The 120,207-nt window shown below is 39.3% G+C and overlaps 9 protein-coding genes, 2 long non-coding RNA genes, 1 other non-coding gene and 1 pseudogene across 18 annotated transcripts; 4 read left to right on the top strand and 9 right to left on the bottom strand.

The window, feature by feature from the left end:
* Window positions 1–29,420: 29,420 nt before the first annotated feature.
* Window positions 29,421–31,091, bottom strand: LOC121997182 (probable serine/threonine-protein kinase PIX13). The gene is made up of 6 exons (XM_042551491.1): window positions 31,004–31,091; window positions 30,599–30,861; window positions 30,389–30,524; window positions 30,169–30,317; window positions 29,958–30,081; window positions 29,421–29,874 (listed from the first exon to the last, which is right to left on the bottom strand). Exons 1-6 carry the CDS (start codon window positions 31,074–31,076, stop codon window positions 29,525–29,527), a joined length of 1,095 nt encoding a protein of 364 aa, XP_042407425.1. The 5' UTR covers window positions 31,077–31,091; the 3' UTR covers window positions 29,421–29,524.
* A 306-nt stretch (window positions 31,092–31,397) lies between these two features.
* Window positions 31,398–31,478, top strand: TRNAL-AAG. Its single transcript has one exon. It is a non-coding gene; the product is annotated as a tRNA-Leu (tRNA).
* A 402-nt stretch (window positions 31,479–31,880) lies between these two features.
* On the bottom strand, window positions 31,881–32,735 carry LOC121997095 (annotated as a pseudogene).
* A 445-nt stretch (window positions 32,736–33,180) lies between these two features.
* On the bottom strand, window positions 33,181–34,345 carry LOC121997017 (CBS domain-containing protein CBSX3, mitochondrial-like). The gene is made up of 6 exons (XM_042551259.1): window positions 34,235–34,345; window positions 33,897–34,160; window positions 33,732–33,813; window positions 33,601–33,674; window positions 33,456–33,516; window positions 33,181–33,379 (listed from the first exon to the last, which is right to left on the bottom strand). Exons 1-6 carry the CDS (start codon window positions 34,316–34,318, stop codon window positions 33,240–33,242), a joined length of 705 nt encoding a protein of 234 aa, XP_042407193.1. The 5' UTR covers window positions 34,319–34,345; the 3' UTR covers window positions 33,181–33,239.
* Window positions 34,346–35,936: 1,591 nt separating this feature from the next.
* On the top strand, window positions 35,937–36,346 carry LOC121996962. Its single transcript, XR_006116200.1, has 3 exons — window positions 35,937–35,995; window positions 36,073–36,232; window positions 36,322–36,346. It is a non-coding gene; the product is annotated as an uncharacterized LOC121996962 (long non-coding RNA).
* Window positions 36,347–48,304: 11,958 nt separating this feature from the next.
* Window positions 48,305–57,175, bottom strand: LOC121977881 (mitochondrial inner membrane protease subunit 2-like). 3 transcript variants are annotated; one of them, XM_042530294.1, is made up of 9 exons: window positions 56,500–57,175; window positions 56,382–56,423; window positions 55,181–55,356; window positions 54,995–55,061; window positions 54,172–54,337; window positions 53,330–53,496; window positions 49,791–50,350; window positions 49,436–49,686; window positions 48,305–48,639 (listed from the first exon to the last, which is right to left on the bottom strand). In XM_042530294.1, the coding sequence occupies exons 3-6, from the start codon at window positions 55,344–55,346 to the stop codon at window positions 53,389–53,391; spliced, it is 507 nt and encodes a 168-aa protein (XP_042386228.1). In that variant the 5' UTR covers window positions 55,347–55,356; window positions 56,382–56,423; window positions 56,500–57,175; the 3' UTR covers window positions 48,305–48,639; window positions 49,436–49,686; window positions 49,791–50,350; window positions 53,330–53,388. The 3 variants fall into 3 exon arrangements, with proteins under 3 accessions (XP_042386228.1, XP_042386222.1, XP_042386236.1); XM_042530288.1 differs by lacking the exon at window positions 48,305–48,639 and adding an exon at window positions 48,646–49,244; XM_042530302.1 differs by lacking the exons at window positions 48,305–48,639; window positions 56,382–56,423; window positions 56,500–57,175 and adding an exon at window positions 55,956–56,329 and having other exon boundaries at window positions 48,646–49,686.
* LOC122041923 (serine/threonine-protein phosphatase PP1-like) lies at window positions 49,229–52,461 on the bottom strand. The gene is made up of 4 exons (XM_042601810.1): window positions 52,293–52,461; window positions 49,902–50,002; window positions 49,481–49,686; window positions 49,229–49,244 (listed from the first exon to the last, which is right to left on the bottom strand). Exons 1-4 carry the CDS (start codon window positions 52,459–52,461, stop codon window positions 49,229–49,231), a joined length of 492 nt encoding a protein of 163 aa, XP_042457744.1.
* A 442-nt stretch (window positions 57,176–57,617) lies between the features above and the next one.
* LOC121977903 (cyclin-dependent kinases regulatory subunit 1) lies at window positions 57,618–58,626 on the bottom strand. The gene is made up of 4 exons (XM_042530308.1): window positions 58,549–58,626; window positions 58,326–58,417; window positions 58,154–58,214; window positions 57,618–58,066 (listed from the first exon to the last, which is right to left on the bottom strand). Exons 2-4 carry the CDS (start codon window positions 58,376–58,378, stop codon window positions 57,899–57,901), a joined length of 282 nt encoding a protein of 93 aa, XP_042386242.1. The 5' UTR covers window positions 58,379–58,417; window positions 58,549–58,626; the 3' UTR covers window positions 57,618–57,898.
* A 1,713-nt stretch (window positions 58,627–60,339) lies between these two features.
* On the top strand, window positions 60,340–63,031 carry LOC122041913 (cation/H(+) antiporter 15-like). Its single transcript, XM_042601797.1, has 3 exons — window positions 60,340–60,537; window positions 60,634–61,692; window positions 61,775–63,031. Exons 1-3 carry the CDS (start codon window positions 60,376–60,378, stop codon window positions 63,029–63,031), a joined length of 2,478 nt encoding a protein of 825 aa, XP_042457731.1. The 5' UTR covers window positions 60,340–60,375.
* A 592-nt stretch (window positions 63,032–63,623) lies between these two features.
* Window positions 63,624–73,416, bottom strand: LOC121977857 (galactokinase-like). Its single transcript, XM_042530269.1, has 13 exons — window positions 73,059–73,416; window positions 72,756–72,940; window positions 72,620–72,666; window positions 71,090–71,184; window positions 70,912–70,994; window positions 70,419–70,487; window positions 69,194–69,379; window positions 68,219–68,353; window positions 67,172–67,306; window positions 66,477–66,547; window positions 65,540–65,617; window positions 64,556–64,697; window positions 63,624–63,978 (listed from the first exon to the last, which is right to left on the bottom strand). The coding sequence occupies exons 1-13, from the start codon at window positions 73,216–73,218 to the stop codon at window positions 63,868–63,870; spliced, it is 1,497 nt and encodes a 498-aa protein (XP_042386203.1). The 5' UTR covers window positions 73,219–73,416; the 3' UTR covers window positions 63,624–63,867.
* Window positions 73,417–73,723: 307 nt separating this feature from the next.
* Window positions 73,724–78,647, bottom strand: LOC121977870 (cyclin-dependent kinase inhibitor 5-like). The gene is made up of 3 exons (XM_042530275.1): window positions 78,126–78,647; window positions 74,239–74,376; window positions 73,724–74,153 (listed from the first exon to the last, which is right to left on the bottom strand). The coding sequence occupies exons 1-3, from the start codon at window positions 78,473–78,475 to the stop codon at window positions 74,081–74,083; spliced, it is 561 nt and encodes a 186-aa protein (XP_042386209.1). The 5' UTR covers window positions 78,476–78,647; the 3' UTR covers window positions 73,724–74,080.
* A 6,861-nt stretch (window positions 78,648–85,508) lies between these two features.
* LOC121977833 lies at window positions 85,509–94,558 on the top strand. 5 transcript variants are annotated; one of them, XR_006111049.1, is made up of 10 exons: window positions 85,509–85,703; window positions 85,915–86,006; window positions 88,534–88,651; window positions 88,763–89,157; window positions 89,248–89,352; window positions 92,086–92,184; window positions 92,770–93,147; window positions 93,231–93,347; window positions 93,415–93,615; window positions 94,108–94,558. It is a non-coding gene; the product is annotated as an uncharacterized LOC121977833 (long non-coding RNA). The 5 variants fall into 5 exon arrangements; XR_006111054.1 differs by lacking the exon at window positions 94,108–94,558 and adding an exon at window positions 93,761–93,775; XR_006111059.1 differs by lacking the exon at window positions 93,415–93,615 and having other exon boundaries at window positions 92,840–93,147.
* A 3,956-nt stretch (window positions 94,559–98,514) lies between these two features.
* Window positions 98,515–99,630, bottom strand: LOC121996877 (probable membrane-associated kinase regulator 6). The gene is made up of 2 exons (XM_042551066.1): window positions 98,891–99,630; window positions 98,515–98,797 (listed from the first exon to the last, which is right to left on the bottom strand). The coding sequence occupies exons 1-2, from the start codon at window positions 99,614–99,616 to the stop codon at window positions 98,783–98,785; spliced, it is 741 nt and encodes a 246-aa protein (XP_042407000.1). The 5' UTR covers window positions 99,617–99,630; the 3' UTR covers window positions 98,515–98,782.
* Window positions 99,631–120,207: the final 20,577 nt, after the last annotated feature.

Raw genomic sequence — 120,207 nt, 5'->3', positions numbered from 1 at the left:
ATGATACAGTGGTAGGATATTTAAATTGTCATGTAGATATCTGTGTTTCGAACCCCAACTATGATAAATTTGTAAGAATTTTTTTTCCAAATGAAACACGCAACTAAAAGATACTGGACTCTTGGACTGCCCGTTGCTAGTGCTTCCCGATTTATCCTGGTGGCCGGTGGAAAATTTTCATGGAATCGAACCAGTCACCCTAGGCTCGACGTTACCAAGTCTATTTAATCATTTTTGTAAGAGTTAAAATATTTTTTTCTTGGGATAAGATTAAGTTGGTTAATACAGAATAGAATTATTATCATATGATAAGGGTTCGAATCTCGATAAAATTGATAAAAAAAATCCTCTTCTGTATTGACTAATTATAATTTTTTAATTTATCTTCTCACATATGATAATGAGGTCGATCGTATACAACTACTGAGATAACGAATTCCATCTTTTTACTGTAGAGTTAGAATATTTTTGTCCCTACGTATTAGCACAGTAAATATATGTATAAATGTTTATTTTAATACATGTTGTGGTTGATTTTCAATAGATAAAATATCTCATTGGACATAAAATATCTCACGTGATTTATGTATTTGTATCTTGTCATCATGCACCTATTTATGTATTTGTATATTGGCATCATGCCAAAGATACTGAGGTACTTTAAATGAGTAATATCAGAATAGTTTATCCCTATGTAGAGGACTTGCATAAAATATCTTTTATAATTTATCTATTTATAGCTTGTTAGGGAAGATACTAGATAACTTCAATAGAATTGAAATATTGCAACTTATATTAAATTTTACAAATTATCATACATCACTTATTTTCTTGTACCATGAGACTACCAGAAATGATAATAGGCATTTTATAGTTAGGCATGCATCAAACTGGTATTGTAGCCAGAAATTTGTTATGTGGTGCAGGCAAGCATGACTCTTAACACACAACAACAAAATTTTGGTTGACATTAAATATAACTTGTTATTTTTTGATTGAGATGATTATCTCGTTGGTTTCAAATTCTCACAGAATCATAAAGAAGTCTATAAGAGTCTTCTCCATAGTTCCTCATTTCAAATGCCCTAGGAATCTGGTGGTGATGTCTCGTGAGAGAAGTCTTGTACTCATATGATCAAAAGAGAAAGGGAGAAAAGTGAGAGTCTTACACCCCTCGGGAGAGAAAACTCTCTTCCTTTTATATACATGGAAAGGGTGTCATTTGTCTATTTCCAAAGGTTGCTTTGGCATTGGTCACAGGTTGCTTTGGCAACCTTGGGTGTGGACAATAACCGCTCATATTAACATCTCCCACTTACCCATAGAGGGCACAATAAAAGGTCAGTTGCTCACAACGAGTAATTCATCTCTCGATACTTGCTTCTCAATCTAACATACGGTGAATGGAATGAGCGACCTTACGAGAGTCGGCACAACAAATGAGTAGTGATCTATTAAGTTATCACTAAAACTAACAGATCACAATACTCTAAAGGAATCCCGTGATACCCTAGATATCTTCAATATTCACCAGTTTTGACATCCCGGATCTCTTAAAAACTAACAACATCAAGACTCGAACGTTTTGTACTCACGACTTTATCGCCACTAAGTCGACATAGTCCCTCGAGGTATGAGGCACAAAACACGATGCAATATTTAGATGTCTTTCTTGAGTTCTTATGTCAATTCAATTAGTCTTGACCGCTTTCCTAGTCATGTCCCGTTGGATTGTATCAGCCATAGCCCTAAGTTGCATGCCAAAGTAGCGATATCAAGCTTCCTTTTTATGACATAGATCTTAAGTCCTAAGGGTATAGATGGATTAACAAATTATGATCCAAGAGCTCATACAATGATTAAACAGAGATCTCATTCATCCTTCTCTTCAATGGTCGTTTTATGCACATGTGGTATGGTCACATGCTACGGTGTTCTTCCATCATTATGGGCATATCATATAAAAAAAAGCACCATACGGTTCTTAGTCTAGCCACTCCCACTGCGGCTAACCTGAGTCTTACGACATCTTATCATGAAACTTGCAACCGACTTAATAAAGGCTTCACGGAATTGATTCTCATATCCTATGATCGATTCAGAGGGATCTCATCTTAATTCATTTTAACGCGATAATAAAACGAAAATATCTTGCTCGCTCTCATAACGCCATAGATATAAATTTATCTCGCTTGCTCTCATAGCGCTATAGATAAAAAAAAAAATTATCTCACCTTGCTCGCTTTCTTAGCGCCAAGGTGACTGACCCATGTGAGGAGGGTCCATTCAGAGCCGAGTAACACTTTTCTTGATGTGTAAAGTATTCCAACCATAGACACACATAAGGAAGGAAAATATTATTACTTAATTGTCAATAAATATTGTGTTACAATTTACACAATCTCATATTTCTAATATGGGTTACAAATACCTCCCTCGGGATTTGTTTAGTTAGTGGATCAGCCAACATATGACCAGCTGAAATGTGTCGAAGAACCACCAACTCCTTTGCAACTAAATCCCGAATGTAGTGATAACGAATGTCAATGTGTTTGGTTCGTTCATGGTATTTAGGGTCCTTAGCATAGGCCAAGGCCGATGTGCCATCAACATACAACACCACCGCCTCCTTTGTCAAATATTGTGTCATGGTCAATCGTTGTAGGAAACTCTGCAACCAAACAGTCTCTTGACATGTAGCAGAACAACCCACATATTTTGATTCCATGGTGGATAAAGCAATGCACGTTTGTTTCTTGCTACTCCAAGAAATGACCCCTCCACCCAACATAAACACATAACCTGAGGTGGATTTGCGTTCATCTTTATCACCGGCCCGATCAACATCGTTGTAAACTCTCAATCTTAAGTCACCTCCTTTGTAACATAAGACAAGGTTCGAAGTACCACGAAGATATCGAAAAATCCTTTTAACTGCTTTCCAGTGAACGAGATCGAGATTACTTTGATAACGACTAACAAGGCCCACCGCAAAGCTAATGTCTGGCTGTGTACATAACATGACATTCATTAAGCTTCCAATTACAGCAGCATATGGCACTTTAGACATTTCATTCTTTTCCTTATCAGTTTGTGGACATTGACTGATACTTAAAACACAACTCTTATCAACAGGAGTATCGATGGGTTTGGAATAATGCATCCAAAATCGCTTAAAAATCTTATTTATATAAGTCTCCTATGACAAACACAGAAGTTTATTCGAGCGATCTCTGGTGATCTTTATTCCTAGCACATAATTTGCTTCACCCATGTCTTTTATCTCAAAGACAGAAGATAACCATTTTCGAGTGGCTTCGATAGATTCCATGTCATTTCCTGCTAATAAAATGTCATCAATATATAATGACAAAATAAGAATCTTTTTCGCCGACAAAATAAGAATCTTTTCCACCGTACATTTAACATACATACAATGGTCTTCTTCAATCATCTCAAAACCAAATGAGATAATAGATTTATGAAATCTAAAATAACACTATCTAGACGATTGTTTGAGGTCATAAATGGAACGATTGAGATGACAAACTTTGCGCTCCTGTCCCTTTACCTCAAAATCTTCCGGTCGAACCATATAAATTTTTACGTCTAGTTCTCCATTGAGAAATGTTGTTTTAACGTTCATCTGAAAAAAATTCTAAGTTTAAATGTGCAACCATGACTAGAATAAGGCGAACCGATGTGAATCTCACCATTGGGGAGAATATCTCATCGAAATCTATATCCTCCTTTTGAGTATATCCTTTCGCTACAAGTCGTGCTTTATATTTGTCGATTAATCCATCCACCTTGTGTTTGACTTTGAAAATTCACTTATTTTCAATAGCCTTATGCCCCGGAGGGAGGTCGACAAGTTCCCAAACTTGATTCTTACTCATAGAGTCCATCTCATCTTACATTGCTTCCTTCCACTCTTTACTAGCAGATGAAGTTAATACTTCTTTAATAGAAGTAGGCTTATCATCAGCAGCAGGCTGACACACAAGCGCTTCCTCTTCAATCTCCAATCAATGATGAGGTATGTGTCCACGTTTTCTACGACGTATATGATCATCTTGTTCTTCTATAGGTGTGCTCCCACTGGGCGCAAAGCTCTCACTATCATGATCATCTCTACTATCTCCAGTAGCTTCCTGGTTAGGAACTAATTCCCTCCCTTCGCCGGAAGATGGTAGAATATTATTAAGGTCATCCAACTCATGGAGATTAAGACTCTTTCCAGTGTCGTCGATACTAGGAAATTCTGTTTCTAAGAAAACAACATCTTGAACGTCTTTTTCTATCATTCCTCCATTCGGATGTTGTCTGTACATGACATAACCCTTAAAGCCTTCAGGATATCTTATAAAGATAAACTTTCTAGCTTTAGAGACAAGTTTTCCAAACTTGTGAGTGTTGGTTGCTACTCGGAAAGCCTAACGGTTCCACTGTACAAAAATTTTGTACAAAGGTCTGAACCTTTTCCTAACTACCATGTGTTTTTTAAAATTAAACTTGGATCGCTTGCGGAACTTTACACGTTTGATCATAAGTTTAACTTATTTGTACTTTTAGGTTTAGACTTGGATCTCCTGTGGAACTTAACACGTTTGATCCAAATCACCTAGGTTATTAATTACATTAAATATTAATTTCCAAAATTGACTTCCAGGACTACATGGCGAGACACATGACCCTCTTGGATATGGGAGCAACCACCACCGCCTAGACAAAGCCTTTTAAGGAAAGCTAATATTTAATTTCCTTAAATAACTTTAGGTTAACCAAAAAGAACAATCGAAGCACAAATTCGAAAAGAAAACAAAAGAACACAACATCGAAAACTAATTCGAAATACTAGAATCGCATGCCTCGTGTATTTGGTATTTTTACAAAGAAATAAAACTAGTATGATGCAGAAATTAAATACTAGTGTACCTTTTATTTTGCAAACAAAAACCTCTAGGTCTTCTACCGTATTCCTCTTCTAACCTCGGACATTGTGTGGGCAATGATCTTCCGAGATGAGAACCACCAAGGCACCTTCTTCTACCTTCCTTCAAGTTTCGGCTAAGCATATCTTCTAAAGGATGAAGAACCTTTTCCACCAACCAAGCTCCAAGGGATGCAAGCTTTCTCTCCTTCTTCCTCAAGCTAAATCCGGCCACCTCCTCCAAGCTCCAAGAGATAAAGGATTTGAGAAAAGGAGAAGGGCCGGCCACACCAAGGAAGAAAAGAGGGAGAAAATAGAATAGAGTCGTTCACCTTGAAGGCACCTCTACCTCCTCTTTTATATTCCTTAGTTTTGGCAAATAAGGAAATTTAATTAAAAACTTCCTTAATTCTTTTGCCATGAAAAAGAAAAATTAATTTATTAAAAATCAATTTCCTTATTTCAATAATATTGGCCGGCCACTTTCTCCCCAAAACAAGGAAAAGTTTTAATTAAAATAAGAATTAAAACTTCCTAATTTGTTTCTGAAAATTTATAAAAATTTCTCCAATAATTTTTATCCCTTCATGATTGGTTAATAAAAAAAATTTATAAATTAAAAACTTTCTTTTAAACATGTGGATAATTTCCAAAAAGAAAAGTTATCTCTAAAAATTAAAATCTCCTTTCAATCTACAAATAAGGAAAGATATTAAATCTTTTCTTAATCTTTTGTAGAAACTAATAAAAGAGAATTTTTAATTTTTAAACTTTATTTTAAATCATGAACATGATTAAAAGGAAAGTTTTTACCAAAATTAAAATCAACCTTTTAATCTACAAATAAGGAAAGAGATTTAGCTCTTCTCTTAATCTTTTGTAGAATCTTATAAAAGGAAAGATTTAAATTTTTAAACTCTCTTTTAAATCATGTTATCCACATAAGAAAAATTTTTAAAATTAAAATTCCTTTTTATTTTAATAGGGCCGGCCACCTAAGCTTGAGTTCAAGCTAGGGGCAGCCACATGAATTCACCCATGAACCTAGCCATGGCCGGCCCTAGCTTGGTCTCCAAGCTAGCTTGGCCGGCCCCTATAGGATGGGTAAGAAGGTGGGTATAGGTGGGTATAGTACTTTATAATTAAGAGGCTACGATAGGGACCGAGAGGAGGAATTGTTTTTGGTCTCCCGATAAAATTAAGCATCCCGTGTTCGCCCCGAACACACAACTTAATTTTATCAATAATAATTCATTCCACTAGAGAACTATTATTGAACTACCGCACCAATCCCAAATTACATTTGGGCTCCTTCTTATTATGAGTATGTTAGTCTCCCTGTGCTTAAGATGTCGAATGCCCACTAATTAAGTGAGTTACTGACAACTCATTTAATTAATATCTTAGTCCAAGAATAGTACCACTCAACATTATCGTCATGTTAGACTAAGTCCACCTGCAGGGTTTAACATGACAATCCTTATGAGCTCCTCTTGGGGACATTATCAACCTAGATTACTAGGACACAGTTTCCTTCTATAATCAACAACACACACTATAAGTGATATTATTTTTCAACTTATCGGGCTTATTGATTTATCGAACTAAATCTCACCCATTGATAAATTAAAGAAATAAATATCAAATATATGTGCTTGTTATTATATTAGGATTAAGAGCACACACTTCCATAATAACTGAGGTATTTGTTCCTTTATAAAGTCAGTATAAAAGAAACGACCTCTAATGGTTCTACTCAATACACTCTAAGTGTACTAGTGTAATTATATAGTTAAGATAAACTAATACCTAATTACACTGCGACCTTCCAATAGTTTGTTCCTTTCCATCTTGGTCGTGAGCTACTGTTTATAATTTATAAGGTACTGATAACATGATCCTCTGTGTGTGACACCACACACCATGTTATATACAATATAAATTAATTGAACAACTACATTTATCATAAATGTAGACATTTGACCAATGTGATTCTTATTTCTAGATAAATGTTTATACCAAAAGCTAGACTTTTAGTATACATCCTAGCAGTGAGAAGTGTCATGGACATATCCTGCTAAACCCCATGGGCGTGGATTTTCTAAATTTGATTTTTCACCATGCCATAACTCATAAGGGGTGGAAGAAACTGACTGTGAAGGTATGCAGTTAAGGATATAGGTTGTAGTCATTATGGCATCCCCCAAAAAGATATTGGAAGGTTGGCATGCGTCATCATCGACCTAACCATATCCAACAATGTTCTATTCCGTCTTTCAGCAACACCATTTTATTGCGGTGTATTTAGAATAATTAATTGCCTGTGTATTCCTTTTTCTTCACATAAAATTCGGAACTCATCCGAAAGATATTCACGTCCTCGATTTGTCCGAAGAACTTTTATGATTTTGCCTAATTGATTCTCAACCTCTGCCAAGAAGTGTTTGAAGCAATCAATGCTTCATAGCAGTGAACGATCAAATAGACATATCCATATCGTGAATAATCATCTATAAATGTGAGGAATTATGAAGCCCCTTAACGGGTCTTCACATTCATGGGTCCACAAATGTCGGAGTGGATCAATTGTAAGAGTTCGGTAGCTCTCTTAGCCTTTCCGAAAGGCTTGCGACATGCTTTATCGGCTAAACATGATGCACACACAGGAAGATTGACTTTAGCTAGTGAGCCTAGCAAGCCTTCTCGAGCTAACCTTTGTTGGAGCAATCTAGTGACCCTAGGTTTTGATGTTTGGGCAATAGTTTAAGTTAGGTTTATTATTATATTTGATATGCATTGTGAGTGTGCAGGATACAGGTACAACAAGGAAAGTCCAAGTGTGATCTTGACAAAGGAAGAAAGTCCAAGGATGAGTCTTGGCGGTGTAAGTCCAAGCATGTAGTCTTGGCAACGTAAGTCCAAGTGTGACTTGGCAATGGATGAAGTCCCGGAGGCGCGACCTCTTGTTAAAGGAAAACCTGACAATAATGACAAGGCCGATGGAAGCTCCAGAAGGCAAGACGTGAAGGATGGAAAGACATCTGAGGGACACAAGGCTGATGGAGGAGGCTAGAAGGCTAGGTCTAGGTTGGTCGGGCGAGGACGAGTGCTGAGTAAATGCACTCGGGGGTTAAATCCTAGAATTAGGGTTCTATTGTAGCATTACTATAGCAGTACTATAGAGTTACTGTAGTAGTACTGTAGCAATCGACTGATATTTTCATCAGTCGACTAGTAGTCGACCGTTAGATTGTAATGGTCGAATTTCACTTAGGACCAGTCGATTGGTGGTTGTACCAATCGACTGGTGGCGGGGAAAATAGTAGATGTTTTCCTCCCGAGCTCTATTTAATAGAGCTTAGGGTGCTTGACCAAAGTTGATGAAATTAGTGATGGTTAATCCTAATTAGAGTCTCTAAGTGCCCAAGTGATATAGCGTGCTTGTATGAGGTTATGGTGAGGTTTCTCCACCCACAAGGAGCTATGCGAGATAGCCGGAAGTTCTTCGAGGAATCATCCATCGACAAATCGGGATCTTCCACCTTACGGACAGTCGTGGAGTAGGAGTTTTATCTTCGAACCACGTTAAATCAACGTGTTAGGTTGCTTTCTATTGTTAGTATTTATTTTTGTATTCCATTGTGTGTACTAACCATTGTAGGAAGCGACGTTTTGGGTGAGACGTTACTCACCCCCCCCCTCTAGAGGACATCAAGATCCCAACAACCTTGTCATTCTATCTTGTCCAATGTGTCCTAGCCAAGCATGCCAAATTTTCGAATCAAGGTTATTATCAGTATTCACCACATAAGACACATGATAATCCAACTCTAATTTAAACAAACCATCCATGAATAAAGCATGACCATATATAACATTATTCAAATAAATGTCAACTTGGTTGCTAGCAAAAGAAAAAGAGAAGTCTAATGCCAATAATGATGAGACTGATAGTAGATTATGCTGAACTCTAAGTGAATAGAGTACGTCATGGAAGGTTAAGACTTGTCCAGTCTTTAACTTGAGTTGATACATACCAACTCCAAGGACTTCCTCGCTGGAACCATTTCCCATGTATACTCTTTGTGATCCTGCAGAAATTTGACGATAATCCACGAATCCTGCTCGATCCCTTGTTATATACCTGGTCGCTCTTGAATCCACTATCCATTCAGGATTTGTTTGAGCAACTAAAATATGCAAACAAACATGCACAGTTGGAGAGCAAAGAAATTGGAATACCTTTTTTGTCTCAGTGCATTCACGAGCGAAATGCCCCAATTGTCCACGATTATAGCATTTGGCCTTCGACTTGTCTCTCTTTCCACCGTGCTTGCCTCTTTGGTGCTTTGGTGTCTGCCCTCTTTGGAAGTAGAGGCAACATTTTGCCTCTTCCTCTTGAAGTTCTTCTTTGGACCCTTCTTGCCCTATTGTCTGCCTCCCTGGGCAACAAGGGCAGTAACGCGCATAGCTTCCTCGCGCTCAGCCTCTAACTCCACATGGCGAGAGATGTCAGAAAAATTCTTAATGCTCTCATTGTGAGTGAGGATTTGTTTCATGCGAGTCCAAGAGTCTAGCAAAAATCTTATGACAGCCTGCACCTGCTGCTCATCAGTGAGATCGTGACATGCAGACTTCAAGTCACGGATCATGCTTGATATCATCCTGAGATGCTTAGATCATCCTGCATGCTGCTTAATAGTGTAAAGCGCGTGCTACGATCTTTGTTGAACCATGAGTTGTAAGCCTCTTGATCTCGTCGGTGTAGAGCAATGCTGCCTTCTACAGGCAGGGTCATGGAAGTAGTAATGTGATCAAACAACTCTTGCTCGTTCAAGAGATATTGGATGTTTCGATGCCATATGTCATAATTAGTGCCATCTAATTTATCCTCTTTCGTTAAGTCAACAATAACATTTTTCTAGGCCATTGGTAAATCGCTACATTTAAAATAATAATAAGAAGGCTAAATTTACAATTCTACACATCAATCTATTTGACCCAAAAACTACATTATAATATTAAATATTCTCCATATAATGAGATAGAAAGTAGACCTACAGTACTACAGTCATCTCTCATTATATAAGAATATTCAATTTTATTACGGTAATTTCGATCAAATAATGTAAAGGGAGAGGAGCTAACATCTCTCAATTAATAAGCATGTATCTACTAAATACGAATATTCAAATAAAAATTAACAACTAATCATGTTCAAAAGATATTTGAATAAGTTTGAATAATAATGAATCATTCATGTTGAAATAACAAGTAATCATGCATGTTTAAAAACTTTCCTTTAATAAAGGGTGCAGCACATGATTTTAAATCATTGGATCATACATAGATTACTGGAATATGGAGTGCATGAAAAATTTTATTATAAGAGCAAACTAACTAAATTTATTGCATGGACTTAAATAAGACAATCTCGTAATGATGAAGCTAATAATGATCCGAAGTACTAATAAAATCATATTTAAAACTACGATAACATGATAATAGCTAAAGCAATCGTCTGGAGGCGGGTGGGAGTCATAGCACGGTGCCAAGGAACATGTCGTATGTGACGCCAGACTCGTCGCACTGCCAAATTGTCATTATGATGGCGACGAGAGACTAGGTCAGCATTCCCTATAGGTCCACATCCAATAATGTGGCTAAGTTGAGCTCAACCACGAGGTCCGCTCGGCAAAACCACATTAGAGCGACGTCTTGGAAGACTGTCAAGTTCACGTCGCCGACGAACAGACGCCCTCATGTTGGCCTGTTCCACCATAAAAATGCATCTGGTCATGGGTGGACCATCGTCGCACACACTTGCAAAAGCGCCTGGGCTACGATCGCCTCCGCGCTTGCCTGGTTGCTGACCTCTCTGCGCACCACTGGGCCATGGTCACCTCCGTGCCTACGTGCGAGACGTGCAGGGCCACTGCCGGGGACGTGGCCGCGGTCTACACGACCTCTGTGCTGGGCCGCTTGGCCATGGCCTCTCGCGAGGCCATGGACGCCGCGGTCGTTCGCACCCGCGTGATGACGGGCATCCATGGCCTACCAGCCCGCGTGACCGCGGACTGTGCAGGCTCACGGGAGGCCGCGGTTGGCACGTTCGTGCACGTTGCCGCTGGCCGCGAGGCCTGCATGGCCATGGATGGTGCGCCCGTCCACATGGTCGTGAGTCACGTCCCTCACAAGTTCGCGAGCAGCGCCTATAGTGTGCTCACAACCAGTGCCTTCATCCATTTCGCGTGAAGTGCCTCCACCATGCATGTGAGCGTCGACCGAGCAAGTCGAGGGAGAAGTCAGCTACCGATATCTAATAGGCGCCACAGACTCCTGCGTGGGTGTCAGGCTGTTGCCAAACAAGCTATCCCCATCGTCGACGGTGGAGATCTTTGTTGGTTCAAAATCATCTTCTTCCATTGCAGCAAGCTCTTGCGCATGGAGATCATCCGATGACATTGTGGAGAGAGGAATGGGAATGCTCTGATATCAATGTTATTTCTTGATCGAGATGATTACCTCATTGGTTCCAGATTCTCGCAGGATCAGGAAGAAGTCTACAAGAGTCTTCTCCGTAGTTCCTCGCTCTAAACGCCCTCGGGATCCGGTGGTGATGTCCCGTGAGAGAAGTTTTGTACTCATGTGATCAAGAGAGAAAGGGAGAAAAGTGAGAATCTTACACCCCTCATGAGAGAACTCTTGCTTTCATACACATGGGAAAGGTATGGTTTGTCTCTTTCCAAAAGTTGCTTTGACAACCTTTGGTCACAGGTTGCTTTGGCAACCTTTGGTGTGGGTAATAACTGTCCATATTAACATAACTAAAATGAGGAACATTGTGTAGAGCCGATTTACTCACCTTTCAATTTAATATTGATTTAAAATGACCCAATGGAGCAATTACTTTTTTCATTTGAATTGATTGAAGTTGGCAGCCCCAGTTGGCTTTAGTAAGTGTCACATAGTTTGAAACTATCCCAAAATTGTGGTTCATTCAACATATTATGTGTCAGCTATCTAATGCAGTAATTTGATTTCGAAGTCTAACTATAAAATTTCCATCAGTAGGAGGATATGCTATCGATGCATACTCTTAGACCCAATAGAATGAATCACTATCTTGATTGATGGTCATGCAGATATCACTCTTATTTTTCTCTTTGGCTTGTGTGTGTATGAATACCTGAATAATATTGTGCTATTTGGGAACCAAACTAGCCTTAACAAACCAAGTTACTTCACAAAACAAACTCATTAGAATAAGAATAAATATTCTTATGAGAATATATAGGATGGAGGAGATTTTGATCACTCAGAAACATGACCAAAGACTCATAAGTTTACAAGGGATTAATATTCTAGCCAACTAATTAAACGCACAATTAGAGTTCAAAAGCAAGCAAGCTTGGCTACTTTTGATGTGGCATTTAATAATCTCCATCAATTCGGTCCGAGATCAAGGATGAGGGAACTACCAATGAGGAGACTAGTGACAAGTCGGAGATTTTCGAGGTAAATCTTTGCAATAGTCAATTGATGCCAAGGCAGAGACATTGGTATAGTCACTTCGACACTCAAATTAAAATTCGATGATCAAAACAAGAAGAAGCAGAAGTGTTATCTCATAGTAAAGTAGTGGCCAGAATTATGAGAGCATACCAGTACCCGCGAAAGTAGATTTTCTTGTATACACTTACCCTAGCAGAGGAAGCAGAGGCTATGTCTTTCACTTTCTCGATGTTCAGGGCAAGGGAGTGTCACATCATCCCAAATGTGTGGGCCCACATAACCACGTTCATAATGAGGGGACGTATCGCCTATCCACATTCTCCACCTTCTACATTCTCCATGTCTTCAATTGACCCCCATCCACCTTGCACAAGGGCCGAATGATATTGCTACCAAAGTCGGGAGTAGAGCGCTAAGTGGTAGTGGTCTTGGAGTCAATAGTGACCAAGTGTTGTGAGGTCAACCTTCTACTGAGCAAGGCGTCGAGGAGCCGAAAGTGACTGAGTGATGGGAGGTCGGACTTCTACTAAGCTAGATGTCGAGGTCAGATCTTCTGCCGAGCCACATTACAAAAAAACCTTGATTTAAGGATGAAATTTAGAGATGAAAAATTTTCATCACAAATCTGTAACAAATTTAGTGCCAAAACAAAAAAAAATCGTCACTAATTAGCAACGAAAGAGTTTCGTAGTAAATTAGCAGTAAATTATATTTCGTCGTCAAATTCGTTGTTAATTAGCAACGAAATTTGATATTCGTTGCAAACTTTGCGATGAATAGATTCATTGCATAATTTGCAACGAAATTGATATTCGTTGAAAATTCTAAGCCGAATTCTGAATTTGTTACAAAAGCTTGTGATATGGAATTGATATAGCCAATTCTACGAAGAATCCATGGATTCGTTGCTAATTCTACAACGATTCCATGGATTCGTTGTAGAATGGTCAAAAATAAAAAAAAAATATAAAAAAATGTGTTTATAATGACTGATAGACCTAAAGAGCTTGGAATGATATATAACCAGTTTTTTATGCATTCGTCTAGTTCTCTTGATTATATAAATGCTCTCAAACATCAATTTGATATAATATATTGAGATCGGTGATTTTTTAATACAAATGTGTCTAAAAAACTAATTCTTATTAAAAAAAAAATCACTGCTCTTAATATATTGGATCAAATTAATGTTTAAAGGTATTTATATAATTAGAAGATCTAGATGAACACATATAGGAACTAGTTTCATATTATTCCGAACTCTCTAGATCCATTAACCGATCTCGGACACATTTATTTTTTTCTTTTTAATTTTTGACCATTCTACGACGATTCCATGGATTCGTTGTCAATTCTGTGACGAATCTATGAATTTGTAGCCAATTATGTGATGAATATATGGATTCGTCATTAATTCAGCAATGAATACATGGATTCATTGCTAATTCTACGATAAATCTATGGATTCGTCGTAGAATGGTCAAAAATTAAAAATAAAAATAAATGTATCCTAAACTAGCAGATAGACCTAGAGAACTCGGAATGACATGAAACCAGTCATATGCGTTCATTTAGTTCTCCTGATTATATATATACATATGCTCTCAAACATCAATTTGATCAAATATATTGAGATAAGTGACTTTTTAAACACATATATCTCTAAAAAATCTAATTCTTGCTTAAAAAATTACTACTCTCAATATACTGAGTTAAATTGATGTTTGAGTGCATTTATATAATCAAGAGATCTAGATGAATATATAGGAACTTGTTTCATGTCATTCCAAGCTCTCTAGATCTATCAGTCAATTTCAGACATATTTATTTTTTCTTTTTAACTTTTGACCATTCCGCAATGAATCCAATGATTTGTCGTAGAATGGTCAAAAAATAAAAATAATAATAAATGTGTCCAAAACGGGCAGATGGACCTAGAGAGTTAGAAATAATATAAAACTAGTTCTTATATGTTCATCTAGTTATCCTAATTATATTCATCCCTCAAACATCAATTTAACCTAATATATTTTTTTCATAGCAAAGTCAATTAGATGGACTTTGATCGACTGATGCCTTAGTAAAAATACTGAAAAGAGTTATTGATTGAATATGTTAGAATTATTTTGATGTGAAAAAATCACTAATTTTAATATATTGAGTCAAATTGATATTTGAGAGTATTTATATAATCAGGAAAACTAGACGAATACAAAGGAACTCATTTCATGTTATTCCGAGCTCTCTAGGTCCATTTGCTGATTTTATACACATTTATTTTTATTTTTTTTACCATTCTGTGACAAATCCATGGATTCATCGTAAAATAGTCAAAAATAAAAAATAAAAAATAAATGTGTTTGAAATCAGCATATGGAATTAAAGAGCGTAGAATGACATGAAACCAGTTCTTATATGTTCTTCTACTTCTTCTGATTATATAAATACACTCAAACATCAATCTGACCAAATATATTGAGATCAGTGATTTTTTTAACATGAATATGTCAAAAAAAAAAAACATAATTCTTGTTTAAAATCACTACTCTCAATATATTGAGTCAAATTGATGTTTGTATTGGTGTGGTTAGCACTAACGGTTTAACTCAGGTTTTGATGAATGAAAAAGTAGGTTAAGTTAGGTTTGTTGTGATCTAACACTTTAACTAAGTGTGCAGGAGAAATCCAGCTAGGTCAACGGGCCGACCAGATGGCTAGTGAGAAGTCCAGATAGGTCGACGGGCTGACGAATATCTGGCACGAAGCTCAGCTAGGTCGACTGGCCGACCGGATAGTTGGCACGAAGCCCAACTAGGTCGACGGGCTGACCGGATAGCTGGCACGAAGTCTAGACATGTCGACGGGCTGATTGGATATCTGACAGGTAAGTTAAGATAAGTCACTGGAGGGGAGTGACTTGGTGAGGACGTATTCCTAGTCAGGGAACTTAGGCGTCGATCCAATTTAGAACCATTTCAGAAATCTAAGTTGAGATCATGACTAGATTCTGGTCTCAGGGAGACAGAATCTAATTACTACTCTGTTTGAATATAATTGTGCTAATACTTTGTTTTGCAGGATAGTATAACTTTTATTTTGCCTTAGACTAACATTTTCTTGCAAGAAAATGAGTTTATGGAAAATGGTGGTCCGGGCGCTAGGAAGGGATCCAGACGCTCGGAAGACAAATTATATCCTGATAGCTAGGAGCGCGCCGATTGGTCTGATGACGTCATGATCTAGGCGCCCACAAGGGATCCGGGTGCTCGGAGCACTCCTGCAGAGCTTCAATACAACAACTTCTTCTACGACTGCTCTGTTGCACTCTGCTCCAACGACGCTGTAAGGCCTCTCCGACAACTTGCGACTCATTTCCTTTTTCTTGTTGTCAGTATTAGTTAATAATTCCTGTACTTATTTTGTAATCATTTTTGCGAATTATTAGTGATTGCTCAACCAAAGTACTCGACGAGTGTGAGCCTTGGAGTATGAGTCGATGAAGGCTCTGAACCAAGTAAAATTGGTTGTGTTAGTGTTGCCCTTACTTTCCTTATTTCGGCTGCATACTCGAATTGATTTTCGAATTCTTAAAGATCGCTATTCCCCCCCCCCCCCTTTAGCGAACTCTACGATACAACAGTTTGAAGGCATTTGTACAATCAGGAGATCTAGATGAACACATAAGAAATAGTTTTATGTCATTCGCTAATCTGTGACGAATACATAGATTTGTTACCAATCTGTGACAAATCCTTGGATTCATCGCCAAATCTGCAACATGTAAACTAATGTTTCGTCGACAATTTGGCGATGGAATACATTTGTGTTACCAAATTGCGACTAATTTGGTGACAAAAATATTTCATCACTAAAAAACCTTAAAACGCTCAAGTCACCCGATTCCCCCTACCCTATCCCTCTTTTCCCCTCAACGGCGCAGAGGCGGTGACAATTCCTCTCCTACGGCGACGATCTCCGGCTGCTATGCTCCCTCTCTCTCCCCTTACCCTTTTCTCTCCTCTCCAACGGGTAATCAGCCTTGGTTGACCGCAGACGACTAACCTTGGTTGGCTGCGAGTGGCTATAGACGGTTGGCTATTTCTATTTCTTATTGTAATATTGTTTGTGCATGTCTATATTTGATGCGTTTAGAGAGATACTAGTCTTTGTTGCCCTTTGTTAGGTATACATATATTTGTTACTTTAATAATGAGAGCATTAGTATACTATCTCATGTTTCTTACTTATTTGTTATATTTTCTCTCTATTTGTGTGTGAATTAAGTACATATTGACCATTAGTGTATTGTCTAATTTTTCAGTGTTTTAGTTTTTATTAATGTTGTAATAATTAAGAAATAAACAAAATTCAGAATGAAAAAAGTTGGATGTATAAAAATAATTTACTTGACCGTCAAGGTTTAACGGATGAATTTATGACTAGGTTGAACCAATTTTTAAATTATGCATCTAGTAATGTTGAGTATCTGAATGACAATAAGATAAGATGTTCATGTAAAAAACATCACAATGGTAGTTTTTTATATTGCGATAAAGTTCAAAATATCTTTGTAAATTTAGTTTTTTAGTGAATTACTATAATTGGACATGTCATGATAAACCGTTTATATCTAATGAAGATTATAGACAAAACATACAAGTCCTAGTTAGAGGGGATCAAAGTTATTATGATCAATTAAATCCATATCAGATGACGGTAATTAATGCAACAAGTCAGAATTTAATTCCTAAATTGAATGATATAAGTTCTAGTCATCCTCCAATAATTGAAAAAATATTTACTCCTTATGCATCACTGTTGGAGGAGGTATAAATACAAGGTGTTGATGAAAATATGAATAGTAAAGCATATCTTCAATTTCAAGAAGTGTTAAGTCTACAAATGGACCAGTGTGGGCTGGTTGTGACAATAACACTAAATTATCTCTCATTGCAAAACTACTGAATGTCAAGGGAGAGTATAATGTGTCTGAAAATTATTTTAATAATTTTATTCAAGTTATTGAAGAGACATTATCACATGATCACATAATATCTAATGATTTTTATAGTATGAAAAAATTTATGAAAGAATTAAGTCTTTCGGTGAAAAGAATTAATATTTACAAAGATATTTGTATGCCATACTGGGGAGATGATGAGGATGCGGGTATTTGTAAATTCTATAAGCAAGTTAGGTACAAGAGCACTAGAAGAAGTTAACAACGATGTAAATCATACAGCCAGTTATTTTATTTGCCTTTAACTCCTAGGTTACAAAGGCTTTATGCATCAAAGACAACTGCTGAACACATGACTTGACATATAAATCATCAAACAAAAGAGGGGCTAATGTGTCATCCATCAGATACAGAGGCGTAGAAAAATTTTGATAGAACATATCCAAAATTTGCAAAGGAGACTCAAAATATTAGATTAGGTCTTTATGCTGATAGATTTGCTCTATTTGGCAAATTAGGAAGAAATTATTCTTGTTGGCCAGTTCTCTCAACTCCATATAATCTTCCAACTGGGAGGTGCATGAAACACCCTATATGCTTTTAACATTGGTTGTGTTTGGCCCGTAAAATTCGAAGAAGTTAATAGATGTTTATATGTAACCATTGATTGCAGAGCTGAAAACAACTATAGGATGAAGATTTTCCTACATATGGTGTTCATACTAATCAGATGTTTATAATGAAGATTGTTCTTCTTTGGACCATAAATGATTTTTTAATTTATGGTATGCTATCAGGTCGGAGTACTATTGGAATCTTAGGATGATCAATATGTATGGAGAGATCCAAGTCAATCAGATTAAAACATGGGAAGAAGCTGAGTTATTTTAATTGTCATAGATAATTTTTACCACCAAAACAAAATTTCAAAAAAAAATAAAGATGAATTTACTAAGAATATAATAAAAATAACACCTCCACCATTAAAATTAACAGGTGAACAGATTTGGTTCAGAGTATTTAACTTTTTATTAGTTATTAAAGAGTCAATGGTACAACAATGAATATAAAAGTACATATAAATAGACTAAACAGAGTATATTTTGAGATTTACCATTTTAATTTAGTCATTGGATTCATCATACTCTCAAAATAATACACATTGAAAAGAATGTTTTTGATAATATGATAAATTCAGTGATAGATATCAATGGAAAAAACCAAAGACAATATGCATGCAAGAAAAGATATGTTACTTTGTAAAAAAACCCACTCTTGATATTGATGAAAGTAGTAGGGGACCAAAGTCAAAGGTAATTTATATATTAAATAAGGATCAAAGATGAATTATTTGTGAATGGTTGAAATCATTGAAATTTCTAGATGGTTTTATCTCTAATCTTGGAAGATGTGTCAGTATAAAGGAATACAAATTGATTAGTTTGAAAAGTCATGACTGTCATATATTCATACAAAGACTCATTCCTATTACTTTTAAGGAACTCTTACCAAATTTTATTGGGGTGTCATTACAAAGTTAAGCATTTTCCTACATAATTTTTGCTCAATAATTTTAAGACATTCACACATAGAGATGTTAGAGAGAGACATTTCAATCCTTTTTTATAATTTTGAAAGGATATATCTACCCTCAGTTTTTGATTCCATGGATCATTTTTTTGTTCACTTGTCATATGAAACCAAAGTTGGAGGATCTGTCTATTTTCGATAGATGTATCCATTTGAAAAGTAAAATTTCATCTTCTATACTTTGAAAATGTGGATGTATCCATTTGAAAAGTAAAATTTCATCTTCTATACTTTGAAAATCTGAATGCATAAAATTTTACTTATTTTATTATATATTACTATCTAATATAATTTATTTTATTATCATCAAATTCCTATTTCATTTGAAGAAAAAAAAAATAAGGCACAAGTTGAAACCTCTATTGTTAATGCATACATTATGAAGGAAATAATAACTTTTGCATCATATTATTTTAAACCTCATGTTAAAAGCAAAAGGCGGAAAGCAGGAAGAAATGATGAAGATTTCAATTTAATTTAAACTCATTCTCAATTTTTAACTATCTTAGTTGACCATGTAAACAAAGATACTTAATTGGTCATGAATGGTGGCTAGCTAAAATATATATTTTACTGAATTGTCCAGAAGTATCATCGTATTATGAGTTAATATATATTTTTTATATTTTATATTTCTTATTTTAAAATTATTTGTGTTATAATTTTTTTTATGGTAGGATTTTCTAAAACTTATATTCAGAATTATCGACACAAGAGTTTGATCACTTATACGAAGAAGAATTTACACCTGTTAGAGTGTATACTAAAAGTCTAGTTTTCTGTAAACATTTATTTTATTGTTCCTCTCTTCCATCCTTGGTGGCCCAGCCCTTCCTCTTCTCTTTCTCTTCTTCTTTGTGGCCGGCGGCATCATCTCTTGTGGAGCTCTTGGTGGCCGATTGCTTGGAGGTGAAGAAGTAGAGAAAGGAGACATTGTTTTCTAGCATCCCTTGGAGCATTGTAGTGGTGGCCCAAACTTGGAAGCAAGGAAGGCTTTGGTGGATTTCTTCTTGGTAGATCGTCACCCACACGACGTCCAAGAGAAGAAGAGGAATACAATAGAAGATCAAGAGGTTTTTGTTAACAAAGAAAGGTATAACTAGTTGTCTTGTTCCGCATCATACTAGTTTTCTTTGTACGGATTTTGAATTACCAAACACAAGAGGCTAACGATTCTAGGCAATCGATTTTATGTTTCGATTTTGTATTTCTTTTATTTTTTGATCTTGTGATTCGATTGTTCTTTGTGGTTAAACCTAGGGTTACTGTAAGGAGATTAAATATTGAATTTCGTTGAAAGGCTTTGTCTAGGAAGTGGTGGATGATCCCATACCCAAAAAGGCCTAGTGCATTGCCATGTTTAACCTGGAAGTCGATCTTTGAATAAATATTTAATTAACTTTATAACATGGGTGGATTTGGATCAATAATGTTAAGCATCGTTTGCGATCCAAGTCTAAACCTTTAAGAACAAATAAGTTGAATTTGGAATCAATAATGTTAAGTTCTGTTTACGATTCCAAGTTTAATTTCTAAAGAACACAATAGGTTGTTAGGAAAGATTCAGGACTTGTACAAAAATTTTGTACAGGAGAACCAGTGCGATGTTCCGGGTAGCAACCAACAACACCATGGTTTAAATCATATGTAAGTAAACAATCTAAATTTAGTTTACACATATGCAGAATTTTAACAATTGGCATATTTGACTTTTTATGATAATCAAACTCACCTTGAATATGATTTGTTAATCCATATGTCACAGGGTCCAAAAACATTGGTATACACTTGATCAACATATTTCATAGATTGGTATAATTTTCATACTCAAGAATATGGAATAAGGAATACTATAATGAATAGTGAGGTTTGTGTTCAATCATCCAATGATGGAGGTGCAAGCATTGATTTTTATGGTTTGTTGGATGAAATTATGGTGGAATACTCTGACCCAGAAATGCGAGCTATTCTATTTATATATCACTGTTTGACCCTTTCAGAGGGATAAAGGTGCATCCACGATATAATTTGGTTGAAATAAATCATAAGAGATTTTATAAGAGATATGAACCATTTGTGTTCGCACAATAAGCTATTTAAGTATTTTATGCTTTATATCCTAGTTTGAAACGTGATAAAATTGATTAGTAAGCTATTTTTGTAAAATGAAAGCATGGAAAAAAATTATGGAATGTTGGGAAGACATTACATATCAACATAAGGACGTTGCGAATACATTTCAGACTGAGGAATATATTATTCTAATATTATGAGATCCTAGCAAAATTGTGATAAATATGGATGCAAGTGAAATTTATGAGAATGATGATGAGGAGGAGGAGCTGGATGACGACGAGAATGAGAATAAGAATGACAATGATAATGACAATGAGGACTCTGATTTTTTATGATGGATAAGTTTTGTTATCTTAATATAACAAAAATTATGATATTTTATTTTTATATATGGTACTATTTTTTATGAGTAAATTTAATTTTAATCTGCAAATTTATAAAACTCGTAACTCAATTAGTTAAATATATACTATCTCATTCTTAAATTTATATATTTATTTGTTAAAAAGCTTTGTATTTTTATAGGTCATTAGAGGTGATATCTTATCATCGTATGTTTCGCACACGCTCTCATCTCTTAGATAATATGGCAAGTTTTTTATATTCTTCATTATACATTGAATTTTTGTTTACTTTATCCTAAATTCAAATTTTCATAACATCTTTCAATGGGGTGGTCGTGGTCAGAGTTCTCATGGCTAGTTTGATTAAGCACCTAGCATTGTAACTACGCACCCCCCCCCCCAAAGTAGGATCATCCACCTTTGCTTATACCTTCGCCGCTCCCGTCGCTAGCACTCCAATACACTTGGTTGTTGAGATGCAAGACACTTGAAAGTCTATAGTCCCTTATGAAGATTCGTAAGTATAAAAAAATATTTTATTTTTTTTACTATCTTAATTATTTAATATTATTTGTTTGTAATTTTACAATAGGTTTGAGAATTTTATACGCGTTATTCGTGAGATTAATAGAATCATGAATAACCATGGGAGAAATGATTCAATGACTTATATAAGCACTCCAATACTCATAAAAGAGTTCTGGTGGAGCAAGTTTAGGGTATAAAAGATTCATTTTATATTTGAAATAAAAGTTAATTTATAATGAATTATTTTTTTCTATTTCAACCTTCATTCACTTCAGACTCTAGTGATGAATTAGAAATAAAGAGGGTTTTCAAGAAAAAATGTGGCGAACATCCAACACGTACTAAATTATGCTAAGGATAGGGGGAAAAAGCCACCTTGCGTTACTGAATAAATTGGACTAGCATCTCTAATTTTTATACAACCAAGGAGAGCAAATAAAGCAATCAACAGAATAAAACAAATCAAGCTTATAATTCTGGAGATTCATCTGCGACATATGCAGGGGACTCTGTCAATATCGATGAGCATAAACACATATTGGTAATTTTTTAACTCTTCCACTAATTTTTTAATCGATTTCAGACTATTTTATTATTTCTAATAATATTTATTAGACCAAGAAATTGAGAAGGGAGTCTGCACTCATAGATATTTTCATCTGCGTATTTAAAAAAAGACAAAATTTGGAGCGAGGATAGTACTAAATCAATTAAAGTTTGGATTAATATTGGATCTTAATTTATAACTTAAATTCTATTGGTTATGTATGTTCTCTGACTGGGACCGGATCCTCTAATCCCCTTGTCCTGATTCACTCATGGACCGGGACAAGGGGATTGGTGGGAGGCAATGACCCCCACCTGTTAATAGGTGGGGGGTCATTGCCTCCCACCAATGTAAAAGTTGGATCATGAATTGATCCAGTCTTTACGGACTAGAGGATCCGCCTCCTTTCTAACTTTATATTATATGTGTCTATATTATATCTAATTAAGGTTATATGTATTTCCAAAATATTATTATTGTAAATTTATTTTAATTTTTCTTAGTACAGTATAGGATAAATATTGTTATTTTTTTAAATATTTTTTACGTTTTTTTAACGTTTTCTTTCTGTCTTTCGTTCTTTCTTTCTTTTTTTTTTAATGTTTTTTTTACATTTTTCTTTTTTTGTTTTTTACGTTTTGTTGTTTTTTATTTTTTTTATCATTTTCTTTATTTGTACTTTTATTCGTTTTTTTACAGTTTTTTCCACATTTTTTTTTTTTTTTGTTTACGTTTTTCTTTTTTTTTTACGTTTTTATTTTTTATTTTTTTTAACGTTTTTTTAGACTTCCTTTATTTTTTTTTACGTTTTTTTAATGTTTTTTACGTTTTTCTTTTTTCTTTTTTACGTTTCCTTTCTTTTTTTTACGTTTTTCTTTTTTATTTTCAAAAATACAACTTTATTTTTTAAATAAAATATCATATATTTTTATTTTTATTTAATTTTTATAATTAAAAAAAAGTTTTTTGTTATAAAAAATTTTAGGGGATATTTTTGGTTAAAATTTTTTGTTAACCCTAGAATCAAGAAAAACCTCACTTTTTCGAGGTTTTCCGATTCCAGGGTGTATGTTCTTTTGTTGACGTGTTGGCCATGAATAATTACTAGAGAACCGTTGATTACCTAAACCAAACAGGATTTTCGTTGATAACCTTATTGGATAACCAAGGTTATCAAAAAAACTCTCAACCAAATACACCCATAAAGTTGCTTGTATATCTTTTTCCACCTCATCAGTAGTATCGACACATATACATAACTTGACTGAAGATGTTATCCATTTAAATTACATAATATTGGAAAGATATAAGGAAATGAGTGAAATACATTGACAACAAAACTTTATTATGCGATATCTTTAGCTAAGCTCCATTCTAAGTCAAATCCTCCTGATTCTACATGAATTTATTTTGTATAAATATTATTTATCTCATAATTACTATTATTTAATTGAGTTTGTTTTTTATTTTAATTAGTACTATTAATTTGTTTCGAACAAAATTTGTACGACCAGAGCCGTAACTTCCATAAGGCCAGAGAGGCAACCGCCTCAGGGCCCAGCTTAATGAAGGGCCCATTTTTTTTAATTATACCTAAAACAAAATGAGAGGCATGAACCCTAAATGACTACTAAACCTATTCTCACGGCAAGGCGCGCACCGATGCACGACTCTTCTTTGAATGCAATTTCTTCTCTAGTGTTGCTCTTCTTTGCACGTGATTTCTTTTCCAACTTTCTTTTCTACCGATGCATGGATTCACTGAACAAGAGGTAATCCTAATCTTCTTCTTTGACCTTCTTCTTCGTCTTACAACATGCGACACCAATTGTATTCTAATCGTGCAACAACGACCGTTTGTGTGGCCTAATCACGTTCATTCTCGCAGTGGCTATCTTACGTAACACGGGCTGGTGGTTGTTGGTCTTTGCTCGTGTAACCTAATTTCACGGCGCGGTGGCTGTCGCACGCTACTCGGGTCGCTTGTGCGAACGACAACCTAATTATATGGTGGTTGCTGCTTGTCGCCTTGCTACTACCTACGGTCACTGTATTGGTCTCAGTGTTACAAGATCACTAAATGAACTATCAATGTTATAGATTGAGAAAGAAATAGTCCGACAATTGGATTATTCAGATTTTATAAACATTTTTACCTCTAAAATAGCTAGTCAATTAGTGTTTATAATAATATATTATTTTTGATTTATTTATGTATTTAGTATATATATTATTTGTAAATTGAACTTTATAATTATTTATCGTAGTAAAAAGGTCATTTTTTAGTATGCGCTTCAGGCCCCGTCGAATACAGGTACGGCTCTGTGTACGACCAAGGAAGGTGGTGACAATTGTAAATTCATCTATGAGAAAGTAAGTCTTTATATATAAGTTAACATTATGATTGAGAATTTTTCTCTAATTTATCATTTATATATTAAGTTTTGTCTTAGGTTTTTTATTTATTTATTTATTATTATTATTATTATTATTATTATTTACATGTGATGCCATGTTATATTTTGTTGCAGTTGCTTCTATGTTTTGAGCTTACCTTGATACTTTGCATGTCATATTTTACATATTTATGACTTACTACTATTAATCCATGCAACGTTACCTATATGTTTCAATGCTTATGTCATGGAGCATTTGATATACATATTTCTTATTACGTGACTTGTACATTTTTTTTTTGTTGGTTGTTATGATTAATTTAAAATTTTATGTATGTATATGTTTTATTTAATTAAGGATGAATGATATCTTTTGACATCTAAAGTCAAAACCTTAATTATATCTTATAAGAACTATAAGGTTAATTTATTTATATATCAAAACATATAGATACAAAGAGATAGAGATGGAGCTAGAATCATCTCTCTTATATATCATGAAAATCATCTATAAGTGAATTAATACTGAACTTTTTAACTCTCTTACCATTTTTAAAATCTATTTTAATATTTCTTTTAATGAAATTTGTGGAACTAATAACTCTATTATATTTTTATTAATGTATAATATATTTTCTATCGAGTTGGTATTACTTATTGCTATATTATATTAAAAATAAACAAAGTGAAATTATTAGAGGAAAATTTTCAAATACCCCTGGGCTTTAGTTTCCTTCAGTGGGTATTTTTGAAAAATCTCAAAATTAATAAGATGTCAAATTGGGGCATCATCAAACAGTAAATTTTACGCCTCCAAAAAAGTCACCGTCAGTCGTCGCTTTCGTTAGGATAAAACTCGTCAGTATTTTATCCGCTTTTTCTTCGAGTACTCCCAAAAAAAAGTGATAACAGGAGAGAAAAGAGAAAGGAACGAGTAAACAATGGCGGAGCTGCAGAGATCTGCCCCAACCTTCCGGCGATCGGATTCGTCGGGACTGATATGGATTGATATAAATTATATTAATAATTTAATTTTGATATATGATAAATAGATTAAGGTTAGATGAATTATTTGTTTAACGTTTTTATCACGTGTGTAGGAGTTGATTAGTCTGAATAATCTGACACCAGGTTGAAATCCAACTCGATTCGTAGGGTCCGATAGTTGATGGGAAATCCAGCTAAGTCCGCGGGGTCTGATAGCTCGTGCGAAGTCTAGATAGATCCGCGGGGTCTGATATCTGGCGGAAGTCCGGTTGGGTCCGCGGGACCTGACAACTGACTGAAATTTAGTTGGGTCTGCGGACCTAACAATTGACGGGAAGACTTGGTGGGTCAGAGGCAACTCGAGTAACTACAAGTGGTAAGTAAATGTAAGCAACTGGAGGAGAGATCCAATGAGGGCGCATTCCTCGTTGAGGGAACTGTAAGTGCCAGTCTAGCTTAGGTCCATTTGAAAAACCTAAGCTGAGACCTTAACTAGATTTTGATCTTGGGGAGACGAGATCTAATTACTACTCATAATCTATTATGTTGTGCTAGCTTTATTTTGCAGGGTAAAATATATTTTTTGATTGTTTGGACAAATCTTTTTGTTGCAAGTGGAAAAGCTGAAGAAAAGGGGTCCGAGCGCCAAGGCAGGGTCGTGGGCACCCAGGCGGTCCAGGCGCTCGGACTCGAAAATCGATCCACAAGCTTACGTGGAGTGTGTTGATTGGTCGAGTCATGTGATCCAGGCACCCAGAGGAGTTCTAAGCACCCAGAATAGACCTATTTAAAGACCTTCGACCCAGAACTTCAAAACAATAATTGCAACGACCTTCTCTACTGCTCGGTGCTAAAAAAAGGCTCCCGCAACGCTGCTACACTTCACTGACAACCGAACTTTATCTTTAATTAGTTTTTTATTATCAGTAATTTTTATATATATAATTCTTGTACTTGTAATTCGTAACTATTTTGAACTATTAATAGATTGCTCAATGAAAGAACTCAACGAGTGCGGACCCTGGAGTACGAGTCGACGAAGGCTCCGAACTAAATAAAAATTTAGTCTTGTTAGCATTGCTTTTTATTCTTCCGCTGCATATCTATTTTAATTCCTCCACTCCTCCTTTCTAGCGTTCTTTTCGATCTTACAGTATGGGATGAGTGGATCCTCTTTAGGGACCCCGACGTTGATGAAGACACGGGAGGGGAGCTGAGGTGCTCGCGGAAAGTTTTTACCCTGTATGTTATGATAATGAATTAAGTTTAATTTACTTGTTATAAATATTATAAACATTAGACACATAGATATAAATGATATGTTATGTTGATAAATTAAGTTTGTTTGTTAACAGATAGATACCATAAATAAGTTAGACTTAAATCTTACTTTTAATTTGCTTGGTTTTTTGACGTAGAAAAAGAAGAAGAATGGAATAAGGAGAAGGAAGTGTGTGCCTACGCAAAAGAGGATGTAATTTCTGTTTGTATCTTTTAGTTCTTTTGATATCGTTCGGTATTTTGTTGAACTATGATATATGTATATTTATGGATCTTTCCGTCCTTTTGTAAGCATATGACTTGTATAAATATGTTTGGTTTGATTTTTTTCGGTATGATTTTATTTTAGATATTTGGACTCTTATGTATATGACTTGTTTGGAGGAATTGTGTATATAGGAGGTGTTGGATTGAATATGAATATAACTTGTTTAGATGAATTTTGTATATAGAATGTGTTGGATTGTTTAATTGTTGTGTAAAATATGTTGGAATATTTATTATTGTATTTATTTATGATCCTGTCCGAAAGTAGAGGAGAGAGAAAGCTGGGGATGTAGCGCTCACGTAGACCTCATGTGGACTCCGTGCAGATCTGCAACACAAATTATGTCAGTGCCGAGTTAGGGAAGGAGTCCCCGACGTTGGCCCTCCGACGCTCAAGTCAGTTATCGACGATGAGAAATGAAATAGAGCAACAAGAACTGTAGCATAAACAGTGAATATTGCATATCTCCGCCGATGCTTGAATCCCCTTTATATAGGGCTCCAGTAGTGCGTGTGAACGCTTCCGAGCATATCTCTGAAGTGACAGTGGAAGTTTCCGCCCTACGATCTTCTGGTAGCTCATGTTCGATGTCGATGGCACCAACTCCCAAAAGGATATCGATCACTGGATATCATCAGGAGTGTATTGTTAGGGCAATCGGATTGGCCGCTCGGCTTGAATATCGCCGTCTTGGTGCCCCGTCTGGTTGGCTAGAACCTTGTTGTTTCTTACTGTGTGTTTGCTCGACCGAAGGTTCACTTTGCTATTGCCGAAGCATGATGTCAGACCGCGTGGGGTAGCCGCTCCGCAAAAGCCTTTTGCCAGGCCGAGCGGGATAGCCGCTCGACCGATGTTGAATTCTGCACATCGATCTCTGTTGTCTAGCCGAGCGGGATAGCTGCTTCGCTTCTGATTCTGCACATTCTCCCTTGAGCGTCGGTTGTTTGACTGCTCCCCATATCGAAAGCGAAGGCGGGTCGGAGCTGCCTCCCTGGTTGGTGCGTGCCTTGCTCGATCGACCGATGTCATCTCTGCCTTTGACCTCCTTTGATCTCCACCGTGGCAGCGGGATGAGACCCTTCATTATCACCGCATCAATATGAAAACATGTTTGAATATGATTTGTATATACGATAAAATACATAAATAGATAGGTTATGTGTAAAAAATTTACGTTTTGCGATGAATTTTACAACGAAACAAATTTATCATAATGTTACACTGTGTATCACAATTTTACGACAAAATATTAATACCTTCTTCATTGTAGAATTTTTTTTTTTTCATATAGATCTACAATGATTATGACAATAAAAAAGAAAAAAATTATCACAGATTTTCAAAATCTATAGCGAATCCTAAATCATCCTAGATTTAGGACGAATCTTTATTCATCATAAGTTTGGGATGAACTTTTATTTCGTCACATATTTGTGATGAATATCCTTTTTTTTTCTAGATTTGAGAACCTGGAATTTCATGACAAATTTTTTTATCATAAATTTATAATGAATTTTATGATAAAAAATTATTGTAGATTTTATGATGAATATATATTATTTCATCGTAGAATTTGATGACGCTTTATTGACGATGAAAAATTTTTCATCGCAAATTCATTTTGTGACTATTTTTTTAAACAAACTGTGGCAAAATATCCAGTTTTTTTTTTAGAGTGCCGGATGTCGAGGTCAAGTCGAACTGGCTCGCGCCATCCTGGGCCCTCTTTTAACTTAGTGGGGTCTGATCTTAGTGTTGACTCATAATTTAATTTGACTTTTGACGTGCCACGTTGGGCGGCGACTACCTACCACATCACACATGACAAATTATATTCGAAAAATAAGAATCACAATACACATATTGAAATTTAGGTAAAAATTTAACATATTGTTATTTTTCAAAATATCCTTATTAGGTGTTATTGTAGCAGATTACAACTGTTACAACATATTTTGTTTTATAATCAGGTAATAAAAAATATTTTAAATATAAAATTAAATTAAGGAGAAATGAAGCATTATTTTAATAATAAATTAAAACGTGCTGTAGATCATTCTAATAAAAAGGATGTCCTTTTGAATTTTTTCCCCTGAAATTTAATTTGTCACATAATCTCCATTCATTACTTGCTCGCTTTGATAGTTTGAACTTTGAACCCGCTGAATGATCTCCACGACTTCATCCATGGAGGGACGACTTCTGTGATCATCATTGACGCACCTCTCAGCAAGTTTTGCCACACCGAGAGTGGCTTTCACGGGATACTTTCCCTCCAATGCAGGATCCATCATTTTTGCCAACTTTTTACGATTGGAGAGATGGGATTTGGCCAACTCTACCAGATGGAGTCGTCCAGATCGATTCGCATCGATGGCTCCTTTACCGGAGAGCAAGATCAACAAAACTACACCAAATCCATACACATCGGCCTTAGCAGTCAAATGACCTGCAAATTAATCGTGTGTCTCTGTTATCTCTCAATTCACATAGAGTTGAAGCGGTTAAAGAGAAATGTATCCGTATACGAACCGGTCGCTATATATTCTGGCGCTGCAAATCCATACGTCCCCATGATCCGTGTGGAGAGATGCGAGTCTGCTTCAGTCGGGCCATCCTTTGCTAGCCCCAGACCAGAAATCTTCGGATTGAAGTTCTAAGAAAGAACGAATTATATCGATCGGCGCGTTTACATCACATACAAATCGATTTCAATAGGTTAATTATGCTGTGCCGTGCGTACTGAATCAAGAAGGATGTGGGCGGGATGGAAGTCGCGATGGATGATGTTATTCTCCGGAGAATGCAAAAATGCAAGAGCTCGAGCAGCGCCGGCAGCTATGTGCAACCTTTGCTCCCATGAGAGTAGTGCCTTCGCCTCTGCTCCTCTTCCTGTCCATGGTCGTGATTAATTAATCGCATTCGATCAAATTATAATTCGCAGATAATTGAAATTGGCTCACTTTCTAAGAGGCGATTCTGCAAGCTCCCGTTCTCCATGAACTCGTAGACGAGGAGGAGCTTGTCATCTTCCCGGCAGTAGCCGAGAAGAGCGATGAGGTTGGGGTGGGTAATCCTTCCGAGAACGCCTACCTCTTTCTGCAGCTCCAATTCATAAGAACAAGACAAGTAGCAATTAATTAACGGTACGCGTGAAGTGTTAATTAATTAACCTGCCATTCCTCGGATCCGGAGAAGCTATGAGGTTTCCTGTATTTGACAGCGACGGCCATCCCTCGGCCATTGTTGGCCGGACTGAGCGTGTCCTTGTGGAGCCAACCCTTGTAAATTATTCCAAATGATCCTTCCCCGATTTCATTTCCACCTTTGAAGTTGCCTGTGGCACTCGCCAGTTCCTTAAATGTAAAAACCCGAAGGGTTTCTACGGTGTCATTGAGGTCTCTGCCCGTTGACAGTGCAATCTCGTCGGTGCAGACTGGTACAGAATCACGAGACAGTCCAATATACATTTAAGATCATCCAAAAATTACGATAGAAATTAAAGATGCATGGTAGAATTAATATTCCGTGGTCTGGAAATCATTCTATTCTATGGATATATGCCAAAAATATAATACCTGTAGTTGGAGGCCGGTTGATGATGCCAGGGCTGGAGGTAGAATTCGCAGTGCTACTCAAGCAGCTTCCCATCTCTATTTGCCTTGGCACGATGACGGTTCACTCAACCTCGGTCTCTTATACATTGAGGAAGCTTCCTCAGGTAGCCAAAGTGTATTTTGACTCCTCCTACGAGTCTTCTGACCTTTTCCTCCTTTGCATTAATTTTGTTGAAATTTCGAGCCACTTTTGACTGACTGGAATTTTGATAGCTATCTCATTGTTGACTTTCCGTAGCTTAGCTTACGGGGTTGGAGACTTCAAGTCAACGAACAATCTTTCTCAGCGCGATTCGTAAAAGAGTAACAATTTATTTATGTATTTATTTCAAAATACTTAAAAAGGTACAGTGTTGTTGAGATGGCCGAGTTGGTCTAAGGCGCCAGATTAAGGTTCTGGTCCGAAAGGGCGTGGGTTCAAATCCCACTCTCAACAAAATCACTTTTTATATATTTTATTGAAATCCAATACTTTATTATAAAAACTGAATGGTCACCTTATGCAACTCGAGATGAACTACAATCCATCACCATGGGCATGGATGAAATTGAAATCACTTCTTGTGGTTGTTGTTATTTTCCTCGACGTAAATTTCAGATACATGAACCGAACAAAATCACAGATTTAACACCCAGCTGCATAGGCAAAAGCTAGCTGGAAACAAAAACCAACAAATTGCAATCAGTTTTTTTTCTTCTTTAAAAGGTCGGTCAATCAATCAATGCTCTTCATCCGCCTTCACTTCCTCCTCTGCTTCGGCTTCCGCCGACACCGTCGCCGCCGCCTCATCCAGCGACGACGAGTCCTCAGATGCTCTGCGCTTCATTGCGACCTGGGTCAGGTGGTTGTAGCTTCCCTTCTCCTTGAACAGCTGCGCGAAGTGGTGCTTGCAGTAGAGCACGCCGTCGAGCGCCGCGTAGGACGACGGCGTCAGGGTGCACCCGCCGTGGAAGCACCTGAAGCACGTCTTGTGGTATATTTCACCTTCCACAGAAATCTGCCACAGGACAACGCCAGAGATGAAAGAGATTAAACTGAAACAAACCTTTTAACTGGACTAATTAATTACCTTCTCCAGTGGGTATGCAGTTTTATTGCAGCTTGCACATTTGTCTTGAGTTCCAGAGAACATAGAGGAGACCTTGCTCGGGGCCTTACCCTGTAAATTCTCTCTACTTTAGCTTCACAATTAAACAACGAAATCAAAGATTAACAGCTCAATTACCTGTTCCTTCTCACCAGACTTTCCACCTTTGCTCATTGAAAAAAAGAAAAATGAAGGATTAATTCATCTAATTTATTCGGTTAGAAACAGAGTGATTGCATATATGATCACCAGATGCCGGGAACTTTTTGCTGAAGGTGCCTGTCTCCTTGAAGAGCTGCTCGAAATGCGGCTTGCAGTAGAGGACGCCTTCCATGGAAGAGTAATTGCACACCTGTCCATTCCATGGATATATATCATCAAAGAATGATCGATTCGTTATTAATGTTTCAATTGTGTATTGTAAAACTATATTAATTATAAGTTAAAGAACTTTGATCAGTGAAACACACAGAAAGAGTCCCTTTGCAGTGGCTGCATTTGAAGCAGGTCTTGTGATAAGAGACTCCATCAGCAGTCAAGAGATCGATGAAATGCACGGTCTTGTCGCAGGCCTTGCACTTGTCTTGGGTTCCACTGAACGACATGGTGATCGATCGATCGATGTCTCAGCTTCCGTTAGATGCGTGCCAAAGTTGACAGACCTGCGGACAATTTAAGCTGCTAGGAAGCTGCTATAATTATTAGCTGCTGTTGTCCAGCTCCCTCTCTGCAACCAAGTTTTTAAAGAGTGGAGAAAGGAAATGTGAGACCGGGCTTTTAAAGAGTGAGGAGGAGAGGAGGTCCTATTTTGGTGATGAATAATCAGTGAGGAGCAAAGATAGGAAAATCTCTACGTTGACCTTCAAACCTCAAATCTCATGCTATTTGAGGAACAAATTGATTGGCCATTGGTGATGGAAATCCAACTTTGACTAAAATCATCTTCCATTCAATTGAAGAAGATTTATATATGGATTGTATTAGTGTATATAAACCTTTTAAATATAAATATAGTAATTGTATTTATTAAATTAGAATTAATTTAACAATTCTTTAAAATACAGCTTTTGCAGTTTGCTACGTACAATGGACGGATGTTCAAGTATTAATTAGTAATTCCCCCTAATATACTCATTCAAACTCTTCACTTCCTGATGTTGCTGTTCTATTATGATTCGAACAACATCCACTATTGAGATCATGCCAACTAGCCTCTTGTCGATTACTGGGACATGCCGAATGTGATTGTCTGCAAAAAAAAAAAAAAAAAAAAAATCTCAATGATGTTCTTCAGTATTATGCAATTAGGAACAATTAGATATTACCTGTCATTAACTGCATTGCTTTAACAATATTTGTATCTGAGTTCACAGTAATGAGTTTGTTCTGCCATCCAAAAAGAAAAACACAAGTCAAGCAAGAAGGTTATTGACAAGTAATTAACACATCTTAATTGAAAGGACGGCAGACCTCATCGGTCATTATATCTCCAACCCTTGTCGATGTAGCAGATTTTCCTTGCATAATAATTTTCCTGAGATAATCTGTAATGAATGTGAACAATAGAACTACAGGTACAAATCCAATCTCATGTCGAATACCTCTCTCAGTGACAATACCAGCGACAAGTTTGTCATCTCCAGGTTTCAACACTACCAAAGCACCAACGTTGTGTTCTACCATCTGCAAATTAGATTTCCACTAAGTGCCATCATTATGCGGCATCATACTTGATATCCGACAGAGTTGAATGAGTTAGTATATACATTCTGTACTGCATCATAGACTCCATCGCTTGTTCGACAAAAGTATACCACTTGGCTTTCATCTTCTCCCTTACTTTTAAGAAGCTCAGAAACTGTGATGTTCTCTAATCCTTTATGTGGTATTCTGGGAGTCGAACTAGCAGAGTCAGATCGAGTTAGTAAACTGGGCAAGCCAAGACCGTCTGTGAAATTTAGGTGCTGCAGAACTGCGTGTTTGAGTCGGTTTCCATGCACAAGTAGTGCTTTAGCTACTCCTTGCATTACCTGACGATCGAGTTGCGCTAAGCTTAGTAAAATAATTGAATTAAACAAATACTGCTTGGAGTTTGTGTGTTTACCATGATCCAAAAGACAGAGCAGAAATGATATGTTCCTTCTCTGAGAGGCTGCAACGGTGAAAAAGCTTCTCTTAAATCATGCATGGATGTATACAAATGGACACCCTGCGTGGCTGCTTTAGGTAGGAAACTAATTCTTGGCTTTTTCCTTGAGGCAGGGTTTGGAATACCCATGCACGATGGCCTTCCTTGGTCGAACACTGTCAAGGCCGAGTCTACAAGGTTTTGGCTGACGTGAAGGAGCAGCAAAGAAGACTTTAGTTAAATAAAAAAAAATCAGTTTGATGAGTTGGGTTACATACAACAATCTTCCCATTGCATACTAAGAATCAAATGTTTGCTCTTATTGAAGGAAAAGAATGTAATGGGGATTGAATACGTGAGTTTTTATTGCTCAAGTTCTTTAGATGGATCAATCAGGACTATGATATACCAGACAGAGGACCTTCTTTCTTCGTTCTTTTTTTAACTTCCTTTCTGTTTCCTCTTATTATATATATCCAGAATTTTCTTTGGTAGATTCAAGATGCTTTATTTGTTTGTCCACTTTTATCCATCTTTTAATTCATTTGGATGGAATAAATTGGAAACAAAAATCTCACGTACTCATAATTGGTTACTAGTGTCAATCCCAGCCTTTAGACATTAGCATTCATATGCATCGGTAATTCATCTTATTCTAACTGATGCTGTGGGTTGTGAGTGAATCTACAAATAATATGAAATCGATGGTCAAGATAATGGAATAGTCAAAATCAAGATGAAATGGCTGTCAAAATAAGAATATACATATCTAGATGAACCACCTCTTAGAAGTGAGATCCTCAATATAAATCTCAGTAGACTTTATCTTGACCAGGGTCATACTACAACAAAATTATTTTTCCGCAGCCTGTTATTAACAGCGCACATTAAAAACATACCATTAATAGTATTATTAACGACGTGCATATTGATATGTGCTGTTATTAACATAAATTTAGAGGGAAAAAAATATTAACGACACATTAAATACACGTCATTAATATTATCATCCATTTATTATTAACAGCGTGTGGACGCTACAAATGGGACTATGAGAATCACTATTTTGTTATTTCTCATTCTTTTATTTTTTCCCCAAACCCATCGCGACTCTCCGCCTTTCTCACGCGACTCTCTGCCCTCCTCGCCGTTCGAGTCTCCGCCGCCTCCTCGCCGCTTGAGTCTCTGCCTCCTCCTTGCCGCTCGACTCTCCACCCCATCCTCGCCACCTCTCTCTGCCCTCCTCACTTCTTGACTCTCCACTGCCTCCTCGTCGCTTCCTCCTCGCCGCCTCCTCCTCGTCGCTCGAGTCTCTACCTCCTCCTTGCCGCTCGACTCTCTTCCTCCTCCTAGCCACAAATCACTAGCTGCAGGGCATTCCTGCGCAGGGGAACCAAATGGTGGCCTCGTAATTCGTGTCGTTTCTCGGAAAAAGCCGTGAGGTTCCCTTGCTTCGGCGCGAGGAATATCGCGGAGGCGGGAAAGTTTTCTAGGGTTTCGAGTAGCCTGTCTCTCATGGCAGCCAACAACAGAAAAGGGTTAACAATATTTGACGCGACGAAGGAAAAGCCCAGATTTAGCGGTAGGGTTTCATACTCGTCTTCGCTAGGAGCTTCATCGGTGTCGGATAGTTTGGCGACGACTGGTGCCGAGAGCAATGGGAGGAAGCGGAAAACGACTCCAAAGTGCCAAGGAAAAATCTTGCCTTTGTTTTCCCTCAACATGAATCCTCCCAAGGTACCTATCAAGATTTGATCTTTCATTGGAATTTAGGGCGATGATGGTGCATTAAAGGGAGAATTATCTTACCACAGGAGGGAATTTCTGGTACAAAGAAATGCAAACTGCGCGAGGGCGTGAGCAGAACATCAATGGTAGCCGGAAACTGGGAGAAGATGTCAAACCGCTTGAGCCGCTAACCATGTCAGGGCAAGAAGAGGGCAAGCCACCGACAGCCACAGCCTAGCCGAGAGGGTAAGCAAAAAACACACTTTTCTGTAGTGATTTGCTCTTCTTATCTCCCTCCTTTGCGAATTTGAGATTGCCACTGTCTTCTTCACCAGGTCAGGAGAGAAAAGATCGATGAGAGAATAAAGCTTCTCCCAAATCTTGTGCCAGGTTGTAGTAAGGTAAAAAACTTTCCTCCTAGTAGTTTGGAGTTTGTTTACTACAAATAACTTATTCTTGATCAAATGATTTCAAATCCATATGATTTTTAATTGAAAAGTGACAGGCAAGGCTGTTATGCTCGATGAGATCATCAACTACGAGTAGTCCTTGCAGCGGCAAGTTGAGGTAGAACTACAACAGATGATTGATTTCTCTTCATCAAACTATATTTCATTCTAAATTATGTTCATCTTGTCTTAGTTCTTGTCCATGAAGCTTTCCACCTTGAATTCCCAGCTAGAGTTTGATATGGAGACTCTCCTCCTGAAAGATGTAATTTCTTTCACTCTCTTTGCTAAATCTTATCACTATGAGTTAGGCTGACCATCTTGTGTCTGTTGGAATGTATACTATAAGCCTAGCTTTTGTATGAATATCTGTTTTGAAATATTTTGAAATGAGAATCACTTTGATCAAATGTTTGCATTTTATATTTATATATATATGCCAATGCAGTTGTCCATTTAATTTATATTGTAGATAACATGATGTATGGTGTCACACAGAAGATCATGTTATCGGTTTCTTATAAATTATAAATAGTAGCTCACAACCAAGATGGATTAGGATAAATCATTGGAACGGTTGTAATGTAATTTGATATTAGTCTATCTTAACTATAAAATTACACTAGTACACTATGTGTGTATTGAGCAGGACCATCTGAGATTGTTCGATTTATACTGACTATATAAAAGAACAGAACCTCTGTTATTAGGGATGTGCACCCTCTTAATACCTATATAATAACAAGCATGTATATTTAGTATTTATTTCTTTAACTTATCAATGTGTGAGATTTATTCGTTAAATCAATAGACCCGATGAGTTGAGAGATAGTATTATTTATATGGTGTGTTGTTGATTATAGAAGGAATCTGTGTCTTAATTATTTAGACTGATGATGTCCCCTTGAGGAGCTCGTAAGGATTATCATGTAAACCCTGCAGGTGGACTTAGTCCGGTATAATAATAAAGTTGAGTGGTACTACTCTTGGAATCAGATGTTAATTAATTGAGTTGCGAGTAACTTATTTAATTAACGGATATACGATATCTTAAGCATGGGGAGATTAGCACACTCATGATAAGAAGGAGCACATATTGTAATATGGGATTGGTGCGGTAGTTCAAACACATATTGTAATATGGGATTGGTGCGGTAGTTCAATAATAAACCTTTAGTGGTATGAGTTATTATTGATGGACTTGGGTTGGATGTTCGGATCGAACACAGGAAGCCCAAGCCCATCAGGAGGCCTAAACCAATTTCTCCTCTAGGTCTCTGTTGTAGCATCTATATATAAAGTTTCGCATCCATCCATCCACAACTTGGTTTGGTTTAACTTAACTTGGTTTGGTTTAATTTAACTTGGTTTAGTTTAACTTAACTTGGTTTGGTTTAACTTGGTTATAGAAAGGGAGATTTTTTTTTAACAGAATTCTGTTATTTTTTCTTTCTTTGTAGCCGACGGCAAGCCTATAAAAAGGAGTAGGTGGTGGCTCATAAAATCTAATTTTCTAATTTTCCCACAAAGCCTCTTCTCTCCTTGTGGTCGGCGCCCCCTCTCCTTCTCCTTAGCTAAGATCGGCGCCCCTCCCCTTCTCCTTTGCTAGGGTCGGCACCCCCTTCATCCTTGGCGGCCGGCGCCCCTCTTCCTTGGTGGCCGACGGATTGGAGAAGAGGAAGAAGAAGAAGAGGAAGAAGATTAGAAGGTGCCACATTCTAGAACCTCCTTTTGTAGGTGGTGGTTTGGAAACCAAGAAGAGAAGGAGGGTGGTGTTGTCGTGGTAGATCGTCGCCCACACGACATCCAAGAAGAGGAGAGGAATACGACAGAAGATCAAGAGGTAGCTACAAATAAAAGGTACAACTAGTTCTTTAATTCCGCTACGTAATTAGTTAGTTTTCTTTGTATCATTTTTTAGAATACCAACACAAGAGGTCAGCGATCTTGTACTTCGATCAAGGTGTGCTTTGATCATTCGAGAACTTACTTGATTGATCAAACATATGACTGGTCGAACATGCGGGTTGCTAGAAAAAGTTCTGTTCTTGTACAATTTTTCGTATAGGGATTTACACAGAACAGAATTCCCAGCGCCAACAATTGGTATCAGAGCGAGTTTTCTGGTTCTGTGTGATTGGTTTTCGATTAAATTATGCACTGTTCATATATAATTTAGACAGGATAATAGTAGGATATGCAAAATAGATTAACTCTGTGGTTGCAGGCATCCTAGTTCCAATTATTATGGCATATTGTGTTTGTATGTGATTTGAACCCTCGGGCATGTCGAGGGTATTTTGAGTGTGCATGATTGTAATTATTAAATATAGCCAGAGATGTATTAGTTTATTTTACATTTTGTTCGATCTAAATTACATGTACATTCCTTCGTGGAATATAGGATCGATAAATGTAATTTTTTATTTCTTATTGTTGCGGATTGCTATGTGTGGTGCTACTTTGAGGACCGGAGGCGCGACGGAGAAGGAAGCGAGATACACGCGACGGCTTGATCCATTGGCGATATATTAGAGGACAGCGATCCATTGGCGGCATATTGGTGAACAGCGTTGGATGGGGCTATAATAGTTGGAAATTTTATTTTCATATTTATTGCCTTTATATGTTATTTGTGTGTGTTGTGATGATGTTGTTTTATGTGCTGTGATGTGTGTACATGTTAAAATTCCTCAATTTAAATAACTAAGTAGGAGAGAGATTATTTAAATAAATCTCACAGTCTCCATTACTGGTTTGTAAGTGATGTATTCAAACTTATGCGTTGACTTTGAGTGTCTTCTTTCATATCAGATGAGTTTGTTTGTCGATCACTAGATCAAACATCCTCTATGGATGATTATAGGAAATTATTTAGGTATGTGCGATCTTCTCCATCTGAAGGGGCACAATCCTAATTAATGGATCAAGTATCAAGTAATTGTTAGAGTGAATACTAAAAGCCTAGCTTTTTGTAAACATTTATTTTGAAATAAAGAATCACATTGGTCAAATGTCTACATTTATATGCTAAGTGTAGTTGTTTAATTAATTTATATTGTAGATAACATGGTGTGTTGTATCACACACATAAGATCATGTTATCAATTTCTTATAAGTTATAAAAGTAGCTCACAACTAAGATGAAAAGGAACAAACCATTGGAATAGTTGTAGTGTAATTTGGTATTAGTTTATCTTGACTATAAAATTACACTAGTACACTCTGAGTGTATTGAGCAGGATCATTTGAGGTAGTTTCTTTTTATACTGACTATATAAAAGAACAATACCTCTGTTATTATAGAAGTGTGTACTCTTAATCATGATATAATAACAAGCATATATACTTAATACTTATTACTTTAATTTATCAAAGGGTGAGATTTAGCTCGTTAAATCAATAAGCCTGATAAACTGAGAAATGATATTATTTATATGATATGTTGTTGATTATAGAATGAAACTGTGTCCTAGTAATCTAGGTTGATGATGTCCCCTTGATGGGCTCATAAGAATTGTCATGTAAACTCTGCAGGTGGACTTAGTCCGACATGACGATAAGGTTGAGTGGTACTACTCTTGGAGCTAGATATTAATTAAATGAGTTGTCAGTAACTCATTTAATTAGTGTGCATTCAATATCTTAAACAGAGGGAGATAAACACACTCATGATAAAAAGGAGCCCATATAGTAATATGGGATTGGTGCGGTAGTGCAATAATAACTCTTTAGTGGAATGAGATATTATTGATGAATTCGAATTGGGTGTTCGGGGCGAACACGGGAAGCTCAAATTCATCGGAATACCAAAACCAATTCCTCCTCTCGGTCCTTGTCGTAACATCTTATTTATGAAGTTTTATATCCACCTAAACCTACCTTCTTACCCATCCATAGGTGGTCGACCAAGCCAAGCTTGGAGCCCAAGCAAGGGTCAGCTAAGATAAACCTTGGATGGATCAAGTGGTGGTCGACCCTAGCTTGGAGCTCAAGCTTAGGTGGCCGGCCACAATAAAAATAAAAAGGATTTTATTTTAAAAATTTTTCTAATGTGGAAGACATGATTTTAAAAGGGAGTTTTAAAATTAAATTTTACCTTTTATAGTTTCTACAAAGGATTAAGAGAAAGGTTTGATATCTTTATACCTTTCCTTATTTGTGAATTGAAAGGAAGATTTTAATTTTGGAGAAAACTTTCCTTATTGTAATCATCCACATGTTTTAATAGAGATGTTTTAATTTTTAAAAGTTTTCTTTTATAACAAACCATGAAGGAAATTTTTTAAAAGAGAAATTTTTATTTTAAAAAATTTCTGTAAACAAATTATGAAGTTTTAATTTTGTGTTTAAAACTTTCCTAGTTTGGAGGACTTGTAGGGCCCGACCATTAAAAGAATAAAAAGAAATTTTAGTTAAATTTTCCTTTTGTTCATTGGCAAGGGAAAATAAGGAAGTTTTAATTATGTTTTAAAACTTTCCTTATTTGCCAAGATCAAAGAATATAAAAGAGAGGGTAGAGGTGCCTCACCTTACAACAACAACACATCTATTTTCTCCCCTCTCCTCTCTCCTTTCTCTTTTCTCCTTTTGTTGAGGTCGGCGGCACTTGGAGCTCTTATTTCATCTTGGTGGCTGGTTGCTTGTGGAGAAGAAGAAGAGAAAGAAAACATCCCTTGGAGCTTGGTTGATGGCCGAAGTTCTTCATCTCTAGGAGATTGTTGGTGGCCAAAACTTGCAAGGAGAAGAAGGAGGCTTGGGTGGATTCTCATCTCGGTAGATCTTCGCTCACACGACGTCCGAGATAAGAACAGGAATACGATAGAAGATTGTGAAGTTTATAAGCTACAAAGAGAGGTATAACTAGTTGTCTTGTTCCACATCATACTAGTTTTCTTTGTATGAATTTTGAAATACCAAACACAAGATGCTAACGATTATAGGTTTCAAATTTATGATTCGATTTTTTGTTTCTTTTGTTTTTCGATCTTGTGATTCGATTGTTCTTAATGGTTAAACCTAGGGTTACTACAAGGAGATTAAATATTGAATTTCGTTGAAAGACTTTATCTAGGAAGTGGTGGATGATCCCATACCCAAGAAGGCCTAGTGCCTCGCCATGTTTAACCTGGAAACCGATCTCTGAAATAAATATTTAATCGAATTTGTAACATGGGTGGATTTGGATTAATAATGTTAAGCATCGTTTGCGATCTAAGTCTAAACCTCTTAGAACAGATAAGTTGAATTTGGAATTAATAATATTAAGTTCTATTTACGATTCCAAATTTAATTTCTAAAGAACACAATAGGTTGTTAGGAATGGTTCGGGACTTGTACAAAATTTTTGTATAGGGGAACCAGTACGATATTCCGAGTAACAACCAATAGTAATGGTATATACTTAGGCGCATTTAATAGTATCCTCTCCATCGGAGTCACTGCTATTATTTGTGTGACCGAAGATGAACCAACAATTAATTTTATTTGTCATAAAGTTAGGTTAACAAGATAATAAAATTAATGGGTAAAACCTCCTCTTACAAATGTTTGAATTAGTATACGTCCACACTATCATGGCATATAAAATTCACGGTGTTTTGAGGTGTTGGTGAATTTAAATTATATTGTTTGAGGAATCAATATTATTTTAAAATCTAAAGTTTTAACCAAATATTTTATTTTGTGATTCTTAGGATTTGAAAATGGTTTTCAATACTCTTGCTGTTATTTTAAAAGAAAATAAATTTACTGGTCAAAATTATATTGATTGGAAACAGAACTTGGATATTGTCTTAACTGCTGAAGAATACAAGTTTGTACTTCTTGAGGTCTGTCCTAGCGTGCCTAATACGAATTCTAGTGAAGAGGAGATAGAGAGACATAGGAAATGAGTCAAGGAAGATGAGATGGCGCGGTGTCACATTTTGGCTTCTATGTCAAATATGCTGCAACATCAACATCAGGCCATACCCACTGCCTGTGACATGATGCTCAATCTCAAGGAACTCTTCGGACACCAGAATCAAGCTACCAGGCAGGAGGCCATGAGAAACTTAATAACGACCACCATGACTGAGGGGGCACCCGTAAGGAATCATATTCTTAAGATGATGGCTCATTTGAATGAGATGGAAGTCCTTGGAGCTGAAATCGATGGGGAAACCCAGGTCGATATCATTCTCCAAACGCTGCCCAAGAGTTTTGAGTAGTTCCGCCTGAACTACAACATGAACAAAAGGGTTTATTCGTTGGCGGAACTTCTGACAGAACTCCAAGCGGCAGAAGGGCTATTTCATCAAAGTTCACATTGCTGAAAACGTTTCTGCCTCTAAGCCGAAAGGCGAAAAGAAGAAGAAGAAACAAGTTGGTTCAGTAAAGAAAGTTACTCGACGAGAAGAACGAAAGAGCTGACGGGCTCGGTGCGTCCGAAGGACGAAAGAGCTGCGAAAGAGTACACCGGTGGACGAGAAGAACGTGCGCAGCGTTCGAGGGACGAGAAGCTGGGTCGGAAGCCTGCTCGAGGAGAAGGCCGGAAATTAGGTTCGGGTGAGCCCTATTTCGGTTGGTCGAAATCACGCAAGCGATCGGAGCTTCGGAAGAAGAGGAAAAAGAGAAGTTGGAAACTATTTATACCATGCAGTATTTATACCATGCTGTCTAAGGCGCCTCAGACCAGTCCGAGGCGCCTCCAAGGCTGTTTGAGGCGCCTCAGACCCAGCCAAAGTTGTCGTTTGGATTCGGATAAAATTTTATCCAATCAAACTATTGGAGGCGCCTTGAACCCCTGTTGGAGGCGCCTTGGACCTTCGAGATAGACTCTCTATGAGTTATATAAAGGCCCCTGGAACTAGGAAATGAATATCAATTAAGCATTCAACTCTGTATTAAGTTCCTAGCAACCTCTGAGCATTCTAAGTGTGTAAAGAAGGCTTCTCCGCCTACAGTAAAGGAGATATTATAGTAGAGCTGTTTGACCGCCTTGGATTAACAACCATTTTGGTTGTAACCAAGTCAAAATTTTGTCTCCTCTTTTATTTCTACTTTTTATTTTATTAGTGTTACATTTTTGAGTTGAAAAACTTGAGGAAGGTATACTTTATTTTTCAGATAATTTATCCCCCTCTTGTCGGCCCCGCTGCACCAATAGCTGTGGACCGAGTAAATCAATAGATAGTGTTGATAGTATTGGACATACAGATAGAAGTGAACAACTTATTCTAAATGATAGAGAAAAAAGTTCCTAGTTGGAATCGTATTAGTAATTATAATTTCAATAATGTTGATTATTTATTTGATATTAGGAAAATGACTTTTTAAAACTTTATTAAAATCTTTTGGTATCCAAATTTTCCATAGATTTTCATAGATTTTTTAAAAAAACATTATACAAACTTTAAACCTTGGTAAACTTTAAAAAATAAAATGTCATCTATTCATTCTTGAGATTTCTATAGACTTTTAACCCAACAAGTTGTTAGGATCGTTCGTACTCGGCTAGAGAGGGGGGGGGTGTGAATAGCCGACCCCAAATCGTCGTTTCTTTCTACAAAACGTGTTAGCGCAGCGGAAAATACAAAGAAACGAAAGAGAAGAAAACCAAACCTTAACACAAGGATGTAACGAGGTTCGGAGATTAGGGCTCCTACTCCTCGGCGTGTCCGTAAGGTGGACGAGTCCAGTCAATCCGTCGGTGGATGAGTCCCCGGAGAACCGGCTAATACAATATACTCCTTGTGGGTGGAGAAACCTCGCCACAAACGTTTGCAACAGCAAACAAAGAGTACAAGAACAGGAAGAAAAGCAATACAATATGAATACAATAGCACTCTACCGATTGCTTGCTTTCTTGTCGACTGGAGGTGAAGCAGCAACTTCACAACCCAAACGCAGCAGCTGGTCGACGACTGGAAGCTCACGCGAAGCTTCGGAGGCAAACTCAATCAAAGCTCAGTTGAAGCAGAAGCTTCAGCAGCAGAAGAACAGAAGTTCTAGAAGAAAAGGAGAGAGTTCTTGTGCAGCAGCCCTCGACCCCTTTATACCTGCGAAGAAGACAGCGAAGAAACTAGCCGTTGCGTCGCAACGGCTAGAACCCTGATCGGTCTGTGGACCGATCAGGGAAGCTCCTGATTGTTCCCCGATCGGTCCATGGACCGATCAGAACCTCCGATCGGTCGTGGGGACCGATCAGGCCTATGCTGATCGGTCCCCGCACCGATCGAAGCCGCAGAGTTGCCCAACTCTGTGTGGAATCTGATCGGTCCCCGGACCGATCCCACGCGTCCCCTGATCGGTCCCGGACCGATCAGCCCAAGCCGATCGGTCCCCGATCGATCGAAGCCACAACCATGATCACCTTTGTCATCCGATCGGTCACCGATCGATCGACACAACGATCACGGATCGGTCTGCAGATCGATCCAGCTTGGTTTTTGCCCAAACCAAGTCCCAAACCTTCCAAACCAATATCCGGTCAATCTTGACCTATTGGTACATCATGCTTAGCATCCGGTCACCCTCGACCGCTAAGACTCCCCACCATGTGTCCGGTCAATCCTTTGACCCACTTGACTTTCCTCTTCGTGCAAGCATCCGGTCACCCTATGACCTACTTGACTTCCCATCACCGATGTCCGATTACCTCGATCCATCCGGATTTTCCTCGCCCGCTCACTCACTGTGACTTTCACCTAGCTTCACTCACTAGGGTTTTCACACCGCCTAACATCCCAAGATTTCTCACCTGCTTCACTCACCAGACTTTCCAACTGCCTAACATCCCAGTTAGGACTTTCCCACTGTCTGACTTCACTCACCAGGACTTTCCACACTGCCTAACATCCCAGTTAGGACTTTCCCACTTTGCCAAGCTCCCTGCTTGGACTTTTCCCGTGCCAAGCTCCCTGCTTGGACTTTTCCCGTGCCAAGCTCCCTGCTTGGACTTCTCCAGCGCCAAGTCTCCATACTTGGACTTTTCGCGTGCCAAGCCCCCTGCTCGGACTTTTCCAATGCCAAGTCTCCATACTTGGACTTTTCAGGTCAACCAGGTCAATCCTTGACCTAGGGTTGCACCAATAATCTCCCAACCATCTATTCTTGTCTCACATCAAGAATAGAACTCTCTCACGAGTGTCAAACATCAACATGCAACTCAACTAGGTCAACCTTGACCTAAGGTTGCACCGACAATCTTCCCAAGTCAAACATCAAAATACAACTCGAGTCAAGTCACCTCGAGTCGGGTCAACCAGGTCAACCTTGACCTAAGGTTGCACCAACACAAGTCTCTCTCTTTTTGACCGTAGTCGCCTTTCTTTTCCCTTCCTCCACGGTTCTACCTCTTCCTTGCTCCTAAATTGACCTCCTCTACCGTTGTCTACCGTTGAATATGAGCTCCATCTGCTAATCAAGCGCTCTCTTTCTATTTCCTTGACTCTTCTTCAATCTCTCTCTCTCTCTCTCTCTCTCGCGTAGGCAAGTGGGCATCTATTAGTATTAAACTATTTGGCTTTATTATTTTGATGCATCCGGGAGAAATCGTGGCGCTTTGTATTTTTTTAAATCTACTACCGGAAGCATCTACTCTCGTCTAAAGTATCGACATCAATGTTTGGCTCCATTTTAAAGTGTGTATTATCATATCCAAGAATTCACTAGAAAGGTCGTCACCTAAAAAATGAAAAGGAGTTATTCAATCTTTGTCATGTCTCCTTGAGAAACGTCATTAAAAGAATATTTGGAATATTTAAATCAAAGTTTAAAATATTCAAAATAACTCTTCCATTTTCATATACAACACAAGTCAAGTTTGTTTTGGCTTGTGTTGGATGACATAATTTTTTTCACAAGGAGTGTCATTCTAATGGATTTTTTGTTGAATTAGATAATAAAATTTCATCATCTTTACCTGAACATGTGGCAAAAAGACGATTCGCTCGCCCCCAGCGCCCCCGCCAACCCGTCCCTAGGCCAACACGGAGGAGGTAAATCACGGGTGGCTACTAGCCATTAGTGCAAATGGCCAAGACATGAGGGAGGTTATGCTCGGTCACACTGAGTTTCGACCTCAAGACTTCATGTGGCAACACCCCATGCCTTAACCATCGCACCGCCCCGAGGGGACATCTTTACCTGAACATGTTCATGATGATGATTGTTTTGATCAATTATTTGATACTCATGAACAATAACGAGTAAATATCAATGTATAGAAAAACATAGTAGAGAATCAAATGTGGAGTGATATTCAACATATTGACAATAGTGAATCTTAATTTTTTTTTTCTTTTCCATAAAAGACTATTAAACGTATTATAAATTCTTATTAGTTTTTATTATCTGGATATTTGATATTGGTATTATGTATCATTAAAAAATATTAATTAATTAATTATTTATATTTAATTAAAATTTTAATTTCTAACTATAAATTGAATATGACTTATTAATACGTAAAAAAATATTAAAATGTGTAAAATCAAAAATAGAATGGATAACAATGATCCATCTACCTTTTACGTTTTCCAAATATTTTTTTATAAATTTTAAATTAAAAAAATATGTAAAAATAATCTTTTTCTTCTTAACTATTTGACGGAGTGGGCATAGTGTCTTAACTATTTGACGGAGTGTGCATAGTGTCTAGACAATGATTTATAAAATATTATTAAATTATAAAATTCATAAATTTTTATGAAAAAATTTATAAATATCAATAAAATCTTTTTAAAAAACTCATAGAACTTCATAGAATTTTTTCTACAACTCTATACAATTCTATAAAAATTTAAAAATTTATCAAAACTCCAAAAAAATCTATCACTAAAAAAAAAAAAAATGAATGAAAGTCGTTAAATCTATGGATTGAATACAAGTATTATCCAAATTATAACACAAAATGTCTTCATTTTTTTTTAAATAAAAAACGACCCTTGTGACAAACGAAATCTCATGCTGCTGCAACTTGTTTGAGTGAGCCATCATTGCAAGTGTTGCAGACAGGAGGCTTCAGAGTAGTTTTAAGGTTTAAATTGAATTTCCAGATACACAATGCTGACTGCTTTTGGCTGAACCACCGTCAGCTTTGGAGATATTATCATAAGCGATTGGTGGAGATACATACCACAGTGTGTACTTTGACCCAAAACGAGCATAAACCCAATTTACATGGATCGAGCAAATTAATAATTCATGATTCGCTCGCCTTCAACGCTCCCGCCAACCCATCCCTAAACCAACACGGAGGAGGTAAATCACGAATGACTATTAGTCATTTGTGCAAATGGCCAAGACATTGAGGAGATTATGCTCGGTCATGCCGAGTTTCGATCCCAAGATCTTATGTGACAACACTCCATGTCCTAACCATCGCACCGTCCTGAAAGGACATTAACAATTCATGAAATTATACAACAACGTCACAACACAGGCAATGCCAAAAATCTCAATGGCCCAGAATACTTAAGGCCACTGACATCACTTCTTGTTGTAACCCTTTTTAGTAAGCAATTTGCAATCAGTAGACAATATGCCATTGCTGGTCGCCAGAAGAAACAGCTGAAGGAGGTAAGTTCTTTGAATTGGTGCAGAAGAATAAACAGGATTGCGGCTCGTGCCTCTCTGACACGGCTTTTCCAATCAATTAGAAAATAAAAACATAAATTTGAACGAGCTTCAAAAGCTTTCTCCCGCAAATCAAAGTAAGTGGCTCAAGTGAATAAATTGAGGAAATGAATACAACAATCTAATTAGTGTTTTAGCTGGAGTTTCAATTCAATTTGAACATCTAGGGTATAACAGCCATGAATGTAGACAAGTACAATAATAGTCATTAAAGTCAAGAGCTCTCTTTTGACAGTAAGGTGAAATGTATTTTGTCCCAGAGAAACATAAAAGATGAGCAAATCTTCTGGTACCATGAATGTAAGAAAGTACAATAATAGTCATTAAAGTCAAGAGCTCTCTTTTGACAGTACAACAAGACACCCTAAGCCTGATGACTTTGCTAAGGTGAAATGTATCTTGTCCCAGAGAAACATAAAAGATGAGCAAGTCTTCTGGTACCATGAATGTAAGAAAGTACAATAATAGTCATTAAAGTCAAGAGCTCTCTTTTAACAGTCCAACAAAGCACCATAAGCCCGATGACTTTGCTAACGTGAAATGTATCTTGTCCCAGAGAAACATAAAAGATGAGCAAATCTTCTGGTACCATGTATGTAAGAAAGTACAATAATAGTCATTAAAGTCAAGAGCTCTCTTTTAACAGTACAACAAAGCACCATAAGCCCGATGACTTTGCTAAGGTGAATGCATCAAGTCCCAAAGAAACAAAAGAGACGAGCAAATCTTCGGATGACGAACTATAAAGTTACTAGATTCTCCAAATTCAAATAATAATAACAAGCCAACACATAATTCTCATGACCTATCTAAATACAACTTAAAAGGATATAAACTGATTGTACCAATTTATACACTATGTGAAACAAACCACTCTTCACTAGCAGATAAGACAGTTATGGAAGTCTATAAGTTTCTACAAAAGAAATTACAGATTACTTAAAAAAAAAAAGTGAAAACTTAACTCTCAACAGTTCTTAAACAATAATTTCATCCATAACTGACTACTAGATGTTTTTGCTCAAGTCTTAATAAAAGAAAAGAAACATTCTCCAATCCATCATATCAAATTCAACCATATATTACAAACTTAACGAGATTTTGGGCATGGTTTTTCTTATTGAATTGATTTGGATAGAGTGGAAAGACATGTGCCTACCTGCATGGGTTTTTACTTTTTAGTGTACCTACACGAGAAACACAAAGCAAATTTATCAAATGATACATTATTTCATGAAAATGGTTTATTTTTCTTGTATTCCTAGAATTAATAATTAAGAAGCTCATGCTTAATAACTTAGATTCTCACTCTAGCTTTAACTGCCATGAAGGAAAATATCAGGAACCTTGATTCAGAGTAAAATAAAATTCTCAATACCTTAATCCCACTGAATGAATTCCTTTCTGTCTGCAACAACTTTACCAAGGGGTTCCAATTCTAGATGCGGTAGCAAAGCGGAACTTTTTCTTTTCCAAAGCTGCAGGCTTCAGAATTTGGAATGAACACATCAAAGTTTCATCCACACTCATTATAGCACCAGAATTGTCAAATTCACCACAGTAGTTTGGAGTTGAAAAGATTGTTACAAGCTGCCTATCAGCAAAGAGCTCATATCCATCCTCCACCACCTAATAAAAAAGGTTAAGCTGAACTTGTTATCCATGACTTTCACAAGATAGTTTAAAAGGAGAGGCTGTTTAGGGAGGATGTCAGAGGGAAACTCTTCTCTAACCTGGTGAGCACGACAAATAAGGTCCAGATCATGTTTCTGAAGAAAATCTATCACTATATTGGAGCCAAAGGTATAAGAAACTCCTCTATTGTTCATTCCCCACCCTTAGACCTCTTTACTGGGATCTGACCACAAAAGATCACAAAGAAATCCACTGTCTGGCACATCAGTAGGGTGCGCCAGATTCTGAATTTGGTCCAAATTATGCAAATCTGGAGAAAGACCTCCATGCATGCATAGGATTTTTTTCATCAATAAGAGCGGCCACAGGTAGGCAATTAAAACAATCAGTGAAAACCTTCCAGAGTCTCACGTTGAACCTGCGTTTGCATTCATCGTAGAACCCATATATCCTATTTATTGATGCACATTCATGATTGCCCCTCAAAAGAAAGAAATTTTCTGGGTACTTAAATCTTGTAGGCTAAAAGAAGGCATATGGTTTCAAGGCTTTGTTTTTGTCGGTCCACATAATCCCCTAAGAATAAGTAATTGGCTTGAGGTGGCAGTCCACCATATTCAAAGAGTCTTAATAGGTCTCAATACTGACCATATATCACCTGTTTAGATGACAAAAGGACATGTCATGTTTGGAAAATAATCAAATCAAGATAATCTATATCCAGTGAAACAACTAACTCTCATTTTAAACCCAGTTTCCAACAACTTGTTATTCAAATCCATAAATTTGACTGTTTATGAAATCAAAGACAGTAGTCTCAAATTTCATAAATTACTAAAAATAGTTATCAAACATGAACTAAAACCCAATAATTGTTCACATGGTAGAACATGCCTATAAAAGAAAATGTGAATAGACTGGACTATTATCTCTATTTTTCCATAACTACAATGATAAATGGAAATGAACTTCAATACAAGTCAAGGGAAACCAGTAAAAAAAAAAGGCAGCTCAGTGCACGAAGCTCCCGCTATACGGGGTCCCAAGGAAGGATCCATTATACGCAGCCTTACCCTGCTTTTTGCAAGAGACTGTTTCCAGGATTCGAACCCGTGACCTTTTGGTCACCAAGCAACAACTTTACCGTTGCACCAAGGCTCCCCTTCAAGTCAAGGGAAACCAGTACCAAAACAAAATAGTTGAAACACATAGGAATAACCTAACATGCAAGGTCTTTCGTTTTGTGATATCCAGCTAAAAGAAATAACTCAAGTTAAATGCAATTCAAGTGAAGACTAGTTATACTTGTCCATAGGCTTAAATGGGTCTTACACCATCTTGGCTTAGACATTTTATCATATACTTCAAGCCTTCCTATTTTTACAAGCAGATCCTCAACAAATATAATATACTTACTAGATATGACCATACAGAATGGTATATACATTGTTGTCAACCTCACATACATACATACGCATATGCAGTGCTTCACTGCATTGTATAGCTCTGAAATACGCATATGGAATTATATATGCTTTAATATTTAGTTTCATCCACCTAAACTGGTTTATTAGTTCATCCCAACTTAATATCTTTAGAAAATGTTAAAGTTTACCATGAAAAATGCAGTATATGTTGATAAAGAATCAATAAATGGGAAGGAAATAGATGCCTAAGTTGCAAAATGACAGGATGAGGAAGCAAAAACCATTGGTTGGTTAGGATAACAAAGAGATCATGCTTTAATATGGCTAGGAAATGTAACTAATTGCAAAGGCTTCAACACGGAATTAGCAATTTCCATTGAAGATGTCCAAATTCTGTATCTCATAACAAAAAATCAATGGATCATAACTTGGTATGAGCAAGAGACATGGGGAAATGTAATGGTTTTTGAGGAATTTAATGTTAGGCATTCTTCAAGAAGATTATCAATCTTAAACATTTGAAGCATTTTGCAAAAGCAATACATTTTTTGCCTATTGGTAAATGTTACCTTCAACTTTGTTGTCAATTACATGGGTATTCAAATTATATTTTTGTAAAAATAAGTATTTATTAATACATTATGCATATGCATTGCATATTTGCCAACAATTGTAGATTTATCACACAGCTATTCCATCATACACCTCCAGCAGTTGTTTTTGAAAAGTTCACATATATGACAACAATGCAAAACCTCACCTCAATCATCAAAAGAATGTTCAAAATTTTAATGTATTCTGGTTGATAATTTTTTCATTATGCAATTTCAGGATTCTTCTGGCATGTCGAGTAACCAGAAACACCAATTTCCTGGCATCTCCGTCGTACCTTGACTTGAGAAGGAAACCAAGGTATTAATTAAATAATTTAAGCAGGGGGCATTCAAGGAAAAACCTGACCTAAATAATGTGCAATAACTATTTATTCAACTAACTAGAATTAGAACACATGCCATAACGCTGCGTCAAAACGGCAGTCTTTAGTGCTCAATCTAAGATATTAATCAGATTTCAGTAGCTTTTCCACCCCCCTCGATATTCACGAGATCAAAACAACTTAATGAACTCCCGCCAGGATAACGAAAAAAAGAAGAAAAAAATACTAGAACTTACCACAAATCTTAATAGGCGCCTCAAGCTCCAAGAGATTGGGCTGCTGCAGAAATATGTCCTTGGACACTAGGCAAAGCTGCCGGATCTCTGCCTCGAGAAGTTGCACCTGCTTCCCTGGCTTGCTCCCCTTCACTCCCAGCAGCTTCTGGATGATGACATCCAGCGCCATAGAATCCATGAACGAACCCTTGTCCCCTCTCTCCTCGCTTGACCAATCCCCACAACATCACCGCCGCCCCGGACAATAAAAGCGGTGAAGCCAAGAAAAGGAACCAGAAGACCACGTTTTTCTCTTCTGTCCACCGCTCAATGTTCCAAGATTCCAACGCCTAGAGGGACAAAGACAAAGCCTCCCTTCTATTCCGCCGTTCGATTTGCTTACTCGAACAGCACCATCGCGATTGTTTCTTCAATTGGGCACACCAGAATAGATCTTCGCACTCCGCGACCGTCCAGCCTCTCCCTCCTCTTTCCCTGTCGAAGCGGGGAAGAAAAGGAGATGCTATTGCGACATAGTGCCGTCGAGAGAGGTCGTCAGGGTCGGTCACTGATGACGATAAATAATATCTTACCCACTCCTGTAGACCCCAAAGAACACCCGAACAGTTTCCATCTGGACCGTCGCCTCACCCGTCGAAGTCCTGGACGGCTAGAAATTATTTAGTACAGCAGCCAATGCGTCCTCCACGTGCGTCGCTAGAAAATACAACGTGTTTATAAAGCGCAGCAATTCTTGCACACCAAACTCCCGATAACAGAAGTTTGGCTGGCATCTCCTGGGCATGGTTAATACCCTGCACTTGCCGAACTTACCAGATGGCTAATAGTCGAACCGTTCGCTCCATAATTAATTGGATCGACAAATCTGAATACTTAAGTTAACCAAATAAAAAAAACAATAAACTATCGGCATTGTCATAATTTTTGTGTTCTTTGGACAAGTAATTAACTAGGTTTTTTAAATGGTTTTCAAAATTCTGAATCAGACAAAAAAAAAATATTAAATAAAAAATAAAAAAAGTGCATCTTGATGTAACCTGAAAATTGGAGGTCCAGAGTACAACATGTAGGAAAACTAACTCAATGATAAAATAAATCAAGTTCTATAGACTCTGTTCATCACAGCCTTTCTCTCCACTTTACTTATTCTTTTCAGCGGCCAAATTATGTGGGTCACTCTCCCTCGAACCAAACCTAAAGGAATCTGCACAAGTAGAAAATGTCAAGTCATTGATCTTCACATTTAACTAGCTCAGTAACACTATCAAATTTTTTTTTTTTGAGTTATTAGTTAAATCCCTTGATATCTGCAGCAATCCATGAGTTTTCATGGTAATATCCAACACAAGGATCTTATTCTCCCAAAGCAATTGGCGTTTATTTATTTTCTTAATGGTTTGCTAATCAAAAGAAGAAAATGAAATTATCCTTCAAATATCACTGCAGTACTCTCCTAAAGAGTAATGAAGTTGGAAGTAGACAAATTTAATGCTAGTTGTGTATGGTCTAAGGCAACCTCCTCAATCCTTTTCATCCAGATTTAGACAGACATTGGATGATTTGATAATTACCATGTAATAGAAGATTTATAGCATAAACAATCAAAAAGTTACATAAAATATAGAGAGAAAACGTTTCTTTTGGTATGTGTGGTGTTCTGACTCAACATGTTAAATTCAGGTCCAACTGGATTACTAAATTTTGGTATTGCACTATACTGCATACACTAGCATAATCAACATATGTGCTGCAGGAAGAACCCAAGTTACATGCATTAATCTCTAGTTTAGATGTTTAAATCTATTATTTAGCTACATGAATCTCAGCTTAACTAGCAGGGAAAAATAATAAGAAAGAATATCGTGAAAAGATATCTCACAGGGCCAAAATGTCTCGAGTCCAAACTAGAACTTCTATTATCGCCCTCAACCCAACAATGACCCTCTGGTATCTTCACTATATCATGAGAGTTTGGACATTGCATCCAATCACCAGGCAATGCAATTAATCTTTTAACAAATTCCTTCTTGTGATCAGTTGGAGACCTGAAAAAAGCCAAAGGGTGAGAATAAGAGAATGGATCAACATGAGATCGCCGTGATGGTCAATAATTTATTTCACTAATGCTAGGATCGGAGTAGGTTATAGCTCATCTCATTAACCCTTTCAACATGATAAGTTTGGTATTTCATAATTTAGGTTTTCAAAGTATTTGCCCCTTTGAATAATAGCTAAGGTTCGTTGATATATTGGGAAGGCTATAGTCTTAGTAGATGATATAAGCCTTTATATTTCTTGCAAAAGAAACCACCAAGAAACTTAGATAATGGGGAAAAAGAAATCCGCCTATGACTCAAGATAATGTACATCAGAAGATGTGATAGATCAATGAATGTCCCTATACATAATGAAGGTAAATTAGTTTTCCTTTTGTTGGCCTACGAACAAGAGTCTCAGTTGTTTTTGAAATTGAAGGAAAGTAACAGGCTACGGTTAAATTAGCAACCTTGAACTAAGAAATCATATTCTCAAGGACAATTCATTTGGCACTAGTTTATAGTTTAATTTCAGAGGGAAGAAAAAACAAATTATTAATGTATGAATGCCCAACTTATTAACTAGATCTACATTTACCTGTGGTATTCCAGTCAAAAGGAAAACTGCAGTGAAAGCTAAATGGTGTTCTACGTCTCATAACTTACTTGAAGGTAATTACATCTCCATGTGAAAGTTTATCATCCCAGAACCTTTCAACCAACACAATGTCACCTGTGGTCAAGTTACTGGGTGAGTATCAAAAGGTATAAATCATGAACAATTTTGTGAAATAGTTATTTCTTCAACATTTAATCCTTTGGTTCCACCTAGTCTTTTTCATGGATACATACCTTTCAAGAATGCAGGAAAGCTACCATTGCTCGTTGTAAATGTAGGATGCATAGAACTACCCGTCACAGAATAGACAGTAAAAAATTTATCAGAAATAGTTAGTCCAAACATAATTCCCGTGATTGATTTTTTCAAAGAGAACCATAGAAAATTGGCTGCTTCCATGTCAAGATTTCTGCAGAAGAAAAACCATGCCATGAGAAAAAACACTAAACAGACAAAATAAAACGAACCAAAACAACATGAAAGAATATCTGAAATGGATGAAGACATCAAATTTGTCAAAAGAAAGCCATCAATATCATATGATGCAATAGAATGTTCTTCGAGTACAAAGAAGCAGTAGAAAATTCTTGTTGTACAAAAGGTACAGGAGGTTGAATGCGACTCAAAACAAACTTGGTGGCCAAAGAAGATTGTCAATAACAGATTTTGTTATTTTTTAGACTCAATTAAGTGAATGAGCAAAAACTTCAAGTTGCACGAAAAAAAGAGTTATTTGTTCAGCAAATACAATGTACATACAAACAACATGTCAAATCAATTTGATATCACATAAGAGGTTTCACATAGGAAAAAAAAAACATTAGTAATGGGAGCTCAGAACATATATTTGTCAAAAATGACCTATTGTGAATTAGGATTTAGGAGCGTCTCTAGATCAAATAGATACAATTTGGTTAGTTTATTAAGAAGATGTTAAGTTACTACAATCAGCAAATTGGGAAAAATGAAAACCTGAGCTTAGAATAAATTCATTGAACTTAAACTTACAATGGATAAGCTCAACTATTGAATTTACTCAATAATTGTCATGCCACTGGGTGTAATTTCCACTTACTAGGAAGGTACTCCACTTGATGATAGTATGAAAAGAAGGAACCAAGAGCCACGCACCCAAATACTAACTCAAGGTAATTGGGAAATTCAACAATGTTTACATGGAAGTAAAAAACTTTGTATCTACAAAAAAAAAAAATGAAATAACTCTGAAAACTCAAAATAATATTCAATAATTATAATAACACAAAAATCTATAAATTAATAGAAATTCAATGTCGATTGATCAAATTTTGATCCTGCTACCTAAGTATAATCTCAATTCCCCTCAACTACCATCAAATAACAAATTTATTTATTTTCTATTCTAAACTAGATATGTCAACCAAAAATGAAATTATAATAAAATAAAATATTTACCTTTACAATTTTTCCCGGATGGAACACGATAGGTGAATGAGCCTAAATAACACATCGTGATTAGTCCGAAATAATAATTATTCTTCAATATCAACATACAACTATTTACTATCTTCACCTTTAATTGGACAGCGTACGATAAAAACCTCGTTCGATAAGGATACCAAAAGGCTAAAAAAAATGAGGAGGAACAACGATCCTCCTTGGTTCGGGCAAAAGACGCCAGAGAAGAAGGATAAGAGTTGTGGACGGCGCCTGGAAAAGGGAAGGAGAGCCGACTGATGGCTATGGACACAGGGAAAAGTAAAAAAGAGGGAGGGAGGAAAGTCCTCTTGGCTAGTCGCCGGCAGCGGCCTCCCTTAACTCCGGCAACAACCAGCGGCGATGCTTGCTGCTGTGCACGGAGAGAGAGAGACGCTGGAATTGGAAGAAGAAGTAAGAAGAGGGATAGCGGTGTCGACGGTGATTGACGGCCGGTGGAGGAAGGCCTGTGGTCCTCTCCCTAGCCTTAACGGCGGCGGCGCGCGGAGGAGAGGGGGGCGCGGAGGCCGTAAGTAGGGTTTCTAGTGTTGGCTGGAAAAGAGGAAGAAAGAAGAGTTGCTAGAGCCGGAAGATCATCCCTAAGATTAGTAGGCATATAAATATGAACTTGGCTAAAAATTAATATGAACTTGATGATGTTATTTGTCAAAATCAAGTTACGATGAATATGAAGACCCATTCATGATCTAGTCGTGTTTGATGTGGACTCTAGTCACGCGAGCGTATTCATCTTTTGTCACAATTGATGTGGACTCTAGTTACGCGAGCGTATTCGTCTTTTGTCACAATTGATGTGGACTCTAGTTACGCGAGCATATTCGTCTTTTGTCACAATTGACGTGGACTCTAGTCGGCTTATTTTTGGTCTAGCTTGGTTACCTGAACCCCACCATGATTTGAACTACCGACTGCTTAATTTTAGGTTCAATTTTAAAGGATAAGATAGCCAAAAAAATATATTTTCGGGAGCATTTTGGAAAAAAAACGAAGAAACCTAATCGACCACTGTGTGCACATATCAAAGATATCCAATCAGAAAAGAAAATCAACTCCTTTAATTCAATTACTTGCTGGTTTATTATCGAAACAATTAGCTCAGGATATTTCTTATGCAAGGGAAGATTTCCATGCATCAAAGAGGTTGAAGTCTAGATTTACATATGAACTCAAAAGTTTGCTGAGGATCATCGTCCATGGAGGGGAATACGATATCAATTGTTCAGATGAGAGATGAAACAAGAGTGCTGCTAAAATAGAAGTTACAAGCATCGTATTACTTAACAAACTAATCACAATGCAAAGAAGTGCTAAACGATTATAACTCTAGAATTGAACAAAACATTCCAAGCAATTAGAAAGCAAGATTGCAGGGATTTGCTAGCACACACGGTCATCATTTCTTCATAGTTTGTCCATTCCAAGCAAAGGGGGAGCTTAATCTACTTATATTTTTACTGAGTAGGCGTCATCACTCGTCACTTGGGGAGGACTTGTGCGGCGTGAGCGTTGGCCGCGGCCTGGTTCTCCTGCTGCTGTTGATAGTTGAGCGGTCGCCGGAAGAGCATGATATGCGGCTCCGGGCGATGGATCGCATAGTGCACCCATCCCCTGCTCTGCTGCACCCCAATCGCCCGCCACTCGTTCTAATAATGTACCGATCATAACCATTCAATCATAAAGAGACGATTTTGTGAGAAAAAAACTAGGGTTTGGAACATTGATTGACTTACCTCGGAGAGGAGGCGGTTCTTCGGCATCGCTTTAGACACCTCCGATGGGAGGACGACATGCCTGCGCACAACAAGGAGCGATTGGTGAGCGACGGATCTAACTACTGTATCTACCACAGAAAAAAAAATGGAATTTGTTACAAATTAGGACTCTATTGAGATCGATGGCTACCTGTACTCGTAGATATCGTCGAAGTACTTCTCGGAATACTGGATCTGTCCCATTTCAACCTACCTCTCGGTTCTACTTCAATCGAGATGTGACTGCGCGATTCCAGAGGATGAGAACAACGCACGAGATTTTTTTTAAAGAAAAGAATAGAATCTCATACAAAAAAAACTCCGCTGAAAACCAAAAATTAGATTAGAGAAAACAGAGAGGGGGAGAGGCAAACCCTAATTTGGAAGCGAAAGGGAAAGAATGCGTCCCAGCCCGGAGAAAGCTCTCGAGGGCAGAGATACCGGAAATTGAGAACTAGGGCTAAAGAAAGGCATGTATATGAATACATTGGACGGTTACGATTTGATCACGAACGAGATAGATCAACGTTATGGATGCGTCGTTTGAAATTTGAAATGCAACGGCATGGAACTAAATGGCGCCTTCTCGACAATGATTTAGGTGTTTAATTATTGAGCAATTAGTGAAGTAATGCCGGAAACTATACAAACTAGCCCCTTGCGTGCCAACTAGAGCCATTAATATGAGTTGAATCCTTCGTATTGACCTATCACATCAAATAATTTTAAGTAGATTGAATTAAATTTTCTCAACTCATTTAAAAGTAGACTTAAAGTCTTAAACAGACTAACTCTTAGAGCATCTCCAATGTAAACTTTATTAGAGGTTTGTAAAATTAAAAAATCTCACCAACAAAAACTTTTATGATTGTGTATGTAAGGTTTGGGGGTTTTAATTTAAGAGCATGTTTGAGTTTTCAAATCTGCTTTTTTCTCTTAAACATAGAGTTAATAATTAATGTCAATGATTGCCTTAATATTTTATAACGTTTCATTTTATAAATAATTAATAATAAATCCACTTATGGAGAGAATTAATGTACATGAGCCATGCAATTACATGTGGAGAGAATTACAAAAAAAGCTCACTTAGAGCTTTAACTATTAGGAATATTTCAATGAGTTTTTATAATGTTGATGTGGCATATTGAAATCTTTAAAAAAAACTCATTCAAAGCTTTAACTATTGGAGATGCCCTTAGCGGGCTGCGCGTCTAAGTCGGTCGGTCTGTGATGGGCTCGGATTAGCCCACAAGTTGACAAGATTTTTTTTTTTAAAATAGATTATGGATTATGAATTTTTTAAATGAAAATTGTGAATTTTTTATATCAATCACTTTGGCTAACATGTATAAGTGTAATATCAAATATTAGAAATTTTATGGGGGATTTTTTTAGAAATATTTATTCATGAATTGATCAAATTAAATGAATTGTAGCAATTTTTTATTTACTTTTTAAACTTTTTTTGATGGTCTAGTCCATCTAACCCACAACCAACTTTGGGTTTAGTTGGATTAAGAATTTTCAAATCCGTTCCGTCCCATCCTACCTGTGATGAATTTTTGAAAGTCAACCATCTGACATTTCAAATTTCAACCGTCGCCTTTGTTTAAAAAAACATATTATATATTAAGAATATAAAAGATGCGCATACGATTTTTTTTTTAAGTTTAAGAAGCTTAGACAAATACAATATTATTTATATGGATAAGTTAGGAGGTGTACTTATTCATTAATGATTACTAGTGTTTAAAAAAAATGCTTACATGATCTTATAACCACCAAATACATTTACATACAGCTAACTAATTAAGATAAATTTAGAATATTAGTTAGAGTTCTTTATCTTAATGCAAAACTTAAAAATATACATCGAAGGAACATTATAACAGCCTAATTTGGTTAACGAACAGGCGCAAAATATAGAAGCGCCTAACTGTATCGTGTCCGATCCAATCGGCAGTTAAAAATAACGATAAAACTCGTGATTTTTGCTGGTTACCAACGAGGCATGCAGTGTTTTTTTTCTGTTATATAAAGTGAATGGAGATCATCTTTCTTCCATCAAGCCTCTCTCGTCGATTGTAGTACTCATATCACAGTCTACAATCTTTTCCTCTCCGTTTCCTCTGCGTCGTCGACGTAAAATGGCGGCGAACGTGACGAATAATAGTGTTCAGTTCCAAGATAACATCTTCATGGACGGGATTTGGAGGGTCAAAGAGCCCGAGATCGCCGACTTTTTCCACTTCAAATTTACTCTTATGATCATTCAGAACCTACTGATTGTGATAACCACCCGCTCCGTCGCCTACCTCCTCAAGCCTTTCAATCAGCCTCGCATTGTCGCCGAGTTGATTGTAAATTCCGACGCTGATATTTGGTTTTTCTAATAATTGGAACATTTGGATCGTGTTTGATTTTTTTTTTTTTTTTAATCAATTTTGATGATTCAGGGTGCCGTACTTTTGAGCCCGACGATCATCGACAAACTCGATTTTCGCAGCGAGTCGACGCAGCCGGTGAAGTCGCTGTACGGCTTCATCTTCCCCCCGATGACATTTTCCATGGTGGAAATTTTTGGCTTCTTGGGGCTCATCTACTACGTCTTCCTCGTCGCCGTCCGGCTCGATTGCAAAGTAATCAGGGAGAGGAGCAAGAAGGTGTTGCCCGTGGCCGCCGCCACCGTCGGCCTCCCGTTCCTCGCCGTCGTTATCGCCATCGTTATCTTTGGCCTGGCCGCCCCGATGGACGGCAAAAGCCCGGCGGAGAAGGCCTCATCCACTCTCATCCTCGGCTTCGCGCTCTCTGTCCCTGCCTTCCCCGTCATGGCGCGCCTCCTCGCCGAGGTCAAGGTCCCCAACGGAGAGGTCGGCCAGGTCGTGCTCCCGGCCGCGGTGGTCGGCGACGTGGCCTCGTGGATCGTCCTCGCGGTGTGCTTCGCCTTCGACAGACCCGCCAACGAGGCCCTGGCACCGATGTGGATGGTTCTCGCCGGCGCATGCCACGTGGCGGTGTGCGTGTGGATGATCAGGCCGCTGCTGGTGTGGCTCGGGCGGAAGGCGTTGGAGGCCGATACGGTGACCATTGAGTTCATGGGCTTGGTGGCCGGCTTCGTACCGGTGGCAGCGCTGTCGGCATCGGCCATCGGCTTCCACCCTGCCTTGGGTGCACTTGTGCTGGGGCTGTCGGTGCCCAAGGGACAACTCAAGGCGGCGCTGACGCAGCGACTCGAGAACTTCGTCATCATTGCTCTGCTGCCTTTCACCATCATCAGCAGCGCCCACGCGACCGACATGCTGGAAATCTTCAAGCAGGAAGAGGGCGAGCCGGAGCACTACGTTCTGAGGTTGGCCTGTGTTTTGATGGTGGCTACGCTGGCAAAGTTGGCGGCCGGCATGATGGTGTCGCCCCTGTTTTCCTTACCCCGAGCAGAGGGTTTGTCTATCGGAGTCTTGATGAACACGATCGGACCCTTGGAGCTCATAATCCTCAACACGGGCAAGGATCGGAAGGTGCTTTAAAATTTGACACAAAATTACCATATAACAATTAATTCGCACCCAAAATTTAACTCCATCGCGGTCATGGAAACAGATCTTCAATGAGAGGATGCGCGTAGTGCTGCTGGTCGCGTCGGTGGTTTCCACGGCGACGGTGAGATCGATTTTAACGGTGATCGAAGCGCGCAAGCTCCGCCGGGCTCCTGCTCCTGCATACAAGAATCGGAACCTGCAACTCTCTGGCTTCGAGTCCGACCTGCGAGTTGTGGCCTGCGTCCACACTTTCCGGAACGTCCCCTCCATCACCAGCCTCCTCTACCTCGCCAACCACTTCCCGATCTCCGTCTGCGCCGTCCACCTCGCCGAGCTCATCGGCTCCGCTCCGCCGATGCTCGTCGTGCACGACGCCGTCGACGGTCAACGCGCCATTCCCATCGACGACATTCACACCACGACGTCCTCTACGCCGGACAACCCGGTGGATTCGCAGCTCATCACTTCCGCCTTCGAAAGGTACCAGCAACGGTCGACGAACGTCACGGTCTCGTCCCTCACCGCCGTCTCCGCCTACGTCTCCATGCCCGAAGACGTCTTCCGCATCGCCGAGGGCTACCAAGCCACCCTCATCGTCCTACCCTTCCACCGGCTGCTGACCGTCGACGGCGAGATGGAGGACATGAACCCCCATGTGCGCGTCGTTAACCAGGGTATCCTCGCCGACGCGCCTTGCTCCGTCGCGCTCCTCGTCGACCGCGGTCAACTAATCGACCACGACTTCAAGTTCGCCATCTACCACGTGGCGCTCCTCTTCTTCGGCGGGCCCAACGACCGCGAGGCGCTCCTCTACGCCAGCCGCTTCGCCAAGAGGCCCGGCGTCCACCTTACGGTGGCGCGGTTCGTGGTGGCCGTGGACCCATCGCAGGCGGCCAATGCGATGCCGGGGCTCTCAGGGGCCAGGGTGGAGCAGCGAATCGACGACGAGTACGTAAGGGGGTTCAGGCAGCTGTTCGCGAGCCACGCGTCGGTGGCGTACGAGGAGAAGGTGGTTCGAGACGGCGAGGAGACGGTGAAAGCGATCAGAGAGATGGGAGACGCGTACAACTTATACATTGTAGGTAGGGAAGGGGGAGACTCGACTTCGGTGCTGTTGGCGAGCTTGTCGAACTTCGTGGAATTCAAGGAGTTGGGGCCAATCGGGGACTTGTTGGTGTCGGCGGAGTTCTCGGCGACGTCGTCGGTGTTGGTGGTGCAGCAGTACGTGCGGGATCAGCAGACCAGGTGGAACACGGAGGGGTCGAGCCGGAGGGATAGAATGACGCGGCGCGACGGGTACAACTCCCTCCGCCGGTGATCGTCTATGTGGACGATGTGGTCCACAAGCATTCACAAAATTTGTTTATTTCTTTTGTTCTTTGTCTGACAGAGAGAATTTCGTTTTACTCTCCCACATTTGTTTAATTTCCCATGCGGGCAATAATTCGATCGTCCACTTGTTAACAATATGTCTTCCTCATTAGTTGTTTTCATTGACCAAATACTTAACACTTCCGACTTTTCAGTCACCAGCGTAGAACCTCAGTTTGATTAATGAGTCTAGTGACTCTCACTATGCCTTTTCGTCAAAAAAATTTATCACAATTTTTTTTTTGTTTGTCATGATTTAAGTTGAGATTTCAATCCATGAGTTCCGCTGATCAACTTGGTCCAGGGAAAAATTTTGCAGACTCCGAAGCTACATAAGGATCTCTAATCCTTGCTCAAAGATAGATGTGCTCAAGACAAATTCTAGTCAAATTTGTTAATCCAACTTTCATCAATAATCAATAGATAATAAATCAATTGATGGCAAAGCTTTTCTACAGAATGAAACTGAAACTATAGCTACCCAATTAATAAAGATGATGAAGTCTCCATTTCAATCAAACATGATAAAACACTAAAAGTGATCAAAAACTGATTTGGAGATCAGATTGTCTTGATGGATGGAAACATCATGAAACTAATCCAATACGGAATGTGTTATCCGTCTGGTATTTCTTGAGGAAAGGAAAATTTCCAGTTTCTTAAGGCTTATACAGGATTGTCAATAGAACTTATTGTAACAAATTGGAAACTAGCATAAAATCAATAACAATTAGGCCTTCACTGGTAGCATAAAATTACTAGAGACAAGCAATCGAAGAAAACCTAGAACTTCAAAATCGCTGCACCACTTGACGGCTTTGATGCAAACAGATAAAGACCGATGTCATCCTTTCTGATGACTCCTTTCTCAATCCTCGACTTGTAAAATGACTCCTGCACAACAACATATGATTGCTAAAATTAAAGTAATCCATGTTAAAAGATATATGTTGGCCAGTAATAAGAACATCGAAAGCTCGATAACAAAGCAATCCAGAGGAAAAATCTACAACGGTAAAATATTGGATTACCCTCAGAAGCAGCTGCCCAACATTTAGCACAAACTATAATCAACCGAGGGGCTAGAAATTGGATGATCAGTACAAGATGAAACAAGATGCAGAGGATAGAAACTCAAACAGTAGAACTTCCATATGACAGGAATATGCAAGCATAGGCGTGTTCTATATGGCCCATGCACAAAATTGATACCCTTACGAAAGATGGTCATTTTCTCTTCTATGAGATAAACAAATTACAGTTGTTTCAGAAAGATACATATTATATCTTGCTAGTGAAAGGTATGAGAGTTTGATAACAAAGCCTCAAGTATAAAAATAGGAATGACCTTGTAGAGGGATTTTCTTGGGACATTGCGGAGAAATAAAAACATAAATTTTTTTTCTAGTAGTGCATGAATGAAGCATATGCTTTTTCCCTTTTCCCTTTTTTTTTTTGAAAAAAAACTCACCTTCACATTTTGAATGAACTGAGGAACGATACTTTCCTTCACCAGAGCAACTGCACAGCCACCCCAACCAGCACCTGTAAGCCTTGCTCCAAGTGCTCCATTATCTCTACAAATCTTTACAAGTTCTTCCAACTCCGGGCAGCTGATTGAAATGTCATTCAGTCATGGTCATTTAATATATTTTACATTGAGCGTGAGAAAATTCTCACTAACAACCTAAATGCAAAAAGCAATGATACATTAATGACAAAAAAAAACTGAATATGTATAAAACTAATTGAAGTTTCATATTCTTGATGTATTGGACTATTGGGTCAACAATAAGTTATGATCCTGCAAATGAGTTCTCACATATACATTATAGTACACAATCCAGACCAGTAAATCCACACAAATGAGTGCAATCTTCTATGGTGCAGAGCAGCAAGTTAAGGCTAAAAGTGTGTTCAAAGCACGCACTTTTAGCCTGTGTTTCCTATTAGGTAAAGAAGTGGGAAGATTAACAGTGTGAGGGAAAGAGCGGTTGAAGCCCAACATACTCTTTGTTTTCTTAGGAGAAAGACAGGAAACTATTCCTCCATCACCCAAATAGGACAAAAATTCACGTCAATTTCAGACTGACAATTTCATATTTTTTTTATAAAAAAAAGTCCATCTACTTATTAATTTTTAAAGGTTTTTGAAATTTTTTAATTTGAGAAAATAAAGAAACTTCCCTCTTTCTTTCACTCAAAAAATAACTAAATGGAGGAAAAGACTTCTACTTTGGTTTCATCCCAAGGATGCATAAATAAGGAAATTTCTTCCGCCTCTCCCTCCATATTTCTTTCGACTCATTCACTCCTCTCATCCTTGTAGGGGAATCAAGGCGAGATTTGACTTCTGAATTAATAAATGATTGGTCATAATACTTCAAAGACAATTCAACAAGCATATAAAAGCAGTGAATTAGGACAAGCATGCAAAAAAAGACTAATCTCCTACCTGCACTCATACAATACACTGCAGCTACTGTGGCTCTCATTCATTAGTTCACCAAGCTTCTTAAGCTTATCATCATCACTGAAAATAAGACAAGCTGAGGTATCAACTAAAAAGATTAACTGCAAAGAATTCTAATCATGGCTGGAATTTGCAACTTCTTTTATCAGAAGAACCATCACAATATAAATAGAATGACTTGATAAACACCAAAACTTTAATTTCTTGACAATGAAATAGAACACTATCAAATGCTAATTTGATGCAGGGCCTAAATATCAAGTTGTTGCTGGCTCTGGATTCACGATTGACAATCCAGATTATTCTAGGCCCACAACATCACTGATGTGATCCTTATACACATTTGGGACTACAGATACTCAGATACAAATTAGTCATCAAGAGTGAAGATCTACGCCAAGGCTCAATTGACGACCATAGATTGCTTAGAGTTTCATATTAAAAAGGGTAAGTTGATTCCCATGTGTAGACCTAGAGTAACATATTAGCCAACCCTAGATGCCATACCCACAATATGATTAAATTTTGCTTCTTTGAGATTGAGTCATAATTGCTTGCATGAAATGAGATAGAAGTCCAGAAAAATAAAGTGAAGTGGCCAAAAAAAATTATTAAGAGTAAATTGTATATTGTAACTATTGGCAATTACCCTGCCATAAGAAGAAAAAAAAATTAAGCATTCAACTTATTTGGATTATCAGATGCAATAACATACTGGAATAGTTATACAGGAAGGGGAATCACAACAGTTTACGGGATGGGACTGTCAAAGGGAAGATATAATTGGAAAATAGTAGAAAACAAAGAACTCTACAAATTTCACACATAAAAACAGTTTCCAAATGGTTATGAAAAGCGATAACAGAAAAGGACGTGGTAAATGAAGATGAAGTTATAAGCAGAGTTTTGTAGTACTGACCTGAGCTTTGACAAGACAACATCTCTAAATGAATAGACACGCTTCGCTTCCGAGTAAACATGTGAAGCACGCTTGACAATATAATGAAAGAAATGTCTCAGACATCAACAGAAATATATATGTATAGCAGATATTTAATCACAAAAGTGACTGGATATACACAATTTATGTCACAAAAGAGTTGAACCAGTATTGTTCGCTTGAAATCAAAAGAATACAGTTTCATCTTTATTAACGTCATATAGAGCTATGGGTCTATTCTCTCTCCTAAATTTGAGATCTTTTACTTTTCAAACCCCTGAAGGTGAAGGACACAAGTATTTGTGGTGATGAAACAGCTTCCATTCCACATTCTCTGCATGCAGGATTTTATTAGTGTACATCAAAAATCTAACAGTGAATTACTTGAACTCAGCTGATTCCACAAGGAATTTGTCAAATCAGAGCATCTCGGCAAAGGTTACAACCAAGGCCACAAGTCCAGTCAAGACAGGCTCATGTGTGAATCCTACCATCCAAGTGAGTGCTAAAATAGATACAACACAGAGCATAAAGAGATATTCCAAGAACTGCAAATATACTCAGCTCTCCTTAACAATCTATGGTGGCTGTGAGGGGTGCCTAGGGTGAGAGTAATCACCTTTTGCTATAATAGAATTATAAGCGTGAAAACTAAAACGACAGTATAAAGCAACCTGAAAAATCTTAAAATGTTGAGCAGCCTTTAGGACATCTAGTGATGACAGTGAGTTTGCAAAAATGGATGTAAGATTCGCTCCTATGATCTTCTCAATATCTTCTGCTGTGTAAGGCTCCTCCTTCAAGTGTGCCTGTTTAATGGAAAGTATATGAACAAATAAGTAATAAACTTAGAAAATATATGCTACACCAAACAAAGAATATAGCATCAAAATCATCTTTATATGTGTGTGACACAGCACTGATAAATAAAATTTCAAAGGGGGAGCAGAGAAGAGAAGAGAGGAGGGCAAAAAGAAATAATAATTTCAAATTTCTATAAATATAGGTTTGATGTAGCATTAGATATATGGATGAGGAAAAGAGAAAAGAGGGGAAGGGAGAGGAGAGGAGAGGAGATGAGGACAGGAGAGGAGAGAAGAGAAGAGGAGGGATGACAATAGGGATCCAAAAAACTCAATTCAATATATTCTAACATATTAGCAAAATACAATGCTATATGCCTTATCTTGGCATTACAACAACTATGTCCTAGCAAATGTATTACCCACTATCACATACTCCAGGCCTAGTTATGTTACATGCTCATTAGCATACTACAGAAAAAGCAGTATCACCAATTAAATCTTTAATCCATTTAACCTTAAATTTACTTGATTCTTTTCTTGAACCAGGATGAAGAGTACTTAAGTCAGGAGGGCACCTAGTATCAATATAAACTGGAAAATCCCTAGAGTCATGAAGTATGAAGCATAGCTACCACTTACTAATTAGCAATACCATGACAGTGATGTAAGTATACCCATATAGATACTTATATATCAGTATTCAAATAATATTAGAAATTCTTTTGTAAATTTGCTAAACTAATAAAGGATTGGTGTAGCTGTTTGGAGCAATAGCATGACTATAAATTACAAGACTAGCATTTGTTGATTCCAAGAACAACAGTTAAAACTTAAAACCATTACAAGGGAGAATCCAAGCATGCTAAACATAAACAAGAGAAGTAAACAATAGAGATCATATGAGCCAGAATCAACCTTAACAGCAAAACAAGGATCTGAAGATCCATGTTTACCAGCAAAGGATACACATAGCCCCTCAACATCGGACAGTGTTTTCACTTTGGAGATGGCATCATTTGCAGCCATCCCTAACTTTATGGCAAGGACAATCTATACAAGATCAATACAAGCAGGTGAGGTTCGGATTTAAAACAAAGCCTAACAACAAAAATGGAGATTAAAATCATTTGACGGTAAACAATCATGAAACTTAAATATATAGTTCTTGATCTTTTGATCTGATTCATAACAAAAACAAAATTTAATTTCGGAGAAAAATAGTGGAAATAATTTATCTTCTTATACCAATATCATAAACTTGTAACTTGTGCATGTCTGAACTTGTAATTTCAATCTTCACCACTAAAGTAGTAGTTATCAAACCAAGTTTAGATTATTCAAATCCAAGGATAGTGAAATTTAGCATCCTAAATTGGTGAAGTATATGAAATGCAACCACAGTCATCAAATACATTCAAGTCTCTCTCTCTACTCGGCTCAATAAATCCTGGGAAACACTTACAGTTAAGCAGCAGCAAATTATGCTAATACATAAGATTTGCACTGCATAATAAAATGCACATGCAAAGATATTAGGCATCTAATGCTAAGTTTATTTTCATGTTACATAGAGCATCAAAAATTGCTCAAGTTCAAGCTAATACATAAGATTACAACACAGAATGGAATGCAACAGCAAAGATATTAGGCAACTTAATTTATGTTAATTTTCATGTTACATGGAGCATCAGAATTTTCTCAGTGTTTGATTGCTTGGATACTCTGTTGCTTCACAGATAAAATTACAACAAACCATCAGATCAGCACCAAGTATTTGAGGCATGAAAGTCAGATGAAAACAGATCCCAGTTCCACAAAATGAATCAACATAAAGATGGTGAAATGAACAGACAGATTAGTATACAAAATGAGAAACAAAAATAAACACACCGCTGCCAAGCGACATTCTACAACACGATTGTTGTAGTTTGTTGCAGCTGTCACAGCTTTCTGAGATTCCGCAAGAGAATGTGCAATTACAAAAGTTCCACCATCTGGTAATTTCACATCAGTAGCACGTATAGGATTAAAATCTATCAACTCAGCAAATCCAGTTTTTGCCATGACGGATATCGCCTGCCACAATAGATTAAATGATAGACTAAATTGCTGCGACATTAGATAAACAAGTTACAAAATGGTAAATCCAGTTAAAAAGAACAAGGTTGAATATCATTCCATGCTGCAGTTTTGATGGAAGACAAAAAACATGTGAGTTTTGTATAAGTTGGACGGGGGAAGAAAGAGTATGAAATATTCTCATAGCAAAAAATGTGAAAATAAAATTAAAGATCTACAAATCCCCAATCACCCTTTGTTTTAGAAGTACGCTTCTCCAAGGTAAGTCTATCTCTCTTTATGGAAGAAAATTCAAGCAGATAGAAGCTTTGCACTTGAGAACTACCACCGTTTACTATCTCGCCTCTATGCTAGGCCTAGGCAATAAATTGTTGTCCCTTGAAAAGTGAGAAACATCTTGGCAATCCAAATTCCTCCAAATATCACTCCATCACCATAAAACAAACCTGGGTACCCACCTCCCAAGAGGTAGGAGGTGGAAATGGTGGATAAGCCATTGCGAAATTAATTGGACTCATTTACACTGGGTTAGTTTCAAATCCTAGCTGACCAATGGCTAGAAGTAAACCCAGACATAGTCCAATTCTTAAAGCAAATTGGAGAGAATATAGATATGGATAGATGATACTAATGTAGGCCAAAGGATAGCCTAATACTGCAAAACAAAATTCACCAGTTCCCTACTCCCTTATTTCAGTTCTATCACCAATCTAAGTCACCCAAGTTGATATACAACACTATAGAATCTCACAGAATTATGACTGAAAATGTGTTTGGGATTCTGATGGTTTTGGCAAGATGGAAACAGTAGGCATATTATTGATATTGACCTACTGTAATAAGTGATATACCAAGGTGGCATGAGTGTTAAATCAAGCACAAAAATCAAAATAAGAAGATTTGACATGTTATTTAAATTTATGATTGTAAAACAGAAAATTGACATTTTATACCATACAAAACTCTCCTTCAGAGGAAGTGTATTACTACAATAGCAATATTAGATGCAGAATGTAAATAGCAGCAGACAATTTACCTGATCCATACCACCAGATTGTGTTCCAATGTACCGTTCACATTCACATGTAAGTTGAGCAATTTCTTTCTGCAAAATATATATAAGATAAATGGGAATAAAATACAAGTTTACTGTAACTCTCTCGCCCACAACATATATTTTGAACTATAATATGATGCATTAATTCAAGCTTAATCATCAAAGAAGATGGAAAAATGGATTAATAAAGTATTCTTTCACAATTACTGACTTAAAAAAACTTACAGATTTTTGGTTACCTAAATATATTAAGAAAGCAAAATTCTTTATTGAAGTTCAAATTTTGAGCACAGTTATACCATCATTTGTAAGTTAATGCAACAAAAGATGATGATGTTTCAATTGTCATAAGAACAATGAAAGCTAACAAAATTTATAGATGCAAACCTATGTAGATTCTACAATTCTGCAGTATACAGCACCCAAAGAATCAAACTTCAGACTCATGCAATTTCAGCAATTAACAAAATACCTTTGGGAAATTATTATCAAGAACAGCCATTATAGCAATCGTTGCTGAACAGACCAAAGCAGCAGAGCTGGAAAGACCAGACCCTACATGAGATTGATAAGTATTTTTCAATGCTATAGAATGCTCATAGGAACTATACCAAAAAATTAATAAATCAAGAAATTGACGAGGGTGGCACCTGTTGGCACAGTCCCATCAACAACTGCATCAAGGCCAAAGGGTAGACCAAAGTCTGTTCCTTTAGATTTAGCATAGTCATATATGCCTTTGTATCTGAAAGTCGAGGGATTTTATTAAGTCTTAGTAAAAATAACAAAAATATGTCACATTTTAAATAAAGAAATGGTTGATACATTGTAAATAGTGAATAAGAAATGGTTGATGCATTGTAAATAGTGAATAAGAAATGGTAGTTATTTAACATGTTTTGTCATGCAAGGGAGAGAAACAATGATAGCATGTTCAATCAAACCAACAAATTATTTGATGAAAAGCAAAATGACCATATTATTTCTTGAGTGTTCATTGTCATCACATCATGTTTGTCTAAGCTATATATAGGTAAGTTCATACATATTAGTAGTTGGTTTAAGAGGAAGGCTTAGTAACCATGGGGAATAATCGTCTACAAGTGAAATGAGTAGAATGCAGTAGTAACTTAATAGAATCATAGATGGGATTGTACAAAAAACAGTTCATTTTTAACAATTATAATATCGTGACTTGTGAGTTCAACTTAATCATGTCTTTGCAACCAGAAGGCTTTGGAAGAGTATGGGTGCCCCCACGATATACATGCCCTTTTGTATATGAGTATTTGCAGCACTTGAAGCTATAAGCAGGTAACGTCCATCCCTACCCCTGCAATTAGCACATGCTAGTGAACTGAGGTGTTGACTATTTTGGGGGGAAACACAACACCTACAGCCTCGTCTGCTTATAATGCAAGTGAATTTCACTATCTTGATGTTTTTCCTTTACTCTTATCAATGTCCTAATTGAACCATTAGAAAACACTGAAACTAATTTTAAAAATAATATATGAAAAAAAAATTAATGTTAAAATAAATCATAATATGAAAGTTCTTAATGCTACAGTTCATACTGTAGAAACTAGATAATAGAATTATGTATTCTTCTTTCCAATAATAGCAAGTGAGGAGTTCTACTACAAAAGTAGAATTTTATGTGCTTCTCTTTACAATAATAGTGAGTGACAGGTTGGAAATAAAAATTGGAATTGGATGAGAACGAGGCAGAGTGGTTCAGAGGTGGGGTATTTGTACAGAACTTTTAGCAATTTTTATTTTTTTAAAAAAAAATATCGTGTTTGAAAATTATATACCCAGATGACCATTATGTTCTTTTGTCTTCGATTTAAAACAAAAAAAAAAAAATGGGAAAGGTGATTTAGCGTGGTAACGTGCGTCCATGCTGTCCAGGCAAACAGAAATTAGTTCAGGCTGATTTAGGCCAACGGTCAGGAACTAGGGCCCTCTTATAACATAGAGTTCCATTTCCTCTTTTAACTAAGTTCTAAATTCAATCATGTTAACCAATCAATCACGAATTTCAACAGAAATAGTATGTTAAAGGAAATTTAGTAAACGATCAAGTATTATTTTCAAAAAAGGACAAGTATTAACACGATGCAATGACATATGGCGGCAGGTGTCCTCCAACTATAGTAGTAGGAGTAATTTCTTACCCACAGATAAAATAATGGCCCCATTTGTGATTCTTCAAATCAACTTCCTGGTTATAAGGAATAAGAAAACCCTTGTTCATCTTCCACATGATAATCACCAGTATAGGATAATGTCATCCAAAGAAAGGACGAATACCTGATGAGGATCAGCAGGGTAAGTACACACAGAGTACTTCGGGTTCACGTTCCCAATCCTAACCTCTTTGCTCGACTCGCCGGCATCACGCTTCCCAATGGCCACGATCGTATCTTGCCGAATAGCCATCGGAAGCACCGAATAACCCTCATAATCGATGTGCTCGCCGATTAAATTAACCCTACCTACAGAAGAAACATGAAGCAATAACGATAAACAATACAGATTAATAAACTCCCCCTTGAATCGGAATCATCATCGCCAACTGACGGTCAAAGAATCCGCGACAAACAACAACGTCACCTGGTGATCGAGCGTAGAGTTGTGGCTCACGGCCGAAGAGCTCGACGAACTTCGCCTTGACGGTCTGGAACCGGATCTGCGCCTCCTCGAGCAGTGACCCATCGCCATAGACAGGGTCCAGAGACGAGTAGAAAGCGATTGGAAGATCCTCGTGCGCCATGATTGATCAAAAGCGACGGCTGGGGATGAAGTTTCTCGCTTTCACAGTAATCTGCTCCGACGATGGACTGTATTTAATTAGCCGTTCTTTGCAGCGAATATGTGACAGCTGTTACATTCTATCCTCAACAGACCGCATAAAACACGACACTCACGGGCGTAGTCAGAAAAACCTCCGGGCTTTCCCGTTCCCGTTCGCCCGTAATGCGGACGTAAGATCTCATAATAATAAGAATTAATAATGATAAACAATAAACAACGACTGGAAGCGAAAGGATAAGGACATATTTATTCATTGTCTTCAAAAATTAATATCATTTATTATTATTGCCATAGATCAAAACATCTGATTGGGAAGTTTCCCGATCGTAATCTCGTGAAATTTTAAAAATAGCACCTTCAATGATTAAATGGGAGAGTAGGATTTTATTTTAGTCCTTGAAAAAAATACTTAATTTTTATTTTTATCTTCTTACAAAAAGTATCAAACGAGATGTTTTACCTTTGTTTTTCTGATCGTCGGTATTTCTCCTGTAGATTTCTTCTGCACTGCGAGCGATTTCTTCATCTCTAGCAACTGATGGCGCGACAGTATCACACTCCAATCGATCCAAACATTCCAATGACAAAACAGGGATCGATTAACAGAGATTCAACATGAGCATTCAACACACAACATGTTCTCATGCTGACCAAATCTTTTTCCAACATGTTTCGCCAGCTCTATAAGATGCATGCATACCTTCAGATTGAACAAGCGAACTTCAATCGATCATCGAATCAAACAAAGAAGACTGGAAGTGGAACAACATCAGACAGTTATCTGAGTTCCAGAAAAAGCGGCAGTGAAGAAGATCCGATAACTAAAAGCAGTCGGGTCTCGCCCACTCGTACCGGCCAGGGAGCGGGTTCTCATTAACAAAGTCAAAATTGTACCTGGAATATCGTATGATGAAGACAATAAAGGTCTACAGAATGGCGTTGAGATACTAAAATCAGTGAAGAGGAGAATCATATATACTTCTCTTTTAGATTTCGTTGGTGATGCTGCTCAATGTTAGCAAAGAACTCGTCCATGTCTTGCTGCGTCGGAAAGCGCTGGCACACGGTATGCAAAGCTGAAGTGGTAGGTCTTTGGTCCCCATCATTGTGATAGCATCTTCAATGGAAAAACACCAAAGTTAGATTTTATATTTTTTTACGTGCCACATCCTTACTAAAAAATCTCGCTATTCTCTTACCTAGAAAAATCTTCCTATAACATTTTTTTTTATAAGTCTCGCACTTAATAATTCACATATTTTAAATATAAAAAAATCTCAATTATTTGTTAATAGACTACTCGTATATCACATAATTTGTTAAAAGGTAACATTGAAAAATTATAAATTTTAAAAGAAATACAACATTAAATAATAAATTATTATAAATAATTTATAAAAATGAATTTTTTTTTACTAATTGCACTAGCGTGTCCAAATATATTTAATCAAGTCGGCTCGCGCGAAGCTGATGATATACTTAATTATCAAGTACCTCGCAGTTTCTCCAAAAATATTTTTTAAACTCTTGGATAAAATCCTAAAATATCTCTGTTGGAGAATCTTCTTCATCATTTGACTAATTAAATATACATCTCCTCATCTTCAATAATCATATTGTGCAAAATAATATACATATATATAATATTCTTCAAGTTCTTCTTGTACTAAAATCGTCTTGGACTTTTTATCATTGCCCAACAAGATTGGAACACCCTAAATACTCACTCGACGTCCTTTCTTACAGTTTCTTATCTTTGCTTAAATGTCTTTCTCTTGGAATCCTATGGGTATGGAAAACTCTGGGCAAAAGTAGTCTATTTTGTGTAAATCTCATAAATTAAATAGTACCCTAATCTCGTCCAGAAGTTGAGTAGATGAACGACCGGTGAGGTGGCTGGAATGTTGATAGAAGAGGGATCGAGATCTAGAAACCATGGATCTAGACACACCACGGAGAGAACAAACAGGGGCGTTAGAACGAGAACCAATGAGGGGCTCTTGGCGCAGGTACTCTGACGCTAAGTCAGAATAGTAGTCTGGCGAACAATATGGAAAAAAGATGAACAGTAGTGTAGATGCGTGCGTATGTGTGCATACTTGGCCAATGGAGAGAACCCTTTTTATACCATCTCTAATAACCTCCGCAATAATGAGGTGATAGAAAATATCCAATGTCAGAATATGTTAGGTGATCGAGGATGTATAACAACCTTTCCCTAAGTGAAAGAAGGTTTCATTGTGGGTATATGTCAAAGTAATGGAATATTGTTTAGTGAGCTGCCACTATTCTCTGACAGGTTGTTGTAATTTTCTGACAATGCTGTCTCCAAGAGGGAGCCCGATAGGTGATGTGTCTGTCCGGGTTCATGCTCGGAGTCGTGCCCATGAGAAGTGGGGAACTAAGCCTCCTAGATCTGGTCGGATCTAGGGTCGTCCGGGTTTATGGTAGGAGTTATACACATGAGAAGTAGAGATCCTAAGCCTCAAAGGTCTGGTCGGATCTAGGGCCACCCAGGGTTTATGCTGTGAGTCGTGCCTATGAGAAGTGGAGAGTTGTGTCCCGTATGCCCAACTGGCTGTAGGGTCGTCCCGGTTTATGCTGGAAGCCTTGCCCATGAGAGTAGGAAGCTGAGCCTCGTATGTCCGATCGACTCTAAGACCACCCAAGTTTATACTGGAAGTCTTGCCCATGAGAAATGGGGAGCTGAGACCTGTATGTTCAGGCGGCTCTAGGGCCGCCCGATTTTATGGTAGGAGTCCTGCCCATGAGAAATGGGGAGTCATGCCCCGTATGTCCAGCCGGCTCAAGGGTCGTCTGAGTTTATGCTCGGAGTCTTGCCCATGAGAGTGAGGAGCTGAGCCTAGTATGTCCGATCGGCTCTAGGGCTGCTCGAGTTTATACTGGGAGTTTTGCCCATGAGAAGTGGGAAGTTGAGCCTTGTATGTTCGATTAGCTCTAGGGTCACCCAAGTTTATGTTGGGAGCCTTGTGCATGAGAAGTGGGGAGCTTAGCCCCATATGTCTGGCCAGCTCTAGGGTCGTTCGGGCTTGTGTTGGGAGTTTTGTCCCTAAGAAGTAGGGAGCTAAGCCTCATATGTCTGTTGGAGGTGGTTCGTTCGGCTACGTACACCCTAACTTTGACTACTATCTCGCGTTGACTTTAACTTGCCACATCAGCTTGACTGTCGACCCATATTACCTTTGGAATCACTCGCAACCCTCATACCCTTTTATATATTGTGTCATTTATTGTAAAATAAACCTCTGGCATATTTCCTTGTAGAACATTATTGAATAATGATGATTTATTAAGCACATTGATATCATTATGTAACCCTGTAATTCTCAAAAAAAAGGTGTAATATCCACATGCATGTTTGCAAATACAACCGCTTCAAGCATAAATTGTTGAGACCCCATAATTGTCGTGAGTAAACTGACCTTTCAAAGTAACGGGATATTTTTTTTATTCTCAATGTATATAATCAAAATTACCTAATATGATAGAGAAGATGTGTGATAAGGCATCCAAAACTAGCCGTGGCAAACGACAGGACAGAAACGGTAGGCAAAAATGATAGGAAAAAAAAACGCTAAGGAACATATATATATATATATATATATATATATATATATATATATATATATATATATATTTGTCAAAAAAACCTTGCTTCAATATTTCAAACCCAGCCCAAAGTTTCAAAAAATGGTGGTCAGTTTTTTGATACGATTTTCCAAAAAAAAAAACAGGAAAAAACCTCCATGGGAGATGCCCTTGGCGTCTTCCCTCACATCCAGCCTCTAAGTTGTCCTTATCAACTTTGGAACATACAGCAAGCTCAGGTGGTACACTAAACTGAAGGTCCTAATTCACTTTCAGTTTCGGATAAACAAAACTCCAAATGAGACGGACAGACATGAATGAAACCTGGGTTCGAGGAACAGGAATGGGCCCGCCTACTCAACCAGGAACCTGTATTCCGGTATAATACCTGGCTGAATCAATCAGTTAAAACGGAAGAAGCAGAAGAAAAAACTGGATCCTGTGTCACCTCTTTCTGGTTTTCTGAACATTGTTTGGACTCTGAAACAGCAAAATCTAAGTTTAATGCTCTGTTTTCGAATACAAGTAGAAATGCAACCTGCAATTTTCTTGTATTTAGGGTCAACTATGCCTTTTCACACAAATTCTTTTAGGCTAATGTTTACTGCAAGAGAGATGGGAGAAGAGAGAGGAGCGGAAAGCAAATCAGTTGTTCCCACAGCCTCCAATCCTCACGAAATGCTCGTCCGTCTCTCTCCCACACCGAACACTCACTCGTAGCCTTCGACAGCACTCCCTCACCCGTACCGCTTGACCTTTCCATCGCCATGCACTCGCAATGAGGAGGGAGTGAGGGATTTGCCCTCCAGTCTGTGCAACAATCTCGCATTCGCCCAGTTCTGGGCAGACTTATTTTCGAGCTACAGTCGCTCAGCTAGAGCAACACTGAATCCTCACTGCTAGCTTTCCGTGGCGTAGATGAGAAAAAGCTCCTCGAAGCACAAACTCACCTCTCCTCTCGGCATGAAAGTTATGCCCATAGATCACGTTGTCATCAAGAAACTGTAAGGTGCTTCCTAGACAACAAGTGTTTCTCGTAAAAAAAAGGTGTCGGCTTTCTAGGAATTTGGCGACCAAAAGCACTAGGAGCTGTGAAGGGAGAAAAATAAAGATGAACAACAATGCAGGGAAGAACAGAGGAAAGTATTCGCTTCGAGCATCTAAAAATAACCAATTAAAAGATGCTAAATGGACCAAATATATATGGCGATAATCATTGAATATTATATGTAAAAAAAAAAAGCTGCAAAATCTCACCTTTCAGTGTCTTGGACACTATGAATGTTCTCCGCAAACGACACTTCCAAGTCCGGCACCGCATCGACTTCTGCCTCTGTTGCTTCCCCTGCTTCCTCGCGCTTGTCGGAGGCGGTGATCGACTCTGAACCCTTCCTCAGACTTCGGTTAGCTCGCTCCAAGCTAGTAGCTTTAGAACGATGGGATTTAGTAGAAATCTCGCGTGAGTCAGCTGATGGAAGAGGGAGCTTGGAGAGGCGGCGGCTCCGGAGCTCGAGGTAAGCCAGCGATGAGTCCACCGTGGCGGAGGGCGCTAGGCTCCGGTCTCGTGTACAACCCCCGTGGGCGGCCCTGTGGTGGGAAACCTCCATGAGCGATACCTCGCCGGAGAGCTTATCTTTCCTCGTAGACCTCCCCGTGGCGTCTCTGTCCAAGCCACCGGGGATGGGGAGGAGGAAAAGTAGGCGAGAGGAGAATTGAAAAGGAAAACAAAAGGTAATTTTTCAGGGAGAAAAAGAGAGAAACTTGCTTTTAAGACTGCACTATTCGTTCCTCAACTTGGATACGTGGTAGGTTTATTTACTTGAAGATGATCATTTTACTTTACAATTCATCAGTGATTTCAGGATATACATTTTATGAAAGCTGGAAGAACTGGCTCGACGTCCAAAGCCTTGGATTCTCTTCCCAAAAGACCAAAAGCATTAGCAGAGAGATTCACTGCAAGAACCAGCACCCTCTGGCCTTTTCTCTTTCCTCATCTCCTCACTTCGGAAGTTATTTTTGGAAGAATCAAGTGGAGCTGCGTTTGCTGGTCTTCGTCTGCTTGCCTGTCCAACTAAGTTCATATCAAGGCTGTAAAAAACTAAATGGTATTTTTCATAATAATCCCCACGTGAACTCCTACTTAATTCCCTCGTGGGAGTGTCACCTCGACGCGATACTGACGAACACAAACAAAGGCCATCACTTTCGCAATGGATTACAATACCCATCTGCATTAGAGTTTCCTTGGTGCAGTCTGCCACTGCGCATTAAATAATACAAGTTTCAGGAGATCAATTGAACTCTTCCCTATGTTTTGTTTCTGTGTTCACAAATTCTATGCAAAAGTGCCAGCTTTTCTTTTCCGAAGATCCTCCTTATGCAGGATGACATGCCCTTCGAAAAGGAATCCTATGTATTGTTTTCGCATGAAGGGCACGGTGCGCGTGAGCAGCAGCCGTTTTTTTACCTTGTCAATTAGATTTGATGCAATAATGATATACATGACTCTTTGTTTTTTTTCTGCCCTTTTGAATCGGAAAATTAAGACAGTACTCCGACAATCACAGGGGCCATGCCATTGGAGTAAGCGCAAGAATTTTTTTTAAAAAAATATATTTTGTCTGGCATCATTTTTACAATTAATTTGCAAACGATCAACTTGGTTGACTGAATTTTTCTACCTCAGCTAGCAGAATAAATTAAGAAGTACTACAGAACCCATCCAAACAGCCCGAAAGCCTATCCAAGTTATCAATTTGCTTAGATTTATCATTCCACTAACATCTTCTCTTTTTACTTTTACAACTCTTCAATGATCAATTAGAGTGCTAATATATGGGTATTATAACACTCAAATGGTGTTATAACTAATATGAGTGGATGCTATAATACCAATATATTAATTCAATTCTTTCAACGTAACAAATTTTATTAAAAATTTAAAAAATTAAAAAAAATTGTAGAAAAGTGAAACTTGGTTTAATGACAGAAGAGGTAGCAAAAATTTTATACATGAGAAAATATAATTACATCATCTTGGAGTTATTGTTTTTGATCTACGAGGCTTAACAAGGGCAAAGTTAGGAGGAAAAGTTTTATTAGTCTTACATAACATCCATTTTTCTGATACTAAAAACACCCCACTAGCTATTGTAATATCAGGTCTTGTTATCGTCAAATATATTAAACACCTCACAATCTATTTGTAAAGTGTGGCATCAACTTTCTTTCTTCCAATATTGTTATGTAACTTCACTCCAAATTCAGATGGAGTATTAACAGGATTACAATATTTCATTTAAAACCTATCCAAAAATTTTTGCATGTATCTTTTTTGAGAAATACAAATTCTAACGGAAGCTTACACCACTTCAATACCAAGGAAATAATGCGTTATACCAAGATCAGACATTTCAAATTATTTAATCATAGATTTTTTTAAAATCTCAAAATATAAATGTACTATTTCCAGTATAAATTAAGTCATCTACATATAAACAAACTATCAATATTTTTCCACAATTATCAATCTTAATAAAAAGAGTATGTTCATAAGAGCATTTTTGAAAACCTTCATTCAGAAAAATAAGTTTCTATATGATTATATCAAACTCGTGGGGCTTATTTTAATCTAGATAGAGTTTTTTTTAATCTATAAACTTTATGCTCATTACCAAATTTCACATAACCCAAAGGTTGATCGATAAATATCTCTTCTTTCAAATCTCCATGGAGGAATGATGATTTTTACATCTAATTGAAAGATGGACCATGAATTTTGTACTGTCATAGCTATCACCACTCTAATTGTATTATGTCTTGTTACAGGAGTAAAAATTTCTTTATAACCAACACCAAACTCTTGCTTATAACCCTTTGCCACCAAACGTGCTTTGTACTTATCAATCTCACTATGTTAATTTAGCTTTGTCTTGTAAACCCACTTTACACCAATTGTCTTTTGCCCTTTAGGAAGATCATATAACTCTCATGTATTTTTTTTTAATTGCTATAATTTCATCATCCATAGCCTTTCTCCATTTTGATTCTTTAATAGTCACTTCAAAAATAGTAGGGCCACAATTTTAAAACAAAGTAAAATGTGTAAGAGGGTCATCACCTTGATCAATTCCAATAACCTCGATGAATTTAGTCACCTCATAATTGGACATCCATGTTAGTCTTCTTCGAACACATTATGGTCTTTGTGATTCTGCTTCAACTTGACTTTGATATGTTATAGGAGTATTTTGAGAGACTTTCTCATGTTGCTCATCCTTTATAGGCTATTGTACTTTCTCATCATCACCAAAATATACAGATAATTTTTTTAAAGTCATTTTGATTTCATGGTCAAGTATATTTTTCATCAAAAATAACATCACGACATATAATGATTTTCTTAGTGCAGAGATTATATAATTTATAATCTTTTGATGTATTAGTCATACCAAGAAAAATGCATTTAGCACCTTTGCTGTCTAGCTTCTTTCTCCTTTCATCTAGAATATGAGTATAAGCGATACATCCAAAAATCCGAAAATGATCAACAGTAAATTTACTTCCACACCAAGCTTCCTCCAATGTCATATTTTGAACAGATAATATGGGATTTCTATTCAATATATGGATGCTCCAATTAACTGCTTCTGGCCAAATTTTTTTAGGAATACCACTTGTCGTCAGAAGACTTCGCACTATATTCATAATTGTGTGGTTCTTCTCACATACACCATTCTATTGGGGTGTATAAGCTGTTGTAAGTTGCCTCTTGATTCCATGATTCTCATAAAAATTTATAAATTCATGTGAGTTATATTCTCCACCACGATCTGTAAACAAAACTTTAATAGAGTTGTCAATTTTTTTCTCAACAAGTACTTTATAATTTTTGAAAGCTATAAAGGCTTTGGATTTTTCTTGCAACAAATAAATCCATATTTTGTGACTGTAATCATCAATAAAAGTATTATATATCTTTTACCTCCATTAGAATGCGGTGTTATTGGCCCGCAAATATCTGAATGGACAACCTCCAATGCCACCTTTGCTCTCTAAGATTTTCCTTGTGAGAATTGATTATGATGTTGTTTGCTAAGAACACATTCTTCACAAATTTGAGAAAGAGTTGTACTTTAAGGAATACCGATTACCATATTCTTCTGGTTTAATATTTTCAATCCACCAAAATTTAGATATCCATAACAAAAGTGTTATAACCATGCATCATCATCAAATTTTGTTGAAAAACATGAATGAGATATAGTATGAAGATAAAACAAAAACATAAGATTTGCTGTCATGTTAACTTGCACAATTAAACTCAACTTTGCATCTTGAATCCAACAAACTTCTTCTTTAATAGTAATTTCATATCCATTTTTTGTAATTGACCCACATTAAGCAAATTAATCTTTAAATTTGGTACAAAAAGGAACATTAGAAATAGTATTGGTAGAATCCCCTTTTGCTTGTATGGTTACCTTTCCCTTTCCCGTAACAAAAGTTGTAGAGTTATCGCCAAATTTGACATAACTGCAAAAAGATTCATCTAAGTTTGAAAATGTATCCTTCTCTCCACACATATGATTGATGTAACCTGTATCTAAATATCATATATTTTGTTGAGTTTTCTCTTTCTCATAACATACCATTAAAAGAGACGCTTCTTTTTCTTCTTCTGTAAAGTTAGTCTGATCTCCATTTTGTTTCTTCACATTAGTATAACATTTTGATCTATAATAGCCATACCTATAACATTGGTAACATTCAACATTAGACTTGTCTGCTAACTTTATTTTATTAGTTGTAGAATAATGACCTCCACGTCCTCTATCTCTTCTTTGAAAATAGCTTTCCTGATGTTGTTTTTGTTGTTGGTTCCCATGATTATTGTTATTTCTACCTCCTCTTCCTTGACCTCTACCTCTTCCTCGTCCTCTATCACTTTTACCAATTGTAGAATGATTTTCTGATAAATCCTTTAATGTTTGCTCCTCTTTTCCATATTGATTAATTTTCTGCTCATGAACTAATAATGAACTTTGTAATTCATCAATTGAAAGTAGACTTACATCATTTATTTCTTTAATGGCGCGCATTCAACAAAAAATAATTTTGGTGTTATAGATCGAAGAATTTTTCTCGATGATGAGAACATCCTCTGTCTTGTCACTAAGGATCCACGTTTTATTAACGATTGCCATTGTTCTTGAAAATTAATCTGAAACTGATTTTTCTAATTTCATTCGGAGCATTTCGAACTCCAAACGAAATGCTTGAAGCTTCTGCCTCTTCTCTCTTGTCGTACCTTGGTATTTTTATTTCATAGAATCCCAGATATTTTTGGTGATATCCTTGCAATGATTTCTAAGATTGAGCGATAAATAACTTGAAAAAGATAATTCATTTGCTTTAAGATTTTTCAGCAATATTTTTTGGACCTTAAAAATTTCTCCATGAGCATGCTCCGATGGTCATAGTGACCATCAAATCGATGAATGACCGATTGTACCAAACTTTCGGAAGTCATAACTCTCTTCGAAGCATTGCTATGATACCATTGATAATAAAAATAATAAAAGAGTCAAAGGGCACAAGGAGGATAAAATAAATTTTCACACACTATTTCATTGATAATTAAACATCCTGTTTATAGGTTAATACCAACACATATTAAAAAATTCCACTAAATCCACTAACACCTCAATGTAGCCACTAACACTTTATGGTCCTCATATCCGCATCATCAATTAAATATCTCATTCCTTAAATATCTTAAAATTTATAATTAAATATTTTCCAACTAAATATTTATGGATTCCGCCTATTAAATATCTCCCAATCTCATCTATCCAAAAAAATAGAAGAGTCACCGTTGTAGAGAAATCATCGGGTAGAAACTCATTCTGCCTCGAGCGTGTTTACGCTGTTGTTCTGCACTCGTCATTACAAACCATCGCTTTGAATTAAACATGGTACTGGCTGCTTTGGATGTTAGCCGAAGGAAAATCTGCATACAACTCTGAAACATCTAAAAGCCTGGAAGAGTTTTTGATCTCCCTCTTAGGACCATAAATGGATCGAACATTCATGAATAATATTTGGTTTGGTAAAATTTATTTATATTTGTTCAATACAGATCAATTAAATAAATAAGTTTCAATAACTCATTAAACTAAACAAACAATCTTGAACATATGTTCAGTTTATTAATGTTCATAAATAACGTTTATAAAATATATGTTTAATTTGTTAATGTTCATAAATAACGTTTGTAAACGACGTTTGTAAATCATATTCATTAATAAAACTTTTATCAATATGCTAAATAAAAATTTAAAAAAATAAATTTGAATTTACTAAACTTAAGCTCATAAAAATTAAATCATATAAATTTGAAACTTAATTCATTTTAAATTCGGCTCGAGTCACGGAGCTAACTTATGATACAGTTTTTTATCGAACCCAATAGATAAGTTTCAAAAATACCCAAATTATATATTATAGTTTCAAAATTACTAAATCACGTACCCACTTCTCATTATTTTACCCTCGTCCTCAAATCAATTCAACTAAAAAAAATCAATCGATTAATTTTTTTTTTAGTCGAATCAATTTCTTTCTGTGAATTTGAAAAAAATCCATCAGTTAGTTTCAACCAAAATCGGCTGATGGACCTAGATATTTTGAAATGATGTGAAACTAATTCTTAGGTGTTCATCTAGTTCTCCTTATTGTAAAAATGCTATCAAACATCAATTTGACTAAATATATTGAGAGCAGTGATTTTGTAAACACGAATGTATTCGTGTTCAAAAAATAACTGCTCTCAATATATTGTGTCAAATTGATGTTTGAGGGCATATATATAATCATAAGAATTAGAAAAACTTATAGGATTTTGCTTCACTTCATTCCGAACTCTCTAGGTCCATCAGTCGATTTTGGCCTAATGAACTATATTAATTTTATTTAGGTTTATTCGGTCATAGTTTCAAAAAAAAACATTACTCTCAATATATTGCTTCAAATTGATATTTGATAGTATTTTACAATTAAAAGAACTAGATAAACATATAAGAACTGATTTCATATTATTTCAAGGTCTCTATGTCCATCAACCGGTTTCGACTAAAATCGGTTGATGGACCTAGAGATCTCAGAATGATATGAAACCAATTCCTATGTATTATTCTAGTTCTTTTGATTATTAAAATGCTATCAAATATCAATTTGACCCAATATACTGAGAGCAATGATTTTTTGAACACGAATGTGTCTGGAAATTAAATTCAAAAAATCACTGCTCTCAATATATTGGGTCAAATTGATATTTGATAGTATTTTAATAATTAGGAGAACTAGAAGAATATATAGGAACTGATTTCATATTATTTCGAAATTTCTATGTCCATTAGCCAGTTTGAGCATAAATTAACTGACGAATTTTTTCAAACACATAGAATGAAATCAATTCGACTTGAAAAAATATAAGTCGATTAATTTTTTTCTAGTCGAATTAATTTAAGAATAAGGGTAAAATAGAAAGTGGATGTATGATTTAGTAATTTTGAAACTATGATAGATATTTTGAAAACTTATTTCGGTAAAAAGCTGCTTATGCTAACTTATCAAACTAAGTTTAACAAACAAAAGCACCGCTTGTTTATAGCCCTACTCCCTCCCTACTTTTCTACTTGCAATACATCACGATTCTAGTTTACTCCTCCTCCTCCTCCTCCTTCTCATCCTCGGCGATCTCAATTCGCCGTTCCCTTTAGTCGCGGTACTGTAAACGGCGATGCTGAGGGAAGAGACAGCGTTCTGAAGGTTGGAAACATCAGTAACTCAATTGTCATGAAAGATTAGTGTTTGCATTTTAAAAATGATTGGAAGTTTTCCTACGCGGTGGTATTAAGTCAATTTTGGTTCCTTTTTTCAATCTGATTTTTTTTCCCCCCATGTATCCATTGCCCCCTTTTTGCCTTTTTCGGTTCATTGCTTGGATAACTGATGAGTTTCTTATGGAATGGTGGTGAAGTGTCAAGACAACCGGAAACTTACATTGATCTCTTCGGGTATCAACGCCTGGAGGTGAAGGCATGGCACAGATTAATTGGGCGGCGGAAAGATGTAAGTTTTGTAAATTCTGCTTCTTCTCTTGGTTATATTATTCGCTGGTTTTTTTTTTCTAAAAAAAATTCGGAAATCATTGGTTTATTGCCATTTGTAATGTCACACCAATTGATCTCTACACGCTTCTTGTTATCTGTCTGGACTCGACAAAAACTACCCTTACAAAGATCAGATGAGAAGTCCAGAAAAAGGACCCTTTTCCCTATTGATGGTCTACAACTGCAAGCTTGTTTGAATTTGGGGCTTCAAAGTTGATTTTGTCTATGCAAATATGTTATATTGATGTGATGTCATCATCTCTATTAAATTGATAATAACAGAATTTGTATAGAGATAAATTTTGTTTATATAGAATGATACAAAGTTGTGGAAAAGACAGACTTCCCCTAAGAATTTTTTTCCTCGAGTGTCTTCAATTGGATGAATACTCTATCAGATGTTGAATATTATATTTCAAGGGAAAGAATTTAAATAAGCATGTAATATTATTGTGTAACTAGAAATTTATCATATGCTTGCATTTTGTAGTAATTCAAAGAATCAAAATTGGCAATAGAAATTGTATTTGGAGGAAAGCAAGCACATTCTTTTGAATGTAATTTCACTTCTGCAAAAAATTTCATTTGTCTGCATTTGTTATTTGTAGACATCACTATAGGCAACTCAAAATGGCTACATTGATGTTATTCAGGTTGATAGTTTTTTAGACATGGGATCCATTTTAAATGCTGCTCATGGTTTGGTCATACAAGTTGCTCTAGCAATTCAACTTAAATCTTAGTGTATTTACTAACAAATTTCATTATGTTCTAGTGGATGTTTTGAAAATTATTTTATACTGCTTGTTATTTGTCTACATAATTTTTTATTGTTCTCTGTCTAAATAAGATTTTAAATTTAAATTACTAATATTTCTGAATTCATATTCACTATCAATATCTGCCACAAAACTTCAGATGGTTAACATGCATTTGACATTAACTAGTAAAAACGGTGTAATATTTTATTGTTTTCATTTATTTATTTATATTTTATAATTGATTTTTTTTTTAATAATAGATAAATTTTCTTAATGAATACTATTTTGGTGATGCTTCAGACACCTACTTATCACTAGATAGTCATTATGTGAATTTGGCATAAAGATTGTGGATAGATAAGAGATATTGAACCTTATAGCTCATACAGTTGGATCCTACTATTTTTGGTTGACTAATAAATTTTATGGAAGAAACTGTACCTATTTAATGAAATCCCAGCTCTTCACAATCACTAGGAAAATTGTTATATTATCAAATAACCATTTTAGGCTTTACTCGCCTAATAAATAATAGACAAGGAAATAACCATATGAAAACTGAAAAGAGAGTCGAAAATTATAATGCAAACAATCTCTCAATCACTAAAAAATTGCAAAATAATCATATACTTGGTCATATTTTCGGTCAGGTTTTAAATCTTTTTTTCTTCGGGATATAACTGAACAAACATGTTGAATTATGGACGGCATAAGAGATGCACTTGTCCTTTCAGAGCTTAGCTCTATTTCACGGTTCTATAGATATTTTTCAGAATATGTTGAATGAGGTGGAGGACCAGTATGTCATTATTCAATTAATTAACGATATAACACCTTGATGCTTGTCCTGATTCCCATTTCTCAGAATTTTCTCTCTTCTTCTTTCACATCTTTCTCTTCCTTTTGCTTTCTTTTATCCTGTTATAGGCAATTGTTTTTCCCTCTAATATTTAAATGTCCTTTAGTAACAATGAAGAGTCAAATTTAACTTATTTTCCTTCCTATAATGTTAAATCAAAATATAGCTAAAAGTTTCTTTTTTTTTGTTGAATATTATCATTTGCTAAGATGATTTTAAATACCCTACAAGAGTTCAATTTAAGTAACTAAGGTAAAACAAATAGTTTATTTATTGGATCACTGACTTAGGTTTGAACTTCTAGAGTTAGTCAAACAATCTCTGAGTTTTCCTTGGCATCTCATGCCACCTTGATGGATCTTGACCAAGTTTAAACAATCAAGCTGCACTTTATCTGACCTTGATAGTTCTTAAGAAATTCCTCATCCTTTCTGATTGGTACTAGTTTGATGATCTGATTTTCACTGGGTTAATTTGGTATCCTGAATTTTTCCAGATTCATTGCTAATATTCTGAATCATCTTATTCTCTTCATCGTGCTACATGATAATACTCCGCCACCAAAGTTCTGTAGATAACAACCGATTGTTGCTTTAATATTTTGTGTGTTTTCTTTCTTGTCTTCTTTGGAGTAATCTAGGAGATAAGGTTAGATTTATGGATTGCCGTTGATCATTCAAACCCCACATCCTAATTTTTCATGTTCAAATGTATGATATGCTATTCTGCATTTTGGTTGACGTGGGTTTTGAATATCCAGATTCTGAAGTTGTGCATCTCCAACCATGTATGAATTTCTCTGCAGGCTTGAGATGTAACTTATTGACATGTATTTATTGAAAGATTCAATTTTGTCTAATTCGCAGCAATTGATGCTCCTGGTGGTTTTCTTTTCAAGTGGTGGTCAGTGTTTTGGGATATCTTCATAGCAAGAACTAATGAAAAGCATTCTCAAGTTGCTGTAGCGTACATTGAGCCATTGAGGTAACATTCATGGCGGAAGTTATATTCCTAGATTTTTAGGATTCAACGTATCAAACTCCAAGATAATGAGCTCTATAAAAAAAAACTTTTGTTATCTATTTTGCTTAACAGTCATAGCGAGCAAAAGCAAAGGAAGAGCATCAAAGACAGATACACATGCACTGCAACATAGAGGTGTCAACCATCCTACTGTCAATGGGACTATGAATTCTACAAACACAAATGGCATTTTAGGGCCACCTACTGCTAGTCTATTGGCTGCTAAACTGTACGAGGAGCGAATGAAGCAACCACAACCTGTCAATAGTGAAATATCCTCACAACTTATTGATGCTAATAGTGTTGCACTTCTCAAATCAGCAACCAGCCACCCAGGGTAGTTTTTAGTATCTGAAGTAACCTGACAAATCTAGTGTTTTTAATCTGGCAGGCAATTTATCCAAAGCAACCAAATCAATGGATCTTCTGCTACACAGCTTGTTCAAGGGCAAAATCAACAGACATCAGTACCATAAGTTCCTTGCATAATATTATTCATTTGATGTTTTCTCTTGTATATGTACTTCCTTCTATGAGCTTATCTGTAACTATTCCAGGATGCATCATGGGTGTAGCGCAGCCACAACAATCTTTGAATATGGAGCCCTCTTCATTGTATAGCCATGGAATAATGCAAGCAAAATCTGGACTAAGTGGTATTGGTAAGTAATTCCTAAATGAAACAGAAAAATCATATCCATGTAATAGGATGAAAATTTGGCATTTTTGAGTGACTGGTTGTTGGATAATCGGTCGGAGATTTTATGGAATTAGCTGAATTGAAATTATGCCAAATCAAATTCAATTTATCTATCGAGATGACCTGAGCATAATCTTAGGTTGCCAGCGGGACTAGTTTCTGGCAAGTGCTAAGTGCAGAGTGGCTAAGTGCAGAGCGGCATAGTGCAGAGCAGCCGAGCGGCCGAGCTACTGAGTGAATAGCGGTCGAGCTGCTGAGTGAATAGCCGCCGAGTGCAGAGCGACTAAGTGCAAAGTGGCTGAGTGGCTGTGCAACTGAGTGTGGAGAGGCCGAGCGGTTGAGTGCAAAGCTTTCAAGCGGCCGAGTGAAGAGCGGCCGAGTGCAGAGTGGCCGAGTGGCTGAGTGCAAAGTGGCCGAGTGCAGAGCGGCTAAGTGCAGAGCAGCTGATGATTCCGAGATCTGCAATGGACGCAATTTCCTTGAAACAGATTCGCTTCACCTCTGACTGTGCTTTGAGATTTTCTCAGGTCGTTTGTTTCCTATGATACAATGATTAATCGTTATACACACTAAGCACTAGTGGTCACAGCGAACTGAGAGGTACCTGACTACTATCACGAGTACACCATTGAGCAAGAGATGCATGACAGAGAAGAGCGAGGGGGAATGTAGGTAGAGAGTTTTAATTTTTTTTCTTTTTTAATTTATGTGTTCGCCTTTTGCCACATCAGATCAATGAACAACGTTTAATGGTCGATTAATGATTATTACTCGCTGAACTTTGAAATGCCAACGTTTCACTCAACCGTTTACATATTTTGCATTATTTTTTAATTTAATGCATCCGTTATATACTTAAATAAGTAGCAAAATGATTTATGTGGCAAAATATTGGTTCATCCGCTTGGACAAGTTTTTGTCCCGACTGGTCCAGTCCGGCATTCGACGCGTGCAGATTGTGCTCGTACACGAATCAACTTGGTTCAGTGCAATTCGGGCCCTGGATTTGTACCCCTTGTGCACCTACGCGTAAGAGAGAGTCTCTCACCATACATTTATTCATATCACCAATACATGCGAATTAATATAAATCAACCAATATACCTTAAAACTCCCCATGTGGCCCGCTCTGCACTCAATCGCTCGGTTGCTCAGTCGCTCGTTTGCACTCATCCGCTCGGCAGCTCCCGCTCGGTCGCTCTGCACTCGGCCGCTTTGCACTTGGCAACTCTGCAATCTACACTCAATACTTGACAGAAATCAGTCCTCATTGGCAATCTGAGATTATTTGCTAAAGTCATCTTGACAGCTAAGTTAAATTTTATTTGGTGTAATTTTAATTTGACTAATTCTCCAAAATTTCCGACGGATTGTCTAACATTAAGTTCACTCGGGCCACACGTTCAAGCTTTCATGAAGGTCAGTCTCTTATGATCAAGCTTTCTCACTTCTATCGCAACGTGTCTGTATTTTCTGTTTATTCTTATTTGTCTTTATGATAAAATAAAAATTTTTAACGTACGATATTTATCCCCTCTCTATCGCATCTTTCAATCCTTCAAATATTTCACGGTGATCTAATTTTCATTTTCTGCAAATGCAAGTACCTCATTGCAATCAGTGTCTTTGATCTTTGGTTTGTTAGGAAAGGTTAAATTATTTTCTAATGCCATATGGTTCTAGGTTGCTAATCCGCCAGCATGTAATACAGTATTCTGCAGTTTGTAGTTCCTAATGTCAACATAAACAATGTGCGTTCTTGGTGGACAATCCTTGTGACGATTTAACATATTTGTAATTGAATCCATCAATACTCACATTCATGATCAGAAAAATACTAATTTTCATAATTTGCGGTTATTTCTTCTAAGTGAACATGTTCATCTCAAATCCTCACCTTTATCCTTCATGAGCTGCCTAGGAGAGTGATGTCTACCCAGCAGGTTTTGTTACCTCAATCGTAATGTTGATTGTATGTTTGATTTCAAGAGATTCGAGTTGTTGCATTTATGGCAACTTTGATGTAGATGTTTATAGTCTGTACCTGTTGCATTCATTGTTGATACATCAAGAGAATAACCGGGACATACAACTTCTCTTTGTGATGCACTAAACTTTGTGCACATCTATAAGGACTAGCTTTCCTTGGCGTAGTTTTGCGAGGAAAAAAAATTCTGATGGATTTTTCAGTATTTTAATTTGCAATTAGACAGTAGACATTGGATAAATTACTTGGAGATTATGCAAACCACATTTTCTGTGGACTGATCATGGAATATAAACTAAGTGAAATTATTTGGTTCCTTGAATCTACTTGAACAAGATAATCGATTTTATGTGAGCAAAGTCATTGGCTTTATGTATACAATAATGTACTGGGCATATTCAAGGAGATTCTTTAAATAAATCTCCCTTGTTTCTATATACAAGGTTTATAAGCAACTAATGCCTATCAAGTCTAGTGTATTTAAGCTTTCCCAAGAAACGCTGTAGGCTGTATCGCTAACTAGAAAAGGTATGCAGTGAATTATACATCCTCTGTTATTTCTTGTTGAAGTTTATAGTATTATTTGCTGTTCTAGTTTTTCTGTTATGTCAATATTGCACTCAAGTTACAGATTATTGAGAATCTTCTTGTGTCTTACACTCTTCGAGAAAGTTTAAAATAATCTCCCACCTATGCTGTATCTGACAGGTTGTCCTATGAAACATGGAATCCCTGCAAACTATGAGCAGTTCCCAGAGCACACTCATATCGTTACAGACAACTGTGCGACAATGGAGTGCAACTGAAGTATGTTCTTTACAATTTATCATCTTTTTATATTATGAGCTAGCAGTTCTATTTAAGAATTCTTTCACTGAAGAACAGTAGTAATTTCTTTATTAGTTTAAATTGTTTTGTTTAAAGAACTAACCCAAAAGGGTGAAGCAAGACTCAGTTTGGACTTTGGATGGTAGTCATACCAATTGTTAGTTCTTCAAAATGATGAGTCAGTATTATGTTATGATGAGCTCTAATAATAATTCCAATTATACCATAATTTAGTTAGTTTTTTTTTTTTGCAATTCATTAGTACTATCTGAATCTCTTAAATGCTTGTTATTATATTACTTAGAGTTCTAAAGATCTTCCTCTATTCCTTGCACCTTCAACACCACTTTGATTGATTCAATCTTGAAAGTATAGATTATATGTCATTGTCAACAATGTCGATTGTTAATACTATTTCAAAATTCAAACCTCATTCTGTCATTTTATCACCCACTGAAAGCTACACCTAATTATCCCGTATAGTAGTATTTTTTGAGTTTTAAAATAAGTATCAAACGTTTTATAATTAATTTTTGCTGATTTTCTTTCTTTTCATTTTTGTAGTCAGTTAATTGTTTACATGCCTTCACTGGGCACAATTCTCAGATAACTTCCCTTGATTTTCATCCAAAAGAAACAGATATATTTTGTTCTTGTGATGATAATGGTGAGATTCAGTACTAGAATACCAGTCAGTATGCATGTACTTGAGTTGGCAAAAGATGATTGTGTTCGCTCCTAGTGCTCCCGTCAATTTATGTCAACACAGAGGAGGTAACTTACAGATGACTACTAGTCCTTGAAATACTGTCTGGCACATGAGGAAAGCATTTACTTCGATTATGCCGAGATTCAAATCTCATACCTCAAATTGATAACACTTTATGCGCTGACCATTAGACCGTTCGGAGGGGACAATAGTCATGTACTTGAGTTTCTGAGGTTAGTTTACATCTGCCTTCAAGATTTCTTTGATAGTGAGTAGTCACAGAGGTTATTTCTAAGTTATCTTACTGGCGATCCAGGGTGGTAGTATACAAATGAGATTTCAACCTAGAAGCAGACAATTCCTAGCTGCAGCTGCAGAGAACATGATATCTATTTTTGATGTCCAGACCCATAAAAATATACGGGGATTACAGGTAATCTTGTTGATAACTAATGATTATTTTCTTTTATTATATGTTAAAATCTCTTTAATAACTCTAGGGTCGTAAGCCAGCAATATGTACAATCTATCTGCTGGGATCAAAATGGCCAAACTCTTGCATATGTTAGTCAGGATTTGGTTAAAATATGGTCTACACGCACATGGGATTGCATCAGTGAACTAAGTTCCTATGGTAATCAATTCCATTCATGCATCTTCCATCCAAGATACCCACAATCTCGGTTATTGGAGGTTATCAGGTAAGCCCCTGTGCGCTTAGAATACACTTGCTGTCTAGTGTATTCTGTGGTATAGAGGCAGGAAACTAAGCATCACTTTCCTGTATCTTAGTAGTTAGACTTTCTTCCATGTTCTGATCAACGGTAAATCTATGTGCGTTTACAGTCAACATTGACTAATCACCAAGATGATCTCTGGAACTCAGCTTCAGAAAAGAGAACTTTTCAATGTCGAATACTTACCTTGCATAAGAAAGTCATTGTACATGCTTTCTGGTTGCAGAGAATCATGAGAACTATAATCTTAGACCAAACTGAGCCCACTAAAGACTCAGACCGTTGGGGATCCTCTTATAATTTTGTAGACTCCGACTGTGCATATACACTCAGTTATGAAATACATGCATCTATTAGCTGTCTTGATGGGTACATGAGAATTAAGTAAACTAATTAGCTTAATTGGATATTAATCCATACCTTGCTGATTTGAGTTAATGGTTCCAATTTATGCAGTCACTGGAGCTATGGAATAGGATTGAGAACCAAACCATGACTTCCGATTGCAGCTTTGGCGCAGTCGAGCTCGACCGGGATGATGGTCTCGGCTAGCCATGACAAATCTGATAATTATGGAAATAGCACCAAATCCTAATTTCATGACACTTCCAAGGCTGTGTGGAGGAAAACAGAAGTGGCCAGTGGATGAACGCGATTCTTGCTACATCTTCCGCGATTTAATTTGCAATATAACAAGATTGTATGGGAAATTCACCATGCTGTTGGTGGGTTCCAAGCAAGGTCATATACTGTAGTAGTACATCTAGATCAAATTAGATAGATCCTAAAAGTCAGTAGTCACCTAAATGATTGATCGGGTATTTTATGTTTCTCCTTTTCTCAGCCAATAGCTTCACAGATGTATATAATTAACTCAGACTTAGTGCATCTTTTGATACGGTGTGTATATGAGGAACTGATAATACCAGGAAGGTTAAGAGGATGTGTCCGTTAATAGTCAAGGAGAGGTGGCGGTTTAGCTTCTTCGCTTTACCCTCCATATAATTTCTCATCAAACACAGACAAGTCGAGTCTTCAGGGCTGAGTCCCGGACAGAGATTTTAACTAGTTTCAGACCGCTTACCTACTGTTCAACTTATCCAAACTTAGGGAACTCAGTCTTTACGCATGGCCCTGGCACCTATGCCAGGCAATCCCCGGCCGGCTATGCTCCGGTTGGATCATGCAGGCTTAGTTCTTAGTCACAGTCTCAGATGATTCCCGTCCAGTTTTGCACAGCTCATTCTCTTCAGTTTGATCCGACGTAATCCCTTGATAGCCCCTAGAAGGCTGCACATGGGCCAGGGCATCAAGGCTCAGTCCTTGCACCGCATTTGGGTATTCATCTCGAGTTGTCTACGGTTAAACCTCGTGACAATAGTGTCAAAGAATCATAACCTCCCGTTATAACTGCCGTAAGTCAGGGAATATTCTAGTGTTTTGCCACATACTAAGCAGGGAACCTTCCTTCTACCAATGGGAGACTGCCGGACATCCTCCCTCACCCGACACGCCTTGACACCCGACATTCTCTAACAGCGTGCAGGCTCTAAAGGCATGCAAAGTCGTATATAGGGGGGGGGGGGGGGGGGGGGGGGCTGTCGTCTCAAGCAAGGGGAGGTCGTCCCACTCACCAATGTCACTAACGCTCCCCTCCTTTTCCCGTCGCCATCTCCACTTAGGAAGTTTCTCCCGACGCCAATAGCTAGGACGCACAGGAGGGTCGCCGCCACCATGGTGGTAGGCTCGTCGCCGCCCATGCCGCCTCCAACGTCGCCCCCTGCAGTCGTCGTCCCTCACAGCGGTCGGCTCCCCTCTTCCTTCTCCATCCCGATAACACCGATGTCGCCTCTCTTCTCTCCCATGATATGTCGTTGCCTCACGCCAAGGAAGACCGCCTCACTCTCGTGAACGCCGGCTTCGACGCTGTTCGCCGTCGATGCCTACTCTCCTCTCTTCCTCTCTCTCCGGCGGTCGTCGCTGCATCCAACGGCTACCATCTCATCTAGCCACCAAGACATACCTCATCGTCGTCTCCCGTCACGTAGGCAGCAACTCCCGTTTCCCTCATGCATGCCACCGACTCCCCTTTGTCAACGCCCCACGACGCACTCCGATGCTGAGGGTGTCGCTGTTGCCCACCACAGCCATGGCCTTCGCACCATAATCATTGCCACCTCCACGCCATGGCTGGCAGTCGCCATCTTTGAGAATCATACGCTTATCGGATGTAGATTCCTCGTCGCCGTATGCTTATGGTGGGGGTGTCGTGATCGCGTTCCGACCTTCAGGCCTACATGTTGTTATCTCAAACCTTAGTGTTGTTATTGTATCCCGACCTGCGTGTCGATCTCATTTCCCGGCTTATGCACCAATGTCCTATCTTGGCCTGCACGTCGATGTCTTATCTCGACTTACGTGTATGTGTCATATCTTAGTCTGTGTGCCGATGTCATATCCCGGTCTACGTGTTGTTACTAGATCTTGACTTGCATGTCGTCTTCCGGATCCAAGTCGCACTCAACTAGGTGCTATCATATCTAACTCTTCATCCGGCTAAAGTCATCTCCAGGTCGCACTCAGCTCAGTCCATTCGAATTTAAACCGATTGCTCATCCTATTGATGCACTTTAAATTTGGCCGTGGTAGTTACATACCTAACAAACACACTTGTTCAATCCATGCCATTCGAACTCGCTGCTGTGTATATTTTATCCAACACATCCCATTCCCAGCTCTCCTTCACACAGAATGTTGCCTACTTGTGTACCTATAAATCTGAACAATCTCCTATCTTTGGTCGGCTGTCTCCAAAGGACCCTGCACACTTAATGGAGGAACATCCAATGAATCTATTGGTTCAAGGCACTGCATGCTTGACAACAAACACTCACATGCAAATAGATCGTACTGCACACTCTAGTACCTTGATAGCATACATGAAATAGTTAGCAGTACTTTCATAATTCATCCTCATTACTGCTTGCCATGCATATTATTGAATACCAAGTCAAATCATAGATAAGTTCCCTTATCCGATCAATAAGGTACCCAAAAAAAAAAATCTATTTACGATATTGAAGGGACGGTTGAGGATTTGTTTATTAACAAGAAAAAAAACGTTTAGATTAACGTCGAGAAAACAATGTAAAAAGAGATAGAGAAAACAGTGTCGAGGTAAAGTGAAGTGCTCGGCACCATCTCTGTCAGTTGGCGAGCTAGACAAGGAGAGGAAGATAAAGGATGAAGGAAAGCAGAAAATTAACCAGCATACGGCACCATCATCCTTTGCTTGTTCCCTCTCCATGTGACCTACATGGTCCCAACCTTGGCTCCTTTTTAACCTCCCTGTCCACGATGCATGGACCAGAAAGCGGAGACCACTCCAGCAATGCTTCGTTCTTTTCCGAAGACACACACTTGATGCCTCAACATGGCTTGCCCCTAAGCTTTCTTCTCCTGACTTCCAAACAGAATTTGTCTTCTTTCTTTCTTTCTTTCGTTTCTTTTTTATTAAAAAAGATCATTGTAATTAGCAATTGGTTGTTGCTTCGTGGAGCTGTTTGCCTCAATATGCTTCTCCTATTAATAGATCGGTCATCTTAATAAAGAAGATTGGTATTCAATTTGATAAGAATTTATTTAATATGTTAAATAAAAAGTAAAATAAAATAAATAAATTTGAATTATCAAGTTCAATAACTAATCAAATAAGTAAAAGTTTCAAACAATCAAACAACCTTAAATTAAGAGCTTGATAAGATTTAAGCGAACCAAGCTCAAACCAAACTCAAGCCAAGTTTACTAAGTTCAAGTTCATAAAAAATAAACTAAATCAAGCTTGAACAATTATTTCAAAGACTTGATTCATTTTAAGCTCAATTCAACTTGATTTGATTATCTTATAAAAAAAAAACTTGAATATCCAAAGATGGACTTGGCTTGTCTTGTTTATAGCCCTGGCCATTGATACGACGGGACCATAAGGGTCATGTGGCACAATACAAGTCAAAAGTTAAATTGATCTAGAAGTCAAGTCAAATCGAGCTTGAGTTAAGTCGGCCACTTCTAGAAGAGCTCAAATTGAGTCACATCCGAGTTTGGTCGGTCTCAATTTTGAACTCCGATGCAACTCGGTAATTATTAAAGGGTCGATCACGGAGAAATGCCTCTCTCAGTAGAAAGAAAAGATGTGTCCTTTAGAAATTAGTCTTTCCTTCCCGCTCTATTTCCTCCCCTCTCTGTCTAAAGGTAACAGATAGCAACATCAAGACAAGTCTTCACATTATTACTCTTTACTTCATTAATGTTCATTCTCCTATTGTTTTCTTTCATCATTTTTTTTTTGAATTTCGATTTGAGCATAGGAGAGGGCCTTGGCCACCCTTGTAACATCTTTCTCGAGTCTCTCCGGTCCTCTTAGTTGAAGATTCCGGGGGTACTAGGCCTTTGGAGAGCCGACCTGCCTAAAGAGAAGCCCGACTTGCAGGAAGTCCGACTGAAGGAAGCCGATCTCATAGATATCTGGGACTGGGATCACCCATAATCCATATCTTTATCATTAATTAAGTCTGAAATTAATCCAGCTTGCAACCCTTCCTTAATGAAGAACTCCTCCATTGAGCACTATGAAGGGAAATTATCGCTGAGAATGAGTAGTAGATAAGATTGGTGACAGACGGCCATTAATAATCTGCACTTTTATATATATACACACACACGCACAGAGTGAAATCAGGTTGGTTTTTGTTTAGATCGGGGCTTAACAGACAGTACTGGTCCGTATGGATATGCGTGGTCAGTGCAAGTCTGAAGCAGGTGGGAGGATGCATCATCCAACAGCTTCAATAGATTCATATTCCGTTGGATGAATCTCTGAATTTATTTGCACAATTTTACAGCGAATGGCTTAATCAAACTCTAACTTCCAACTTTCATCATTAACAAATGTTGGAATTCGTTTGCAAAATCTGTCATATTAATGTATGAATATAATTATTGAACCCCTTTTCAGGCGTGGAATGATAAAATCTATGTATATCGTTCCTAAATCCCAATCTTAATATATCCAAAAAAAAAAGGAACAGGCGTCGTCTTGGATCCGAGAAATCTGTTATCGTGGAACCCTCCATCACATGCCTCGTCCCTGTATGGATTTGATGCGAAAGTCAACAAGAAATACAAAGGAAAAAAATAAATTAAAAAAGAGTGCTCAAAATTATTGTTAATTGGAACTCACAATCGACTTTTTGCAGTGAAGAATGGCGTCGTTAACGGAGATATCAGCATTGCTGCCACGGCACAAGTCCGCGCTCGACATCGCATTGCTCGACCTCGGGGAACTCCTCGCCGAGTCCTTGCTGGTGCTCGCGGACTTGAAGGAAGAAGAGGAGGAGGAGGAGGAGGAGAAAGAAGAAGTGAAAGAGGAGGAGGAAGAAGAAGCGACCAGCATCAAATCCTTCACCATCTTGTACAACGGCGTCAGGAAGCAGAAATACTTGCGCGCCGTCTTCTTCGCCGACGACGAGCTCTTCGCCGGACCCGGCGTGCTACTCCCCGCGCAGATCCGCCTCGGCGAGTCGAATCGGTCCGAGTTGACGGACTGAGACTCGGTGAGGCGACGAGCGGAAGGGGTAACGGCGCCGGCGAACGGCCGCTGGCGGTCGAGGAGCGGGAGGAGGTGTCCGCCGGAGAAGATTTGGTCGGCGTGGACTTGGTCGGAGCACTGAGGCGGCGGGAGGCTGAAGTCGAAGTCGAAGCCGTCGTTCGACGTCGACCAACGCATGGAGAAGAAGCCATCGGGATCGATCTCGATGAAGGAGCCGGCGCCGTCGTCATGCGATCGTCGGCTATCGCCGACGACGACGGCTGCCGCGGCCGCAGCCGAGGAGGAGGACTTGACGTCGATGAGCCATGCGTAGGAGAAGCTGTCGTTTGGCTGGAGGAGCTGGTGGGAGGCCTCCATGGCGATGGGAATTAAAGGAGATGGGCAGGGAGAGCCCGTAGATATAGAGTCACCACATGGTTATGTGAATCCAACTCTTCTTTTACCCGTTCGTCAATCGTCATCGATCGCTCGTCGAATGGATGGCCTGCGGATGATCGATGGCCTTCCACGTTTGGTTTAATTTAGGAAATATGAAAATGCATTTATTATGTAGACCTTAAAAGCATTTTGTGATTAAAAGAAAATGTTGGACGGCATTCGAGGACAAAGAGGAGAGAGACGATGTTTGTGGAATGTGCTTCCTGCTGCCCGTAGTCGTATGCAATTTGATGTCTGCACTGTAGCTGTTGGCTCCCCCAGCGGTCGGCAACCGAGTGCAACATGACGTGACATCTCCACAGCCCTGCCTGCCTGGTGCACCCGATAAGCCACAGTAGACCCGACCCAGGCCGGGTCTGGGCCCGTAACTGGGTCAACGGGTCGGTTACCGTTGACCCAGTTCGTCAGGTCGAACCGGAACCAGTCCGGCAAATCCGTTGGTGCAAAATCGACGGACCGCCGATTAACCACCGGTTCAACATTTGTTTTTTTTTTACCGGCTTGAACCGGTGGATCATAGCCGTTGGAAAAGGGGGGTTTGAGTATTTTTTTCAACGGTTAGGATCATTTGATTATTTTTTGATCAATGACTATGATTTAGTATCCGTTACTATCAAAACTCTATAAATAGAGAGTGTATTTCATCATTTTCACACACATCTTATCTACTCTTAATCTCAATTTCGTATTCTCTACACGCTTTCGTTTCCAATTTTCAATTACAATGGAAGGAGGTCACGGAGGTACGTCATCTCGAGCTCAGAAGGGAAAGGAAATAATAAATCCACGGGAGGAGGACCCCAACATTCAATCCACCGATGATGAGATCGAGCATCTTCCGAATCCGACACCCGAAACACAAGGAAGTACCGATGTAATTACTTCTAAGGTTCGGGAACTTCCTCCTCTAAAGTCTTCTATTTTCACTAAACATTTTGAGAATGTCACTCTTCCGTCGGGAGAAATGCGTGCAAAATATAAACACTGCAATGGTATACACAAATTCCAAGTCGGCGGTGGCTATGGGTCGTTGAAACGACATGTAGAAACGAAGCACCCGACGGAATTTGGACTCGACCGTTCTCAAACACAATTATCAAGATTTTCTTCAACTAGCGGTAGTACCGATTCCGGTTTATTTTTATATTCGGATAATAAATTAAGAGAATCGTTAGCTAAATTTGTTTCCGTATAACATCTTTTTTTTTTAATTTTGGATCTAAACGCACATTTGAAGATTTTTGTAAAGAATCTCTTAATGCATGTGCTAAACGTGTTCCTAGAACTATACTTACTCGTACAATTAAAAATTAGTAAAATAAGGAAAGAAGAATTTAATTAATGAATTTAATAAATTAGATAATAAAGTTTCTTTATGTTCCGATATTTGGAGTGATCATTGACAAACACATTCGTATATGGGTGTGACTTGCCATTAGATCGATAACTCTTGGAACCTCCAAAAAAGATTGTTAACCTATAGAGTTTTTAATGAATCACATAATGCTCATAACATCACACAATTATTATATTTAATTTTAGAAGAATATGACTTAACTCATAAAATATTTTCAATATCATTAGATAATAATGCTAGTTCCAATACCGCTTATATAGATGATCTAAAATTTATTTGTCAACCTATTATTAGCGGTTTATTTTTTCATATTCGTTGTGTATGTCATATTTTAGATTTATGTGTTCAAGATTGCTTAAAAATTTTAGAAAGTTATATTAAACCAATTAGAATTGTAATTTCTTATTTATGGTCACACCCATCTATATTGAAACAATAGGGTAGGTTTTGTAAAACTAATTGAATGAAACTTAAAAAATTTCATGTGATGTACCAACACGTTGGAATTCGACATACCAATTATTACAAGATTCATTTGAATATAAAGAATTATATGTTCATTTTTTGCACAAAATACTAATACTAATATATATTTATTTTCACAACAATAGAATATTTGTATTAGTATTTGTGAAATTTTAAAAGTATTTAATGATGCAACCGAACAATTTTATGGTGTTTATTATCTCACTGCTCAATTGGTTTAAGAAAATTTTTCTAATATAGTATTAGTAATGAACATATTAATAATGAATCTTTTTCTCCTTGCATCTTTGTAAAATACGGTACCCAAATAATAATTAAATAATAAGGTTATTTGAGAAATAATCTTATTGAAATTTTTAGAAAATTTTTCGGAGCTCGTATGACTAGTTTAAGGGGATGAATTTATAGGCTTGGGAAAAAGTCTGTTTGAAATAACGAAAAGTGGGAGTTGATTGAAGAATAAACTTAGGCTTTGATTTTTCCTAAACCTAAGTTCAAAGCTTATAAACCTAATCCCTTCCCCTCCGTGAACCTCTCCACCCGATCCTTTCTCCTCCTCCTTCGGCGTTTCTCTACTTCCCCCTCTCTATGCTGTCACCGGCTATCACAGGCCGTCGCCCGTCGCCGGGTACCATGAGAGCCCTCCTCTTCCTCTTCCCCTCCCTCTCGCGCCGACTCTTCCCTTCTCTCGATCCCTCTCCATCACTCTTCTCTGCCGACATAAACAACTCGCGGAGCATCCCTAGCCCTTCCTCTTCCCTGATCTTGCGCCACCCACTTCCGAGCAACCTCCTCGTGTTGCCGCCGATTGGTGCTACTCGACCGTTGCCGACCATTCGCTTGAGACTCACCGACAACACTGCAGCCGTCGAAGGAGGCGATGTTGTCGACCTGAGCGAGGATCCTGATTCCTCTTCATCACGATCTTTTTCGCGGTCTGATCTTACCGGTGCCACCTGATCGCGCTCCCATCACTGGATCCAGCCGCTGACCATGTGAGAGTCTCCCATCGCTTCCCCATCTATGCTATGATCGACTCCGTTGTTTGTTGCCTCTAGCCGATCACCGTTGGCGACACCATCTGTTCACCACCAGCCTTCTGTTGATGGGAATTCACTACCGCCTACTACCAGAGAAGAAGGAAGTCAATTGGGTAACGAATTCTTTGATACAAGCTTTGTTGACCTATCTTAGTTCTGATTTGAGGATTTGGTTTGGATGACAGTAGCTTCACCTAGCATCAGCCACCAATCTGGCAGAAAGGTCTTCGACTGTGTGTTCACAAGGAGCAACCAGATTAAGGTAAGATGTGTATGGAGATCAGTTTGCATTTCGATAATGGTGTTAGGTTGATATGAATTTGTATCAGATTTCTTTTTGGAGGTTATAATTGTTGGATCGTGAAACGTCGATAGAGGGGGGGTGAATATCGATTCGAAAAACAATGTTGAAAAGAGATAAGCGCAGCGGAAATAAAACAGCTTAGACAGATGAACACGATGTTTTTTACTTCGTTCGGAGCCTGTGACGACTCCTACTCGAAGGCCCGTACTCCTTAAGTACTTTCGTTGGACAATCACTAGCAGTTCGAATATTATTACAATTTAAAGTACAGAAATGCTAATGAAAATAAAACAAATACCGACAAGAATTAAAGACGAGGAAAAGAGTGTATTGTCGGATCTTCGTTAGCGTCGCAGGAGCGCAGAGCAGTAGAGCAAGCAGTCTAAGAGTTCTGAGTTGATTCTGATCTCTGCCTCCGCCCCATCTTTTATATGAAGCTCGGGGCGCCCTAGATCCCTTCCAGGCGCCCTGGTGAGACGTGGCAAGTCCAACCAGCGAGCTCCAAGTGGCGACGCGCGGTCAGGATAATTTTTGCCTCCAGGGCGCCCGGGTGCGACCTCCGGGCGCCGGACCACCTTTTTCCAGCGAACAACTTTCCTGCAAAACAAGGTTAGTTCGAGACAAATAGATCCTGCGAAATAAAGTGTTTAGCACAGTTTATGAGTTTAGTATAAGAAGTATGACTTAGCAAAACAGAGTATGACCTAGATTCCGTCTTTCCGAGACCGGAATCTAGTCACGATCTCGACTTAGATATCCGAAATGGATCTAAGCCGGATCGACGCCTAATGTTCCCTTCCCGGGAACGCGTCCTCGCAGTCACTCCCCTCCAGTGACTTACCTTACTTACCTGCCAGACGTCCGGTCAGCCCTTCGACCCGTCTGGACTTCTCGCCAACTATTCGGTCAGCCCGTCGACCTAGCTGGTCTTCTCGCCAAGCGTCCGGTCAGCCCGTCGACCCGCTTGGACTTCTCGCCAGCTATTCGGTCAGCCCGTCGACCTAGCTGGGCTTCGTGCCAGACATCCGGTCAGCCCGTCGACCTATCTGGACTTCTCCAGCACACTCGATCAGAGTGTTTAGACAACAACAGACTAACTTAACCTGATTTTCCATTCATCAAAACCTGGGTTAAATCGTTAGTGCTAACCACACCAACAATAATCTGTGTAGATTGGTTAATGAATGATTAGTTGTTTTAAAACATGGATTAAATGATGGGTTGATTAAGGAATTGGGGTTCTAATGTGATGTGTTGATTTGGGGGAGTTTTGGAGATATGCATGTATAAACCTAATCTAATTAGGTTGTAGAAGGGTCGGGGTTAATTGAAGAGATTAAACCTAATCTAATGAAGATGATGGATTGAGTTTTCGGTTTAGCTAGTCGTTGTATACATGATTAGCTAAACTGTATATCATGTGATTTGCAGGACGTTGATTCGAGACGAGCATCTCGAAATGGGATTTGTTCCGATACGATCGACAGATAAAGGCGGTACCTTTGACTTATCTCTTTTAATATTGTCATTCTTGTTGGCACAGCGGGGCCGGCAAGAGGGGGATGAATTGCCTACAAAATAAAAGTATACTCTCCTCAATTCTTTCAACTCAAACAGTGCAATAGTAATAAAGTAAACTAACAGAAATAAAGAAAAAAACTCAGCAATTTATTTGGTTACAACTAAGAAGGTTGTTAATCCAAGGCAATAGAAAAATCTCTGAAAGATCTCTTTCTTTGAAGGCAGAGAAGCCTTTTACACACTAGAAACTCAGAACTATTGCTAGAAATGAATACAGAGTTGATTGTTTGATTGATGTTCATTTCCTAGCTCCAGGGGCCTTTATATCGCTCCTGGAAAGTCTATCTCGAGGGTCCAAGGCATCTCCAACAGGGGTTCAAGGTGCCTCCAATAGTTTGTTCGGATAAAACTTTATCCGAATTCAAACGACAACTTTAGCTGGGTCTAAGGAGCCTTAAACAGCCTTGGAGGTGCCTCGAACCCAGTTCGAGGCGCCTCCAAGCTGTCTGAGGCGCCTCGGACAGTGCAGGTTGCTGAGGCGCCTTCAGCACATCATTGAAGGCTCCTCCAGTTAGATTTTCAGCTCCTTTTGACTTCTTTTTGGCTTCCGATGCTCCGATAGATTGGGTGATTGCGGCCAACCGGAATAGGGCTCACCCGAACCCATTGTTGGTACAATCGACCTAGGTTTTGATCGGTACGATCATAGTTTTGATGTGTGTGTCAAAGAGTTTAAGTTAGGTTCACCCTTGTATCTGATATGTGTATTTGAGTTGTGCAGGTTCGCAAGATACACATGCGACTCAGGTTGATGGCTTCGGGTCTGGTGAAGGATGAAGTATCCGAGGGACCGTGGACAAGGTAGCGAGGACAAGGGCCGAGGGAAGCAATTTCGAGGCATACGTGAAGGATGACATTGGGGACGAGCCGCAGGCTTGAATGCATCCGAGGGACGAGAGCCAAAGAAAGTATGCTTGAAGGTTCTGTTAAAGCTGCAAAGGAAGTGTCAAAAGAGTCGTAAGGGTGAGGGTACGAGTGCACGAGAGATTGTACTCGGAGTCAAAGCATAAGTTTTAGGGTTTACTGTAGCAGTACTATAGCAGTCGACTGCATGTTTTAGCAGTCGACTGGTGCAGTCGACTGCGCAGTCGGCTAGGCGCGAACAGAATGGTTCTGTTCGTTCGGTCGGTGTGGATCAGTCGACTGCAAGTTTTAGCAGTCGACTGCACCAGTCGACTGCTAGTTTTAGCAGTCGACTGGTAAATGATCGTTGGTGCTGGAAAGTAGCCGTTGGCTACCTCTAACGGTAACACCAGTCGACTGATGGTTTTGCCAGTCGACTGATGCCGAGATGAGTTGATATGATGATCAATTCTCTCCTCTTATTTAAGGAAAGCTTTGGGGCTTGAAGGAGGTTACTGATTATTGTTGAATCACTCCTTGTCATTGCTCAAAGCTTCCAAGCCTACTCTCTTCCTCCTAAACCTAAGTTCATCTTGTAAGAGGAAGAGAACCTTGTGAGAGGTTGTACTTCACCGAGAAGGAGTAAGAGCTAGCCGGAGATTGCTGGGGACTGATCCACCGAAGGATCAAGGGCTCGTCCACCTCAAGGACACACCGTGGAGTAGGAGCAAGCAATCTCCGAACCATGTAAAAGAATCGTGTTAGCGTTTGTGTTCTTACTCATTGCTTTCTTGTTTTAGTTTCATTTCCGCTTGCGCAAACTAACCGTGTAGAGAAGAAATCGAAGTTGGGGTGACCTAGCTATCCAACCCCCCTTCTAGCCGGTCACCGATCCCCAACAAGTGGTATCAGAGCGAGGACGCTCTTCAACGGACTAATCGCCAAGAAGAACAACATCATCAATGGCCGGCTCAAACATTCATCCACCCAAATTTGAAGGGGACTTCTCTTGGTGGAAGAAGAGAATGGAGGTATTTTTCGAAACTGATTTTGATATTATGCTAATCATGGAAAATGGTTTCGAAGTGCCTAGGGATTAAGACAATAAGATACTTGAGAAAACAAGGTGGAGCAAGAAGCAAAGAGAAAAACATTTAGCGAATTCAAAAGCCATCCATCATCTACTAAATGTTCTTCCCCAACAAGAAGTAACAAGGGTGGGAACCTACTCAAGCGCCAAGGAGTTATGGGAAAAGCTAGTGGAGCTTCATGAAGGCACATCGGAGGCTAAGTTGGCAAGAAGAGATCTTCTCCGAACTCAACTCAATAATGTAAAACTTGAGAAGGGAGATAAGGTATCTACACTTCATGCTAAAATTAAAGAAATTTTAAGTGGACTAACAAGTGTAGGTGAGAAGCTCTCCAACCGAGACATCATAATGAAAGCCATCAATGCCTTCCCAAGAAACTCGACATGGAGCTCCATTGTAGATTCATTCTACATTTCAAAGGATCTAGAGAAGAGCTCTCTAGATGAATTCTTCTCAACAATGGAGCTTCACGAAACAAGGGTTGAAGGATTAGAAGGAGAAGCAAATAGATCAAGAGGAGTAGCCCTTGTGACAAACAAGGGAAAGGGTAAGAAGAAGAAGTCTTCATCCCCACCAACCTCCGACTCCGAAGAATCAAGTGTCTCAATGGATAGTGATCAAGAGGCATATATGGTAAGAAAAATGAGAAAAGTATTTAAATCTTTTTCTTCTAACAAATCACATGCTAGGAGAAGTTCAAGGGGCAAGAGTAGAAGAAGAAAGATCAAATACTACAATTGTCAAGGAGAGGGACATATGAGAGATGATTGCCCTCTCTTGAAGAAGAAGGAAGGGAAGAAGAAGGAGGAGAAGAAGACAAAAGAAAAGGGGAAGAAGGCTCAAAACCTAAAAGCAACATGGGATGATCCTTCATTATCATCGGAGGAAGAAGAGCACAATGTAGTAAATTTTACTTTAATGGGAATTGATGATGTAGCTTCCACCTCATCCGAGCAAGAAGAAGGAAGGAGCTCAAGCGAAGATGAAGAGGGGAGCTCAAGTGAAGGGGGAGGTCAAACTTCGTGTTGGAGTGTATACTGAAAGCCTAAGCTTTGTAAACATTCATTATGAATAAAGAATTACATTTGGTCAAATTGTCTACATTTAGTTGTAGTTGTTCAATTAATTTATACTGTAGATAACATAGTATGTGGTGCCACATGCAGAAGATGATGTTATCAGTACCTTATAAATTATAAACAGTAGCTCACGACCAAAATAGAAAGGAACAAACCATTAGAAGGTCGTAGTGTAATTAGGTATCAGTTTATCTTGACTGTATAATTACACTAGTACACTTAGAGTGTATTGAGTAGGACCATTTGAGGTCGTTTCTTTTATACTGATTTTATAAAGAAACAAAGACCTCGGTTATTATGGAAGTGTGTGCTCTTAATCCTGATATAATAACAAGCACATATATTTGATATTTATTTCTTTAATTTATCAATGGGTGAGATTTAGTTCGATGAATCAATAAGCCCGATAAGTTGGGAAATGGTATCACTTATAGTGTGTGTTGTTGATTATAGAAGGAAACTGTGTCCTAGAGATACTAGGTTGATAATGTCCCCAAGAGGAGCTCATAAGGATTGTCATGTTAAACCCTGCAGGTGGACTTAGTCCGACATAACGATAAGGTTGAGTGGTACTACTCTTGGACTAAGATATTAATTAAATGAGTTGTCAGTAACTCACTTAATTAGTGGACATTCGATATCTTAAAAACAGGGAGACTAACACACTCATAATAAGAAGGAGCCCAAAAAATGTAATTTGGGATTGGTGCGGTAGTTTAATAATAGTTCTCTAGTGGAATGAATTATTATTGATAAAATTAAGTTGTGTGTTCGGGGCGAACACGGGATGCTTAATTTTATCAGGAGACCAAAACCAATTCCTCCTCTCGGTCCCTATCGTAGCCTCTTAATTATAGAGTACTATACCCACCTTCTTACCCATCCTATAGGGGCCGACCAAGCTAGCTTGGAGACCAAGCTAGGGCCGGCCATGGGTATGTTCATGGGTGAATTTATGTGGCCGTTCCTATTAAAATAAAAAGGAATTTTAATTTTAAAATTTTTTCTTATGTGGATAATATAATTTAAAAGAGAGTTTAAAAATTTATATCCTTCCTTTTATAAGATTCTACAAAAGATTAAGAGAAGAGTTAAAATCTCTTTCCTTATTTGTAGATTAAAAGGTTGATTTTAATTTTGGTAAAAACTTTCCTTTTAATTATATTCATGATTTAAAAGAAAGTTTAAAAATTAAAAATTCTCTTTTATTAGTTTCTACAAAAGATTAAGAAAAGATTTAATATCTTTCCTTATTTGTAGATTGAAAGGAGATTTTAATTTTTAGAGATAACTTTCCTTTTTTGGAAATTGATCCTGTCCGAACCAGGAGTCAACGGACACTGGGTACGCGGCGCTCCCTGCTGGATCCTCGAGTGCTCCGGCGAACCTGCAGCAAAAACCGAGCCAGGAGGGGTGTCCCGGCGACAGCCCTCCGACGCTCAAGTCAGGCGAGGAATAACAAAAAGGTGGCCTCAAGATGAAGACTTTTCATACCTCCGGTGAAGAAATAGAGGCCTTATATAGGCCTCTCGAAGAAGCCTGGGTGCGCCAATCAAAGCAACCACCTGCCTTTGACCATGCCCAGGTATGAGTCTGTCAGAAGGGCCATGCCCAGATATGGATCTGGCAGGAAGACGTCCATGAGGCCATACTGCTACTGTATCAACCTTTCCACGATGTGACGGCAAGATCCTCCATCGTGCGATCTTGTGTACGGCCTAATCATCAGACATGCTTCTGCTGATATCCCATATCCCGAACCGAGAGCATAGGCCGCTCGGCCACCTTTGTACCCTCGCCCTTATCTTTGCCGAACGGACAACCCGCTTGGCCCTTTGGCCCCAGCCGAGCGGACTCCCGCTCGGCCCTTCGATCCTCCTGCCTTGGCGTCGGAAACCCTAGCCCCTGGATGGGTTGTCTCTAGATCCGCTCGAACTTACTCAGCTGCTCGGCGCAGCCATTAACCGCTTAGTCAGCCCTTCATCGGTGCTCGAGCTGAGACCCTTCAGGAAGTGGGTCCCCCATTCTTACTGCCGGATCACTTGCCTTCCCTTCAAGTCTAATCGAAGGAGGAAGTGAGTCCGACTGACTGGACTATATGTGTCCGAGCGGGCGGTCGCCGCCTTTCCGTAGCTTATAATATCCCTGGGGCCGTTCGGCCCTTCTGCCAAATTCAGCTGCTCGGCTCTTCGTTTTGGTTGTCTTGTCGCTCAACATGGGTGTTTGCTTGTCTAAATCTTCTCGGAAATTGTGCAATCTTTTTCATTAAGGCGAAGCGTGCGCGGTATGGGCGCATTAATTGCGCTCGGTGACAGGGCGCCACGTGTCGACCATTGTGTGGCGGCGGCGTCACTTACGATGGGACGCCCCCGTTTGAAATGGACGGCCCGATGGCGTCCTCGTTTCTCGTGACCTAGATCGGACGGCGAGGCTGACCGGCCTCGGCCGTATAAAGCCTCCGTCCCCTTTTTTGGCCGGCCACTTGCTCGCGCTTTGTCTTTCTGTTTCGTTCTGTTTCTGCGGCCTCCGGCGATCCAGTGTCTGTTTTTAGGCGGCGATCATCTCATCGGTGATTCTTTCCGCCCGTTTCCTTCCCAGTGAGTCTTCTTCCTTCACTTACTAGGTCTTCTCTGCTCATTTCGCCCCTTTCGTTCCCCTTCCTTCGATTTCTTGCTATTCTTTCGCCTCTCCGAGATGGCAAGCTCCTCCGAACGCGCTGTTGGTGTTCATGGCCCTTGGTACCTGACCATGGAGAGTCGATTTGATGAGGAGGGTGCTCGGCGCCTTGTTCGGACGTATGGGATTCCCGATAACTATGAAATAGTTGTAGCCGACCCGACTGACCGGCCCCATGACCCCCCGATCGGCACCATTTGTTTTTTTCTAGACCAATTCCAGGGCGGCCTTAGATTTCCTACCCATCCCTTTATTTTAGAGGTTTGTAACTATTTTCGCATCCCGCTCGGCCAACTTGTGTCGAATTCCTTTAGGCTACTGAGCGGGATGGTCGTCCTCTTCAAGCTGCACAGTATCCCTCTTGACCCCAAAATATTCCACTTCTTCTTCTACCCCAAACAATCCGAGCCGGGCACTTTTATTTTCCAAAGTAGAATAGGCTTTAAATTTTTTGATAATATGCCGACCTCCAACAAACACTTGAAGGAGTTTTTCTTCTATATCCGACTTCCCGAGCGGCCAGCATTCCGAACCAAATGGCAGACCGCTGTGCCGACCCAGCCGGAGCTCGGCAAGTTCAGAAGCAATCCAGCCTATCTTCATGCTGCGAACTGGTTGTCCGGTCAGCGATACAAGATCGACCAGTTGCTGCTCAAGGGGGTGTTGTATATTTTCATATTGTCTCCCGTCCGGGATTTCCCTTCCGCATGAGTAAGGATTCTTTACTCTCTTAGCCTTTTTTGCCTAACCGATTTTAATTTCTTTTACTGTAGCTGAAGTCATGTTGCGCTCCAAGGCTCTTGATCATCTGAAGTTGAAGGCCGTGGAGATTGAGGCCGCCACAAAACAGGAACTCGCCGAGCGGGGTCTTATCCCTAGCCGCCCGACGGATGTAGGAGAGGGGCGCGATCGCCCACAAGCAGCGCCCATCCGCTAGCGGAGGTTGAGGCGGATCTTTCCTCAACCCCGCCCGTGGCGTCCCGGTCGGGATCCACCATGGAGGTTGGCGAAAACATCGAAGAGACTCCGCCGACCCAAGAGGGGAACCACAGGCGCCGATCGGCGTAACCCGCCTGCTCCATCACGGATCGACCCCGTGGCCTCGCCTACCGCCCAGCCCTCGGCTCTCCTCCCGGACTCGTCGCCGCCTCGTCGGTTGGGCGAAACTTCCACTATAGGGGAGTCCTCGCATCAGGCGGCCGCGACTAAAGAAGCGCCGTCCGGTCATCCAACCATCAAGACTACCCTCCGATTCCCATCGGAGGAATATTTACTGTCCGCCGATCGGCCATCGAGCCCCGTTCACGAAATAACCTTGACGGGTCCGCTCGCCAAGCTTTTTGAGGACGCGCAGATTCAAGTGGCCCTCATGACGCCCAAGCAGCTCGGCGACAACAACATGCAGCAGGCCACTCAGGTAAATTCATCTTTCTTCCTGTGCCATGCTACTGTTTGGTTCCTGATTTCATTATTTCCTTTACAGCGCTGGGCTGAGCAAATCACCACTAGCCATCGGCTAGCCGAGCTGGAGGAGCTCCTGGAAAAACTTCAAGTGTCGGGGGGTCCGTCGGCTGAGCGAGAGAAACAAGCCTTCGAGGCCGAACAAAAGAAGGCTGCCGACCTGGCTACAGAGGTGGCTCGGCTAGAGGGCCAAGTCAAGAAGCGCGAAGCGGATGCCAAACGCGCTACTGCCCGGAAGAAGCGAGCGGTAGCCGATTTGGACAAGATGAAAGTAGATGTCCGTGCGCTAGATCAGGGTTCCAAGGATCTGGAGGCCCAGCTGAACACCGAGCGAGAGGACCGTTCGGCAGAACGCACAAAGGCCGAGGTGGACTTGAAGGCTGTCCAAGATACCTTAACTGCTTCCCGAGCGGCACTCAAAAAATATAAGGAGGGAGAGCCGAATCGCCTAGCAGCAGCGCGCCAGGAATACCTCCGCTCGGAGCGCTTTGGCGAAAAGTTCGGTGGCAACGTCTCCTCAACCTTCATCGAGGCGGTCAAGGTCACCACGACGTACTTTAAGAAGGGGGGGCACCTTCCTGCTGACCTGAGCATTCCCCCTCCTGAACTGGCGGCCATGATTGACGACATCCCGGACGCCTTTTTTAATTTTGAGGATCCGGAGTGATGCGGGTTATTTCAAGTACTTTCTGTATTTCATCCGCTCGGCGGATGTAAAATTTTTATACGTGCCGTTCGGCATAATTTTTCTTCTAATGAAACGATGCCCCTTTGCTTGTCTTCCTACTCATTATCCATAGTATTCTTCTGTTTGCTTAACGTTGATGCTTAGAGTCAGTCATGTTCTTAAGCGTTCTCCCTCACGCGTCCGATCGGCTTTGCCCATTGCATAAAGTCCGAGCGGGGAGGCCTACTCGCTCTGCACGTATCTTGCCTGCGTGAAGTCAACAAACGCCGAGTATTGAAGGACCAACCCCCAATCGGGCCTGAATGTTTTAGTATTTGTAGTTTCCGCGGTTTCTTACTCTGATATTCGTTCGTCCGCTCGGGGTATTTATAGTCGCCGGACCGACTTGATTTTTAACGTCGGATCTCGACGGCGCGGATATTTATAGCCGGTCGGCGCGGCTCTACGGTTTAACGTCTGGGCTAGACGGCTCTCCTCTCGGAGGGTTTATAGACGCCGGCTCGTCTCTCGATATTTAACGTCGGAGCTTGACGGCGTGGATGTTTATAGCCGATCGGCGCGGCTCTCGATCTTTAACGACGGTGCTCGTCGGCGCGGATGTTTATAGCCGATCGGCGCGGCTCTCGATCTTTAACGACGGTGCTCGTCGGCGCGGATGTTTATAGCCGATCGGCGCGGCTCTCGATCTTTAACGACGGTGCTCGTCGGCGTTCCGCTCGGACGTTTACAGACGCCGGCTCGTCTCTCGATTTTTAACGTCGGAGCTCGACAGCGCGGATGTTTATAGCCGGTCGGCGCGGCTCTACGGTTTAACGTCTGGGCTAGATGGGCTTCAAGGCTAACTCCTTACCAGGTCAAGCGACCTTGGCCTTCATAGCTTATCCCATGCTCGAACAAATTTTATGCCCATCCGACCGGCACTGGTCATTTGCTTACGAATCTAAATGCATACGCCGTTCAGCGGAGAATGCTCCATGTGTTTTCATCTTTTTGCTCCCTAGCTTGGAGAACGTACTCCTGGCCGAACGACTCAGGGTCTGCTTCGTCGAGCACTTTGGCTAGGATAATATACCTCCGTCCGAATGGTACGGGGCCTTCAATTTTCGAGCGCTTGGCTCGACCCATTTACCTCCGGCCGAGCGGCTCGGGGCCTTCGTTCTTTTGTTGGCGGTGCCTTATTTGTTCTTTTGATTTTTCGTTTCTGCATTTCAAGTATTCAGTCGAAAAAAGTACACAAGATGATTTACATAGGCACACCTTTCACCCTGCCCGGTAAGGCTGGAGGTGGTTCGCGCTCCACGGCCTATCTAGCTGCCGACCTTCCTCATCCTCCAAATAATACGCACCCGAGCGGAGCTTCTCGATGATTTTGAAGGGACCTGCGCCGACGTCGCCGACCGGCTTGACTTTCTTCCAGACAAGATCGCCGACCTGGAATGATCCGGGAATGACACGCCGGTTGTAGTTCTGCTTCATCCGCTGCCGGTATGCCATCAGCCGAACGGACGCCTTGGCTCGCTCCTCTTCGACCAAATCCAGCTCCATGTTCCTCCGTTCGGCGTTCCCATCATCATAACTCTGGATCCGGACGGACTCAACGCCGACTTCTACCGGAATGACTGCCTCGCCGCCGTACACCAAATGGAAAGGCGTAACGCCCGTTCCTTCCTTTGGAGCCGTTCGGATGGCCCACAAGACGCCCGGTACCTCTTCTGGCCAGCTTCCTCCGAGATGGTCGAGCCGAGTGCGTAGAATGCGAAGGATTTCCCGATTGGTCACTTCGGCTTGACCGTTGCTCTGAGGATAAGCCACGGACATGAAGTGTTGCTCAATCCCATAGCTCTTGCACCAATCCTCTAACATCTTCCCTGTGAACTGCCGCCCGTTGTCGGGCACTAGTCGGCGAGGGATGCCGAACCGACAAATGATGTGTTGCCAGATGAATTTTTTAACCATTTGTTCAGTGATCTTCGCTAGCGGTTCGGCCTCCACCCACTTGGAGAAATAGTCTACCGCCGCTAGTAAGAATTTCCTCTGCCCGGCCGCCATCGGAAATGGACCGACAATATCCATTCCCCATTGGTCGAACGGGCATGAAACGCTTGACGCCTTCATTTCTTCGGCCGGTCGGTGGGAGAAGTTGTGATACTTCTGGCATGAAAGGCAGGTAGATACTTTCCGAGCGGCATCTATTTGTAAGGTTGGCCAAAAGTATCCGGCCAAGAGGATCTTCTTGGCCAACGAGCGCCCGCCCGGATGACCACCGCATGATCCTTGATGTACTTCCTGGAGGATGTAAGCTGAGTCCTCCGAGCTTACACATTTCAGCAACGGGCGCGAGAAAGCTTTCTTGTAAAGCTGATCTCCGATGAGTGTAAACCGACCGGCTCTTCTTCTGAGGAGCCGGGCTGCATATTCATCGGAGGGTGTGGTACCCGAACGGAGAAATTCTATAATAGGTGTCCTCCAGTCGCTTGGAAACGTGAGGCCTTGCATCCGATCGACGTGCGCCACCAGCAGTACTTTTTCAATTGGTTGCTGAATGACAGCTGGTGTTATTGAACTCGCGAGTTTGGCTAACTCGTCTGCTGCCTGGTTCTCTGTTCGGGGGATCTTCTGTATAAGAACATCTCGGAAAGTAGCTTTGAGTTTTTCAAAGGCCTCAACGTAGAGTTTAAGCCGAACACTATTGATTTCAAAGGTGCCAGAAAGTTGTTGAGCGACCAACTATGAATCCGAATAGAGAGTCACCCGACCGGCACCCACATGCCGGGCTGCCTGCAATCCGGCTATGAGGGCCTCATACTCTGCTTCGTTGTTGGTAGCTTTATAATCCAGCCGGACGGATAGGTGCATCTTCTCTTCTTGAGGTGAGAGCAGCAATATTCCGATCCCACTTCCGAGCCGAGTGGAGGACCCGTCCACATATATTCTCCACATAGCTTCCGGCTCTGGCCTTTGCACTTCGGTCACAAAATCAGCCAAGGATTGGGCTTTGATCGTCGAGCGGGGCTGATATTGGATGTCAAATTCACTTAATTCTGTCGTCCACTTGATGAGCCGTCCGGACGCTGGATTCAACAATACTCTTCCGAGTGGACTGTCCGGACAATGATGGTGTGAGCCAAGAAATATGGTCGAAGGCGAACCAAAGCAAAGGCCAACTTCTCGAGCCGGTGTAACGAGATTCGACATCTTTTAAGATGTGGCTTAGAAAATACACCTGCTGCTCTTCGCCGCTTGCCCTCACCTGAGCCTACAGCATGCTCGATCGATGACAAATAAATATAAAGTGACTCACCCCGATCGACTTGGCTAACACTGGCAGAGAATTAAGATATGTCTTCAATTCTTGAACGCTCGGTCACATTCTTCATCCCATGGAACTTAGTAGCCTTGCGAGATCTTGAAGAATGGAAGGCTCGGCGGTTTTGGAGATGAATCGGACAAAGCGGTTATCCGACCGGTCAACCTCTGCACTTCTCTTGTATTTCTTGGGGCGGCATGTCTTGCGAGCTTTCACCTTCTGGGATTTGCTTGATTCCCGCTCGGTCACTATGTACCCCAAGAACGCCCTCCTTTTGCTCGAACAGCACTTGGGGATTTAGCTTGACTCCATATTTGCGCAGCGTTCGGAAGGTTTCTTCCATATCCCGGAAAAGATCGGCCGCTCGGACGGATTTGATAAGAATGTCGTTCACATAGACTTCCAGATTACGCCCGATCTGCTCCTTGAACACCTTGTTCATCAGGCGTTGATAGGTGGCCCCGACATTCTTCAATCCGAACGGCATTACATTGTAGCAATATGTGCCGTCGACCGTTACGAAGCTTACTTTTTCTTGATCTTCCCGGGCGAGCGGCACTTGATGATATCCTTGATAGGCGTCAAGCATGCAAATTAATTCGCAGCCGGCCGTAGAGTCCACCAACTGATCTATCCGGGGCAGAGGATAGAAGTCCTTGGGGCATGCTTTGTTTAAGTCCCGAAAGTCGATGCAGACTCTCCACTTGCCGCCCGGCTTGGAGACTAATACTACGTTAGCCAGCCAGCTCGGGAACTGCACCTCGCGTATGTGGCCGGCCTCCAGAAGTTTCTCTACTTCCGCCCGGATGATGGCATTCTGCTCGGCACTGAAATCCCTTTTTCTCTGCTTCACTGGCCGAGCGTCCGGTTGCGCTAGGCTCGGCGAAATTCCGGGCAACTCATGTGTCGACCAGACGAAGACATCATGATTTCGTTGGAGGCATTGGATCAGTTCCTCCTTCTGCTCCTCATCCAGATCAGAGGCGATAAAAGTCGTGGCCTCCGATCGGGTCGGATGAATCTGAACCTCCTCCTTTTCATCATAAATTAAAACAGGAGGTTTCTCGGTTATGGCGTGTACCTCGATTCGGGGCGCCTTCCGAGCGGAGTTGGATTCTGCTCGGATCATCTCGATGTAGCATCGCCGAGCTGCTAACTGATCCCCCCGTACTTCTCCCACTTTGTCTTCGATGGGGAACTTCATCTTCTGGTGGAAGGTTGAGACGACTGCTCGGAATTCGCTAAGCGCCGGTCGTCCCAAAATGACGTTGTAGGACGAAGGAGAGTTGACCACCACGAAGTTTATTGTCCTGGTCCTCCTGAGCGGCTCTTCTCCCAGTGAGGCAGCCAGCCGAATTTGTCCGACCGGCTGAACTTCGTTGCCAGTAAACCCGTAGAGCGGGGTCGTCATGGGCAACAGCTCGGCTCGATCAATTTGCAGCTGATCGAATGCCTTCTTGAATATGATGTTGACCGAGCTCCCTGTGTCAACAAATATGCGGTGAATAGTGTAATTTACTATTACCGCTTTAATGAGCAGAGCGTCATCGTGGGGCACTTCAACTCCTTCTAAGTCTCCGGGCCCGAAAGTGATTTCCGGTCCACTCGCCCGCTCTTGGCTACAGCCGACTGCGTGGATTTGCAGCTGCCGGACGCCCGCCTTTCTGGCTCGATTGGAGTCTCCTCCGGTCGGCCCACCAGCAATAACGTTGATCTCGCCTCGGGAAGTGTTGCTCCTATTTTCCTCTTCCCGAGCGGACGGCCGGGATCGCTCTTTGGACGCTCAGCGATTCTCCTGTCTTGGAGATCGGTGCCGATCGGGCGTCTACTGATGTCGCCTCTCGGTGTGAATCCGGTCGGCTTCATGGGCCCTTTGTCTTCGGTCGACGGAAGGAGACCGTCGTTCAGCCTTCCTGGGCACGGGATTAGCCACGAAGGGAAGACTTCGACAATCCCTTGTGTTGTGCGTATCCGTCTGGTGGAAGGAGCATAACATAGGGGTCCATTTCTTTTTTGGCTTGATCCGAGCGGCAGCTACTTCTTGAACTTGGGTCCTCACACGAGAGGAGCGGATTGCTTCGGCCCTTGGTCCTCTAGGCGGCTGATGAGCGGCCTGCTGTCTTCGTTCGGCCTGAATAGGCGTCCTCTCGGTTGGAGTTTCCTTTTTCCGGGCGGCTTGCGCTTCTTCTACGTTGATGTATTCATTGGCTCGGTGTAGCATGTGATCATAATCTCGGGGCGGCTTTCGGATGAGCGACCGGAAGAAGTCCCCATCCACTAGGCCTTGTGTGAAGGCATTCATCATGGTCTCTGATGTGGCCGTTGGAATATCCATTGCCACCTTGTTGAACCGCTGGATGTAAGTTCGAAGTGATTCTCTCGGCTCCTGCTTGATGGCGAACAAGCTGACACTTGTCTTCTGATAACGCCGACTGCTGGCGAAGTGGTGGAGGAAGGCCGTTCGGAAGTCTTTGAAACTTGTGATGGATCCGTCCGGCAGCCTCCGAAACCACCGTTGAGCCGATCCCGAGAGAGTTGTAAGGAAGACGCGGCACTTTACTCCATCTGTATATTGATGGAGTGTAGCTGTGTTATCAAACTTACCCAGATGATCATCCGGGTCCGTTGTTCCGTTGTACTCGCCGATCGTCGGAGGCACGTAGTGCTTGGGTAGAGGGTCTCGTAGAATAGCCTCCGAGAATTGCCGATTGATCCGCTTGGGAGATGAGTCCGCCCGGGGAGCTTTCCCTTTTCTGTCATCCCGCCTTGGCATTTCGTCTGAAGAAGAGCCTCTATCTCTTCGAGTTGGTGCGGCTTCAGGGGTGCGAAATAAGGCCCGGTGAAATGCGACGGTGGCCTGAGGTGCTTCCGCTCGGCCACCCGACGCAGATGTTGCTTGTTGCTCCGGCCGCTCGGCCGCTGCTTTCTGTTTTTGCTCCACCAGTTTGGCGGCCCTCATCTCGACCAGAGCGTCGAGTTCTTCTGTTGAAAGCGCCACCGTGTGTTGTCGTCCAGCCTCGTCCATCGTTCTTGTTCGGATGCAGGTGCGTTCCCACAGACGGCGCCAATTTGATCCTGTCCGAACCAGGAGTCAACGGACACTGGGCATGCGGCGCTCCCTGCTGGATCCTCGAGTGCTCCGGCGAACCTGCAGCAAAAACCGAGCTAGGAGGGGTGTCCCGGCGACGGCCCTTCGACGCTCAAGTCAGGCGAGGAATAACAAAAAGGTGGCCTCAAGATGAAGACTTTTCATACCTCCGGTGAAGAAATGGAGGCCTTATATAGGCCTCTCGAAGAAGCATGGGCGCGCCAATCAAAGCAACCACCTGCCTTTGACCATGCCCAGGCATGGGTCTGTCAGAAGGGCCATGCCCAGATATGGATCTGGCAAGAAGACGTTCATGAGGTCATACTGCTACTGTATCAACCTTTCCACGATGTGACGGCAAGATCCTCCATCGTGCGATCTTGTGTACGGCCTAATCATCAGACATGCTTCTGCTGATATCCCATATCCCGAACCGAGAGCATAGGCCGCTCGGCCACCTTTGTACCCTCGCCCTTATCTTTGCCGAACGGACAACCCGCTTGGCCCTTTGGCCCCAGCCGAGCGGACTCCCGCTCGGCCCTTCGATCCTCCTGCCTTGGCGTCGGAAACCCAAGCCCCTGGATGGGTTGTCTCTAGATCCGCTCGAACTTACTCAGCTGCTCGGCGCAGCCATTAACCGCTTAGTCAGCCCTTCATCGGTCCTCGAGCTGAGACCCTTCAGGAAGTGGGTCCCCCATTCTTACCGCCGGATCAGAAATTATCCACATGTTTAAAAGAAAGATTTTAATTTATAAATTTTTTTTTATTAACCAATCATGAAGGGATTAAAATTATTGGAGAAATTTTTATAAATTTCTAGAAACAAATTAGGAAGTTTTAATTTTTGTTTTAATTAAAACTCTCCTTGTTTTGGGGAGAAGAGTGGCCGGCCATTATAATTTGAAAAGAGAAAATTATTTTAATTAAATAAATTTTCCTTTTCAATGGCAAAAGAATTAAGGAAGTTTTTATTAAATTTTCCTTATTTGCCAAGACCAAGGATTATAAAAGAGGGGGTAGAGGAGACTTTAAGGCTAACGACTCTATTCTATTTTTCCTCTCTTTTCTCCTTGGGTGTGGCCGGCCCTTTCTTTCCTCTCCTCTCCTTTGTGTGGCCGAAACCTTCTCATGGTGGAGATAGCTTTGGTGGCCGGATCTAAGAAGGAGAAGAAGGAGAGAAAAGAAGCCTCTTTTCTAGCATCCCTTGGAGCATGGTGGTGGTGGCCGAACCTCTTCATCCTAGGAGAAGTTTTGATGGCCGAAACTTGTAAGGAAGAAGAAGGTGCTTGGTGGTTCTCATCTCGGAAGATCGTTGCCCACACAACGTCCGAGGTTAGAAGAGGAATACGGTAGAAGATCAAGAGGTCTTTCTAAAAGGTATAACTAGTAATTTTTGTTTCCGCATCATACTAGTTATTTTTGGAAATAATACTAAATACAAGAGGCTTACGATTCTAGAATTTCGAATATGTTTTTCGATGTTGTGTTCTTTTGTTTTATTTTTCCTTG

This window comes from Zingiber officinale, chromosome 1B (assembly GCF_018446385.1).
Source record: "Zingiber officinale cultivar Zhangliang chromosome 1B, Zo_v1.1, whole genome shotgun sequence".
Classification (NCBI taxonomy): domain Eukaryota; kingdom Viridiplantae; phylum Streptophyta; class Magnoliopsida; order Zingiberales; family Zingiberaceae; genus Zingiber; species Zingiber officinale.
Note: the sequence above shows the minus strand (reverse complement) of the source record. Positions and strands in the feature narration are given on the sequence as shown.

Excerpts from the sequence above, each read along its gene's own strand:
- LOC121997182 (XM_042551491.1), bottom strand. The coding sequence starts at position 31,076 with ATGGGAAGCTGCTTGAGTAGCACTGCGAATTCTACCTCCAGCCCTGGC. Across the intron at positions 30,862-31,003 it reads CAACCGGCCTCCAACTACAG|TCTGCACCGACGAGATTGCA; the intron begins GTATTATATTTT and ends ATTCTGTACCAG. Across the intron at positions 30,082-30,168 it reads CCCACATCCTTCTTGATTCA|AACTTCAATCCGAAGATTTC; the intron begins GTACGCACGGCA and ends GTTCTTTCTTAG.
- LOC121997017 (XM_042551259.1), bottom strand. The coding sequence starts at position 34,318 with ATGCATGATTTAAGAGAAGCTTTTTCACCGTTGCAGCCTCTCAGAGAA. Across the intron at positions 34,161-34,234 it reads GCTCTGTCTTTTGGATCATG|GTAATGCAAGGAGTAGCTAA; the intron begins GTAAACACACAA and ends CTCGATCGTCAG. Across the intron at positions 33,814-33,896 it reads TCTATGATGCAGTACAGAAT|ATGGTAGAACACAACGTTGG; the intron begins GTATATACTAAC and ends TCTAATTTGCAG.
- LOC122041923 (XM_042601810.1), bottom strand. The coding sequence starts at position 52,461 with ATGGCGCTGGATGTCATCATCCAGAAGCTGCTGGGAGTGAAGGGGAGC. Across the intron at positions 50,003-52,292 it reads GGCGCCTATTAAGATTTGTG|ATTTGCATAATTTGGACCAA; the intron begins GTAAGTTCTAGT and ends GTCTTTCTCCAG. Across the intron at positions 49,687-49,901 it reads GGTCAGATCCCAGTAAAGAG|GTGGTGGAGGATGGATATGA; the intron begins GTCTAAGGGTGG and ends CTTTTTTATTAG.
- LOC121977881 (XM_042530294.1), bottom strand. The coding sequence starts at position 55,346 with ATGGAAGCAGCCAATTTTCTATGGTTCTCTTTGAAAAAATCAATCACG. Across the intron at positions 55,062-55,180 it reads CTTTCCTGCATTCTTGAAAG|GTGACATTGTGTTGGTTGAA; the intron begins GTATGTATCCAT and ends ACTTGACCACAG. Across the intron at positions 53,497-54,171 it reads ACTCGAGACATTTTGGCCCT|ATTCCTTTAGGTTTGGTTCG; the intron begins GTGAGATATCTT and ends CTACTTGTGCAG.
- LOC121977903 (XM_042530308.1), bottom strand. The coding sequence starts at position 58,378 with ATGGGACAGATCCAGTATTCCGAGAAGTACTTCGACGATATCTACGAG. Across the intron at positions 58,215-58,325 it reads GACGATATCTACGAGTACAG|GCATGTCGTCCTCCCATCGG; the intron begins GTAGCCATCGAT and ends TGTTGTGCGCAG. Across the intron at positions 58,067-58,153 it reads AGAACCGCCTCCTCTCCGAG|AACGAGTGGCGGGCGATTGG; the intron begins GTAAGTCAATCA and ends GTACATTATTAG.
- LOC122041913 (XM_042601797.1), top strand. The coding sequence starts at position 60,376 with ATGGACGGGATTTGGAGGGTCAAAGAGCCCGAGATCGCCGACTTTTTC. Across the intron at positions 60,538-60,633 it reads GCATTGTCGCCGAGTTGATT|GGTGCCGTACTTTTGAGCCC; the intron begins GTAAATTCCGAC and ends TTGATGATTCAG. Across the intron at positions 61,693-61,774 it reads ACACGGGCAAGGATCGGAAG|ATCTTCAATGAGAGGATGCG; the intron begins GTGCTTTAAAAT and ends TCATGGAAACAG.
- LOC121977857 (XM_042530269.1), bottom strand. The coding sequence starts at position 73,218 with ATGGCGCACGAGGATCTTCCAATCGCTTTCTACTCGTCTCTGGACCCT. Across the intron at positions 66,548-67,171 it reads AACATTTTAAGATTTTTCAG|CGTGCTTCACATGTTTACTC; the intron begins GTTGCTTTATAC and ends TATATTGTCAAG. Across the intron at positions 63,979-64,555 it reads AGTTCATTCAAAATGTGAAG|GAGTCATTTTACAAGTCGAG; the intron begins GTGAGTTTTTTT and ends GTTGTTGTGCAG.
- LOC121977870 (XM_042530275.1), bottom strand. The coding sequence starts at position 78,475 with ATGGAGGTTTCCCACCACAGGGCCGCCCACGGGGGTTGTACACGAGAC. Across the intron at positions 74,377-78,125 it reads AGTGTCCAAGACACTGAAAG|ATGCTATCACAATGATGGGG; the intron begins GTGAGATTTTGC and ends TTTCCATTGAAG. Across the intron at positions 74,154-74,238 it reads CAACGAAATCTAAAAGAGAA|GTACAATTTTGACTTTGTTA; the intron begins GTATATATGATT and ends ACGATATTCCAG.
- LOC121996877 (XM_042551066.1), bottom strand. The coding sequence starts at position 99,616 with ATGGAGGCCTCCCACCAGCTCCTCCAGCCAAACGACAGCTTCTCCTAC.